This window comes from Lathyrus oleraceus, chromosome 4 (assembly GCF_024323335.1).
Source record: "Lathyrus oleraceus cultivar Zhongwan6 chromosome 4, CAAS_Psat_ZW6_1.0, whole genome shotgun sequence".
NCBI classification, from domain to species: domain Eukaryota; kingdom Viridiplantae; phylum Streptophyta; class Magnoliopsida; order Fabales; family Fabaceae; genus Lathyrus; species Lathyrus oleraceus.
This window is the reverse complement of record NC_066582.1, coordinates 100,733,493-100,877,671: the sequence shown is the minus strand read 5'-3', so window position 1 is coordinate 100,877,671 and position 144,179 is coordinate 100,733,493. Positions and strand designations below refer to the sequence as shown.

The following is a 144,179-nucleotide window of genomic DNA, read 5'->3' as shown; positions in this document are numbered from 1 at the left end:
CATCAAAAGAAACAAATGCACATCAAATCAAAAATGACTCAAATAATCTTGGCAAAATTCATGAGTAAACAGGACATATAACATGATTATCATACAAAAAATTAGAGGCATTGGACATCATTAGGCATGGCAATCACATAGCATAATCCAAACAATCACATGTGTGACGCAAATTGTCACACCAAGTTAGCATGAGCATAAAACAGAATGGGAGCATGGGAGAAATCTCAAACCAAAGCCAAAATATCACTTAACATGTCTAGAATCCACACACAAAATTTCAGAAGCATTGGATCATTTTTGAGCATTTTATGATGAATGGAACAAGGCAAGGTCAAACATGTATATGCATTCAATCACCCTAGAGAATTTTTTTTTAACCAGACACAACTTGCAATTCAATAATCATAAAAAAGTAGACAGGATAAGGAACACAATGCAAAAAATTGGAGATCAATTGGAGCATTTTTCATTTTTATATGATTTTTGGAAGTTGAGGAAAGATTTGAAAATTAAAATGGAGCCAAACATGGAAATAGGAGGGAAAGTGAATAAATGGCATGGCATTTTGAAAAATGGACTCAGCCGGATTCGAACCGTGCACGAATTCAAACTAAAGCGCGCGCCATCTAAAACGACATCGTATTGGTCATAAACCCTAAGCGCTGCACATTTCCAGAATTGTAGCAAATGGATGCATTTTTCGTAGCAAATTCCTAGCAAAACCCTAGCCAATACTGGAAACGATGATGTTCATATTCTCCAGGATGAACATGATGAACAATTTTCCAGAAAATCATAAAACAGTCCAGAAATCACAAATAGCTACATCAATCGAATCATCATCACACATACATTCAAGATCAAATAATGATTTTCACCAAAACATCATAACCAAGCCAAATCGAAGAGAATACGATTTGTCACCAAAACTTGAATCGAGCATAACTTCATCAATACAGCACCATTTCACTCAATCTTTGTACCAAAATGCTCACTAATCAATGAACTACATGAATATCCTAATGATTTGCAAAATAAATGAACTCGAAATCTGACCTTCCTGATGAACAGAACTGGGAATCGCTCGCTACAAGGCTTGTAATGGCTCAGTTCTTCTCTAGGATGCTTATAGAGATGAATACTTGTGAGATTGAAGCTCAATTGCACACGAATCCAGCTCAAATTACAGTTGCCATGGATGCTTCAAGCTTTGGATCTGGTTCAATATGGCACGATTTTCTCTGAATTCACGTCCAAAACTACTCAAATATGCTTCATGAACATGAATCAAGCAATAGGAAACGTTCTTGTGTGAAGAATTTTGGAAAAAATTTGAGAGAAAAATTTGGTGATTTTTGCAATTCAGATCTGAAAATGGATTCTAATGGTGGAAACAGTTATGATTAAGAATATATATGCCATGCTAATGAGGTTTTAATCATGTTTAAGCTTAATGCCAATGTGATTAATCAACTATGTGGTGCATGTGCAAAAATGAGTTTTCACCTCCCATGCATGAGGAGCACGTGAGCAGTGCATATTTCTGGCCCAAAATCCCTTAGAATGAGTCCATGCAAACTTTAGGATTGGTTTTGTATGCCCATGATTATTCAAAATGATTCTATGCAATTTTCTTCAAAAATCTTCATGAATAAGCCAAAGACCATGCAAATGAAATTCATGTCATGTAATGGTATGCTTGGAAAATACATGTTATAAGGATCAAAATGCAAAAAGAACCACTCATTTTGGAGCTTTGGTTAAAAAGTTATGTCCATTTGAAATTCCAAACACACTTTGCCATGATTGGATAATATCTCCTTAACCACACATGAGAAATCCATGATCTTGGACTTTTTGGAAATGGGAGAGAAAGATCTTCAACTTTCATGTTGGACAAAATTCCATTTGAAGCTTTCTTGATGATGTAATCTTGAGTTGAAGTTGGTCCAAAACCTTTCCATTTTTGGAAAGTTCAAATTACAGGTCACCTGCTATTTTTGGAAAGTCTTGATCTGACTTCAAATTCTTCAACGTTGATGTTTGAAATGTCAAATGAGACTTTTTTGGACATGAATGAAGCATCTCTAACCACTTCCCACCTTCAAATCCATAGTTGACTTTGCAGTTGACTTCTGTTGACTTTTGTGGGCCTCCGATGATTTGCACATGGACTGATGAGTTCTGAGCCTTCAATACTTGGCCAAGTCACTTCAAAATGATCCTTGGGTCATGTGAACTCATGGGAATCACCCTAGGGCTTTGATCTCATGGAAAATACTCTTATGGCTTTGCACAATTGAATCTCCTAACCAGTCTTGCCTGATGAGATGTAATGGACTATGCAATGACAATGCAATGTTAATAACCTAAAAATGAAATGAATGTACAAATGAGAGGTGCAAATTTGAGGTGCTACAGAGAGGACACACACGGGTGTTGATAGAACTATTTTTTGTAGACACCATGAGAGACATGCCATTTACTGATGGCCAATGATTGGAATTCGACGCTTATCGACATCGAAAGATGATGTTCGCCGACATCAAAGAAAAGAACAAACATTTACGGGGATCAACACGACACTTACCGGTATCGCAAGGATGATATTTTCACATGTCAAAATAAGGCAGACACTTACTGGTGACTAAATCGGAAGAGAATCAAGATTTCCTTTCACGAACTGGTGAGAAAATAAATCTCACTGGGATTATCGATTCTGAATGTTGCCAAGAGCAACTGCTGCAAATGTGTTACACTGATGTTGAAAAATGATCCGTCTCTTCCGGAGGTATGATCCAATCTGGTTTAATACATGTATGCATATGTTTGAGTTTTCTATGGCGTAATTCTCCACACTGAATGGAAATGCTACGCGATTTAAGAATGCGAATGCAAATGATGATTACTATATGCAAGATGCAAAGGGAGGAAAACTCATGTTGGGAAAGCAAATGATCACTTTACTGAGCAAACAATTTCTGATTCGATCTTCCAACTCTGTGGGGACATACAACAATTCTGTTGAGGATGCTTACTGATCTGACATTCTCGGGACGGTAGAGAAACCAACTCAACTGGGGAGTCACTTGTTGGGAAAACACCAACCTCTCGACCATGCTAGGGAAACAAATTCTGAACTCGACTTAGACGACCCAACTTCTTACACGACTGGACAGTGTTGAAACAACAGGGTCTTCCTTCGAACAAACTTTGGCTCATCTGCTTTAGCCATCAATCAAAGATAGTAACCTGAAAAACGGCAAGACATACATGCCCCAGGGGATCGTATGGACAAAATATACTCAAGTGTACTCAACATTCAAAATGATTTTCAGATGTTTTATCTTTCCGCACGTCATTGTCTAGCCTTCATGTTTTTAGATGCAATGTTTATCAAATATTCGGACGTTTTTTGCAAATAAAACAGTAGAATAAAAAAAACAAGAGAGCAATTTGACTGAGTAACGACTTTTATTGATTGAAAATGGCCTATAAAGGCAAATACATCAGGAAGCAATTCCTAGGAAGAGGTAATTGCGCCAAAAGAGAAAATAAACTATCCTATTGGCAATGTGAACACGACATTCCACTATTTTCCGATTCTGTTGTGACTCATAGATCTTCAACTTCCCCCAAATTCTTTGCTTTCTGAGAAGAGTGATTGGACCGATCATATCCTTCAAGATGGTAGACACTGAAACGCGATGAAGTACAGATAACTCAGACTGTAGTTTTCGCTTTAATCCCTCTTTTGCCTGGACCGCCTTTTCAGGTTTTCAATCCACCGGGATACCCATTTTTGCCTAAGCTGCCTTTGTAGGTTTTCGACTTACCGGGTGTACATATTATTTTTATTCTTTATCCCTAACTTTTGCCCGAACCTATTTCTTTTCTTTTTCTCTTGGTTCGCCGGGATGCCCTTTTTTGCCTGGACTTTCTTTTTTTTTGTCCAGCGGGTCAGTTTATGCGAAGTATTTTTTGACTACATTTGAATTCACAGGAGACGGAAAATCTTCACCATCCATAGTTGTAAGCATCAAGGCTCCACCAGAAAAGACCTTTTTAACAACATATGGACCTTCATAATTCGGAGTCCACTTGCCCCTGTTATCTGTACCGGGAGGAAGGATCCTCTTCAAAACTAAGCCACCTATCTGATAGCTTCGAGGAGGCACTTTCTGATCAAAGGCCTTCTTCATCCTTCTCTGATATAGTTATCCATGGCACACAGCTGCTAATCGCTTTTCCTCAATTAAATTTAACTCATCAAACCTGGCTTGAACCCACTCAGCCTCGTCAAGTTTTACATCCATCATCACCCTCAAAGAAGGGATTTCAACTTCCACTGGTAAGACTGCCTCCATGCCATACACAAGTGAAAACGGAGTTGCCCCGGTTGACGTACGTACTGAGGTACGATACCCATGCAAAGCGAAAGGCAACATCTCATGCCAATCCTTGTACGTCACAACCATCTTTTGCACAATCTTCTTAATGTTCTTGTTCGCCGCCTCTACAACACCATTCATCTTTGGTCTGTAAGGAGAAGAATTATGGTGTTCGATCTTAAAGTCTTTGCAAAGCTCTTTCATCATCTTGTTATTGAGATTCGAACCATTATCAGTGATGATTCTCTCAGGAACCCCATAACGACAGATAATTTATTTCTTAATGAATCGAGCAACCACTTGTCTGGTAACATTGGCATAGGAAGCTTCTTCCACCCACTTGGTAAAGTAATCAATCGCGACTAGGATGAAGCGATGTCCATTAGAAGCAATAGGTTCAATCTTTCCAATCATATCGATGCCCCACATCGCGAATGGCCAAGGAGAATTCATAATATTCAGAGGGTTTGGTGGTACATGCACTTTATCTGCATAGATTTGATATTTGTGGCACTTCCGAGCGTATTTGAAACAATCAGATTCCATGGTTATCCAGTAATAACCGACTCTTAACAACTTCTTGGCCATTGCATGACCACCAGCGTGGGTACTGAAAGATCCCTCGTGTACTTCTTGCATTAACATGTCTGCTTCGTGTCTAACCACGCATCTGAGCAGAACCATGCCAAAGTTCCTCTTGTACAACACATCATCCTTGTTCAAGTAAAAACTTCCAGCTAGCCTTCTCAGTGTCTTCTTGTCATTCTTTGACGCTCCTTCAGGATACTCTTCGCTTTTGAGGAAATTCTTAATATCATAAAACCACGGCTTCTCATCAACAACAGACTCGGCTGCAAACACATACGCAGGCCTCTCGAATCGATTCACAGCAACGTGTGGCACATGATTCTGCCAATGAACTTTAATCATGGAAGACAATGTGGCTAAGGCATCAGCCATTTGATTTTCATCTCGGGGTACATGATACAACTTTACTGTCTTGAAGAAAGTCAGGATCCTTCTGGTATAATCTCTATAAGGAATCAAATGCGGTTGATGAGTATTCCAGTCCCCATTGACTTGGTTAATCACTAGAGCAGAATCTCCATAAATGTCCATAGTTTTGATCCTTAGATCGATGGCTTCCTCAATCCCCATGATACAAGCCTCGTACTCAGCTTCGTTGTTGGTTACTTCAAAAGTCAATCTGGCGGAAAAAGGTATGTGTGCACCTTTAGGATTAATGAGTACTGCCCCAACACCATTTCCATTCACATTTACCGCCCCATCAAACATCAGTGTCCACTTGTCATCGGGATCCGGTCCTTCCTCGACAAGAGGCTCTTCACAGTCTTTCATCTTTAAGTACATGATATCTTCATCGGGGAATTCAAACATCATCGGCTGATAGTCATCAATTGGTTGCTCGGCAAGGTAATCAGACAGAATACTACCCTTGATGGGCTTTTGCGACGTGTACTGGATATCATACTCTGTCAAAATCATCTGCCAACGAGCCACTCGTCCGGTAAGAGCCGGCTTTTCAAAGATATACTTTACTGGGTCCATCTTAGAAATCAACAAGGTAGTATGGTTCAACATATACTGTCTTAGTCGGCGAGCAGCCCATGCCAAAGCGCAACAAGTTTTCTCGAGCAGCGAATATCTTGTTTCACAGTCGGTAAACTTTTTGCTAAGGTAGTATATTGCATGCTCTTTTCGACCAGACTCGTCATGCTGTCCCAATACACACCCCATCGAATTCTCTGTTACTGAAAGGTACATTATCAGAGGCCTCCCAGGAACTGGAGGTATAAGAATTGGAGGTTTCTGCAAATATTCTTTTATCTTATCAAAAGCTTTTTGACAATCATTGTTCCACCTGATTGCTTGATCTTTTCTTAGCAATTTAAATATCGGTTCGCACGTAGCTGTTAGGTGAGATGTGAGTCGCGCAATGTAGTTCAACCTCCCTAAAAACCCACGAACCTGCTTTTCCATTCTTGGCTCAGACATTTCTTGAATAGCTTTTACTTTCGCTGGATCAACCTCAATCCCTTTCTCACTGACAATGAAACCTAACAGCGTTCTAGATCTCACTCCAAATGTACACTTGTTTGGATTCAGCCTCAATTTGAACTTTCTCAATCTTTCAAACAACTTTTGCAAGTTTACCAAGTGCTCCTCTTCTGTCTGAGACTTCGCAATCATATCATCCACGTACACTTCAATTTCTTTGTGCATCATGTCATGAAAGAGAGTCGTCATAGCTCTTTGGTAGGTAGCATCGGCGTTCTTCAACCCAAATGGCATTACCTTATAACAGAACTTGCCCCAAGGTGTAATGAATGTCGTCTTCTCCATGTCTTCTGGCGCCATCTTGATCTGATTATAGCCAGAAAATCCATCCATGAAAGAGAAAACCGAGGACTGAGCAGTGTTATCGACCAATACATCAATGTGAGGTAATGGGAAGTCATCTTTTGGACTGGCTCTGTTTAAATCTCGGTAATCGACACACATCCTGACTTTACCATCCTTCTTCAGCACGGGTACGATGTTGGCCACCCAAGGGGGATAATTGGTAACTGCTAGAAAACCTGCATCCAACTGTTTCTGAACCTCCTCTTTGATCTTGACAGCCATATCAGGACTAGTTCTGCGAAGCTTCTGCTTAACCGGAGGACAATCTTCTCTGAGAGGTAGCTTGTGCACCACAATATTTGTATCCAAACCAGGCATATCTTGATACGACCATGCGAATACGTCCACATATTCTTGCAGCATTTCAATCAGCCCTCTCTTGACCTTTTCCTCTAAAGCAGCCCCTATCTTGATCTCTTTTTTTGCGTCCCCAGTACCAAGGTTAATGACTTCCAACTTTTCCTGATGAGGTTGAATGGCCCTTTCCTCCTGTTTCAATAGTCTGGCCAATTCTTTGGGGAGTTCACAATCTTCTTGACTCTCCTCTTCGGCTTGGTAACTGGGATTATCGAAGTCATACTGAGCCATAACAGAACTGTTTTTAATGGAATCCGCAAGATCAATTCTGCACGAACGATGTTTCATGCTTTATTTTAGAAAAGAGTTCAAAGAAGTCACAAAAAAACATTGCCATTTTTATTGTTTTGAAAATGAAAATAATAAAAACAGAAAGGCAGTGAACACAAATTTGATTGCAAAACATCCTTTATTGATGATAATCATTGAAAATTTAAAACATGATGTGGCCCTACAATGAACCACTACGCTTTGGGCATAGCGTAGGGCTTTCATGCAAAATGAAAAACAGAAGAAAATTACTCTGTCTGAAGAGTAACTTGGACTATTTCTTCAGCAGTCCAGTTGTTGATCTTCTCCCCTGGTGCACACGGGCGCACCCAATTATCCATATCACAATCACTGTCACCATCTTCATTGTCTATTGCAAAGACATCTCCGTGATTCATCAATCCAGCACTAGTGAAAGTACACGGCCCTTTCTGATTCTGGACACCCTGCTCTGATGATTGAAAAGGCTGATAACCAATGCCAAACACGTCTTCTTTTACGGGCACATCAATCACCTTGCCCCACCCTTCCGGGTTACCTAAATGAATGACCTCCAGAGCTTGTTTATAGGACGCAATCGAGGTACCTGGTTTCTTCTGTTCAACAAAAGCCACCTTCTCAATACTGACAGTCTCAAAAGCTTGACATAGAGTTTCATGAATTTCGCCATCCATCTCCACATATTTGAAGGATGATAAATGGCTCACAAAGATGTCCTCTTCGCCACACACGGTCACAACTTGACCATCCCACACATATTTTAGCTTTTGGTGGAGAGTCGAAGAAACTGCTCCGGCTCCATGTATCCAGGGACGCCCCAACAGACAACTATATGCTGGTTGAATATCCATTACATAGAAGACAATATTAAACACTTCCGGGCCGATCTTCACAGGCAACATGACTTCACAAAAACTGATCGCTTGGATCCATCAAAAGCACGGACAATAAGATCACTTGGTGTGATAACAACCCCTTCGACATCAAGCTTACTCAGAGCCTTTTTGGGCAGCACATTCAAAGAAGAGCCGGTATCAATCAAAACATGCGACAAAACGGCGCCTTTGCATTCCATCGTGATATGCAGAGCTCTATTGTGATTGCGACCCTCAGGTGTCAAGTCTAGATCCGTGAATCCCAAACCATGTCTCGTGTTAACATTTGCAATAACACCTTCAAGCTGGTTAACATAAATCTCTTGAGGCACATAAGCCATATTCAACATTTTCAACAGGGCGTTACGATGTGCCTCGAAACACATCAACAGAGAGAATAGAGATTTTTGACGGTGTCTGGTTCAACTGATCCACGATCTTGTAATCACTCTTCTTAATAATTCTCATGAACTCCTCCACGTCCTCCTCAAAAGAACTCTCGGGCACTTCCTTTCGCAATGGTTCTTCTTCAACTACAACTTGTTTTCCTTTTGTTCTAGCAAGAGCCTCATCATTGCTATCTGTCGCAACGCGAAAAACAACCGGCGGAAAAATACAGAGCCGCCACCGATGCTATTCATCCTATGACAGAAAGGGAGCGCAGGACTAACCTAAGAAAGGGAAAGGAACGGTCTTACGACCAGAGATTACAAGGCACGGGAGTCGATTACGCAAGGGGAAGGTATTAGCACCCCTCACGTCCGCCGTACTCGACGGGATCCACGCTCAAAAGATAGCTCAAAGGGAAGGAAAGGGTTGCTGCTAATAAACTGCTAAAAAAACTGCACAAACTGGAATAATAAACAGGTGAAAGAAGAAAGAAGACGGAGGAAATGGACTCGGCAGGATGTCGCATCCTGGGCCTACGTAGTTTGTCAGAAACAAACATCAGAGTCGACGTAGTTCGGGAAAGGAGACATGCTCGCTAGGACATCGCATCCTATGCCTACGTATCTTCTCTATCCAGAGGAGAATCAGAGCACTCGTAGCTCGGCTAACGCACGCCGAAACAAGACACCAAAACGGGACGCTGAGACGTCAAAAGAAACACTCAAAGGGAAATAGAATGCCAATACCTGGACTTACACCCGACTCCCAACAACAACAAACAAAAGGAAACAAAATGCCAATACATGGACTTACACCCGACTCCTAACAATAACCAAACAAAAGGAAACAGAATGCCAATACATGGACTTACATCCGACTCCTAACAATAACAGACGCTAACCAGCGAACACCAAAGAAAAGGTTATCAGAACAAACCCCAACAAAGTAACTAACTATCCAGCCAGTCACCACAAATAAACCCCAAAGATGAACCCCAAGTGAATAACCATCATCACAAATGAACCCCAAAGATGAACCCCAAATGAACTCCAAGTGAATGACAACCGTCATAAATGGACCCCGAAGATGAACCCCAAATGAATAACAACCGTCACAAATGAACCCCGAAGATGAACCCCAATATGAATGACAACCGTCATAAATGAACCCCAAAGGTGAACCCCAAGATGAACCCCAAGTGAATGACAACCGTCATAAATGAACCCCGAGATGAACCCCAATATGAATAACAATCAACACAAATGAACCCCGAAGATGAACCCCAATGAATGACAACCGTCATAAATGGACCCCGAATAATAACAGAAGAAATCCCCAAGGTATGAACACATCACACATGTCCATGCTGAACAAACAGAAGAAAGGGTGAACAAACAGAGACTCAACAAAAAGGGTGAATAAACACACGAAAACAACACAGCAAAAAAGAAAAAGGGTGTCCGGAGAGATTGCTCACAACCTCCTGCCTACGTATCTCATCTGGTATGAGAATCAGGGCGACGTAGTTCCCCTTAACAGGGGTAAAACACTCTCCTAACCAGAGACCAGGGAGACAACAAACTAATAGGGAGACTAAGACTCGAGCCTAATAGTTGTCATGCAATCAATATCCCTAAGTTGAGGTCTCTAACATGCACTCAACTTCCTCAGAAATCAATCATACAACTCCTACAGAAATGGAGATGAGAAGAGGAAAGCAGATAAACACACCAGCACAAGTAAACAAGCATCACACACTATATCCATACAAGAGTCCCAAACAATGGGTGGGCTTTAGTCAAGAGGGGTCATATCAACCTCGACAATCAAGCCAAACTGTAAGGGTGATCAACTGGGCTCTTAACCACTGACATTGAACGTCAGGGTGAGCATATCAAAATGGTAATGAGGATGAGACCTCATAGCTCTTAACCCTGGCCAGGGTGAGCTCATGACAAAGAAAGCGTGGGGATCCAGAAAGTGGGATCCTATTCCACTTGACAGACTCTGGACAAAAGATCTGGGGCACATGTTCAGAAGCATCAGCACGTAGTGCGAGCATAAAGAACGACACACTGAATAACGGGGGATTGGCTGCTAATCCCTTTTATCCGTCAATTGCCTATTCTCTTGGAGGTCTTATCAAATATCACATGCCTCTCCTTGGAGGTCTTTGGCACAATCTTAAACAAACACAAACAGAGCCTCTGAAGGAGGACTTGCCAGCAAAATGCCTGCCAAAAAGGTGACAGGACTTCCAGACTACATGAAGTAAGAAGCTAACTACCTGAGTGGTGTATCAACCATAATCTAATTCTCAAGCAAGAGCAAAAGAAAGCAAGCAACTAAGGTACCTGTACAAAGACTAAACAGTCAGTACTCCAGTTATATAACCAGAAAACAAACAGTGAAACCCTCTGATAGTTACACAATGCAATGTATAAATGCCTTGGCACTCAAAGGAGCTCATGAGCTCACCACATCAATCAAAACCCTACAAAACAAACATAGGTTAGAACTCAATGCATCTCATAAGGTGAGAACAAACCCAATCCTCAATGATAGGTATCCACCTGAAACACAAGACAAAGTTAGTCTATGTACAACTAATCAACACAACAAAACCCTAGTGCAAAGGCCAAATTCAAAACCTAACCAAATGACCAAATCAGGACTCATCCTTTTGCACATCACACACTCAAACACTCCCCAAAATGTCCTCAAAAGGACCAGCATCAAATCAATAAGCAAGTGCCTCAAATTGCCTATGCCATGCAATGACCAAAAATATGCACAAAATGAACTTCCAACTTAGAAACTTCATATCAAATCAGAAATGCATGCAATGACTTTGAGATTTTTTGTACAAGTTCCTCATGCCATGAATATTAAACATGCAAAAAATCAAGTCCAGAATGATGCAAATGCTATGTGAATAAAAATGCACCAATTCAATGTAAAAAATGTGACACAAATTGTCACATTATTCTCTATGTGTCAAAAATGATGATAACATGTGAGAAAAATTCCAAACCAGTGACCAAAAATTCATATTATGTATGAATGTCATGTATGCGAAGAATTGGATCAAATGGCTCAAAAATGAGGATTTCACAATGCATTGAATGCAATAGGTCAATTTGGCACAACATGGATTCAAAAATTCACAAATAAAAATCCAGACATCCAAAATTCATGAAATTAGCATCATAAAAAAGTAAACATCAATACAAAACCATGAAAAAAAATTGGGACTCATTTGGACCATTTTTGTATTTTTTATGCATTTGACAAAATAACCAAAATAAATTTAAATTATATGAAAAATGGAGGGAAATGAAATAATTTGAATTAAATCCAGAAAATCACACGCCATCAGATCTGGCACGCAATTGAATCAACGGTCCATGTTTATACCATCAAAATGCACCGTTTCATTAATGCGTCAGCACGCTCAGTCATTGTTCAACTACACGCGTGGCTTGGTCAAACCATCCTTCTCCAATCAATTGTCCACGCATGAGCCACGCAGCACACAGTCAGCACAAAACCCTAGCAATATGCAGACGCCGGAGCTCTGCTCCGGTCGTCTTCTCCGACGAACCAACGATGGCTCCCACGGTGGCGCCACCACACAAAATTCCAGAAATTCACCAAAGTTATATCATTCGAACCGTCTTCCAACGTAGGTTCCAAATATCATATCAATTCAACCTAATTCCTTCTAGATTTTGCAGATCGAAGGGAAACATTTATGAGATCTAAACTTCTAGTACATACTACATGCTCAATTCTAAGCCAAACTCAATTCTAATCATATGTACATGCTCTACTCAACGAGATCTACAAATCTATGACCTTAAAACAACAAAAGGAGAGAGTGAATTTTGAGTCACCTTGAAGTGCAACTCTCTGAAATAGTGTTCTCTCAAGCTCTACAGCTCCAGATTTTGTCCTATGATCTTCCTATGAAGCTTTAAGCAAAGATGAACGGTTGAATCCTCTTGAATCCACTTCAATTTTCAAATTCCATCGCCATGTTCATGCTCTTGCTCGATTCCTTGTTGAATTGCTTTAAATAGTGGATGAATCTTGCTCAGTGAAGCACCAGGAACAAGAATATGCAAAGATCTTTGAGCTTTGTGTGAAGAAAATGAAAATTCGAAGAGAGAGAATTTTGAGAGGGTTTCTTGAATTTGGATCTGAAAAGTTGGTTATGGCAGTTATGATTAGGGTTTCTGTTTTTATACTCCATGCTAATGACAATGCTAATCATATTTTCCATGTACTAATCATGATTAGTGAGATATGAAGCCAATTGCAAAAATGCAAAATGAGCTCTCCTTGCCATAATACACGTGTAATCTCCCATGCTAAGTTTCCAATCCACTAAAGAACATCCAATGGTCATGATTTGAGTATTTGTTTGCTTGCACCTTAAGCCAAAAATGAATGTTGAATATTTTCTCCAATTTGCACATGTGTGAAATAATGAGCATACAAACTTTTCCCATGCATGGCAAAGCTCATTTTGAGATGTCTTGAACATGAGAAGCATTTTGCAAAAAGAATGAACCAATTTGGAGCATTGTATCAAAAGTTATGCCATTTTGAATTTCCATGCATACTTTGTGATCAAATGACCATAACTCCTCAACCATTCATCATATGGACATGAATTAGGGCTTTTTGGAAAGGGGAGACAAAGATGTACAACTTTCATGTTTACTAAAAATCCATTTGAAATATCTTTGATATTGAAAAGTCAAGTTGAAACTGGACCAAAAACTTGCCAAATTAGGAAACTTTGAATTACAGGTCACTTTCCATTTTTAGTAACTTTTGCCATGACCTTTGAATCTTCAAGATGGATGTTTAGAATAATGAATGGACCCCATTTGAACATGATTGAGGTGTCTCAACTTATTTCCCCACCTCATAGCCCTCAGTTGACTACACAGTTGACTTTTGGTCCTCAGATGACCTTGAAATGTCTTGATGATGATAGAACCATGATGATGGTGATATATCCTTGCAAAGAAGATGATGCTCAAGAGCTTTGAAGAATCAAGAAACCCTAATGAAATTCAAACCCTCAGATGGTTGATAATCAATTCATAGAGACCCTCAGGCTTGAATCATGTAACTTCTCCATCTTTTGAAAAGACTTTGGAGGATGACTTTCTTATTTTCATATGATATGCAAAATGCAATGCCTAATGCTCTAAAACATGAAATGCAATGTGTCAAACTAGTCTCAAGAAGAGGAGGGCAAATTTTGAGGTGTTACACTATCCTTCGAAACCTGTGGTGCAAAAAAACGACCACTTCTCGTAAATCCTCCGGGTCCTCCCACATTACCCACAACCGAACCAACTGTTACTGGAGTCTTATTTGACGAACCAATCGTCACTGGAGTATGATTTACTGATCTGGTCTGATTCTCTGGTTTTTTATTTCTGCAAAAAGCATTGTCATATTGCCACGAAATTGCTCTACTATTCTCAAAAGGTCTTCCGCTAGAAGCAGCAGTGGTGGTAGGAGTACTGATAGTTACTGGAGCATTAATAATCACGGGAACACCAACAGTCACCGGAGCAGATATGGTCACGGGCGCAGCTACGGTCACAGGAGTACCATTAGTCACAGGCGCACTAATAGTTCTTGGAGCACGTACATGACCTTCTGACGGTGTAAAGTAAATGGTAACAGTCGATACCTTTTCACGGTCTTTCACTACTCGATCAAACTGTAAACAACCTTCATTCATCAATTCCTGGATACCTTCTTTCAATTTCACACAGACGTTTTCATGATTACCACAATCTGAACAATTCTTGTCACATCCCGGGAATACTCCCCCTCTAGGCAGACGTTCCTTCACTACAAACAACGAAGTCTGAACATCATTAATATTGACTACCAAGTTCAAATTTTCCCCATTTTCCACACTGTTTACTCTGGGCCCTCCATGCTCAGGCATATGATTATTCACCACATTCGGAGTAGGAGCAAAGTTAATCGTCTTGGCATCAATCAAATCTTGAACTTTATGGTGAAAAGCCCGACAATTCTCGATGTGGTGCCCCGGCGCGCCAGAATGAAAATCACAACGGACATTAGCATCATAACCAGCGGGAATCCTTGTTAATGGAGCCATAGTGCGAAGTTCAACAAACTTTAACCTGAGCAGTTCAGGGAGTAATTCATCATAAGTCATTGGCAACGGATCAAAGTGACGATCTGGCATTCTTTGCCTTGGTTGGAATTGGCGTTGATGTTGTTGTTGTGGTTTCCCTCTTTGTTGTTGTTGAGGTTGGGTTGCTGGAATAGTCACAGCAACAACTTGACGGTATTGTTGTCCTCTGCTTCCATTTCTCTGATTATGTATAGCATTTGTCTCACCCTCTCTCCTTCTTGGTGCCCCTGAAAATGGTTTCTTAGCACTTGAAGAACTTGAAGGACCAGGGTCTTGGATTTTTCCCGCTTTGATAAGACTTTCAGTTCTTTCTCCGCAAATCACAACATCCGAAAAACTACCAAATGGGCAACTTCCCATACGATCCATGAATACACCTTGCAGGGTTCCAATGAACATATCAGTCAATTCTCTCTCCAACATCGGAGGTTGTACTCTCGCAGCTAGTTCACGCCACCTCTGGGCGTATTCCTTGAAATCTCACCGGTCTTTTGAAACAAACTCTACAACTGGGTTCTGCTCGGAGCCATGTCCATGTTATGCTTGTACTGCCTCAGAAAAGCTTCACCTAACTCTCTCCAGCTTCTGACAGATTCTTTTTTCAAGTCCATGTACCAATCCAAAGAGGCTCCAGACAAGCTATCTTGGAAAAAGTACATCCACATTTTTTCATCAACGGTATAAGCGGATATCTTCCGGTAGTAAGCTTGCATATGAGTTCGAGGACAAGAAGTGCCATTGTACTTGTCGAAAGATGGCGCTTTGAACTTGTACGGGATCCTCAACCCATCAACTAAACCCATGTTAGTAACATCAAAGCCCAAAGAATTCTGGCACTCCATGGCGCGAATCTTTTCAGCAAGGGCGTCGACCTTTCTATCTCTCTCTTCCTCCTTTCCAAATTCATCATCATCACTTAGAATAGTGAACATATCTTCTTGCTTGTCAACCAAGTGAGAAGGATGGTGAACTGGAGCACGTGCCGCTCGAGCATTAGCAGCCTCTGTAATGATGGGTTGTCCATCGATTCTAATACCACGCAATTCGTCACCAGTAGCATAGTTGTTGACAGGGCCGGTAGCAGCAGCGGTGTCATTGACAGGGGTTCCTTCTGGCAGATTCTGACCGACAGGGGGAATCACAGTTTCTTGTCTCTGGACCAAGGCTCGGAGTTCCTCTTGCCCTTGCACTACCCCTTGCATCATACTCATGAACTGGGCCATGTTGGTCCTCATCTCTGCTAGATCTGCTTGAAATTGATCCATGATCTTCTGTTGATTCTGCCTTGTTGCGTAACGGTGCGGACGATGCTCAACAATTCTGCCTGAAACGGGAGCAAGAATGAGAAATCCTCTTCAAGAACACCTGTAATGATGCAAGAATGATATGTGTATGATGCGTATGCTATGTTTTATCATTTCTCAGGTATTCAAGAGTCTCGTCCACCTTTGAAAAATGGCAACCTGCACCCGTAAGCGGAACATAAACAACAAAGAAGCAACATACACTGGACGGCAAGCAAAAGTGAAACATCAATAATCTCATCCATGGACATAAGAAATAAGGTTCATACAAACATAGTTCAAGCAAAGATTCAGTTCATCAGTGTAGAACAAGGAATCCCATCCAACAGTCCTGGAGGTGATTCTCAAAATGAACAACAAGACAAACTAGGGAAGTCGTCCTTCAGGACTGAGAGTCTTCGAAGAACTGTAAGAGAGTCTGCAGAGGTACCGGATCAACCACCATCTTCAACAATGCCAAGATATCCCCATACTGATCATCAAAAAATTTCTGATTACGGTCGGTCACGAGATTACCCAATTCTTCCAAAGATGTCAACGGCTCACGGTAAAAGCTGTAGGTGCAAGTCTTCCTCTTCAACTCTAGAATGGCAGCCATCTCTCGGTGTGAACAGACTCCTGAATAAACCTGAAAAATGATATGCATATGCGGGTTAACTTTTTTCTTTTTTTTTTATGCATTATTTTTTTGAAAATGAACATGCTATGATGCAAAATGATGAAACGATGACTGGTTGGTTGTGTATCACAAGGCACAGGATCAGAACTTCAGCATGAATTCGGAACCGGGAACCATAAAACACAGTCACCAACTTAGAACCCATACTTTAGAACCAACAGGCACCAACAAGAACCAAACAAAAGTCACCAACAGGACACGGTCACCAATAGGACAAATCACCATCAGTACCTGTAAATGATTCATTCCCGCCCCACTCACGGGTGTAATCTAGGCCAGGGTAAGGTCAAGAGAAACTCAGGATAAACAATCCTTTCAAGAATATCATCATATACACACCAGGTGTATGAAACGATAATACCCCATTAGAATCTGAACTGCTCGTGATACCATGTTCCGCTAAGTGGCGCCATACCACCCGCTTCCCATGAATCACTCTATTCCTAGGTGTCCTAAAGTTCACTCATAGCCTGTGTATTGGGCCTTTTACCTCTTGTGACTCCCACCCAACAGCGAAACAGATACACAGCCAGCACAGTATGCATGAAATAGTAAAGCGCACATAGGATGCAATGCAAGCAGATAAGTATGCAAAGCAATAAATAAATAACACACAATAGACAATAAACAAACAAACGCTAGGAAAGGCCCACTAGGGAAAATAAATCCCCAGCAGAGTCGCCAGCTGTCGCTCCCCGGATTTCCCGAATCCAAGTACAAACGCGAAAAGAAGTGGCGAGAAAAAAAGAGTAGAGTCGCCAGCTATGTACTTTTATCCCAAAAGAAGGGAAAGGTAGTATTGCATAACCTAGAGGGAACGGATAAAACAAAGTCTCGAACCAAAGAAAACCGAGTAAGGGGGCCGGTTACGTGAAGGGAAGGTTATCGCACCCCTTCACGTCTGTGGTACTCCACAGGATCCATGCTTGCTATTTATGTCTAAAGTGTGTGTATAAAAAGTCCTATATGCGATGCGAAAGAGAGAAAATCAAAGTAGGGAAAAGAAAGAGTTATTGCTCGCACAGGCCCTACCCTGCTGCATACGTATCTCAAGAAGGATTGAGAATCAGAGCGTCGTAGCTCGGCTAACCTATTTTTGTTTGTTTTGTGTTTTTTAGATGAACGACGTTACTACGCAATCTACCAGATGCTCGACCTTTGGAGACTTACTCACCTGTAGTAGAAGGAGTTAACGTGTTCTTAAGAAAAGAAAATCAAAGAGTTTGTTTGTGTTTTAGGAATGCTCATGCAAAAAGGAAGTCCTAGACGAAGGAATCGTGCTACCTTAATTGACATGCAAACGAGAGACTATACGAAGGCTAGCAGTCCTATGGGGAGACGATCACACCATACAAAAACATATAGCATAAAGTAAACACACCAACAAGGGGGCTCAAGCATACATGGGTAGGGCTTTAGTCAAGAGGGGTCATATCAACCTCGACAAACAAGCCATGGAAAGGTGATCAAGTGGGCTCTTAACCACTGACATTGAACGTCAGGGTGAGCGGATCAAAAGGGTAATGAGGATAAGACCTCATGGCTCTTAACCCTGGACAGGGTGAGCTCATGACAAAGCGTGGGGATTCAGAAAGATGGAACCCTCTCCACTGACTGACCGGACAAAAGATCTTGGGCTTTTGTTCTGAAGCATCGACACGTAATAAGAGCATAAAGAACGAGACACTGAGTAACAGGGGATTGACTACTAACCCCTTTTATCCGTCAATTGCCTCTTCATGGAGGTCTTTAGCACTGATGCCTCCTCTTGGAGGTCTTTGGGCACAAAAGTGAACACACAAAAACATTGCCTCCTATCGAGGTCTTCCAGCTAAGAAAGCGGTAAAGTGCTGGAAAGATGTAAAAGGGATCAAGAGATCTACCACACGGATAAAGATCCGAAGTAACAGCAATTAAAGAAACAAGGAACCCAAAGATCTTTCAAGCTAGCACCAACAAAGAAAGCAAGTCAGCAAAGCAATCAGAATAAATCTCCAAATGGTATCCCACAAATAAAGTGGAATACCAAGCAAGCTATCTCTTCAAGAGTCATGTGAGCCCTCACAAAAACTCAACAAACAAGTTAGAATAACAAGATGGGGTGCAATCAAGAGTTGCAGCAAACAGAAGAATCATAGCAACAACAATGTCAGGTAAACAGTGCACGGATGCAATAGAAAGCGTGCCATAACGAAGCATGAATGATGAAACAAAAAATTTGATAGAAGCATCATAGAACAGGGGAGAACACATGTGCAAAATCACCAAACCAGAATCAAAGTGTAACCACATGAATCATGCCATTAAAGTTCACAAAAAAACAACCAAGGATAGGAGGCCTAAACCTCTTGTCAAACAAATGCATCAAAAGGGTATCAAAACTCAAAGTCATGGGGCAAGGCTCCACACATCAAGACATGACATACACACTAAAACATGTGCAAAAGGATTGGTTTCAACACTCAAAGGAAGTGGCACAAATGCCTCATTCTAAGCAAACATCAAAATAGGGACTAAAATGCAAACATCAACTTCAAAAATCCAAATCAAACTGAAAATGCATCCTAAATTCATGGGAATTTAACACAAGGTTCCACTAAGCATATATAAACATCATGCAAAAAATCAGGAGCATCCAGATTCATTTGATATGAAAGCAAAAATCGAGAAATTGAGAATACAAAAACACATCCAAAACACAACATTTTAAATTCACATGTCAAACCCTAGCAAAATGACATAGAAAATAATCAAACCAGTTACCACATCTTAGTATCATGTATGAGGGTGGTGTGTGCGAAAGCTTGGGTCAGAATGGTTAAAATATGGGATTTCATGAAGATTTTAATGCAAATGGTAAAAAATGCACATAAATGAATCAGAAATTCATATTAAATTCCACGTGTCATGAAATAATTAGGCAATGGTACCAAAAAATCAAGGACTCAACAGGGATCACTCACAAAACATTTCAGATTTTTTTAAGTGTTTTTGCTATTTTTAAAAAATAAAATAAAACGGGATGAAATATGTATATGGCATGTGACATATATGCAACAAAATCAATTGGTCACACAAGTCACTTAAGTGACTAAATAAAATAAATCAAAAACAAAAATCAGAAAAATTGTGGGCCTTTGGATCAAAAGACAAAGTCAACAAGATCTAATGGCCACGGGATCGTCTTCTTCCTCAAGACAATTCCGGCCATGAACTGTAACGCCGACGATATTCCGGCCACCTCCGGCGGCGGCCTCCTCCACGTGCGGCCCAGAATTTCACGAAAATGGGGCTACCCCCCCCCCCCTAAATCATATGCTAGGATCTCAAAAATCACATTAGTTTTTCATGAATCCTCACCAATCTCTCAAATCATAAACAAAAAGTTTGAACATCAAAACTTAAAATCAAGATATCTCGCTCAATATTGCATCATTTTAAAAAGTAAACACATCTACATCATCACCATAACATGTAGTTTCATTTAGGCACAAAAAATGAGAGAAATAAGAGAGTCAAAATTTGAGTTACCGGAAACGGCGCCTTCCGAAACTTCAATATAGTGACGAGATAAACTCCAGAACACCTCTCTTGAGCTTCTATGAATGTTTGCTACCGTTGATTGCTCTTGAAACGGTCCAGATCTTGAGATTCAAGAAGTGACCTCCATTAAAGCTCTGTTTAGGGACTGTTTGGAATGCCTCGAATGAAGGGTGGTTTGTGATCCTTAGAGTGTGTAGATCAAGCATATGCTACGGGTTTTCATTTTTCATGGATGTATGGAGGGATTTGAAGAGAATGAAGTATGAGATGATTTTTGGAAAGTGAGTTTTTCAGAGTGTATGGAGGTTGCACGAATTAGGGTTTGCTCCAATGAATTTTTAGAATTTATACTCTGATTTGTGGCTTGGCGGGCTCAAAAATGAAGGAAATTCAAGTCCATGATTTTTTGTTATTTTTGTTCTTTTATGGCTTTTCCACACATGTGGGAATGCATGGGCTCAAATCCCAAGGTGGATTTGGCCCAAAAAATAATGCTGAAAAAAATTCCCAATGATTGACACATGAGGATATCCCATGATATCATTATGAGTCCTTTTGACTTTTCATGCAAGAAAGCTTGAAAAATGACTTGTACCATTGATGAATCATGCAAAATTATAGGTCATTTTGCATGCCATTTTTGAAGTACTTCTCAAAACAAAACCATAGCAAAAAGAGCCACACCAATTGGACTTGTCAAACTCAAGTTATGCCTTTTTGAAACCTTCATGCACACTTCATCACTCAAGGACCATAACTCCTCAACCATTCATCATATGGCCTTGAAATAGGACTTTTTGGAAAGGGGAGACAAAGATCTACAACTGTCATGCCTGAGAAAAAGCTCAAAACCGCCCTTGCTTTTGATATTTTGCCTGTTATATCAGCAAGCTCGCTAGGCGAGTGTCGCAACATGAAAAATACAGTGTGCGAAAAAACAACCGGCGAAAGAAAATGACAGAAGAGTCGCTACCATGCGTTATTTATCCCAAAGGAGGGAAAGGAAACGCTCGAAGTAAACCTGAAAAGAGGAAAGGAAAAGACAAGGTCTCGCAACCAAATCTTGGGTTCGGGAGTCGGTTATGCGAAGGGAAGGTATTAGCACCCCTACGCATCCGTAGTACTCTACGGGATCCACTTTTGTAGTTCTTTTCTAAAGGGTGTGAGTTTATCTTGTGTTGTTTACTAAAAAAGGGGGTTAAATGAAAATGAGAATCAGAGTCTTCGTAGCTCGGCTGACCTATGGGTTGGGGGGATGTGTGCTCGCTAAGACATCACGTCTTATGCCTACGTATCTCATCTGGAATGAGAATCAGAGCAAGCCGTAGTTCGGCTAACTACGGGGTTAAGGATTACGTTTTGGGGGCGGACGACGTTACTACGCAATCTACCGGATGCTCGACCTTTGGAGACTTACTCGCCTGTAGTAGAAGGAGTAAACGTGTGTTTAGGAGAAGAAAAATCAATGAAGGGTTAGGGTTTGGTAAACTCATGCAAAAAGGCAGTCCTTGACGAAGGAACCTGTATAAAGTAAACACAAAAACATTGCCTCCTATCGAGGTCTTCCAGCTAGGAAAGCAGTAAAATGCGGGAAAAATGTAAAAGGTACCACACGGATGAAGATCCGAGTAACAGCAATTAAAGGAACGATAAACCCTGAGATCCCTCCAAGCTAACATCATCAAAGAAAGTGGGTCAGTACAGGTAACCGGAATGAACCTCCAGGGGGTATCCCACAAATAAAGTGGAAAACCACGCAAGTTATCCCTGCAAAAGTCATGTGAGCCCTCACAAAAACTCAACAAACATGTTAGAGACAAAAAAAATAGGGTAATCAAGGGTTGCCCCCAAATCAAAATGTAAACACATGAATCATGCCATTAAAATTCACAAAAAAGACATGCATCAAAAGGGTATCAAATTCACCCATAATACCTCAAATATTCAGAGTATTCAAATTCAAAGCTTAAAGGTAATGGGAATAAGGGCAAACCTAATTGGAGAGCTTGATTGAAATTGAGTTGCACCCGTGAGGTTTACAAAACAATCTTTAGGGTTTATGTGAGGCAGAGGTGATTCTGTGCAGTTGAGTTCCCTTCAGGGTTTGGAGGTTGCTCTGAACTCTGTTAGCTCTTCTCTCACTATCTTTTTCCAGCCAGGGTAATAGGAATAGAATGGCCTTTTGTTTCACTGAAACTCTGAATTTATAACCTGATTTTTGTGGACCTGTGGGCTCAAAGGAGAGAGGTCCAAGTCCAAGATTTTTTCCTTTATTTATTTATTTATTATTTATTATTTTTTCTTTCCCTTGTGTTGACTGATAATCTAAATAGAGCCCACAAAGTGTCCTGGATGATGTTCAAGCTTCTTGGATCCAATTCCGATTTCCATGATGAAATGCAAATGCTAAATGACCTAAAAATGAATGCATGCATGAGGTGTAAAGCGCATGCTTCCAGGAAAAATGAAGGGTAAATTTTGGGGTATTACAGCTGCCCCTATTCAATCAACTGGAGACCTGGAAAGAAGATAGCAGCGGCTTTCGTGCTTTCGAGGTATCAAGGGATTGAATATAATAAAAGCCCGAAAATTTGCACTGAAGTGAAGTGAAGTAACAATGCCTGTCAGAATCGGCAAAGAGGTGGTCTTGAAAGAAGAATCCGTCTGGTACGGTGAGAGTCAGTCTGAATACCGAAAAAGAATATTAACCTGGATACCAAAATAAATGGTAACACAAAAATAACCATGGCCTGAATGCCGCTCATCAGTCTGAATACTGGAAATGACTTCGATCTGAACATCGGAAGATATGAGATTATTAATATCGGTCTGAACACCGAGAGGCTGGCCTGAATGCCACAAGTTGCGTCGACCTGAACATCGGAAAATTGGCCTGGATGCCACAAGTTGCATCGACCTGAACGTCGGAAACTCATTCGATCTGAACATCGGAAGACTGGCCTGAACGCCACAAGTTGCATCGACCTGAACGTCGGAAACTTCTTCGATCTGAACATCAATAAACTGGCCTGAACGCCACAAGTTACATCGACCTGAATGTCGGAAACTTCTTCGATCTGAACATCGGAAAATTGGCCTGAACGCCACAAGTTGCATCGATCTGAACGTCGGAAACTTCTTCGATATGAACATCGGAAAACTGGCCTGAACGCCACAAGTTGCATCGACCTGAACGTCGAAAACTTCTTCGATCTGAACATCGGAAAACTGGCCTGAACGCTACTTCGGTTTGAATACCGGAAACTTCATGCCTGTCAGCATCGGCAGAAATAGGGAACGATAATAGAGGCGGCGCATGGGCCAATGACACTTGCTGGGGATAGCAAAGGTAAGTCATGAACAATCTTCAGTCTGAGTACTGGAAACAACTTCTGGCTTATCACTTGGGATCCCGAGAATGTTTTATGCTTACATGCGTATGTTTGAATTTTTCAATGGCGTAATGCTCCATGAAAATGGAAATGCTACGCGATTTGGGAGGATACAATGCAATATGATTCTACATGCAGGGATGCGAAATGATGGGTAGAATGCCAAGCTGAGGCAAGGGGATCTGTTGGGGAAATGATCACCATCTTCTGGACCCTGGAAAGGTTGCTGGAGATGCACAGTGCAAAGAATTTTGTGGGGAAATGACCCGCCACACGGTGTTCTAGCAATGACGAAATACCGAGATTCTGACTGGGGAGAGAACGGCACTGAAAACCTGTTGTTGGGGAAAGCGATAGTGGTTCTGGCAACCACGATCTACGAGAGATGACTCAGTAGGGGAAGCAAACACCGATACGGTACCAAGGTTCTGCTTCAAGGAAATAAACCATGGATCTGGCATTAGGATTATCGATCTGGCCTCGAACTCCGAGGAGCAGCCGCTTTTGCTGGGAAGATACAGTCTGGCACTGTTAACTCCGCTGGGGGTATATAGTCTGACACTGTCAACTCTACTGGGGAGTGTATAATCTAAAACCACCGCTTGGGGGGGGGGGGTACAGTGGTGAGAACCTGCTGGGGATTGAAGAATCCAACACTCTGATCAGCTCTGCAGGGATAAGATACCGAATTTGTCTGTTGGCGGAAAACATTCACGATCATCTACAGGGGATTTTAAGGAAATGCCCCGAGGGTACCTGTTCTGAATAGACGATCCAAAGCACTTAAAATTTACAGCAATTTTAAATGTTTATTCAGCATGTACCTGTAAAGCTCTTATGTGTCATGATGCAATGTGTATCAAAAAATTCGGACGTCATTTTTGCAAACAAAATAGAAAAATGAAAATGAAAACAGAGATATACTAAATAACATGATTTTATTGATTGAACGGCCTCTGAATAGGCATTTACATCAGGAAGCAATCCCTGGAAAGAGGTAATCGCACAACAGATAAAAACAGACATTAATCTAATGGCAATGTGAAATGGATTTCTATTGGGTTCCAATTCTACTATGACTTGCTCGTCTTCAAGATCCTCCAGATGATCAGCTTTCTGAAAGAGTGATTGGACTGTTTCCTATCCTTCAAAAGTTTCCAGTCATTGACACGAGATGAGATTCAGAACTACTCAGAACGCAGTCATTCACTTAATCCCTAACTTTTGCCTGGATCGCCCTTTTCGGGTTTTCAATCCATCGGGATACCCATTTTTGCCTAAGTTGCCTTTTCATGTTTTCAACTTACCGGGTGTACAATCTTTTCACTTTTAATCCCTAATTTTTGCCCAAACCTTTTTCATTTTCTTGGTTCGCCGGGATGCCCATTTTTGCCTGGACTACTCTTTTTATTGTCCAACGGGTCTATTTCATGCGAAGTATTTTTTAACTGCGTCTGAGTTCACCGGGGAAGTGATGTTTTCACCATCCATCGTTGCAAGCATTAAGGCCCCACCATCAAAAACCTTGGTGACAATATACGGTCCATCATAGTTAGGAGTCCACTTGCCCCTGTGATCTGTCTGAGGAGGAAGGATCCTTTTCAACACCAAATCTCCGACCTGGAAGCATCGAGGACACACTTTCTGATCAAAGGCTCTCTTCATCCGACTTTGATACAACTGCCCATGACAAATGGCTGCCATTCGCTTCTCTTCGATAAGACTCAACTCATTGAAACTTGTCCGAATCCATTCAGCTTCGTCTAACTTGACATCCAACAGGACTCTTAGAGAAGGAATCTCCACTTCAACAGGTAGGACTACTTCCATACCATACACAAGGGAGTAAGGGGTTGCCCCGGTCGATGTACGTACTGAAGTACGGTACCCATGCAAGGCGAAGGGTAGCATCTCATGCCAATCTCTATACGTAACGACCATCTTCTGCACAATCTTCTTTATGTTCTTATTTGCCGCTTCAACAACACCGTTCATCTTAGGGCGGTAAGGGGAAGAATTGTGATGCTGAATGTTGAAGTTCTGGCACAACTCCTTCATCATTTTGTTGTTGAGATTAGAACCATTATCAGTAATGATTCTTTCGAGAATCCCATAGCGACAAATGATTTCTTTCTTGATGAATCGGGCAACCACATGTCTGGTGACCTTCGCAAATGACGCTGCTTCGACCCACTTGGTGAAATAGTCGATGGCAACAAGGATGAAGCGATGCCCATTGGAAGCGGTCGGCTCAATCTTTCCAATCATATCGATGCCCCACATAGCGAAAGGCCACGGCGAAGACATCACATTCAAAGGATTCGGCGGCACATGCACCTTATCAGCATAAATCTGGCATTTATGGCACTTTCGAGCATATTTGAAACAATCAGATTCCATGGTCATCCAATAATAACCTGCTCTCAACAATTTTTTTAGCCATTGCATGTCCGCCGGCATGAGCACCGAAGGAGCCTTCATGAACTTCCTGCTTTAACATGTCTGCTTCGTGTCTGTCCACGCATCTGAGCAAAACCATGTCGAAGTTCCTCTTATACAGAACATCGTCTTTGTTCAAGAAGAAACTGCCTGCCAATCTTCTCAAAGTCTTTCTATCATTGTTGGATGCCCCTGCAGGGTACTCTTGATTCTTCAGAAAGCACTTGATGTCGTGATACCAGGGCTTGTCATCAACTAACAGTTCAACAGCAAACACATACGCGGCCCTATCAAGGCGCATCACGTCGATCTTGGGAGCATGGTTCCAACGGATCATCGTGATCATGGAGGATAGAGTAGCAAGAGCATTTGCCATCTGGTTCTCATCACGAGGTATATGGTACAGCTTTACTGTTGTGAAGAAAGTCAACAGTCTTCTCGTGTAATCTCTGTAGGGGACCAGAGTAGGCTGGAGAGTGTTCCAATCACCATTCACTTGATTGATTACCAGAGCTGAATCTCCGAAGATGTCCAAAGTCTTGATTCTCAAATCAATGGCTTGCTCAATACCCAAGATACAGGCTTCATACTCAGCTTTATTATTGGTGCACTCGAAATTCAGACGAGCGGTGAAAGGCATGTGGGCACCTTTCGGAGTGGTAATGACAGCACCAATTCCACTTCCTTTGGCATTGACGGCCCCATCAAACATTAAAGTCCACTTTTCGTCTGGATCAGGTCCCTCTTCAACAACTGGCTCTTCACAGTCTTTCATCTTGAGGAACATGATGTCTTCATCTGGAAAATCAAACTTCATCGGCTCATAATCTTCAACCGGCTGTTGAGCAAGATAGTCTGACAGAATACTCCCCTTGATGGCTTTCTAGGAAGTATAATGGATGTCGTACTCTGTCAGTACCATTTTCCAACTAGCAACTCTTCCGGTGAGAGCTGGCTTCTCAAATATATACTTGACTGGATCCATTTTGGAGATCAGTAAGGTTGTGTGAGACAGCATGTATTGTCTCAATCGCTTAGCAGCTCATGCAAGTGCACAACATGTTTTTTCAAGCATTGAGTATCTCGACTCGCAATCTGTGAATTTCTTACTCAGGTAGTAGATAGAATGCTCTTTCCTACCTGTCTCGTCGTGTTGACCGAGAACACAACCCAGGGAATTGTCCAGTACTGTCAAATACATAATCAGCGGTCTCCCTGGGACCGGAGGCACAAGGATAGGAGGATTCTGCAAATACTCTTTTATCTTCTCGAACTCCCTTTGACAATCATCATTCCACCTGATAGCCTGATATTTTCTCAACAATTTGAATATTGGCTCACACGTGGCTGTTAGGTGAGAGATGAACCTTGCAATGTAGTTCAACCTCCCTAAGAAACCACGGACTTGTTTCTCTGTTCTTGGCTCAGGCATTTCCTGTATCGCTTTCACTTTGGCCGGATCCACCTCAATCCCTTTTCCGCTAACAACAAAACCCAGTAGTTTTCCAGATCTCACCCCAAAAGTACACTTGTTCGGATTAAGCCTCAACTTGAATTTCCTCAAACGCTCAAACAGTTTCTGCAAATTCACCAAATGTTCTTCTTCTGTCTGAGATTTGGCAATCATATCATCAACATAAACCTCGATTTCATGATGAATCATATCATGGAAAAGAGTTAACATAGCTCATTGATATGTTGCCCCAGCATTTTTCAGACCAAACGGCATCACCTTGTAGCAGAAGGTGCCCTATGGGGTTATGAATGTTGTCTTCTCCATGTCTTCTGGTGCCATCTTAATTTGATTATAGCCAGAAAATCCATCCATGAAGGAGAATACCGAGAACTGAGCCGTGTTATCCACCAAAACGTCAATGTGAGGTAAGGGGAAATCCTCTTTAGGACTAGCCCTGTTCAGATCCCGGTAGTCAACACACATCCGTACCTTTCCATCCTTCTTAGGTACCGGAACGATATTTGCAACCCATGGCGGATAATTTTGACTGCTAGAAACCCTGCATCCAACTGTTTTTGCACTTCTTCCTTTATCTTGACAGCCATCTCTGGTCTTATTCTTCTGAGCTTCTGCTTGACCGGAGGACAACCTTCTTTGAGCGGCAAGCGATGTACCACGATGTCTGTGTCAAGCCCTGGCATGTCCTGATAAGACCAAGCGAAGATGTCAACATACTCTTGCAGCAATTCAATCAACCCCTTCTTCACATTGTCTTCCAAAGCATCCCATATCTTGATTTCTCTCTTGGCGTCCTCGGTGCCGAGATTAATCACTTCAACAGACTCTTGATGCGGTTGAATGACCCTTTCCTCTTGTTTTAATAACCTGGTAAGTTATTCAGGAAGTTCACAGTCTTCATCACCCTCTTCTTCAGCTTGAAAGATTGAATTTTCAAAGTCGAAGCGAGCCATAGCAGAACCGTTATCAATAGGATCCGGTGATGTGCATCTGCATGAGTGATGGTATGTGCTTATGAGTGTGAAAAAAAAAAGAAAAAAAGTGGAAACTAAACAAAACATTGCCATTTTTTTTTTTGAAAAATTGCAAAAATAGAAAGACAGGGAACGAAATATTTGAATGCAAAAAGACGTCCTTTATTTATGATAAAAAATACAAGTGTCACATAGATGAGCCCTACAATGAGTCATTAGGCCCTGGCGGAACGTAAGACTTGGATATGCATGAATAAACAAAGAAAATTACTCCTCCAGACAAGTGGCTTGGACAATCTCCTCAGAAGACCAATTGTTGAGAACTTCTCCCGGGATCCTCGGACCCACCCAGTTATCGATGTCGCAATCACTATCCCCATCTTCATTATTGACCGCAGAGACTAATTTGACTTCTCCTTCAACCATGTTAACGTTGGCTCCACCATGCTGGGGCATAGGATTGTTGACGACATTAGGAGCTGGTGCAAAGTTAACGGCCTTTGAATCAATGAGGTCCTGAACTACGTGCTTAAAAGCTTTGCAGTTCTCAATATTGTGGCCAGGTGCCCCAAAGTGGAAGCTACACCTAGCGTTGGCGTCATAACCCACCGGAAGCCTACCAACGGGAGGAGCCAAAGTGCGCAACTGCACAAGTTGTAGTTGTTGAAGACTAGAAAGCAAATGAGCGTACGACATTGGAAGAGTGTCGAAACACCGGTCCATCGTCCTTGGCCTCGGTTGATAGGCGGGTCTGTTACCCGGTTGTTGTGGTTGGTACTGAGCTGGTTGACGTTGTGGTTGTTGTTGTTGTAGTGGTGCTGCAGCTGGAATGGTCACAGCCGCAACATACGGTTACTGATGATAGTTCTGAAAGTTATTCCTCCGGTTATCCCTGTTCTAATAAGAAGATATGGCACTTGTATCCCCTTCTCTCCCCGTCTGTCCCTGAATGAATGGCTTCTTCACCCCTGATGAAGATCCACGTCCACTCTGGGTCTTGTATGTCCTCAGGTAATTCTCCACCCTCTCTCCGGTAGAGACTACATCAGCAAAATTGGAGGCATTTGCAACCCACCAGGCGCTCCAAATAAGGTCCTGGCAGAGTGTTCATGAACATGTTAGCCATTTCCTTCTCCAACATAGGAGGTTGAACACGGGAAGCTGTTTCTCTCCAGCGTTGAGCGTATTCTCTGAAGCACTCATTGCTTTTAAGAGACAGATTTTGAAGTTGAGTTCTGTCCGGAGCCATGTCTGCATTATACTGATACTGCTTCACGAAAGCCTCAGCCAAATCCCTCCAGCAACGGATGTGGGCTCTGTCCAGCCTCATATACCATTCTAGGGATGCCCCAGCTAGGTTGTCCTGGAAAAAGTACATAAGTAACTTTTCGTCATCGGAGTATGCAACCATTTTACGGAAATAGGCTTGCACATGGGTCTTCGGGCAAGAGTTGCCATTGTATTTGTCAAATATCGGGACCTTGAATTTCGATGGCACTCTCACACCTGGGACCAGCCCCAAGTCAGCAACATCTACTCCCAGAGGATTTTGTCCTTCCACTGCCTTCAACCTCTCTTCCAATCTTCTAAACATGGGGTCCACACCATGACCCATACCAAAGTCTTCCTGCAGCAGGGGGAACTGATCGTCCTGATCATCATGAACAGGTTGTTGACCAGATGTGACATGTAGGATTGGGATAGGCCTCGGTCCATTGGGTCCATTAGCCTCTCCCGCTGGAGGATCAGTCATCGTCTCTGGTTAAGCAGGGGGATTCCTCTGTATCATCTGCCTGAGCTCTTGTTGTCCCTGAGCCACCCCTTGAACCACATCCATGAATTGATTCATGCGGATTTTCATCTCGGCGAACTCTGCCTGTAGGCTTTCCATTACTCTCTGTTGGTTTCTGCGGGTACCGTACCGGTGAATGCCTGGGTCAGCTATCCTGATGATGGAACACCAAACAAACTGAGAACACGGTGGCGGTACTTGTTATGCAAGACATGCTAATGAATATGTAAATGCAATGACATGTTTATCAATTCCAAAGGTATTCTACCCCCTTGATCCCAGTCGCTCAATAGATAAACGATGTAAAAAAAAAGACTAAGCCGTTGATGAGAACCAAGAAAATTCCGACTAGAATCAAGTAGAAGATATAAACCCCACAGAAATGGATAAACATGTGTGAATGATTATGAATGCAAAATGATGTGATGCAAAATGATATGAATGCAATGCAGTGGCATGGGAATCAGGATCGCTGTATCTGCTTGAACATCTGTCAGTTTGCACTGTCTGGAGAGAAATTAAGAGCACACCAAACAAAGGTCATGGGATGGATCATGTTATCCTTAATATCAACCACCCATTTTGGTGGATTATGGTTTACACCTTATCAACACCCAAGTTTCATTGATATTAAGGATACCTGATCGGATCAACCATGAATCAAGGGTTTGTTGCAGGTCACGAGCATGGAGTTTAGGTTAAGAACCACCCAAAAGGAGTGTACTAAGGTTTAAACCTGCCAAACATGTTCTACAAAAGGTTCCCATAGTCATAATCCCATCTTTCGAATATTATCGGAGGAACGACTACTCGTATTCCAAAAATATTCTCAAGAGAGACTCTTATGAGTGTAGTATCGCGTAACAATCGTATCAAATCTTACACTTGAACGACTTTCGCACTACGTCCTACGAATAGGCCAAGTTTGGCTAACTACGGGGTTAAGGATTACGTTTTGGGGGCGGACGACGTTACTACGCAATCAACCGGATGCTCGACCTTTGGAGACTTACTCGCCTGTAGTAGAAGGAGTAAACGTGTGTTTAGGAGAAGAAAAATCAATGAAGGGTTAGGGTTTGGTAAACTCATGCAAAAGGCAGTCCTTGACGAAGGAACCTGCATAAAGTAAAAACAAAAACATTGCCTTATATCGAGGTCTTCCAGCTAGGAAAGCAGTAAAATGCGGGAAAAATATAAAAGGTACCACACGGATGAAGATCCGAGGTAACGGCAATTAAAGGAATGATAAACCCTGAGATCCCTCCAAGCTAACATCATCAAAGAAAGTGGGTCAGTACAGGTAACCGGAATGAACCTCCAGGGGGTATCCCACAAATAAAGTGGAAAACCACGCAAGTTATCCCTGTAAAAGTCATGTGAGCCCTCACAAAAACTCAACAAACAGGTTAGAGACAAAAAAAATAGGGTAATCAAGGGTTGCCCCCAAATCAAAATGTAACCACATGAATCATGCCATTAAAATTCACAAAAAAGACATGCATCAAAAGGGTATCAAATTCACCCATAATACCTCAAACATTCAGAGTATTCAAATTCAAAGCTTAAAGGTAATGGGAATAAGGGCAAACCTGATTGGAGAGCTTGATTGAAATTGAGTTGCACCCGTGAGGTTTACAAAACAATCTTTAGGGTTTATGTGAGGCAGAGGTGATTCTGTGCAGTTGAGTTCCCTTCAGGGTTTGGAGGCTGCTCTGAACTCTGTTAGCTCTTCTCTCACTATCTTTTTCCAACCAGGGTAATAGGAATAGAATGGCCTTTTGTTTCACTGAAACTCTGAATTTATAACCTGATTTTTGTGGACCTGTGGGCTCAAATGAGATAGGTCCAAGTCCAAGATTTTTTCTTTTATTTATTTATTTATTTATTTATTTTTTTTTTCAAAACACGTGGGCTTCGCCTAGCGAGCATGACAGCTCATGAACAAACCTTTGCTCCTTCAAGATTAATGTTTTGACTGACGAATAGGCCCCTGTTGGAAGTAACTCAAGTCTTTCCCTTGTGTTGACTGATCATCTAAATAGAGCCCACAAAGTGTCCTGGATGATGTTCAAGCTTCTTGGATCCGATTCCGATTGCCATGATGAAATGCAAATGCTAAATGACCTAAAAATGAATGCATGCATGAGGTGTAAAGTGTATGCTTCCAGGAAAAATGAAGGGTAAATTTTGGGGTATTACAGCGAGTGAGGTAGCGAAGGGATCGCTAGGCGAGCACTTAGCGAGGTTCCAGCGAACACAGCTAGCACTTACTCGCTAGGCGAGCATCCAACGAACAGGTAGCGAGCAATTCCAGTAGCAACATCATGAAGGTTCGCTAGAGCAAAGGAGGAAGCGTGGGCTTATCCTAGCGAAGGATTGCTCGCCTAGCGAGCATGACAGTTCAGGAAGTTCCTTTTGGGCGCAGGTGACTCTGGTGGTTTATCTTGGGGCTCGCTAGGCGAACCAGTCTGCTCGCCTAGCGAGCATGACAGCTCAGGAATATCTTTCCAAATTTGGTAACCTGTGCACTGGACCTTTGTTCCTTCAAGGTTAATGTTTTGAATGATGAATAGACCTCATTTGAACATGTTGGAAGTATCTCAAGCCATTCCCTAGCCATTTGACCCTCAGTTGACCAACATTTGACTTTTGACTTCATGGTTGAATTTTGAACTGTACTGAGCCCATTAAGCATGATCCTTTAAAGAAAACCTCTGAAAACGAAACCCTAGCTCCCAAGAGCTCTACACAACATCCATAAGACCTTCAAACCAAGATTGCATCTCAATCCTTGAGGAATCCTACTTTGACTGTTTTGATACCCAGATGAATACAAACTCCCTTGAGTGTTGAGAAACCCTAGTTGATGCACAATTTCTCTTGTGTTACTGATCATTCAGATAGAACCCACAAAGTGACTTGGATGATATCCAAGCTTCTTGGAAGACAAAATCTTGGAGCTAATTCTGATTGGCATGATGAAATGCAATATGAAATGTTAAATGACCTAAAATGAATGCATGAATGAGGAGGGCAAATTTGAGGTGCTACACTTTGGCATTGTCGATTAGGCCACATAAATGAGAAACACATTTCCAAACTCCATAAAGATGGACTCTTGGACTCTTTTGATTATGAATCATATGAGACACGCAGATCTTGTTTAATTGGAAAGATGACAAAGTCTCCATTCACAGGAAAATGTGAAAGAGATAATGATCTTTTGGCCCTCATACATACTGATGTATATGGACCATTAAACATACCAGCCAGAGGAGGTTTTCAGTACTTCATCACATTTACTGATGATTTTAGTAGATATGGTTATGTGTATTTAATGAAACACAAATCAGAGTCCTTTGAAAAGTTCAAGGAATTCAAGAATGAAGTACAAAACCAACTAGGTAAGAATATTAAAACTCTTCGATCAGATCGAGGTGGTGAGTATTTAAGCCTAGAGTTTGATGACCATCTGAAAGAGTATGGGATCCTATCCCAACTTACTCCTCCTGGAACACCCCAATGGAATGGTGTATTTGAGTGAAGAAATCGAACCCTGTTAGACATGGTCCGATCCATGATGAGTCACGCCGATCTTCCAAACTCCTTTTGGGGACATGCATTATTGACAACAGCTTACACACTTAACCGTGTTCCATCCAAAAAGGTTGAGAAGACACCATATGAGATATGGAGTGGTAAAAAACCACATATGTCTTACATGAAGATTTGGAGTTGCGAAGTTTATGTGAAACGACAAATTTCAACTAAGCTTGAGCCCAAATCTGACAAATGCTTATTTGTGGGGTATCCTAAAGAAACAAGAGGGTATTACTTCTATAATCCTTCTGAGGGCAAAGTGTTTGTCGCTCGAACTGGAGTTTTCCTATAAAAGGATTTTATTTCCAAAGGAATCAGTGGGAGGAAAGTAGAGTTTGAAGAAATTCAAGAATCACAAAGCATCGATACACCTATGGAGGAATTAGAGCAGGAAACACAAGTAATTGTGGAAGAGCAACCTTCTCAAGTAGAACAAGACAAGCGTAGATCAAGCAGGATACATCACCAACCTGAGAGATATGGATATCTCATAACTGATCAAGGTGATGTATTACTCATGGATCAAGATGAGCCTGTGACCTACCAAGAGGCCATAACTGGTCCCGAGTCTGAGAAGTGGCTAGAAGCCATGAAATCTAAAATAGATTCCATGTACACAAACCGAGTTTGGACCTTGGTAGAGCCTCCTGTAGGAGTTAACCCTATAGGATGCAAGTGGGTCTTCAAAAAGAAGACTGACATGGATGGTAAGGTAGATACCTATAAGGCAAGACTGGTTGCAAAAGGATATAAACAAATTCATGGGGTTGACTATGATGAAACCTTTTCACAAGTTGCAATGCTTAAATCTGTTCGGATTTTACTTGCTGTCGCTGCATATCATGATTATGAAATATGGCAGATGGATGTCAAAACTGCTTTCCTTAATGAGAATCTTCTTGAGGATGTGTACATGACACAACCTGAAGGATTTGACATACCAGAAGAAGCCCAAAAGATATGTAAGTTACAAAGATCAATCTATGGATCGAAGCAAGCTTCCAGAAGCTGGAATCTTTGTTTTGATGAAACGGTAAAATAATATGGATTCATCAAGAACAAAGATGAGCCTTGTGTCTACTAGAATATTAGTGGGAGCATGATCGTTTTCCTGGTATTATATGTAGATGACATATTACTCATTGGAAACGATGTCCCTACCCTGCAACAAGTAAAGTCTTGGTTGGGGAAATGCTTTTCTATGAAGGACCTAGGTGAAGCAACCTATATATTAGGAATCAGAATCTATAGAGATAGATCACAAAAACTGTTTGGCCTAAGTCAGAGTACGTACGTAGACAAAGTGCTGAGACGCTTTAATATGCATGATTCCAAGAAAGGATTCATACCTATGCCACATGGCATGTGTCTATAAAAAACACAATCCCCTTCAACTAAGGAAGAAAGGGATCGCATGAATAAGATTCCATATGCATCTGCAATAGGATCTATCATGTTTGCCATGTTATGTACTCGACCAGATGTCTCATATGCTTTAAGTGCCAATCTGATCCTGGTGATGCTCATTGGGTAGCTGTCAAGAATATCCTTAAGTATTTGAGAAGGACTAAGGACTCATTCTTGATATATGGAGGTCAGGAAGAGTTGGCTGTAATTGCATGCACCGATGCTAGCTTCCATACAAATAAGGATGACTTTAGATTGCAATATGGTTATTTGTTTTGCTTAAACGGTGGCGCTATGAGCTGGAAAAGTTCAAAGCAAGATATAGTTGCTGATTCTACAACCAAGGTCGAGTATATTGCTGCCTCAAGTGCAGCAAAGGAAGCTGTTTGGATCAAAAATTTGATTAGTGAACTTGGCATAGTTCCTAGCATTGTGGATCCCATTGGTCTCTATTGTGATAACAATGGTGTTATCGCACAAGCTAAGGAGCCTAGATCTCACCAACGATCGAAACACATACTTAGGCGTTATCACCTCATTCGAGAGATAATAGATAGAGGAGATGTGAAAATATGCAGAGTACCTACACTTGACAATATTGCTAACCCACTGACAAAGCCTCTTGCGTAGCAGAAGCATGATGGCCATACTAGATCTATGGGCATTAGGGGTATGTCTGATTGGCTCTAGTGCTAGTGGGAGATTGTTGGTGTAAGCCCTAGAGGCCAATACTTTTGGTACTTGTATCAAATTATTTATTAATAATAAAAGGCTTTTTCTTTATTATGTTTGTTTAATAAAGTCCCTAGAATAGCTAGTCCGTTTAATGTATCAAGTGTGACTTAATCATGAGATCACATTCAACATAAGGACACTATTCTTAAAGTATCCATAGTCGAGCTTTATTGTGAAGTGGGATAACATTAAAACATTAAGACTATTATGTATATAGACTGATGATCACATTTCATGGATCATGGATAAAGAGTTATCATGTCTTAAACATAGGTATGAATATTAAGAGTAATATTTATACTGGATTGACCCGCTATGAGAATACTATATAGAATGTTATGCAAAGTGTCATAAGTTATTCTCATGGTGATAATGGTGTATATCACCCTTCGACCTGAAACCATTATGGATCCTAGATGTAGAGTCGAGTGCCTTATTGTTGATCAAACATTGTCCGTAACTAGATGACCATAAAGACAGTTGATGGATACTCCACGAAGCATGCTAAGAGACATGAGTGACCTATATGGAATTTGCCCATCCTGCATAACATGATAAATGTCTATGGGCCCAATATTGAACTGGACAAGGATGACACAGTCTATGCCTTATGTTCAATATAGACATAAGGGCAAAAGGGTAATTGTACACATAAGTATTATCACAAAAAAGGATTTGTCAGATCACATGACATTTTTGTGTCTTGGGTAGCAATGATGTGTTGCTAGATACCGCTCACTGTTTATTATGTTAAATACGTGATTTAATATAATTGCCAATGCTGCGAAAACCTATAGGGTCACACACAAAAGGACGGATTGATGAGAGATAGAGTAACTTAGGGATACTGTAATGTATGGTGCCCTTAAGTGAATTGTAGAACATCGTAAGGTACGATGTACTTAAGTAGAATACGAAATATGGTTAGGTACCACGCGCTTAAGTGACTTTGGCATATTATAAGATATGGGCCACATACACTTGAGTGGGCTTTTTAGCTTGCAGCCCACACAAGTGGTTCTATAAATAGAACCCTTGTGTAGAAGCATTTGTGGAATTGCAATTTCGTTTCTCTCTCTCTCACTCAAAGCCTTCATTCGTAGCAGCTAGTGTCGCAACCTGAAAAATACAGTGTGCGAAAAAACAACCGGCGAAAGAAAATGACAGAAGAGTCGCCAACGTGCGTTATTTATCCCAAAGGAGGGGAAGGAAACGCTCGAAGTAAACCTGAAAAGAGGAAAGTCAAAGACAAGGTCTCGCAACCAAATCTTGGGTTCGGGAGTCGGTTATGCGAAGGGAAGGTATTAGCACCCCTACGCATCCGTAGTACTCTACGGGATCCACTTTTGTAGTTATTGTCTAAAGGGTGTGAGTTTATCTTGTGCTGTTTACTAAAAAAGGGGGTTAAATGAAAATGACTCACGCGGATGTCGCATCCACTGCATACGTATCTCATCTGAATATGAGAATCAGAGTCTTCGTAGCTCGGCTGACCTATGGGTTGGGGGATGTGTGCTCGCTAAGACATCGCGTCTTATGCCTACGTATCTCATCTGGAATGAGAATCAGAGCAAGCCGTAGTTCGGCTAACTACGGGGTTATGGATTGGGTTTTGGACGAACGACGTTACTACGCAATCTACCGGATGCTCGACCTTTGGAGACTTACTCACCTGTAGTAGAAGGAGTAAACGTGTGTTTAGGAGAAGAAAAATCAATGAAGGGTTAGGGTTTGGTAAACTCATGCAAAAAGAGTCCTGGACGAAGGAACCTGTAAAAAAAAAAACACACAAAAACATTGCCTCCTATCGAGGTCTTCCAGCTAGGAAAGCAGTAAAAATACGGGAAAATGTAAAAGTACCACACGGATGAAGATCCGAGGTAACAGCAATTAAAGGAACGATAAACCCTGAGATCCCTCCAAGCTAAACACCATCAAAGAAAGTGAGTCAGTACAGGTAATCAGAATGAAACCTCCAGGCGGTATCCCATAAATAAAGTGGAACACCAGGCAAATCATCTCTGCAAAAGTCATGTGAGCCCTCACAAAAACTCAACAAACAGGTTAGAGACAAAAAAATAGGGTACTCAAGGGTTGCCCCCAAATCAAAATGTAACCACATGAATCATGCCATTAAAATTCACAAAAAAGACATACATCAAAAGGGTATCAAATTCACCCATAATACCTCAAACATTCAGAGTTTTCAAATTAAAGGCATAAAGATGATGGATATAGGGCAAACCTGATTGGAGAGCTTGATTGAAATTGAGTTGCACCCGTGAGGTTTACAAAACAATCTTTAAGGTTTATGTGAAGTATAGGTGATTCTGTGCAGTTGAGTTCCCTTAAGGGTTTGGAGGCTACTCTGAACTCTGTTAGCTCTTCTCTCACTATCTTTTTCCAGTCAGGGTAATAGGAATAGAATTGCCTTTTGTTTCACTGAAACTCTGATTTTATAACCTGATTTTTGTGGACCTGTGGGCTCAAATGAGAGAGGTCCAAGTCCAAGATTTTTTTTTTTAATTTATTTATTTTGTTTTTATTTTATTTTAATATTTTTTTCGTTTTTCATTTTTTTTTCGTTTTTTTTATTATTATTATTATTATTTTTTAAAATATTCCGATTGCCATGATGAAGTGCAAATGCTAAATGACCTAAAAATGAATGCATGCATGAGGCGTAAAGCGTATGTTCAAGGAAAAATGAAGGGTAAATTTTGGGGTATTACAGCTGCCCCTATTCAATCAACTGGAGACCTGGAAAGAAGATAGCAGCGGCTTTCATGCTTTCGAGGTATCAAGGGATTGAATACAATAAAAGCCCGAAAATTTGCACTGAAGTGAAGTAAAGTAACAATGCCTGTCAGAATCGGCAAAGAGGTGGTCTTGAAAGAAGAATCCGTCTGGTACGGTCAAAGTCAGTCTGAATACCGAAAAAGAATGTTAACCTGGATACCAAAATAAATGGTAACACAACAATAACCATGGCCTGAATGCCGCTCATCAGTCTGAATACCGGAAATGACTTCGATCTGAACATCGGGAGATATGAGATTATTAATATCGGTCTGAACACCGAGAGGCTGGCCTGAATGCCACAAGTTGCGTCGACCTGAACGTCGGAAACTTCTTCGATCTGAACATCGGAAAATTGGCCTGAATGCCACAAGTGGCATCGACCTGAACGTCAGAAACTTCTTCGATCTGAACATCGGAAAATTGGCCTGGATGCCACAAGTTGCATCGACCTGAACGTCGGAAACTTCTTCGATTTGAACATCGGAAAACTGGCCTGAATGCCACAAGTTGCATCGACCTGAACGTCAGAAACTTCTTCAATCTGAACATCGGAAAACTGTCCTGAACGCCACTTCGGTCTGAATACCGGAAACTTCATGCCTATCAGCATCGGCAGAAATAGAGAACGATAATAGAGGCGGCGCATGGGCCAATGACACTTGCTGGGGATAACAAAGGTAAGTCATGAACAATCTTCAATCTGAGTACTGGAAACGACTTCTGGCTTATCACTTGGGATACCGAGAATGTTTTATACTTACATGCGTATGTTTGAATTTTTCAATGGCGTAATGCGCCATGAAAATGGAAATGCTATGCGATTTGCAATGCAATATGATTCTACATGCAGGGATGCGAAATGATGGGTAGAATGCCAAGCTGAGGCAAGGGGATCTGCTGGGGAAATGATCACTATCTTCTGGACCCTGGCAAGGCTACTGGAGATGCACAGCGCAAAGAATTATGTGGGGAAATGACCCGCCACACGGTGTTCTAGCAATGACGAAATACCGAGATTCTGACTGGGGAGAGAACGACACTGAAAACCTGTTGTTGGGGAAAGCGATAGTGGTTCTGGCAACCACGATCTGCGAGAGATGACTCAGCAGGGGAAGCAAATACCGATACGGTACCGAAGTTCTGCTTCAAGGAAAGAAACCATGGATCTGGCATTGGGATTATCGATCTGGCCTCGAACTCCGAGGAGCAGCCGCTTTTGCTGGGAAGATACAGTCTGGCACTGTCAACTCCGCTGGGGGTATATAGTCTGACACTGTCAACTCTACTGGGGAGTGTATAATCTAAAACCACCGCTTGGGGGGGAGGTACAGTGGTGAGAACCTGCTGGGGATTGAAGAATCCAACGCTCTGATCAGCTCTGCAGGGATAAGATACCGAATTCGTCTATTGGGGAAAACATTCACGATCATCTGCAGGGGATTTTAAGGAAATGCCCCGAGGGTACCTGTTCTGAATAGACGATCCAAAGCACTTAAAATTTTCAGCAATTTTAAATGTTTATTAAGCATGTACCTGTAAAGCTCTTTTGTGTCATGATGCAATGTTTATCAAAAAAATCGGACGTCATTTTTGCAAACAAAACAGAAAAATGAAAATGAAAATAGAGATATACTGAATAACATGATTTTATTGATTGAACGGCCTTTGAATAGGCATTTACATCAGGAAGCAATCCCTGGAAAGAGGTAATCGCACAACAGATAAAAACAGACATTAATCTAATGGCAATGTGAAATGGATTTCTATTGGGTTCCAATTCTGCTATGACTTGCTCGTCTTCAAGATCCTCCAGATGATCAGCTTTCTGAAAGAGTGATTGGACTGTTTCCTATCCTTCAAAAGTTTCCAGTCATTGACACGAGATGAGATTCAGAACTACTCAGAACGCAGTCATTCGCTTAATCCCTAACTTTTGTCTGGATCGCCCTTTTCGGGTTTTCAATCCACAGGGATACCCATTTTTGCCTAAGTTGCCTTTTCAGGTTTTCAACTTACCGGGTGTACAATCTTTTCACTTTTAATCCCTAATTTTTTCCCGAACCTTTTTCATTTTCTTGGTTCGTCGGGATGCCCATTTTTGCCTGGATTACTCTTTTTATTGTCCAGCGGGTCTATTTCATGTGAAGTATTTTTTAACTGCGTCTGAGTTTACCGGGGAAGTGAAGTTTTCACCATCCATCGTTGCAAGCATTAAGGCCCCACCATCAAAAACCTTGGTGACAATATACGGTCCATCATAGTTAGGAGTCCACTTGCCCCTGTGATTTGTCTGAGGAGGAAGGATCCTTTTCAACACCAAATCTCCGACCTGGAAGCATCGAGGACGCACTTTCTGATCAAAGGCTCTCTTCATCCGACTTTGATACAACTGCCCATGACAAATGGCTGCCATTCGCTTCTCTTCGATAAGACTCAACTCATTGAACCTTGTCCGAATCCACTCAGCTTCGTCTAACTTGACATCCAACAAGACTCTTAGAGAAGGAATCTCCACTTCAACAGGTAGGACTGCTTCCATACCATACACAAGGGAGTAAGGGGTTTCCATGGTCGATGTACGTACTGAAGTACGGTACCCATGCAAGGCGAAGGGTAGCATCTCATGCCAATCTCTGTACGTAACGACCATCTTCTGCACAATCTTCTTTATGTTCTTATTTTCCGCTTCAACAGCAACGTTCATCTTAGGGCGGTAAGGGGAAGAATTGTGATGCTGAATGTTGAAGTTCTGGCACAACTCCTTCATCTATTTGTTATTGAGATTAGAACCATTATCAGTAATGATTCTTTCGGGAATCCCAGAGCGACAAATGATTTCTTTCTTAATGAATCGGGCAACCACATGTCTGGTGACATTCGCGAATGATGCTGCTTCGACCCACTTGGTGAAATAGTCGATGGCAACAAGGATGAAGCGATGCCCATTGGAGGCAGTCGGCTCAATCTTTCCAATCATATCGATACCCCACATAGCAAAAGGCCACGACGAAGACATCACATTCAAAGGATTCGGCGGCACATGCACCTTATCAGCATAAATCTGGCATTTATGGCACTTCCGAGCATATTTGAAACAATCAGATTCCATGGTCATCCAGTAATAACCTGCTCTCAACAATTTCTTAGCCATTGCATGTCCGCCGGCATGAGTACCGAAGGAGCCTTCATGAACTTCCTGCATTAACATGTTTGCTTCATGTCTATCCACGCATCTGAGCAAAACCATGTAGAAGTTCCTCTTATACAGCACATCGTCTTTGTTCAAGAAGAAACTGACTGCCAATCTTCTCAAAGTCTTTCTATCATTGTTGGATGCCCCTGCAAGGTACTCTTGATTCTTCAGAAAACACTTGATGTCGTGATACCAGGGCTTGTCATCAACTACCACTTCAGCAGCAAACACACACGCGGCCCTGTCGAGGCGCATCACATCGATCTTGGGAGCATGGTTCCAACGGATCACCGTGATCATGGAGGATAGAGTAGCAAGAGCATCTGCCATCTGGTTCTCATCACGAGGTATATGGTACAGCTTTACTGTTGTGAAGAAAGTCAACAGTCTTCTCGTGTAATCTCTGTAGGGGACCAGATTAGGCTGGAGAGTGTTCCAATCACCATTCACTTGATTGATTACCAGAGCTGAATCTCCGAAGATGTCCAAAGTCTTGATTCTCAAATCAATGGCTTGCTCAATACCCAAGATACAGGCTTCATACTCATCTTCATTATGGGTGCACTTGAAAGTCAGACGAGCGGTGAAAGGCATATGGGCACCTTTCGGAGTTGTAATGACAACACCAATTCCATTTCCTCTGGCATTGACGGCCCCATCAAACATTAAAGTCCACTTTTCGTCTGGATCATGTCCCTCTTCAACAACTGGCTCTTCACAGTCTTTCATCTTGAGGAACATGATGTCTTCATCTGGAAAATCAAACTTCATCAGCTCATAATCATCAATCGGCTGTTGAGCAAGATAGTCTGACAGAATACTCCCCTTGATGGATTTCTGGGAAGTATACTGGATGTCGTACTCTGTCAGTACCATTTGCCAACGAGCAACTCTTCCGGTGAGAGCTGGCTTCTCAAATATATACTTGACTGGATCCATTTTGGAGATCAGTAAGGTTGTGTGAGACAACATGTATTGTCTCAAACACTTAGCAACCCATGCAAGTGCACAACATGTTTTTTCAAGCATTGAGTATCTCGACTCGCAATCTGTGAATTTCTTACTCAGGTAGTAGATGGCATGCTCTTTCCTACCTGTCTCGTTGTATTGACCGAGAACACAACCCATGGAATTGTCTAGTACTGTCAAATACATAATCAGCGGTCTCCCTGGGACCAGAGGCACAAGGATAGGAGGATTCTGCAAATACTCTTTTATATTCTCGAACGCCCTTTGAAAATCATCATTCCACCTGATAGCCTGATCTTTTCTCAACAATTTGAATATTGGCTCACACATGGCTGTTAGGTGAGAGATGAACCTTGCAATGTAGTTCAATCTCCCTAAGAAACCACAGACTTGTTTCTCTGTTCTTGGCTTAGGCATTTCCTGTATCGCTTTCACTTTGGCCGGATCCACCTCAATCCCTTTTCCGCTAACAACAAAACCCAGTAGTTTTCCAGATCTCACCCCAAAAGTACACTTGTTCGGATTAAGCCTTAGCTTGAATTTCCTCAAACGCTCAAACAGTTTCTGCAAATTCACCAAATGTTCTTCTTCTGTCTGAGATTTTGCAATCGTATCATCAACATAAACCTCGATTTCATGATGAATCATATCATGGAATAGAGTCACCATCGCTCGCTGATATGTTGCTCCGACATTTTTCAGACCAAACGGCATCACCTTGTAGCAGAAGGTGCCCTATGGGGTTATGAATGTTGTCTTCTCCATGTCTTCTGGTGCCATCTTAATTTGGTTATAGCCAGAAAAGCCATCCATGAAGGAGAATACCGAGAACTGAGCCGTGTTATCCACCAAAACGTCAATGTGAGGTAAGGGGAAATCATCTTTAGGACTAGCCCTGTTCAGATCCCGGTAGTCAACACACATCCGTACCTTTCCATCCTTCTTAGGTACCGGAACGATATTTGCAACCCATGGCGGATAATTTGTGACTGCTAGAAACCCTGTATCCAACTGTTTTTGCACTTCTTCCTTTATCTTGACAGCCATCTTTGGTCTTGTTCTTCTGAGCTTCTGCTTGACCGGAGGACAACCTTCTTTGAGCGGCAAGCGATGTACCACGATGTCTGTGTCAAGCCCTGGCATGTCCTGATAAGACCAAGCGAAGATGTCAACATACTCTTGCAGCAATTCAATCAACCCCTTCTTCACATTGTCTTCCAAAGCAGCCCCTATCTTGATTTCTCTCTTGGCGTCCTCGGTGCCGAGATTAATCACTTCAACAGACTCTTGATGTGGTTGAATAATCCTTTCCTCTTGTTTTAATAACCTGGTAAGTTCTTCAGGAAGTTCACAGTCTTCATCACCCTCTTCTTCAGCTTGAAAGATTGGATTTTCAAAGTCGAAGCGAGCCATAGCAGAACCGTTATCAATAGGATCCGGTGATGTGCATCTGCATGAGTGATGGTATGTGCTTATGAGTGTGAAAAAAAAAGTGGAAACTAAACAAAACATTGCCATTTTTTTTGAAAAACTGCAAGAAGAGAAAGACATGGAACGAAATATTTGAATGCAAAAAGACGTCCTTTATTTATGATAAAAAATGCAAGTGTCACATAGATGAGCCCTACAATGAGTCATTACGCCCCGGCGGAATGTAAGACTTGGATATGCATGAATAAACAAAGAAAATTACTCCTCCAGACAAGTGGCTTAGACAATCTCCTCAGAAGACCAATTATTGAGAACTTCACCCGGGATCCTCGGACGCACCCAGTTATCGATGTCGCAATCACTATCCCCATCTTCATTGTTGACCGCAGAGACTAATTTGACTTCTCCTTCAACCATGTTAACGTTGGCTCCACCATGCTGGGGCATGGGATTGTTGACGACATTAGGAGCTGGTGCAAAGTTAACGGCCTTTGAATCAATGAGGTCCTGAACTACGTGCTTAAAAGCTTTGCACTTCTCAATATTGTGGCTAGGTGCCCCAGAGTGGAAGTTACACCTAGCGTTGGCGTCATAACCCACCGGAAGCCTACCAACGGGAGGAGCCAGAGTGCGCAACTGCACAAGTTGTAGTTGTTGAAGACTAGAAAGTAACTGAGTGTACGACATTGGAAGAGTGTCGAAACGCCGGTCCATCGTCCTTGGCCTCGGTTGATAGACGGGTCTGTTACCCGGTTGTTGTGGTTGGTACTGAGTTGGTTGACGTTGTGGTTGTTGTTGTTGTAGTGGTGTTGTAGCTGGAATGGTCACAGCCGCAACATACGGTCGCTGATGATAGTTCTGAAAGTTATTCCTCCGGTTATCCCTGTTCTGATAAGAAGATATGGCACTTGCATCCCCTTCTCTCCTCTTCTGTCCCTGAATGAACGGCTTCTTCACCCCTAATGAGGATCCACCTCCACCCTGGGTCTTGTATGTCCTCAGGTAATTCTCCACCCTTTCTCCGGTAGAGACTACATCAGAAACATTGGAGGCATTGCAACCCACCAGGCGCTCCAAATAAGGTCCTGGCAGAGTGTTCATGAACATGTTAGCCATTTCCTTCTCCAACATAGGAGGTTGAACATGGGAAGCTGTTTCTCTCCAGCGTTGAGCGTATTCTCTGAAGCACTCATTGCTTTTAAGAGACAGATTTTGAAGTTGAGTTATGTCCGGAGCCATGTCTGTATTATACTGATACTGCTTCACGAAAGCCTCAGCCAAATCCCTCCAGCAATGGATGTGGGCTCTGTCCAGCCTCATATACCATTCCAGGGATGCCCCAGCTAGGCTGTCCTGGAAAAAGTACATAAGCAACTTTTCGTCATCGGAGTATGCAACCATTTTACGGAAATAGGCTTGCACATGGGTCTTCGGGCAAGAGTTGCCATTGTATTTGTCAAATATCGGGACCTTGAATTTCGGTGGCACTCTCACACCTGGGACCAGCCCCAAGTCAGCAACATCTACTCCCAGAGGATTCTGTCCTTCCACTGCCTTCAACCTCTCTTCCAATCTTCTAAACATGGGGTCCACACCATGACCCATACCAAAGTCTTCCTGCAGTAGGGGGAACTGATCGTCCTGATCATCATGAACGGGCTGTTGACCGGAGGTGACATGTAGGATTGGGATAGGCCCCGGTCCATTAGGTCCATTAGCCTCTCCAGCTGGAGGATCAGTCATCGTCTCTGGTTGAGCAGGGGGATTCCTCTGTATCATCTGCCTGAGCTCTTGCTGTCCCTGAGCCACCCCTTGAACCCCATTCATGAATTGATTCATGCAGATTTTCATCTCGACGAACTCTTCCTGTAGGCTTTCCATTACTCTCTGTTGGTTTCTGCGGGTACCGTACCGATGAATGCATGGGTCAGCTATCAGCTGATTGAACACCAAACAAACTGAGAACACTGTGGCGGTACCTGTTATGCAAGACATGCTAATGAATATGTAAATGCAATGACATGTTTATCAATTCCAAAGGTATTCTACCCCCTTGATCCCAGTCTCTCAATAGATAAATGATGTAAAAAAAAGACTAAGCCGTTGATGAGAACCAAGAAAATTCTGACTAGAATCAAGTAGAAGATATAAACCCCACAGAAATGGATAAACATGTGTGAATGATTATGAATGTAAAATGATGTGATGCAAAATGATGTGAATGCAGTGCAGTGGCATGGGAATCAGGATCGCTGTATCTGCTTGAACATCTGTCAGGTTGCACTGTCTGGAGAGAAATTAAGAGAACACCAAACAAAGGTCATGGGATGGATCATGTTATCCTTAATATCAACCACCCATTTTGGTGGATTATGGTTTACACCTTATCAACACCCAAGTTTCATTGATATTAAGGATACCTGATCGGATCAACCATGAATCAAGGCTTTGTTGCAAGTCACGAGCATGGAGTTTAGGTTAAGAACCACCCAAAAGGAGTGTACTAAGGTTTAAACCTGCCAAACATGTTCTACAAAAGGTTCCCATAGTCATAATCCCATTTTCGAATATTATCGGAGGAACGACTACTCGTATTCCAAAAATATTCTCAAGAGAGACTCTTATGAGTGTAGTATCGCGTAACAATCGTATCAAATCTTACACTTGAACGACTTTCGCACTACGTCCTACGAATAGGCCAAGATGGGTTTGGTAAACTAAGGTCCTCGGCTTCTAAGGTCTATATTGGAAAAAGTAATGTCTAACCACAACTTACTTGTGTGACATTATTGATCTCAACATGACCTCCACCAAGTGAATGGACTTGCAAGTCAACTTGCTAAGGAATAACTCCACACAAGTCGACAAGACTATGCCATTCTCCTATCTTAAGTGCACTCGAGTTCGGGTATAGAACTCATCTCACAAAGATCACCAAGAAGCCATAGCCAGCCAACAGATACAGCAATGATATGTACACAATGCAATAAGGTAAAGCAGGTAAATAACTGTACAAAAGCATGAACACCCAATAAACAAACAAACTACAAAAGCTAGGAGGGACTCGCTTAGGGAAACCGGGTCCCCAGCAAAGTTGCCAGCTGTCGCAACCTGAAAAATACAATGTGCGAAAAAACAACCGGCGAAAGAAAATGACAGAAGAGTCGCCACCGTGCGTTATTTATCCCAAAAGAGGGAAAGGAAACGCTCGAAGTAAACCTGAAAAGAGGAAAGGAAAAGACAAGGTCTCGCAACCAAATCTTGGGTTCGGGAGTCGGTTATGCGAAGGGAAGGTATTAGCACCCCTACGCATCCGTAGTACTCTACGGGATCCACTTTTGTAGTTCTTGTCTAAAGGGTGTGAGTTTATCTTGTGTTGTTTACTAAAAAATGGGGTTAAATGAAAATGACTCGCGCGGATGTCGCATCCACTGCATACGTATCTCATCTGAATATGAGAATCAGAGTCTTCGTAGCTCGGCTAACCTATGGGTTGGGGGATGTGTGCTCACTAAAACATCGCGTCTTATGCCTACGTATCTCATCTGGAATGAGAATCAGAGCAAGCCGTAGTTCGGCTAACTACGGGGTTATGGATTGGGTTTTGGACGAACGACGTTACTACGCAATCTACCGGATGCTCGACCTTTGGAGACATACTCACCTGTAGTAGAAGGAGTAAACGTGTGTTTAGGAGAAGAAAAATCAATGAAGGGTTAGGGTTTGGTAAACTCATACAAAAAGAGTCCTGGACGAAGGAACCTGTAAAAAAAAAAAATAAACACACAAAAACGTTGCCTCCTATCGAGGTCTTCCAGCTAGGAAAGCAGTAAAAATACGGGAAAATGTAAAAGTACCACACGGATGAAGATCCGAGGTAACAGCAATTAAAGGAACGATAAACCCTGAGATCCCTCCAAGCTAAACACCATCAAAGAAAGTGAGTCAGTACAGGTAATCGGAATGAAACCTCCAGGCGGTATCCCACAAATAAAGTGGAACACCAGGCAAACCATCTCTGCAAAAGTCATGTGAGCCCTCACAAAAACTCAACAAACAGGTTAGAGACAAAAAAATAGGGTAATCAAGGGTTGCCCCCAAATCAAAATGTAACCACATGAATCATGCCATTAAAATTCACAAAAAAGACATGCATCAAAAGGGTATCAAATTCACCCATAATACCTCAAACATTCAGAGTATTCAAATTAAAGGCATAAAGATGATGGATATAGGGCAAACCTGATTGGAGAGCTTGATTGAAATTGAGTTGCACCTGTGAGGTTTACAAAACAATCTTTAGGGTTTATGTGAAGCAGAGGTGATTCTGTGCAGTTGAGTTCCCTTCAGGGTTTGGAGGCTGCTCTTAACTCTGTTAGCTCTTCTCTCACTATCTTTTTTCAGTCAGGGTAATAGGAATAGAATTGTCTTTTGTTTCACTGAAACTCTGAATTTATAACCTGATTTTTGTGGACCTGTGGGCTCAAATGAGAGAGGTCCAAGTCCAAGATTTTTTTCTTTTATTTATTTATTTATTTATTTTTTAAAAAAAAATTATTTATTATCGTTTTTCGTTTTTTTTTTCGTTTTTTTTTTCTTTTTTTATTTTCGTTTTTTTTATTTTAATTTTTTATTTTATTTTTTTAAAAATATTCCGATTGCCATGATGAAGTGCAAATGCTAAATGACCTAAAAAAGAATGCATGCATGAGGCGTAAAGCGTATGCTTCCAGGAAAAATGAAGGGTAAATTTTGGGGTATTACAGCTAGCATTGAGATTGAAGGAATCCGTTCGTGTGGACTGAGTAGAGGCGTTGTCATCGTTCAACGTTCGTGATCACTCTGTAGATCTACATCAAAGGTTACAATCGCCACAAGAGGTAACGATTCTATCACTGATCATGCCCATTCGTTAGGATCACTAAAGGAGAAATTTTTTAAATTCCGCTGAGTTTTGGATCGCTCTTCTCCTTCAATATCAATCAACAAGGCTGAATGAATTTATAACAATTATGTTTCCTATTTGCCAAATTAAGCACTCAATTAAGAAAAAAGTGAATTAACAGATTAAGCATACGGTAACACACAATCAAAATTAGGGAATAATAGATCTATCGAATCATGCAAAACTACTATATGATAAATCCAATTAAGCAAACGATAAACACATAGCAGGATTGAAAGGAATATAAATTAAATTGCAAAGTTATATTAATCTCAAGTATCGAAACCTGAATACAGCAGATCAACAAAAGTGATTAGTTCTTCATAGGTTTTCGTACAAAGCTTCAGAAATATTTTGTGAACAGTGGATGAATGAGAGAGTGAACATTAGCAGCGGAAATCTTTATATGACAAAAGGGAATTTGGACCCTTATGGGATCCGACCAGAAAATTACAAAAACCGACTCAAACTAACTATTTTAATTAAGTCTGAAACTTCAACGAATTATTCGATACTCCTTCACTCTGAATCTGATTTTGACTTTAACATGAAACTTGTATATCTTTCTCTTAGCTTTCCAACTCATATTATAACGCATCAATTCGATTCTCGTAGCTCAAGTTATGGTATGCACAGTGAACAGGTATCAAATAACTGTTAATAAAACAAACTAGAGAAATACCTAAATACAATAGTAGAAGAATGTGCATCGAAATGCACTAATCAGAATTTCACTGGAAGCTCCAATTTTGGCTTCCCAACAATCATAATATGTCTAGAAAATTATACAACACATAATATCATCATTATAGCATGATAAATGACAGATTTGCACAATTTTTTCATCAATTTCATGAATTACATGTTTATGTTCAAAGCTTCTAAACCTAAAAATTGGCATATAACATAAAGGCACAAAACAAAATTTCACACATATGAATTTACTCACGAAAATCATATATCAACACATTAAATCATCAATTTTTAGATTATCATACCATAACAATAATTCATCATACTTATCACTCAATCCCTAAAGAGAGTAAGGGTCTCGCTTATACTATTTCATGCAAAACACCAATATAGAAGCACTCATTTATCTCAGATTCCTAGTAGCAATCCTGAATTTGATCAAGGTTGATGGTTTGAGTTCTTCCCTCTTGAAGCCCTACCCTTTTTTTCTCCAAAAGCTCTCACTTTGCGTATCCTTCCTCAAAAGCTCCACTGACCCTTTTTTATCTCTAAAAGCCTAATTTAATCTTTTGTTAATTACACATTGGCTCAACTTTTCTTATAATTCTCACAACTTCCCTTATTTCCTCTTAATTCCTATTTTCCAGTCAAAAACCTTTATTTCTGTTTTATTTTAATTAATTAAAAACAATGATCAATTATAATTATTTTAATCATTCTATCAACCCAACAATATTCTCACTACACCCCACCATACTCCACATACACATACACCTCATAATATATTTAATTAATAGCACACCACATACTCAATAATTAAATAAAAATGCGAACATCTGATTAAATAAATTAATCAAATTTTAGGGTGTTACACATAATGCCTCTCTCAATAGGTACTTAAATGAGGAAGTCGAAGAACTCTGTTTTGCCAGCATCATGGAAACTAATTTGAGTAATAACATTAATAATGGGGTTAAGAACTTTGTCAATGTTGATAAGGATGTTGGTCTTATGATCAAGGATAGTCTTGATATGTCTGATTCAAGCAATGAAGAGGTTAGTGAGGATGTTGGTCTTGGTAACATATCTCTCCTTAATGAGGATATTGTGTCGAAGTGTTTTTTTCAAATAATGATAGCCCTTAGAAAGATGCTTCCAAAAGAAGCTTTGATCTATGAAGAATATGTTCAATTGCTAGAGGAAGTCATTGTGAAAGACAATGATAAAGTTTTCATGAGTGTTGTTGACTTGTTAGACAACATGGTGGAACATGTTTTTCATCAGATGCAGTTTCACCTGGAATTAAGCAAGATTGAAGATGTTGGATATCATCCTGAATTTAAAGCAAAGCTAATGAAGGATGATACATGTGATAAGGGAGATATATCATACATCTTGAGTATCATAGTGGTAACTAAGTCACCAACTCAGAAGAAGGACAAGCTAGTAGTTCTTGTTTACTATGAAGAATTCTAGAATGCTTCTACCAGAGACAGATGTTGAAGCAAATGTCTCGGGCATTGTGTTCAACATTTAGAAAAGACTGGTTGACAGAATATTGAAGGGACTATGGTTGTCAAAATAAGTTTTGACATTTGAAGAAATGATTCAGCTACTGAAGGAAGTCTGTGTGATAAGCAAGAAGAACCTCATGATAAGTTTAAGTGGAGATGGTGATAGTAATGAATGCTTCTCTCTTGTTAACAACATAATGTCTTGTCTTAGTAAAGATAAGATCATTGTTACTAAATACTCTACTGTTAGGAGGAGTGGCAAGCAATTACTTTGGATAAAGCAAATGTTGAAGAAGTATGTGCGATAAGATGTCAGACACATGTCTCTAACATTGTCACCAAGTCATTAGATGCAATCAACTTTGAAAAAGGGGTTTGTATTTATGAGAATCAATGCTAGGGAGTTGTGCCAAAAGAGAAAAATGTTTCTCTCCTATAAGACCACTTTGGTACAAAAATTAATGCGGAGTATTTTATTATCTCAAGTGTGGTATAATTGGGCTACCGTTACAAGCAAGAAAGACAATCGTCTTGATTTCCCCTACTATCATATTACAAATCTCTTTCTTAATTTCACATGAATCAAAACTCTGATGTGTTATCTAGTGGGATAGCTCCTATCAAAGAAATTGAGGATCCTAAAGGTGTTGTAGATAATCTAGAGTCCTGGTTAAACCGAGCCAAGGAAGTTGGAGATGTTAGGAACAAAATCACCATTGTTGAACCTCTGGTGGAACATCCGGCTCTAAGAAGATAATGCTCTCACATATGCATCATGAGAATATAAGGAGGATAAAGGCTTCAGTTTCTGAGCTAATGGAATAAAGTGACTCAAGTGATTCCAAGTCAGATGAAAACAACCTAAATTGGATTTTGATCTAATAAGCTAAAGTTTGGGGTTTTCCTCTTGAAGATTTCCTGGTTCTAGCTTAGTTGTTCCTACCCTTGTATCTGGGTGTGTTTGGTTTTGTAAAGGCTCTTTATCCTATTTGAACTTTGTACTATTAAAAGAGATCTAATTCTTTTGCATCTATGGATATTGTTATGGGTGTTATAATCATGTTCTGGTTGTGTAGGTTCTAACATTCTAGCCTTGCATGACTGAACTTGTGCATGGTATCCTCTATGTATGATGACTTATTTGAAAAACTAACCCTTTTCCAAATTATCTCAAAAAAGGGAAGCAGTAGTGTTACCAAGTGTTGAGGTAACTGTTGGTGTAAGCCCTAGAGGCCAATACTTTTGGTACTTGTATCGAATTATTTATTAATAATAAAAGGCATTTTCTTTATTATAGTTGATTAATAAAGTCCCTAGAATAGATAGTCCGTTTAATGTATTAAGTGTGACTTAATCATGAGAACACATTAAACATAAGGGCACTGTTCTTAAAGTATCCGTAGTCGAGCTTTAATGTGAAGTGGGATAACATTAAAGCATTAAGATTATTATGTTTGTAGACTAATGATCACATCTCATGGATCATGGATAAAGAGTTATCAAGTCTTAAACATAGGTATGAATATTAGGAGTAATATTTATACCGGATTGACCCGCTATGAGAATACTATATAGAAAGTTATGCAATGTGTCATAAGTTATTCTCATGGTGATAATAGTGTATACCACTCTTCGACCTGAAACCACTATGGATCCTAGATGTAGAGTCGAGTGCTTTATTGTTGATCCAACGTTGTCCGTAACTGGATAACCATAAAGACAGTTGATGGGTACTCCACGAAGCATACTGAGGGACATGAGTGTCCTAGATGGAATTTGCCAATCCTGCGTAACAGGATAAATGTCTATGGGCCCAATATTGAACTGGACAAGGGTGACACGGTCTATACCTTGTGTTCAATATAGACATAAGGGCAAAGGGGTAATTATACACATAATTATTATCACAGGAGGTTTCGTCAGATCACATGACATTTTCGTGACTTGGGTAGCAGTGATGTGTTGCTAGATACCGCTCACTGTTTATTATGTTAAATGCGTGATTTAATATAATTATCAACGTCGCGAAAACCTATAGGGTCACACACAAAGGACGGATTGATGAGAAATAGAGTAACTAAGGAACACCGTAAGGTACGGTGCACTTAAGTGGAAATGAAATATGGTAAGGTACCAAATACTTAAGTGATTTTGGCATATTATGAGATATGGGCAAAATACACTTAAGTGGGCTTTTTAGCTTGAAGCCCACACAAGTGGTTCTATAAATAGAACCCCTTGGGTAGAAGCATTGTCACTCCACTCAAACTGAAATTCAAGTAGAGACTTGGAATTTTGTTTCCCTCTTTCTCTCACTCAAAGCCTTCATTCATAACAGCTAGCACTGCGATTGAAGAAATCCGTTCGTGTGGACTGAGTAGAGACGTTGTCATCGTTCAACGTTCGTGATCGCCCCGTGGATCTGTATCAAAGGTTTTGATCATTATCAGAGATCTGCACCAAAGGTTTGAATCGCCACAAGAGGTAACGATTCTATCACTGATCATGCCCATTCGTAAGGATCACTAAATGGAGAAATTTTTAAATTCCGTTGCGCCTTGGATGGCTATTCTCCTTCAGTAACACATGTGTTATTTAGTACTAACCATCTCTAGTAAGTGCTAATGATATGCTCCATGCTGGAGTATCGGGCAAGACAATTGGCCTCTTGTATCAGTGAAAACAAATATGTGTTAGTAGTATTCCTTGCATATTCTGATATCAACTATTAACTGATATATATATATATATATATTATATATATATATATATATATATATATATATATATATATATATATATATATATAATATATATATATATATTATATATATATATATTATATTATATATTATATATATATATATATATTATATATATATATATATAATATATATATATATATATAATATATATATATATATATATATATATATATTCGTTAGTAAGACTGTATGCTACTAACTATGAATTAACTAGATTCATGTATGACTAAGTGTATGAATGATTATGTGATTGTCTGTTTTGCTTGGAGCAACAAAATGGATTATGTGTAAGCATTTGAATGTTAATGCTTCTGACTTCTGCTGCTACTATTGGTGCATAACTTAGACAATTTAGAAGATGGTTTCTGCTACTGATTGAATGCTCTTATAGTCCAGTAGTTTTACTGATTTTCACTTGGAAGAAGTGTTATTTATCTTGAATAGTTGTTTTGCCACAATTTGCCATATTGGGGGATTGTAGCTCCTAGTGGGTTGACACTTTGGATTGGCTTCATTTAACAAAACAATAACATGGAGAAATATCCAAATATTCAAGATTGGTCTAGTTTGCTTAAGATGTAAAAAGGACACATGCTAGGCACGATGCTCCAGCATATTGGTATGACATCCAGGTCTTGCTCAACAGGGGCCAAAATGATGTGTCTTGGATGAATCTTTGGAAAAGATTCAGTTCTATTTTATTGCTTTTATTTAACAATATTTTTAAGTGGTTTGTTTGACATTTGAATGAAGATTAATACAGATTTAAAAGAAGGTTTAAATTTAAATTTAAATTCAAATCATATCTTGTTGGAGATATTCAAGGAACAAATCAAATATCCAACATATTTTGTATTAATTTTGGATGAATCAAAGATAGTATCCAAAGAGAAAAGCCCATAGTTATTATGCTATATAAGAAACTCAAAATCTACATTGGAAGCCAAGCAATACATTGAAGATTTAGAGTTCTAGGGTTTATTTTTGAATCCTTGTTATTGTTGTATGTACATCTCTATGTTTCAGTAACTTGACATAAAAGGTTTGTCTAGAGTTGAGTGATAATATTCAACGTTGATTATTGAGTTGTAATCTCCAATCATGGGTTTTGTGATTGAGAAGAAATTGAGTAGGTCCTCATATTTAGGGGGAGACTCTAAATAGAAAATCATTGGGTAGTGTTAGGAAGATGCATTGAACAACATAAAGTTTGTTGTTGCTTATAAGACTAATTGTACTAAGCTACTAATAAAATGAATTTCTTTTATTGGGTTGTGAACTCAGCTCCCTAGACGTTGGTGTGGTTTCACCGAACTGGGTAAACAATTATCGTGTTATTTATTGTTTTTCTGCTCTATCATCTAGTATTAGCTTTTGTGTTGTTTCTGGTGTAGCTTATCGAAACTGTTGGTGAAGCTTCTTGTTCGACACCTGTCTCTTAAGGAATATAATTGCAAATTTTTTAACTCAAGAACTTGGATAAAATGGCATTGAAACCACCATTTTTATTGAACTTATTGATGCACTTATCCTCTGGAGGGTGAGTTTCATGCACTTCTATATCACATGTTCAAATTTTATGGGTTGTAGTTGTGAATGGGAAATTCTTTTATGATTTATAACTTTAATTTCAAAATTAGTGAAAGGAGATGTGACCCCATCTGAGAGAACAAACACTCATACATGGGCAATTTTCACATCTCAAGCAAACTACAAATGCACTTATCATATATGGGGTGCGTAACTTTATCATAAGGATGCATTTCTAGAGTTGGTAGTGAAGCCTTCTTCCTCACGTCTTCTTTGATGTTCAAAAACAAAACAAAAATGGCTACCGTAAGTTAAACTTCTAGATAACTCTTCAAACCACTATCTCATTTCATCCTTAGTAACCTTACGTTTGATGTGAAAGCTAAACTCCTAACAATGTTATACGTTGTATAATCATCCATGATATTTTTTTACGGGACTGGGGTTAATCATCTGGATTTCCCCAAAAGTAAATTTAACCCTAACTTGTCTCATGTCTATACTAGTAAAGGCGTGCTCCTTATCATCGGGGTTAACCACCAACAATACGGTAGTAGAATAAATGTCGCTAACTTCTACATCACTAAGGTCTATAAGAGGAATGCCTAAATATGAGTTTTCTTGGTTCACCATCAAACTGGATCGAAAACTCGAAAATGAACAAAGAAAAAAGCAAATACGTAGTGTTTTATTGCAGGTGTCTGGAAAACTTGAAGTGAAAATAAAGAATAAACTGCAAAATAATCCTCGTTCCAGAAATTTCAGCAGCTAGTAAATCAACCACAAATAAATGTTTTCCTCTAATAATACAAAAAAATTGTAGAATAAGTAAAAGAATTAATAAGTCACAAGTTCTTGCTTTATAAGCTCAAAGAGCAACAAGTTAGACTATCATAATTTATTAGAAGATTAAAGATCACATCAAATAACCCATGCATCCTCAAGTTTGTAATTGCAGTTGACTGCACTCAAGTGGGATAGGCGTCTTACCTTCCTATACTATACATATAGGTGTAAATGAAGGTCTCCACCATAGTAACGCTCTGTACATGAAGTGCAAATTGTGCATGTTTCTCCGGCCAATTACTCTTATTCAACACCACCATAAAGCATGTTCTATACATACAGATCCTTCGAGAGTTCAAATTCTTGAGTCGGCCTCATTAATAGCAAGGACTTGTGAGACAATTATTCTTGGCTGGCCAATGAACCGTGAAGACCGACACATTCCATAAGTTTAGTCCAATAAGAGCATCTCATTCCTGGACACCGCACTCAGTGTAGCACAACCCCCTTCTATCACAATCGTTGATCTACATCCAACGGTTGCCCACACTCCCCACCTAACAAACTTGAGACTATTATAATTGTCCCATCTATATAATTGATATCTTGAGTCAAACTCAGATATCTTTTCGCTCATACTTCCAAAATTTCACCTCATTCATTCATATACTGACTTGAACATCAGAATGTTAATCTTTTTGCAAGTATCCCTTTGATCACCAAAGACTAACCACCACTCGAGAATTCTTTGATCACCTAAGATTATAACCACCACACCATAACAGTCATCTTCAACCTTACATCCATTTCATTTCCAATAGGGAATACTACCTAAATCGCTTCGAAAACAAGTGGTTTATATAAGTAATGGATGTTGCTTTTGATCATGTGAGATTGACCATATGTCCTTCCTCAATTAACACCACTTAACAAGTGCAATAATCAAGCAAAATGCCAACAAGTTAATTAACCACGAGAGGGAGTTGCTGTATCAAATATGCTTTAGCTTAAAGCGAATTGCTCAGAGATACAAATCCTAATCTGAAATGGATGGTATGCCACAATCTGTGTTTTAACAAGTCCTCTCGCTTTTACCTTTTCTTAAATCTCACACTACCTGAGTAGAAACTACGTCTACGTGAAGCTCTTTTGTCTCTACTACTTGTGATGATTCTGTGACATTATACCTTTTGGATTTGGAGAGCTTAAAAGAATTTATAAAACTATGAAAATTATATTGGACACTACAAATATGAAAATATAATATAGATGTATTCCAAGAAAAGTTAAGTAAATAAATCATGAAAGGTATCTGTTACGAACAATTTTTATTAGCCATCACAAAGAAGGTGAGGCCATAAATAGTGAACTATATGGAAGGGGCTTAACTCAAACATAATACACAAGACCACCAAAATCAATGTTAAAAAGTATGCAGCAAATAAAAGACCAAAGTTTACTAACTTTACAACAAGGGAAGCCTTGAATCAAAAACAAGTTGTATTAGTGTGGAAGCCTCTATAATTATATATTTAGAAACTAGAATGATGCATATTATTTTGTTGGGGGAGTCTAAAGATCCCAACAAACTAAGACACTACATGTACAGTCAATCTTGTCCTTGCTAGATGATAATAATCCAGCATAGGACATAAATACCCCTTCCAAAAATTAATTTAAAAAAGTTACCCCAAATAATTGATAAAATTATTATAAGGAAAGAATGAATGTAACACTTGAATTAACTTTTGCACGTCTTTAGTTTCTTTACTGCTTGATCAGACTTCTCAGAGCCGACGAGTCTGGAACGTATCTTTCTTTGATTTTTTGAAGGATCTTCATCATCCTAGGGGGAAATGATTGAAAGATTAGATAATACTATAGGCTTCACAATGTGGAGGGAGCTTTAGTTTAAGAGGGAAATTAAAGCCAATACCTTAGAAACACACATTGATATTGGTACGTTTGGTGTGATTTTTGCTTGCTTGCCAAGTTCAATTTGCACTGAAATGCTAGCTTGTGACAAATCCACGCCCGAAGTCTGCAATGCGTGTGTAAGTGTATCCAATAACCTGTCCAAGTAGACCACATTAAAATCGTAATCGTTATATAAAAATCAAAACACTACTAGGAATCAGTTTTCAAAATAAATTGTATAAGATAAGCACTCACCCTTGTGAGTACACACTTGATATACTAATGGCACCTCCTTCAATAGTCAGCTCTTTCTCTTTCAGCTTTTCATTGGTAGAAGTCATAGTCTGAGATTCTACTGAAGGTTGATAAATGATGTTCTCTGCATCAGATGCTAATCTATGTCTGAGTAGAGATACTGCTCCACCTGAACCACCGGCTTGGGTTGAAGGGAAGATATTTGGTTGGGAAGAAGTAGGAATTGGAAAAGTCTTGTTCATTATTCCAGACTGATGATCTATTGTCTTGAAGGCAGCTGTTGTGCTCAAGCCAGATTCTACATTAGGGGTAGAGGCATGAATTGTTGGGGAGATGGGTATATTTTTCTCCTCAATCTTTGAAGCAAACAGCAATGTTGGAGATGGATTAGACCCGCTGTTTGTGCCGCGGGGTTGAAAAGTTTCTGCTGGCCTATCATTATTTCTCTGCTTTGAATTGAAAAATGTAAATCAGTTTTTTATGCAAAGAGGTTACCAACATTATGGTTACTGCTCCATAATTTATATCCATTTACAAAGTAAGCTATATGATACATTTAATTACAACCAAATTGATAGGCATCTTCTAATTTGCCAAGTTTTTCAACAAGGAGGAAAAAGTTAACAAATTAATTTACTCTTTTAAATCATTCACAGCTTAAGATAGGCAAGTGTTGTATTTACCCATGGTATCAATTTTTCTGGCTCGTTATTCCAACCTTGGAATGAACCTTCATACTTATGTACCTTCTCTTGTAAAAAGTGAATATACTCAATGACCTACAAATAATTCAGATTGAACATTAATGAGCAATAAAACATCTAAATAAAAAACAAATTTTATCTCATCCATATGAATTTACCTCTAACAGAAAAGATGCTTTGTCCCTCTTTTGATCACTGTGTGGAATAAGCTCTCGTAGCATCTGAAATCTACATGATGGATTCAATTGTTCAATCAGATAATTATGAGCAATCTATAAGATTTGATTCATGAACTATTTAGATTGGTCCACCCATATAAAACCAGACAATGATAAAAGTATACAATTGCCTGCTTATACAGAGCACTCACCAAGTCTGACAATCCAGCACCAGTAAAAGGGTGGCTGACAGTGGTATTTGATACAAGACCAATCATAAATATAATACAGTCCACTTAATTGGTATCATTGATAGTTTTTACTTTTCCTAAAACCCATTTTTTTGGGTACAACTTTTTTATGACTAAAACAGAATGAACCTATCACTTACCGGCCCTACCAGTTACACTAATCCCAATAGTACGGAATTGTTAATTTAAAACTGTTTACGTGAGTAAGCATGCAGTTCATTACTAAGAAATGGAAAATTCTTTTTACACCTCCTCTATCTCCAATTGTAATTATCTTTTGTAACTTTCAGAAAATTTTCTATCAGCCTTGTAAATAAGACTTGCCTGTCATTAATTTTGCTTCTTCTCCTCTGCTCTGTTGCAGAATGTTTTGATCTCGGCGTGTTTGGCTTTTGATCAATACTCTTCCCATCCACTCTCACCCTTAGTTCTCCTGTAAATAATAACTAACGTTAATCTCGTCAGAAAATTTCAGTCAGTGACTTCAAAAGCAAATAAAAACAGATATTTTGAGTAAATAACCGGTTATGGTACAGTGGCACTAGAAATTTCATCCTTACTCCCTCTTTATAACATGACAATGGATTTCTATGGCATTTGTTGTCTAAATTAAAGTGCCAAAGCAGATTGTTAAAATCACTCACAAAAGGAGAACTTCAACCATGAAGTATGAGTTCAATACTAAAAAAAGAAAATTATAACCACTAAAGTTAAAGGTAACAAATTAAAATTTGTTTGAGAGGAAGGTGCATGCTGATTCTTTTCTCAACAAGGAGATATTAGTACTTACCTCTTTGAGTATCCAAGGATTCTCTCTTGAGAAAAAACGTTCCTTCATTTTCTAGCTCTTCATCCTGGGGACAACCCTGTGCAGATTTCATCATCTCCATAAAACTTTGGTTCTTCTGTCCAGCTGTCCTGTTGCATCAAGTCCAAAAGTTCAGCATAAACATCAAAGTATATGAATAACCCATCTTAAAGGGCAATTACTCTGATTAAAAAAAAAGCGCATAAGCATCTAGTAGAAGGTAAAGAGTAATATGACTAACTGAGATGAAGAGCGAGAGTTGAAGCTGCCATGACGGTTGTTAGAAAAGGATTGAGATATCTGCTCCGTCATTGTCCACGGCCCCAGCTTAGCAGCAGTATCTGCCACTGAATAATGCACTGTCAAGTGTTGTTACCGTCGCAGATATACTAGACATTCCATATTTTATTTTTAGTAGTAGTAGTCGTCATTTTATCCTTGAATACAACTATAAACTAACAAAGAATATGGCTTGCTGGTGAAGCACACTGCCAGAGTCTATTTGGTGTCGTTAATGTGTATGCAGAATGTGGGAGTGGGAGAAAGCAATTGGAATAAATATTGCAAAAAGGAAAAATAGATATTTCATGGTTACCTCCTATAATGGATTTCTCTCCAACATTATTCTCCTTTTCTGTCTTTCCCTTTTTTATCTCAGACTCTTCCCATAATGTGAAACCGCTTGAAGTATGTGAACTACAGTTTGAGTCATCGTTTCTATCCGCACTAGTTGCTTGATGCACAGTGAAAAGTGATGATTCTGGCTTTGGAACCCTTTGAGTATTATTGACGTAGGAATTAATGTGGCTAATAGTGTAAGTACCAATTCCTCCAGGTAAGAGGTGCTCAACTGAAGCTGGTGTGGGTAAAGGCGGTTGCTTCTGAACCGCCGATGAGATTTCATCTGTGGCTTCTTCTTTGGCACTGGATTTTGTTTCTACCTGCTCTAGTGGCCGCAAGAAATCATGGGTCTTGAGGTAACTTGCTGTTCATATGAGAGAAGGCAATAATTAAAAAAAAGAAAACTAGATGCTGAAAAAATAGCTTGCAAACGATTCATACATCAATATCTATCATCACATTGTATGATTTTCTAATATATTGTCTATGAGATACTTGACTTTATAATTTTGAAAGATACTCCAAAAAAAAAAATCATAAAATTGATGTTTATGTCACATTAATTAATAACTTTTTATTTCCTATTTTTTTTTTGTTAATAAAGATATCAACTTTTAAATGTAAAATACATACAATTTATTATTTTTTTAAGTAACACATATCAGCATGGAGTTTCCCCACATATTTAAAATTTATCAATTTTCAAAATATAAACTTAATTTCTATATTAAAATAAATTCTTCAAAACATATTTTATTTTAACTTTCATTTAATTATTTTTAGAAACGTTATTTTATCTCATTATTTTGCGATATATTTTTACTTTAATTTACTTTAAAGCCAAATAAATTGAATTATATATATATATATATATATATATATATATATATATATATATATATATATATATATTCAAGATCAAATTATACAAAAGTGTCACGATTAATAATATCACATATCTGATAATTCTTTACCACATATTCGTATAACAAAATTTACAGTTGAATTAAAAACTATTATCATATAGATCATGTTTCTAAAATTTAATATCAAATCGAAATCATTTGACATTTGACATGTTAATAAGATATGAACGTCTTATAAAATTTCATGAAAAACTTTAATTTTTATCATTCTTTTTAACATATCAAATGATTTTTGATTGATATGAAATTTTATAGACACGATCTATATGATAATAATTTTTAATCCAACGATAAATTTTATTATACTGACATAAGGTGAAGAGTTATTAAATGTGTAATATTATAAAATTTGATACATATATCAAAAGTTTCTCATGGTCCATATAAAAATATATATTAATACACGGTGCTTAGTCCAAAATAAAAATGTTAAAATATGTTGTGATGTATGAATGCTTAAGAGTGAGTTAAAGTCTCATATCAATGAAATTGCATATAATAGTATCGGAGTTTGTTTCGATTTTACGAGAGTGAGAGAATTTTGGTGTTGGATAAAGGACACAGAAAGTCTAATATTTGAGAGAGATTGTGATTTTTCAAATGTGATTTAAAGTCTCACGATAAAAGAAAGTGTTGAAGATTGACATTTTATTTTACTAGTGAAAAGACAAATATATCTAATTTTTTAGACCTTGTTTTAGGGTTTGAAAGAAAGAAAAAGAAAAGTTTTGAGAAAAGATGATTAAAGAGAAAAATAAATGAATTTTTAACTATATTTGAATGAGAGCTTTTATATATAATAATAAATGAATGATCATTATTAATACATATTTAATATTTGAATTAGTATAACAATATGAAATGAATTTGAAGCGCTTATCTAATTCCTTCAAAACTCTTTTTCAATATAATAATTTTAGTTCCTTTAAAAATAAAAAGATTTATGTTATAAAAAAATAGTGTTTCAAAGTGATCTTTTGTTAAATTCTTCAATTCTTTCAACTCCATCATTTCTTTTTTTCAAAACTCTCTCCCCCTCTTCTAAACTCTCAAACAAATAATAAAAACTTCAGATTTTAAGTAAAAATGTGTATCAAACTCACTTATTTGGCTGTCTTTATTCTTATATGTTGATCCAAATGGATAGTGAAGGCTTTCCCTAAAATCTCATATATAATTACTTGTTCATCTTTTAGTAAAATGTGTTAATCCATCCTAGTTGTAAAGACTTCCGTTCATGTTACAACAAAATCTAATTAAATGTTCTTTTTTTTTAAGGAACTATGAAAGCAACCAAGAAAGGAGGGGTAGTAATTAGATTTTTTTTAACATTTACTCTAATATTTCTAATTTTATTTGATAAAATCAATATAAATTTTACACTTTAAAAGTAGGTCTTCCAAAAATAAAAAGATTCATATAAATTTCAACATAGTAAATTAAATGCTGATAATAAAAGAACATTTTTAACTCTTCAAATAAGATTTACACTATATTAGCTAAAATAATTTTCTTACTAAATAGCCTGTAAGACATGGATAACCGCAAATTGATGAATCAAAGAAGGCAGATTCAAACTTACTTGAAACAGCAAGCCACATAGACAAAAACCTTTGGCTTTGAGAAAAACCGTTCGTAAAACAAATAAAAGATTTTTAAAATGCACATATTGAAAAATTATCAATAATTTTTCAACATCAACAAAAATTAATTAAATATAACTCATAAAATTACTTTGCAGATAAAACTAAGATCGTAAAATGAACTTCCCCGCATGTTTATTTTACCTGCAGTTGAGTGCGGGACGAGCCAAAAATTTAGATTTCATCCTCTAATATATTCATCTGTCTCGTTCGTTTTTTTTACGAGTTTTTACGAAAGTGGGAATTAACATATATTTTTAAATTTAAAAATTGAAATGCTCACATATATGCCCCACTCACCCGCACTTTAATGTGGAACGCATTAAGATTTTAAACATGTATCATAAATAATATTCGTCGTCTTGCTCTGCCTCAGTTTTTTTCGAACTTTTGTAGAACGGGTCTAATGGGACATACATGCTCATACCTTACATATTTGTGAATTATATTACTGTTTTATATCGGTCAATTTAAATAAATAGTAATCTAAACATCAAATAACTAAAAAAACAAATGTTAATATAAAAAAGTCTCCAGAAATTTAAAAATAAAATAATTCTGGTTAATTTAATTTTATTTTTAAAAAATTATTCAATAGTCTTTTTTACTCTGATTTATATATATATATATATATATATATATATATATATATAATATATATATATTATATATATAATATATATATATATATATATATATATAATATATATATATATATATATATATATATATAATTATATATATATATATATATATATATAATGAATTATCTTGTGTATTTCTTCTATTGCCATCTCTATTGTTCTATTTCCAACCCTTCAATCTAATGTAACCATTTGATCTTGCCTATTTTTTAATGTAGATATTTTATCTCTTTTTTTCAAACATTAAATCAAAGCAGAATGGACATTATGACAAAATAAGTTATAGAGGATCCAAATATATATATATATATATATATATATATATATATATATATATATATATATAATATATATATATATATATATATATATATATATATGGGCAATTGAATACAGCACACGCACGGGAATGCCAATCTCTCTTTATCAAGGCCTGATGTGAAATATCAAATCAACTACAGTTCACTTCCAAATTTGGGCCCCCAACCATCCTCACGCCCTACCCTTTATCCGACGGTGTTAAATACATTGTGATTGACACTTTGGAATACTTTTTTTTATGGAGGGAAATACTCCATAGACATAAATAAAGGTTCGTGGCCCAGATCCCGTGATTAAAGAGGTCACGTGCACGAGCAACCACGAACAACCGTGATGTATAACTGCTTTTATTTACAGTTGAATTATTTAGAGAAAATTGACCGTGATGTAGAATTTATACTGTACAAGTACCATATTTACAGCATGATCCCCACGTCAGAGAAAAACTTGGCAAAAACAGAGGAAAGTAAAATCACTAAAATCTCAAACAGCGAATCATTTTGCAAAATAAATACTACCAAAAATTAAAAACAAAATTTAGTACCTTGAGCAGAAGACCTTGGATCTTGTTCGGCAGTTGAGTTACTGTATAGCGACAGAAAATCATGCGTCGGTTTCCTTCCGGCTTCTGATTCGCATATAAAAAAAAATCAGAAAATCTCATCCAAATAAATTAACAAATTATTATAATTTTCAAAAATAAAATAAAATCAACTACCTTCGGCTCCACATGGACGAGATTGAGGAAGCTCCATCAAAACCTGGATCTCACGCTTCTTCTCTGGTACTTAATTCAACGGAATTTTTGAAATTCGGTCTTCTCTAAGTTCAAATCTCATAGAACACAATTCTGTTACCGCTTTTTAAAACTGAATTATACTTGAATTCTGAAACCAAAATAGAGATGGAGAATTTTCTGCTTCGATCAGAATATGTGAAATTCTCAGATCCGAATTTAATAGAAACCACAATTCTCTTATTAATCTTTTGGTGCTCGTTAGGTTGAAGATCGGAGACACATTCGTCAGTTAACTATATTTTCAAGCACGACGTTCTTAATCGCCAAAAACGAGCTTACACGATCGAGTATTCGTTCGGAATGATCTAAAAATTGTCGTTTATACGTATCAAATCAAGCTTTCATGAATCACGAAGGTCACTGAACAAATCAATTTGGCTCCAAAATCATCAGCGACAAAGCGTCCTTTCAACGATTTTACAGAATCTGAATTCAGACATTACACATAAGAATCATAACACAATTCATCTTCCAAAATTGAAAGTTCTAATTAGACTAAAAAATTAAAACTCATACTAGCATAATTCAGTTTGAAAAAGCAACAGACTCTAGAAAATTCAGCATCGTTAAAGATCCAACAACGAGAAGCGAGTGCGTGAGAATTTTCACTGAGAAACATGAAATTGAAGGAATTAGTGAATTACCGCAATGATAACTGAGGAATGAGCACGATTTGGAAGAGTAGTGAAGGATAGAAGAGATTCTGAGAGCGCTTGACACCAAAGATATCTTGCTTTTGCTTTTAACTACTTTCTCTATCGATTCCTTTGTTACTCTGAAAACGAGCACTGCAGCGAAAGATGAGGTCTCAGGTTAGACCCTTTTTCTTTCTGCTGTATCTGTGAAGTTTTAGAACTGATAATTGAGATGAAAGATGTTTTTATATAGTTTCTCTTTGCTCTGTGTTTTCGCCATCCATTTTTATCTGCTTTCTATTGTATTTTTCTCCGTCAAATTCTAAACTCCGTTTATAAACGACGTTGCGGCGGGTTACGGAGTTAAGTCAGTAACAAACGGTTTATTCTGTGGAAACGTCGCCGTTTCTTTCAACACACGGTAAGTAGAGAAAGGGATAAGTAATAATAATTTCTCAAAAAAAAGTAGTAATAGGAATGCTACGAAAAATAATTAATTGTTTATCTTTGATTTTTGTTAACTCTTTTTCTAATGCTTCGGCAATCCCTAAGTAGATGTACATTTTTAATCCGTGATCGTTTATTACAAAATTAATTGGGTCGTGTCAGTAAAAAAATTTGTGTCCTGGATTTTCTTTAATCCATAAGATACTTATATCAGTACTTCGACAGAAACATTTATCCTATACTAGTACCCTTTATCAAGGTGAATCTTAAACCAAGATAGAATTTTAATTTGGTGCAAAACTTTTGATTTAGTTTTGTAAAATTGTTTTATAATTTTTAAATTTTAAAAATTTAAATTATTTACTAATTTTAAAAATTAGGTTTTACAATTTATTTCTCTTAAATAAAAACTAAAAGATTAAATAGATTTTTGGTATTTTGATTTTTAATTTTAGAAATTATGAAGAGTAAAAAACAAAGAAAATGTGGTACACTTTTTTAATGGCAAAATTGTAATATTATATAAGTTCAAAACTGTTTTTTTTTAAAGTGAGATTATCAAACTTTTTTTTTACCCATTTTCTTAAAAATTATTATTTTTTAATTAATTTACAAAATAATTTTTAAAAACGAAAAAAAAAATAACTCTTTCGTACAAGGGCTTAGTTTTCGATCTCTAACTTTTTGTTCACATTAAAAAAAATAAAGAACTTGGTTAAGCAAACATACAAGTTTATGGTTTTAATATATATAATTAATTCATATTTTAAAAAATTTATAGAGGGTATTTTAGTATTTTCATTAAGTCTCATTTGTATTTAAGCAAATGAGTGGTGTGAGAATTAATACCTTTATTCCTTTTGCAATGTGTGTGTGCATTTTCTATATAACCGTTTTGAGTAGTGAAAGTTTGTTATTATTTTCTCTTCTCTCTCTTGTTCATTGTTCATCTTTATTACCTTGTGCACCAACAATTGATATTTAGAGCTTCGGTTTAGATCCACAGGGAAACACCACGGGAAAACGAGTGGAACGGTGAGGCGTTGTGTGATTCATTTTTGTTCAGAGAATTCATGTTGAATTTCTGTTCAGAATTGTAATAGAATCACATATCTTGATTCTACGGGATTGGGAAACACTGTGTTTAGGTAAGATCTGAGTGTATTATACAAGGTTGAAGATGAACGAAAACGTTAATCTCAGTACCAATCTTCCAGTGTTTGGTGGCAAGAACTAGAATTGTTGGATGATTCAGATACGTGTGTTGTTTGGAAAGATGTTCTTGATCTCATCAACGACAGTTACGTTCATGTTGCACTTCCAGAAAATGCAACAGATGTATAGAGAAATGCCCAACGTCATTTGAGGAAGAAGGATTAGAAGGCTCTGTTCTACATTCATCACTGTGCGGAAGTGAACGTGTTTGAGAAAATTATTGATTCGACGACGACAATAGGGGTGTGGGACACACTGGTGCGGTGCTACAACGGTGATGCATTAGTGAAGAAGGTGAAGCTTCAGTCTCTACGTAATCAGTATGAGAATCTCAGCATAAAGATCAATGAGAAGGTACCTGACTGCATCTCCAGAGTGATTCTGATCACAAATAAGATAAAATCGTGTGGAGAAACTCTCTTTGAAGAAAGTTTCATTGAGAAAGTACTTAGATTTCTTGCTCCTCAGTGTGATTACATTGTTGTAGCAATTAAACATTTTAAGGATTTGAGCATCATGAGAATAAAAGAGATGCAAAGCAATCTAGAGGTGCAAGAGTTGCGTTTGACTGAAAGAACCTCTGTGAGAGAGTTAGAGCAGGCTCTGAAAGCTTCTTTTGTCAAGAAAGACTAGAAGTAATCTTGGTCATAAGCCAAGAAAAGACATGGTAGGTCTCAGAAGTCAGAAACCTCAACTTCTGGGAGTCAAAAGGGAAAGGAGAAGTATGACAAGAGAAAAGTTCAAATTTTACTGTTGTTAGAAGTTTGACCACTTCACTGCAGATTATTGGTTAAACAAGGAGGGGAACCCATAAGAAGCGAAGATAGCCAGAAGTTATGATGATGAACATGTGTTATTAATGGCTTGTGATTTTGATAATGTGTCTCTAGAAGACTGGTGGTATATGGACACTGGTTATTCAAACCATCTTATTGGAAATAAGAAATGGCAGGTTGATTTTGACTATAGGAAGAGGACCAAGATCAAATATGTTGATGATAAGTATCTAAATACTGGAGGAATAAGGAATGTTAGAGTGATTCTGAATAATGACAAATTTGCGTTAATTCAGAATGTCTAGTGTGCTCCTGGCATGAAGAATAATCTGACGAGTGTAGGTCAATTAATTGAAAAAGGATTCTCAGTTACCATGAATAACATTCTTTTGAAGTTGTATGACTGTAATCATAAGCTGATTATAGAGTTAGAACAGGGAAGGAATAAAATATTCAAAGTGAATGTTAAAACTGCAGACTCTGAATGCCTTAGCGCAACAAGTGTTGTAAAGGAAAGTGAGATATGACACGAAATATTTGGTCATTTGAACTTCTTAAGCTTAGGGCACTTGAATTAAAATAAAATGGTACGTGGAATTCCTGCAATTAAGAAACCAAAAAAGTCATGCAATGTATGCATGAGAGGGAAGCAACCAAGACTGCCATTTGCATCAGAAGTAGCTCCAAGAGCAAATCATGCTTTGGGAGTAGTGCATTCTGATGCGTGTGGACCATTTCCAGAACCTTCACTAGGAGGGAATACATATTTTTTGTCATTTGTGGATGATTTCACAAGGATGACATGGTTATCCCTTATAAAGTTCAAATACGAGTTGTTTGCTGAATTTAAGAAATTCAGAATCAAGGCTGGGAATCAAAGTGGTCAGAAGCTGAAAATTCTCAGAACTTGTGGTGGAGATGAGTATAACTCTACAAAGTTCAAGAAGTTTTATTGGGAGAATGGAATTGAGCATGATGTGACTGCTCCATATACTCCTCAACACAATGGTCTTACTGAAAGGAGAAACCGAACTCTGCTTGATATGATAAGGAGCGTGCTGAAGGAGAAGAAGCTTCCTAACACTTTATGGGGAGAAACTGTTGCATCTGCATCATATGTGCTCAACAGGTGTCCGACCAAGAAGCTAAAGGAAATTGTTCCTTTTGAGAGGTGAACTGGAGATAAGCAAAGTGTGAGTCATTTTAGCGTATTTGATTCTGTCTGTTATAAACACGTTCCAGATACTACTAAAAAGAAGATGGATGATATAAGCAAGGTGATGTTACTGGTGGGGTATCACAGTACATGTGCTTATAAGCTTTATTATCCATTTACTAATAAGGTTGAATTCAACAAAGATGGTGTTATGAAAGAGTATGAAATATGGTATTGGAGCAAGCCTCAATCCAACTTCGGTGTAGAGTTCATTTTTGAAGATATTGATTTTGATTCTGAAGATGAGTCAGGGCCTGAAAATGATTCTAAGAAGGAGTCAGAATCAGAAGGCGAGATTGATTATGAGGAAGAATCTTATTCTGATCCTGATTTTGATGCTGATTCAGATTCTGGTGGTCCAAATTCTGATGGTGATTCAGATTCTGGTGGTAGTCTAGATTCTTGGAATATTACCGATTTTGAAGGTGGTCATGCTTCTGAAGTCGGTACTTCTAGAGTTCCCGTAAATGATATTGTTCCAGAATCAGAAGGTTCTAAACAAGTTCAAAGGCCATAAAGAATCAGAAACATCCCGAGAAGGTTTGCAGAGTTTGACATGCTGTAAAATACTGAAGTAGATTCTGAAGGGGAAGTTATTCAGTGTGCCATGTTAGTAGACTTTGAACCCGTGAGTACGGAAGAAGCTCTCAAGTAGAAAGTATGGTTCAAGGCCATGAAAGAAGAACTTGATGTCATAGAGAGAAACAAGACTTGGAAGTTGACAGAACTTTCAAAGAACAAGAAAGCCATCAATGTGAGATGGGTTTATAAGGTGAAGCTAAAGCCAGATGGATCAATTGGCAAACACAAAGCAAGGTTTGTTGTGAGAGGTTTTCTTCAGAAACCTGGGTTAGATTACTTTGAAGTGTTTGCGCCTGTATCAAGACATGAAAGAATCAGGTTGGTGATTGTGATAGTTGCTAACATGAATTGATCTCTGATGCATTTAGACGTGAAATCTTCATTTTTGAACGGTCCGTTAGAAATAGAAGTTTATGTGTAACAACCTCCAGGATTTGAGAAAAAGAATCAGAAAGGGATGACGTACAGATTACACAAAACTTTGTATGGACTGAAGCAAGCCCCTAGAGCTTGGAATCTGAAAATTGATTCATTTTTCAAGAAGCAAGGATCTCAGAAATCTAAAGGCAATATGATTCTGGTGTGTCTGTATGTTGATGACATATCGCTAACAGGAAGTTGTGAACACAAGATAACTAAGTTCAAGAAGGAGTTGATGAATGAGTTTGAGATGATTGATCTAGAAAATATGGTTTATTTTCTAGGGATGAAGATTATGTATTATGAAAAAGGCATAATTTTACATCAGCTGAAATATGAAATTGAGCTTCCGAAGAGGTTTGAACTATTGAATTGTAAAGTTATTATCACACCTGCTGATACAAATCATAAATTGGATTCTAATTTTGATGGTGATGATGTAGATGCGACAATGTTCAAGCAGTTGGTAGGGTCTCTGAGGTATTTGTGTAATATCATACCTGATATTTATTATGCAGTTGGAATAGTGAGTAGGCTTATGAGTAAACCGGATGGTCTCATTACCAAGATATTGTTAGAATTCTGAGGTATATAAAGGGAACTCTGAAGTATGGAGTTTTGTTCCCTTCTGGTGTTGAAACTCACTCAGAACTTCTGAGTTACTCAGATTTTGATTGGTGTGGAGACAGAGTTGACAGAAGAAGTACTTCTAGATACTTGTTTAAGTTTTTGGGAAGTCCTATTTCTTGGGGTTCTAAGAAGCAACCAGTTGTTGCTTTGTCAACCTGTGAAGCAGAATATATTACAGGTGTTGTAACTGCATGCCAAGCCGTGTGGCTTCTGAATTTACTATAGGATCTGAAGATCAAAGTAAACAAGCCTCTAAAGCTGATGGTTGATAACAAGTTTGCAATCAATTTTGCCAAGAACCCAGTGTTGCATGGGAGAAGCAATCATATTGAGACTAAGTATCACTTTCTGAGAAATCAGGTTTAGAATGGAGTGCTAGAAGTTGTGCACTGTAACATCCAGAAGCAACTAGCAGATGTTCTGAAGAAGGCGATCAAGATTGACCAATTTCTTTATTTGATGGATGGAATTGGTGTTGTTAGTTTTGGTTAAGCTGAATATGAATTAAGGGATGATGTTAGAATTAATTCATATTTTCAAAAACTTGTTGACAAAGTTTGTTAGAGGGTATTTTAGTATTTCCATTGAGTCTCACTTGTATTTAAGTAAGTGCATGGTGTGAGCATTAGTACCTTTATTCCTTTTGCAGTATGTGTGTGCATTTTCTGTTAACCGTTTTAAGTATTTGAAGTTTGTTATTATTCTCTTTTCTTTCTCTTACTCATTGTTCATCTTTATTACCTTATGAACCAACAATTGGTATCTAGAGCTCCGGTTTAGATCCACAAGGAAAGACCACGGGAAATATGAGTGAAATGGTGAGGCGTTGTGTGATTAATTTCTATTCGGAGAATTTGTGTTGAATTTCTATTTAGAATTGTAACAGAATCACATATCTTGATTCTGCGAGATTGGGAAACATTGTGTTTAGGTGAGATCTGAGTGTATTATACAAGGTTAAAGATGAACGAAAATGGTAATCTGAGTACCAAGCTTTTAGTGTTCGATGGAAAGAACTGGAATCGTTGGATGATTCATATGCATGTGTTGTTTGGAATTTAAGATGTTCTTGATCTCATCAAAGACGGTTAAGTTTAGGTTGCACTTCCAAAAAATGCAACTGATGCATAGAGAAATGCTCAACGTGATCTAAGGAAGAAGGATCAAAAGGCTCTGTTCTACATTCATCAGTGTGTGGATGTGAACGTGTTTGAGAAAATCATTGATTCGAAGACGATGAAAGTTGCGTGGGACACACTGGTGCGGTGCTACAATGGTGATGCATCAGTGAAGAAGGTGAAACTTCAGTTTCTATGTAAGCAGTATAAGAATCTTAGCATAAAGAACAATGAGAAGGTACTTGACTACATCTTTATAGTGATTCTGATCATAAATAAGATGAAGTCGTGTGGAGAAACTCTCTCTGAAGAAAGTAACATTGAGAAGATACTTAGATCTCTTACTCCTCATCTTGATTACATCGTTGTAGCAATTGAACATTCTAAGGATCTGAGCACCGTGAGAATAAAAGAGTTGCAAATCAGTATCGAGGCGCAAGAGTTGCGTTTGACTGAAAGAACTTCTGAGAGAGAGGTAGAGCAAACTCTGAAAGCTTCTTTTGTCAAGAAAGACCAGAAGCAATCTTGGTCAGAAGCCAAGAAAAGACATGGTAGGTCTCAGAAGTCAGAAACCTCAACTTCTGGGAGTCAGAAGGGAAAGGAGAAGTATGATAAGAGAAAAGTTCAATGTTATTGTTGTAAGAAGTTTGGCCACTTCGCTGCAGATTATTGGTCAAACAAGGAGAGAAAATCAAAAGAACCGAATATAACCAGAAGTTATGATGATGAACATGTGTTATTAATGAATTCTGGTTCTAATAGCGTGTCTCTAGAAGATTGATGGTATATGGACACTGGTTGTTCAAACCATCTTACTGGAAATAAGAAATGGCTGGTTGATTTTGACTCTAGGAAGAGGACCAAGATCATATGTGCTGATGATAAATATCTGAATGCTGAAGGAATGGGGAATGTTAGAGTGATTTTGAATAATGGCAAATTTGCGTTAGTTCAAAATGTTTGGTATGTTCCGGGCATATGAAGAGCAATCTGATGAGTGTAGGTCAATTAATTGAAAAAGGATTCTCAATTACCATGAAGGACAATCTTTTGAAGTTGTATGACTGTAATCAGAAGTTAATTATGGAGTCAGAACAGGGAAGGAATATAACATTCAAAGTGAATGTTAAAACTGCATACTCTAAGTACCTTAGCGCAACAAGTGTTGTAAAGGAAAGTGAGCTGTGACACAAAAGATTTGGTCATTTGAACTTCAAAAGCTTAAGGCACCTGAATTCAAAGAAACGGGTACGTAGAATTCCTGCAATTAAGAAACCATAAAATTCATGCAATGTGTGCATGAGAGGAAAGCAACCAAGACTGTCATTTGCATCAGAAGTAGCTCAAATAGGAAAGCATGCTTTTTGAGTAGTGCATTCTGATGTGTGTGGATCATTTCTAGAACCTTCACTATGAGGGAATAAATACCTTATGTAATTTGTGGATGAGTTCACAAGGATGACATGGGTATCCCTTATAAAGTTCAAACACGAGGTGTTTGCTGAATTTAAGAAATTCAGAATCAAGGCTGAGAATCAAAGTGGTTAGAAGATGAAAATTCTCAAAACTTGTGGTGGAGGTTAGTATAACTCTACATAGTTCAATAAGTTATGTGAGGAGAATGGAACTGAGTATGAAGTGACTACTCCATATACTCCTCAATATAATGCTCTTGCTGAAAGTAGAAACCGAACTTTGCTTGATGTGATAAAGAGCATGTTGAAGGAAAAGAAACTTCCTAACACTTTATGGGGAAAAGTTGTTGCCACTGTAGCATATGTGCTCGACAGGTGTCTAACCAAGAAGCTGAAGGAAATTGCTCCTTTTGAGAGGTGGACTGGATATAAGTAAACTGTGAGTCATTTCAGATTATTTGGTTTTGTCTGTTATAAACATGTTCCAGAATTTACTAGAAAGAAGTTTGATGATAGAAGCAAGGTGATATTACTTGTGGGGTATCACAATACAAATGGTTATAAGCTTTATTTTCAGTTCACTAATAAGGTTGAAGTCAACAAACGTGTTATTGTGAAATAGTCATAAGTATGGGACTGAAGCAAGTCTCAATCCAACTCCAGTGCAAAGTTAACTTTTGAATATATTGATTTTGATTCTGAAGATGGGTCAGAGCCTGAAAATGATTTTGACAGTGAGTTAGAATCAGAAAGAGAAATTGATTATGAGGAAGAATTTGATTTTGATCCAGATTCTTATGGCGATTAAAATTCTGGTGGTCCAGATTCTGATGGTCATTCAGATTCGGGTGGTAGTCCACATTCTGGGAATATTCCAAATTCTAAAGGTGGTCATGCTTCTGAAGTCGGCACTTCTGGAGTTCCAGTATCTAATACTATTCCAGAATCATAAGGTTTTGAACAAGTTTAGAGGCTAGAAAGAATCAAAAACATTTTGAGAAGGTTTGCAGAGTTTGAAATACTGCAAGATACTGAAGGGGAAGTTATTCAGTGTGCCATGTTAGTAGACTCTGAACCCGTGAGTACAAAAGAAGCTCTCAAGCAGAAAGTATGGTTGAAGGCCATGAAAGAAGAAATTGATGCCATAAAGAGAAACAAGACTTGGAAGCTGACAGAACTTCCAAAAAACAAAAAAAACATCAACGAGAGATGGGTTTATAAGGTGAAGCTAAAGCCGGATGGATCAATTGGCAAACACAAAGCAAGGTTAGTTGTGAGAGGTTTTCTGCAGAAACCTGGGTTAGATTACTTTGAAGTGTTTGCACCTATAGCAAGACATAAAACAATTAGGTAGGTGATTACGATAGTTGCTAACATGAATTGGCCTCTGATGCATTTAGACGTGAAATCTGCATTTCTAGACGTTCCATTAGAAGTAGAAGTTTATGTATCATAACCTCCTAGGTTTGAGAAAAATAATCAGGAAGGGATGGTATACATATTACACAAAGTTTTGTATGGGCTGAAGCAAGCCCCTAGAGATTAGAATATGAAAATTGATTCAATTTTCAAGAAGCAGGGATTTCGTAAATGTGAGATGGAGTATGATGTCTATGTTCAACATACTTCTGAAGGCAATATGATTCTGGTGACATATTGCTAACAGGAAGTTGTGAACATGAGATACCTAAGTTCAAGAAGACGTTGATGAATGAGTTTGAGATGACTGATCTAGGAAATATGGTTTATTTTCTAGGAATGGAGACTATGTACTCTAAGAAAGACATAATTTTACATCAGTTAAAATAGAACTTGAGCTTCTGAAGAGGTTTGAGATGTTGAATTGTAAAGTTGTTGTCACACCTGCTGATACAAATTATAAATTTGACTATGATTCCGATGGTGATGATCTAAATACGACAACGTTCAAGCATTTTGTAGGGTATCTGAGGTATTTGTGTAATATCAGACCTAATATTTGCTATGCAGTTGGAATAGGTTTATGAGTAAACTAAAATGGTCTCATTATAAGTTGTTGTTAGAATTCTGAGGTATATAAAGGGAACTCTGAAGTATGGAGATTTGTTCCTTTCTGGTGCTGAAACTGACTCAGAACTTCTAAGTTACTTAGACTCTTATTGGTGTGGGGACAGAGTTGATAATAGAAGTACTTCTAGATACTTGTTTAAGATTCTGGGAAGTTCTATTTCTTGGTGTTCCAAGAAGCAACCAATTGTTGCTTTGTCAATGTGTGAAGCATACTATATTGTAGGTGTTGTGACTGCATGTCAAGTTGTGTGGCTTCTGAAGTTACTGCAGGATCTGAAGATCAAAGTAAATAAGCCCCTGAAGTTGATGATTGATAACAAGTTTGCAATCAATCTTGCCAAGAACCCAATGTTGTATGGGAGAAGCAAGCATATTGAGACTAAGTATTATTTTCTGAGAAATCAGATTCAAAATGGAGTGCTAGAAGTTGTGCACTATAGCATCTAGAAGCAACTGGCAGATGTTCTGACGAAGACGATCAAGACTGATCATTTTCTCCGCTTGAGGGATGAAGTTGGTGTTGCTAGTTTTGGTTAAGCTGAATATGAATTAAGGGATGGTGTTAGAATTAATTCATATTTTCAGAAGCTTGTTGACAAAGTTTGTTAGAGGGTATTTTAGTATTTCCATTAAGTCACATTTGTATTCAAGCAAGTGAGTGGTGTGAGCATTAGTACCTTTATTCCTTTTGTAGTGTGTGTGTGTATTTTTTATGTAACCGTTTTGAGTTGTGGAAGTTTGTTATTATTCTCTCTTCTCTCTCTTGTTCATTGTTTATCTTTATTACCTTTTGCACCAACAATTCATATTAAAAAAATGCTTAAATAGTTTGTTGGTCCCCGTAAATTAGCGAGTTTTTAATTTTGTTCCCTGTAAAAAAAAAATTGGGTCTGAGTCCCTATATCTCACTTTTTGTGTCGGTTTTAGTCCCTAAAGTCAAAATCCACTAGTTTTCTTGCGGATTTCCCTTCAGATTTTCCTGTGGATTTTACTTTTAGGGACTAAAACCAACACAAAAGTGAGATATAGGGACTTAGACAAAAAAAATATAAATTACAGAAACTAAAATAAGAAACTCGCTAACTTACAAGGACCAAAAGACTATTTAAGCCTAAAAAAAATAAAGAACTTCTTATAGCAGACATATAAATGTATGGTTTTATAATATATATATATATATATATATATATATATATATATATATATATATATATATATATATATATATATATATAATATATATATATATATATATATATAAAGTTTAGGGTGAACCAAGTGTCTTACAAGATTCTAATTTTTTTTGACAAATACAAACACAATTGAATATATGTTATGTGCAAATAACACAAATGTAGATCAGAGAAACGATAAATACTTTAAAAGAAGGAAAAAACAAATTAAAGGAGGGAAACTATGTATCTTTACATGAGGGAAAAAACTCCTTTTTAATAATGAAGAAATTTGATTCATATCATTTTGACTAATATGACTATTGTTTGTTTAAAATTACCATTTATATATAAAATTTAAATACACAATAGATTAACATGTTATTATTTCATTATGTTTATGTATTTACTTTACTTTATGGATTTATTTAGTGTAGTGGCTTAAAACATCCAAATATTGTATTTAACACTCTTTGAACGAGTTAATGAATTCATAGTTAATGATCATAGTTTCTTCCTAAACTTAATGATATAAATAAAAATAAATCACAATTGAGAGCTATTAGCCGATATATCGACTAACTTCCAAGTTAAACAACAAATTTGACACGTCAAGTGAAACAATAAGACTAAAATTATTTTAAAAATTGAGTATGCAAAGTCATAACTATGATTAATGATACATATAATCAAGATAAAGCCTTACTAGAATGGGTTAACCATCACCATCTAAGATGTTTGACCAACATAAACTTAATGACCCTCCACCAATGTTGGAAATTCATACATATCTAACTTGTCTCAATGCTATCGTAAATACACCAATTGATTCGTTAAATCCACTTTGGTTATGACTATATATTTTAATAGACAACAATTATATATAGAGATAAATGAGATTAAATATAAGTATCACAATAACTTGTGTACATTATGAAAACCATGGTTCACAACGAGGTTAAAAAAGATTGAGAGTTTGCAGAAAAACGTGATGATTTTGGTGATAACTTAGTCACCTCCATAATCCAAGGGATTCAATTGAACCAAGGGAGTACACAAGTTATAACTTAAAGCTAATAAATATTTGCAACAACATGGTCCTACCAAGACACTTAATACTGATACGATAGATACTTTACGCGTCTTATAATTCATATCCTAGTACTATTGTTACAGATAACCCTAAGAGCACTGAGTGACGTTTGATACTTTTAGCCAAGTTAATCTTCAATTTGGACAATGTTGTTTAGTATATAAAAAGTAAGTATTGTTTGTATCATATCCACATGGACTGATACGATATCATAATCGTTCAACAATTAATATAATTTTAAGTAGAAAGTGGTCAAGTTGTTTGTTTGAAATACATAAATAAATAAAAGGTAAATAATAAGTGAAGTTTTAAAAATGAGAAAGCTTGTTGGGATTGGGATTCATCCACCGATCACGCATGTATTCTTATGGTCAGTTATATAGAGATTAATTGTTTGATCAATGTTATCACGTATCACTCGTCGATAGTGTTCATGTCTAAACTCCTGACGAGAGTTCAACCGTATTGTTTAATCGACGATCTCCCAGCCTATTACACAATACAGTGGCATTAAGAATCAATACTCTTGTGAATGTTAAACCCAAATCTATGTCTAGAGTTTAGTATTTAACAGGTAATTATCCTAAATCGAGATCGAAGAGTATTTCTCAATAACAGTTTAAATCAATACGTAAAGCAAGTAAGCAAGGCTAAGAGCAATATCAGTAAATGAGTAATTCATATATAACACCATGATCATAAGAAACACATACGGTACCGATGAGCTACATCCAGTCCCAACAAGAGAGTAGATTTAGCTAGCCATTTTCATGGTAGCTGGACAAACAATGAAGGAAATAAGATGAACGAGCATCACATGTAATTTACCAATAATTTGATGTGTATTCAACTCCTCTCTTGCACTTTCACTTTTCTCTCCCTATTATATGTTTCTATGTCTTCAAAAATGAAAGAAAAGATACATTCTGAAATAACTTGGCCCTATTTATAGTTTTAAAAAATGCCCTGCCCGCGCTTTGCACAAAAAAGTTATGTTGCAGCGCACCCAGGTTGCTTATCCTTGAAGAGTTATGCAAACCGCCTTTGGACTTAAGTCGCCTTAGTGTGCTCTGCACAAAAAGTTATGTTGCAGCGCACTTGCGTTACATCGGAACTTGATGGTTCATGCTCATTGTAACGTACTGCAACATGCTTGTAGTGCTAGTGCTCGTGTTTTGTCTCGTTTGCTCGCTGCTATGTGCTATAACGCCCTTGTAGCATGTCAGTTTTATTGTTTTGGTGCTTAGGCCTGATTTGAGTGATTCTTCCTACATTAATTCACAAGGACATTTAAAAAGCAATGGTTCTCATCCCTAAATACCTATTCTATTTAAAATTTTGGAAAATACCAACAAATTCGTAGCTAGTAAAGCCTATAAATGCCAAAATCTTATACTCTAATACTCTTTCTTGGGCACATATCAGACAAATACATGTTATGGATAAATCAAGTGTAAGTATAAATAGTCATTTCAATAGCAAGTGATAAGAAAGATAATGATCATACGAGGATTGTATTTAATATTTAATTAATCAACCAAAATGATAAAGTAAATGATGAGCTAAAAAAATAATACAATTGAGTAAAATGTCACAAATTTCCACATAGTAAAAAGTAATAATGATAAGAAATAAGTTTGAATCAGGTTTTGCAAGATTATTGGAAAGAAATCCATTCAATGGATTCATCTAGTGTGTGGGATATCATGTGGTGTCATGACATTTGTGATCATAACTAAACCTTGTGTTAAAAACATCCACATGTGGAGAGGATAAGTAAGTGTTGTTAGAGATGCCCACAACATTCATGTTGTAGAAACTGGAGACGTGGAGCTCAATTTCACCTCTGGAGAGAATTTGATACTCAAAGATATTTTGAAATTTTCCAGAGATTAGAAAGAATCGTGTTTGCAATTTTTCTTGAATGGGGTTGAGTTTACTCAGGCTATAAAGACGGATTTGTACAATGTTATTAAAAATAGTATTTTTTTTTTGGGAAAGAGTATGTCATTTATGGCATGTTTAAACTCAATGTTGACATGAATAAATTTGAAAATTAAATTTACATGTTAGTTTAATGTTTTTCATGTTAGATTCTTTGTGTAAGTAAGCGAATAATATTGAACATGAGTTATGTAAGATTAATTCTAAAATTAACTATTAAAGGAATAACATTGGCTAGAAAAATGTGATTTTTGTAGTCAAATTAAAATAATAATAAAAAACTCACATAAGTCATATGATAGAGAATTCTGACATTTAGATTTCACAAATTATGATATATATGTGAACTTGATAAAACTTTAATTAGGAATGAGAAACATAATTTTATCATTTTTATTGACGACAAGTATAAAAATTAAAAGTTTCGTAGTGATAGAGGTACGCAATATGAATCCAACTTGTTTAATAAACTTTATAATTTTCATATATTTCCATTAAAAGAATCATAAAGTTTAAAGAAAGAATATAACTTTAACTAAACAACATGTAAATATTAGTGATGTTTCTCATTGGTGGGAGAAATATTATTGACTCTATGTCTTAAATAGAGTTTCCAAATCTAAAACCAATGACTTACCTTGGGAAATTTCAAAAAATAGATGACCTAACTTGTCTTATCTTCAAACATTTTGTTGTCTATCTTATGTCAAAATTCTTTACCCAAAACAAGTAAGCAAGTGTCGATTGTATTATGTGTACCAAAAGTGTAAACAAGTAAATGTCTACTTTAAATTGAAAAATGTTATTTCTACAAATAGGCCTTTACAACTTTACACATAGATCTTTTTGGCACATTTAGAACCAGAGCTTTTGTGGTAATTACTATATATTTATTATAATTGATGATTATTCTTGCTAAACATGGACATTTTTCTTGTCTCATAAAAGAACTTGTTTGTTGCCTTTCAAAAATCAGCCAAAGTTATGCAAAATGAAAAAGGCTTAAGCATTGCATCTATTTGAAGTGATCACACAGGTAAATTTCAAAATGTGGAATGTGGGAATTTTATGTATTGAGAATCTTATAGAGTATACTTTTTCTGCTCCACAAATTACCCTATAAAACACATTAAATGAACATAAAAATAAATATCTGGAAGAGTTAGTAAGGACGATGCTCAATGAAACCAGACTTCTTAAAAATTCCAGGCTAATGCAATAAGAATTGATTTCTATGTAATGAATTGTATCTTGATAAGGCTAATTCTAAAGTTATTCTCTATGAATAATATAAAGAAAAAAAGCATAATATTTCTCAACTCATTATCTTTGGATGCAAGTTATTTGTCCTTAATAATGAAAAGGATAATCTTGGTAAATTCGAGGCTAAAACCGATGAAGAACTTTTCTTAGGATATTCCACTTCTAGTAAATATTTTTAAAATTTTAAAAAATGAACCATGACTATAGAAGAATTAGTTCATATTACCTTTTGATGAAACTAATCCCAAGTACTTAATCATGGCCTAAATCTAATCACTTAAGAAGTGTACTTAATCAATTAGGATGCAAAAATTTGCTTTCTAATCGGTTAGAACATATGTCTAATCGATTATGGAGCGAAATTTCCTTATAATAGATTAGGAAGCCTTTTAATATATTAGGCTTCGGACCTGGCTATTCCCCCCCCCCCCCCCCCCCCCCCCCCCTACCCCCTAAAACTAAGCTATAATTTATTAGCACAACTGGTTAATCAATTAGGGAGCAGTTCAAACACAAAATTCTTTTTTTTGGCAAAATTATTTCCTATATAAGGAGGAATTAAACTTGTGTTCACTTCTTTACAACATAAGAAATATGATAACTCACTCTTTTCTCTTACTCACTTTCTTCTTAGAAATATTTGCATACACTCAAAATTATTTTAGTGTTGAGATAGCGAATGCTTAAGTAATAACTTTTCTTGTGTAACTACTATTTGAATCAGATTATGATGTAATTGTAAATCAAGAGTATCATTCTCTTGTAAAATTGATATTACAATAAAAGTTGCAAGTTGAACTCAGGTAAAATATTAATGCAAGAAGTTTGTGGGTTTATCCCATGATAAAAGCTCAAGTTGTTAGTGGAACTCTCGGGAGAGAATCCTTGGGAACTAGAGTAAGTCGTGTGATTTAAGGTAGAACCAGTATAAATCCTGGTGTGCACTTTCCTTTCTCTTTCTATTTTATTTTCTGGTTATTTATTTTTTTAGCTTAAATTTATGTTTCATCTCTCTTCTTAAAGTTTACCATGTAAAACTAATCGTTTTTCTAAAATGTTTTTGAAAAACTATTTACCATAATTCACTCTCTCTTGTGTTTGAGGTCAATTGGTCTACAATAATATTGTGATCATGAGAAACAAACAAGAAGAATTAGAGTCGTGAAGAAGCAATAAAATACAATTTGGAAAAGATTATGGACCCAACTTTGTTGTTTGAACCTTACGGGAGGATCCAATAAATTTTCAAGAAATATGTCTTCTCTAATTGTTAAGTCATGGTCGGAGCCCATAAACAACGATATAGATTCTCTTAAATCTAACAAGCTCGGATATTTAGTAGTCTTCTTGATGGAAATCTATAGGTTGTAAATGAATTTTGATAAAGAAACTAAAGTCTAATGGAGTTGTTGAGAAATACATGACTCAATGTTAGCCTGTGATTTTTAGCTAAGTGAAAAAGTCAACGAATTGATGGTTATAGCTATGCTGACATTACTAAGTGTGTAAATCTTAAAACAAAAGCTTCGACATACTAACTATATCGACCTATTGATTCGATTGAACTATAAGTGGAGTCAAAGCTAAGAACGGTTTAGAAGAGTCTCAAGAACAAATCAATAAGATTAGGATCACTCTCTCTTCCAAACATGTTCAGAATCTTGAAAGATCATATAGTAACCCTTTGTCACGACCTTGAAATTGATACCTTTAAGTTTTAAGGCCTTAGGATATTTTAAAGTCCAAAGAGCATGATGTGGATATATATCAGCCTTCAACAAGAGAGGTTAAAGCATTCAGAAACGAGTATCAACACATTTGTCACCATGTTTCGTTTGGTTTTCAGTTATTTCTTTTTGAATACGTGTGAAAGCAAGTTAGAGCAAAGCAACCCCTTGTAATAGGACACACGTTAAACATGTAGCCAACAACTGATGTCGACAGTTATTTTAGGAGTAATATATAATGCATGCTTATGCATTGTAGTCGGGATTGTAACACCCTAAACCCCGCATAAAATTTTAACGTATAATTAACGTATAATTTTAATGGAAATTACTATCACATGGGGTGTCACTCAAATCAAACTTATCTTGCTCCGTAACACGGGCCACAAAATATCACATAAAATCGGTCATCGCATGCTCATCGTTACTTAGGGTATCATCGTAGAAGAATCATTATCAAATCAATTTAAACATCTTAAATTCAAACTCAGGACGTTAACTCTCATAATCTTCAACTTTCGTAAAGCAATAACAAGATTCGTAATATTCAACTCATCACAATGCTGAAATCTCATCAAACATAAATAACAAATTCAACTTCAATAAAATAAGTTAAAGCAAACGTTCCCAGCCCGATGTTACATTGATCAGAGCAAGACCCTACTAAAGAAAAATGAAAAATTATTGGAAGTCACTCCAAGAGCTACCTTCCACTTACTTCAGCAAAGCTACTCCCGAGTATCTGCACGATACCCATGTAAAGGCAACATTTAAATAAAAGGGTGAGAAATGTATTCAAATAATAAGTGGCGTATGACAATCGGAGTAGATTAATTATAATGTAGACCAAACATAACCACTATATAACACAACACATGTATTCAAGTTCACCAATTTCACAATAATATACAATCAATATACAATGTGACTCTCAACCACATTATAGACTCAAATGCACGCAGTACCGATCTCAGCAATGGTTCTTATCACGAACCGGGTCCCCATCAACTACGAACCCATGAGCCCCACACTGAGCTCGGGACAATCACAAGTCCCCTTCACCAAGACCTGTAGCCTGCCTATTTCACCATCAACAAAAATTCATGATGCATGAATGAAAGAATGCATCATCGTCACAATTTAACAATAATTAACAGTATCACATCAAACCATGCAATTCCTGTACGACAACCATATGGTATTTTCCACACCGAAACCATGCATCTCAACTCAACATGTTATCATTATATGTATAACAATTCATCTCATAATGGCATCAACAACATCAATATTATTCTCAAATCTCATTCTCACATCAACAACTACAATACTATTCATATTAATAGAACATATTCAGTCTCTAATTACATTATCTCTTGTAAATTCCTTTTTCATGTTTGTTTAGAAAGGTAGGACAATATTCTTTAATGTGTCCAAATCCTTCACACCCAAAGCTCTGAGTACCTTTGCCACCATTAGATCTGTCTTCACCCCTGCCTTTGATCTAGGACTGATGTCAGACCTCTTATCTTGGACATTTTTCCTCCACTTTCTATTCAGATATTTCCAGGAATTGTTGAAATTGTTACTAAGAAGAGCTATATCATCTAACAAGTTCTCTTCTTATTCACCTTGACTCTCTTTAGTATTTGAAATAAAGGATATACCTTTATTATTATTATTTTCTTACCTTTCATTCATGGGCATCTCAAAGGTTTGTAGGGAACCAATGAGTTCATCAATAATAATCACTTTCATATCAAACCTCTTAGGTAATGATCTGAGAATTTTTCTGGCAAGCTTTTATACAAACATATTTTCACCTAAGGAAAATGAAGTGTTGGAAATACTATGCAACCTGATGGGGAATTCATAAATAGATTCATCTTCATTCTTCCTCGGATTCTTAAACTTAGTGATAAGTAGTTGCAGCCTTGACATACGAACTTTGGATGTGCCTTCATGTTAAAATTTTAAGAATCTTCCATGCTTCATTAGCTTATGAACATGTGTTTATCAACCTGAACACGTTCTTGTCCACACAATTGAAGATAACATTCAAAGCTTTGGAGTTTCCAAGAGCTTTCTCATCTTCAACATCAACCCATTCAGCTTCTGGGTTTAAGCTAATAGTTCCATCTTCAAAAGTAGCCACTAGATGTTTCCACCATTTTATCACAACTTTCCATGCTTTATTTCCCATGGATTTGAGAAATACCACCATCATAGCCTTCCAATAGTTATAATTGGTGTCGTCCAAAACAAGTAGTTTGTTGATTGATCCTCCATATTTAATTATGTCCATTTGAGCATAATTTATCTTCCCTGGAGCTCACCCAACAGGCTAGGGTGCCTGATCTAATGCCAATTGAAATTTTGTTCCTTAGGGGGCAGATGTTAAACGTGATGTCCTAGACAACTAGAATCACCATAATTAACACATAATAAGTTAAACCAGAATCACCATAATTAACACATAATAAGTTATACAAGATGATGGAACAAAAAGGAAATAAAGAACACAATAATTGGTAACCCAATTCGATGCAACAACACCTATGTCTTAAGGGTTAACTTCCAACCCAAGAAAGGAAATTCATTATTAGTAGTTTAGTATAATTAGTCTTATATGAATCAATAAACTCTATGTTGTTTAATGCCTCTTCCTAACACTATCCAATGACTTTCTATTTAGGACTTCCCCGAAATATGAAATCCCCTCTCACTTTCTCTCAATCACTAAATCCTAGTGGTTAACTTCAATTTACAATGTTGAATATTGATTTACAACTCAACTAGACAAACCTATAACTATGCCAAGTTACTTAAACATAGTGTGGTGTACGTACCACAATAACAATGACTCAAATAAACTCTAGCACTCTAATATCTTCAATGTATTGCTTACTTTCCAATGTAGGTTTTGAGCTCCTTATGTAGCAAAAGTATTATGGGTTTTTCTCCTTGGATATTTGATTTTATTTCATCTAGAATCTTTGCACAATCTATTATATAAGATTTGTTCCCAAAATATCTCCAACATAAAAATATAATTTGGTTTGTTTCAAATTCAAATTTAAATCATATTTAAATCTGATTTGATCTTCACAGTTGTTCAACAAATCATATAATCATATTGCTAAATAAAAACAGTAATTCTAATTGAATGTTCAACTGAAAATTTGTCCTAAAATGCAATAATTTAGCTTGTTAAGCAAGGCGTAGATGTTGTACCCATATGTTATGACATCGTGGGTCCTGCATGTGTCCCTTCTGCACCAGAAAATCAACTTGAAAGCGCTGAGAAAACTTTAACACTTATATGTGTTGTTGTTTTACAAAATGCAACCAATCCAAAAGGAACAACATTGCCTATGTCAATCAATTGATAGTTCCATTCAATCAATTCACTCAATTCATTTACTTCAAATTTTTTGAATGTTGATGACTTCTTGACAAGTGTATCGATAATGTCGTAGTCATAAAATAAGATCGAATCCACAGGGACTACTATTTAACAAGACAAATTTTTGCAATGCGTATAAAATAGTAAATTGGAGAAGGGGGGGGGGGTGAGTTTGAGTGTGAAAAGAAAATAAAGTTGTTTGACAATAAGAAGAAAGCGGTTAGATTTTGTATAGAATCCCCAATTTATCTATTGTTGATGTTCGATGCATTACATGAATGATATTGACAATATAATCCCATGACGAACTAATAAAACCGCTATACCCAATCCCTTACGGTATAGCTCAATAATCAATACTCGGAGTTTTCTATCCCTAGTCCACCAGCGTAAGCAAAATTATACAATACAACAGAGTGTTAACTCCTAAGCCATTACTCTGGGTCTCATATCCCTATTCAACCAACGTAGGCATAACAATTTCCCTAGGTCCAACACATGGACTAATGGTCAGTATTCCTTATGTGCCCATAATCAGATTAAAAGAGTATCTCACATAAAAAGTATTAAGAACAAGGTGCAATTGAATAGAATTATAGATTAAAGTACTCATGCAATATCAAATCAAACATATGTCTCATGAATATCAAAATAGGTTTATCAAACACAACCTAACCTAGAGAGAATTAGTTACTCTTGATTCAAATTACAATACGAAAATAAGAATAAGAGGTTTGCATAAGAATTCCCATAAAGAATTGGCCTCTAATGGCTTCAAATGCTCTCCAAATATGACTTATAGTACTACAAATCGTCCACCTTGGTGTAGAAATTCATAACCCCTAAAAAGTACCGAAAGTCCCCTTAAAAAGTCTTCAGAATGGACCAGAACGCGTCAGAAAATCCCAGAGAAAGGGGGTCATCGCGCGTGTGATGACATGCATCGCACGCGCGATGCAAATTTTACTTCCCTATCATGCATGTGATGTTGCACATGATTATTCCAGTAGTTGCACACTTTTTCTCCCTTTTCACTTGATTTTCACTAAGTTCTTATTTCTCCACATTTAACAATTTTCCCTTCTTTCTTTGGCCTTTATTCTTCATTTTTGCTCCTCTTTAACTTGTTTTGATTTGTTTCTTCGACCGAATTTATGCAATAATGAAGTGTCATCAAACATTGGATGTAAGTCAATTGATTGACATCCTAAGTCAATCGATTGACATCTATAACATATGAAAAAAAATCTAAATGAATGACATATCTCTTCATTACATATGATCATGATACCTTTCCAAAATATTGCAAAGTCTCATGATCATGTTCTCAAACATTGTTACTAATTTCTAGAGGTATTTTGTGAATTATAAATAGCAAAAATATTCATATTTCTAAGTACATATTTCATAAAATATTTTCATACAATTCATCTATGCTTTTGCAAAAACTCTTAGAAACTTTACTGCATAGTTTTTATTAATCAGAGAAAACTTTCTTGAGCAGTTAGAGCTTATTCTTTTGAATTATTATATTGAAAGATAAGACTAAGTTTGAATTTTGTGGATTATCAAAATTCATCTGTACTTAACAAATTTAATTTTATTCAATTATTTATATCATTGTAACTTGTTTTTCAAGTTTGTGGAAACAATAAATTTTAGGAGAAAGTAAGGTTCTTTCTCGTGTGTTGTAAAATCACAAAGTGATGTGTTTTCCTGATTGTGTTAGAGAATTGAATAGAGTCTTAATGTGAGAAATTTATAGCATAGTGAAATCTTTCACGAGGTGTGGAGGGGCTGGATTACCCGTGTTTGGAAAGGGGAACTAAGATATATCTTGTGTCAGTTTTCTTTACTGTACTTTATTTGTCATGCATTATCTTTCATCCGTTCAACATAAACTTTCGGAGAAAAAAACTTAACATATGCAAAATAATCAGAAAATGTTATAAAACCTAATTCACTCTCATCCTCTTAGGTTGCACTCTATATTTACAAACTGATGATAACACAAGACAACCTCAATATGCAAGCATAGTTGGAAGCCTCAGGTATACCAATGATTGTATTAGACCCGCCTTAATTGCAGGATTATTGTGCAAGTTTACCAATAGAGCTAGTATAGAGCATTGACATGTTATTATGAGATTCATGAGGTACCTTAAAAATTATGAACATCATATTACATTATCAAAAGTTTTTTCTCTCTCTTGCGGGGTACAATGATGCTGATAGAACACATTGTTAGATAATTCTAAAAGTGCTTATATTTATCAGCATAGCTCTAGAAATAGTATCTTGAAAATCTAAGAAATAAAAGATTCTCACTCAATCTACTATAGAATAAAAAAATGACAGCTTTTGCAATTTCTAGTGAAGAAGAAAGTTGATTAATATGCTTAAAAATGGATGCAAGTTGTCTTAATCCACCACGATGGTACCGCAACTATTGCATAAGTTGAGAACCATTATTACAACGATATGAGAGATTACAAATTCTTCATAAAAACAATACTGATATAGAATTTCTTTTTAAGCGGACTATTACAGTGGATCATGTTTGCACTGATGAAAATTTAGCTGATATTTGACGAAAAGATTAGCTATATGGAGAAAGTAAAAAATACATCTAATTGGACGAGACTATTACCACTAGATCAATGAATCACTTATAATGCTAACCCAACCAAAATGTCATGAAATTTCAAGAATTGGATTCAATGGGTGATAACAAATTTTTAAGTGATATGGACATGAACATGATATTAAGCATTTTCCTAATCATATCACAGTTTGAGGTAATAAAAACTTTTTATACACGCACCTTTGTGAATGTGGAAGTGGAGTTGCATCATATGGAATATCAAACATAAATTCTTAAAGTGTTCATTAAATTGAGATAAATATACATGATCAACATAACATGCTATTGTTGATAATATATTCTTAGAAAAAGTTATATGTGAGTCGATGTCAGCAATAAATTTCAAGACTATGATCACTCTCATTCAGTTCGTTCGGTTCGAGCTTGTGGCTTATTATTAATATTATTTTTTGGACACTAGAAAATTTAATTTTTTAAATAAAAAAGAAATTAAATATGAAACTGACGTGTCATCCCAAATAACCAACTTCAATTGAACAAGTTATCATCGTTTAACTATCACATTTGACTTAGCCTAAATTTTCCGAATTCTCTCCCATATTTCTCATATGATTGTCCATTTTCTAAATGGTCGAATGATCTGATTTATCTGCTCATGGACCAGTGTTGGATTTGTCACTATAAATAGACTTTAAGTCAGTTACCAATACTTCATATTTTTCTCTTTACTTTCTCTTATATTTTGAGTTTTCAGAGCCAATTTGTTTCTTTCTACACGTCAAGTTTTGTAGGTATTTCTTAGTTCCTAAAGAATTTTTTCTCTTTATAGAAAATTTGCCTTCAAAAAACTCTTTTCGTGAAAAAATTATTATGAGCGATATTACCCCAAATTTAAGTCATATTCAAGAACGATATCTATAGTGCTATATTGAACTCTTTTATCCTAAAATCTTTGCGGTTAATAATCCATTTGTATAATTAAAAAAGAAATGATATGTTGACAAATTTCATAATTTTATTAATCTATAATTCATGTATTATTAATCAATTTTATTTTATTACTAAAAATTGTTTTTAACATATGAGTGTTTATTAATCAACTTCATCACTTTATTAATCATTTTTTTTATTAAACAACTTTGTTTTATCATTAAAAAATATTTTTAATATCTGAGCATTTATTAATCAACTTCATCATTTCATTAATCAATTTCTTACATTTCATTAATCAATTTTATTTTACTATAAAAAATCATTGTTCATCACGGATACTATTCACAGAAATTGTTCACGCATATGTATATTGTTCATCTAACATATTTATGTATTGTTCATCATATTTATGAACAATCCATACGATATACGATGTAGCATAGAAAATATTGTCAAGATAGCAAACCTGAATTTTAATGTCACAAACAATGATCTAGTATGTGACTTAGTCATTAATCCCTTTGGGTAGCATAAATTATTTTTAAAGCAACAATAACCAAGAACAGAATAATGTATATTTGCAATGGTCAAACTAAATAAAAAAAAATTACGTAAGCTAAAACCAAAAAAAATCTATTTATTTGAATTTACATATTTAAACTTTTATAAATGAGTCATTGTACAAAAAAAAAACTCATTCATTTTATATTTTTAAATTATATTATTTTGTCAAATATAATCTACTATTAGTTAACCTCAAATACTTTATATAAGAAGTGAGAATCTTAAATTCAAATTCAGTCTAAATATTCTTACGGCTGAAATATACCTATGCACAGTTATATTTATTTTCTTACAACAAAACTTTATACATAACTTTCGTACCAAAAACTATTGTAGTGTACTAGTAAGTGATAAATGCAAGAAGAAACGGTCACGTGGGGATGAGATCAAGCTTTGACATGAGAACAGTGAGCAGTTGACGCCTTTAAAATGAAAATTAAAGATACATAAATATCCATATGATGATTAGTACACAGATCCCAAGTTAATCGCATTTAATTCTAAACTAAACATTTTTGTTCTTTTGTTTTCTATCCACAAGAGATAAAAAAATGCAGAATGAAGCCAGATAAGAAAAACAGTATTTGTTGGTTACAAAGGAGGAAATGTCACGTGCTTCACCACCTCTCTTCATGTTTTTCTCAATATTCTCAAACATGGAAATTCATCTTTTTAGCTGTGCCGTCAAATACGGGATTCTTTTTTCTTTTTAGGGTTTTGAATTCATTAAACAATGTTTTGTTTGTTTTTGTTCTTTACCCTATCTACATGCTTTGCCCTATGCTTCCATGTGCAAGCTCATAAAGATTCTCCAACACTCATTCATATTTCATACACCCACCACTCACATACATGCATTATACATGTACTTCCACTAATTGCGGTTTTAATATACGCAATTAATATATTAATTAATCCATCTACTGTATTTCTAGTAATCTCAATTTAATTTATTATAAAAGTGTCACATTCTTAATTTAATATATTGAGAGGCATGTGAAAATTTCTCTTTCCGCCGGCCTGTACTAGCTTCCCCTTACCTTCTTTTGTTTTGTTAAATCGTGTTTTATGATTATTTCTTTCACTTTTAATTAAATAAACGAATATTAGTTTATTAATTATATAATGAAACGATTCTTTGGCTCTCCGGTAATCATGGCGAGCATTTACGTTGTGATGCAAAGATACAATAGGACAGCTTGGAGTGACGATATCTTTATCTTTCTTCTTTTTCTTTTTGGATAAATATTGAAGATGTAATGGTTTCTACCTCTAAACTAATCTTAATTAAGGCCCCCAAAGGCACGAGGAGGAATGGTTAATGCAATAGAGAAGTCTGTATGACATTTTGTTTTTATTTTTTTAAAATTATGTTATAAATTAATTTTAAAAAACTGTTTGAATAAAAAAATAAAATAGAATAAATTTGATAAGTTGATATTTGAAAATAATTTTATAGATTAAAAAAAATATGTTTGATAGGAAATATTTCATATATATATATATATATATATATATATATATATATATATATATATATATATATATATATATATATATATATATATATATATATATATATATATATATATATATATATATATATATATATATATATATATTATATATATATATATATATATATATATATATATATATATATTATATATATATAATCATTTTTTTAACTTACTCCAAATCATCATAGCCTTTAATTTAAATTTAATCGAAAGGTTAATTGAGTAAAATTGATAATTATAATTAAATAAAATTGTTAATTATTAGATTATATTCAATTTAAAGGTCGTGATTTGGAGTAAGTTAAAAATATAGGCCGAAACAAACAAAATCGCAAACAATAAAACTCTAATGCGACCTCGCTAAATCATTGTTGCAGTCAAACCTTAATAGCTTCGAAAAAAATATAATTGTTGAATGATGATTATGTAACAGCCTCTCCAAAAAAATACACGCGGACTCTTACATGACAAGATCAAACTTGATTTAATAAAGTTGGAAGATGACAGCAACTCGATCTCCAAAACCAAAACACATCTCAAGGTAAAAATCTTGAGAAGAAACAATGTGACCGTGCTACACATGACAAACTTGATAAAGTGATCGAGATGTTGTTACATGCCTTAGGATTCGTACACCACATGGATATACCATTAGATATTGTACTTGAATTTATTCTAAGCCATTTACGTGCCGATATTTTTTCCACATCTATCATTTTTTCAATTTGAGTCTCCTCATTTCGGAAAACTTTATCGTTAATATATTTCCAAATACTTCGGGCGCAAGCGGCCCAAATAATGGCTAACTTCATAGATGACGTTCTTTCTCTGTCAATCGAGTTTTTGATTTGCTCTAAAACCCGCCACATGTCATTATGAAAAGCTGAAACTAAGTCAATTCAGTTACAAATGGATTTTCAAACACGTGTAAAAATCGAGTACTAAAAAAATGTGAGAAACCGACTCCTCACTCTCACACTCTCTGACACATCCTACCTGCCCGAGTTAATACTCCTCTTCTAGGTATGTTATCTTTTGTAGAAATTATATTTTGAAGCATTCTCCAAACAAAAACATGAAACTTTTAAGGGATTTCCTTATTCCAATCCTTAGTCCAGGGTTGACTAGAGAATGGTTGATCGACATACACCAAACTCTTATACATCTCTTTCACTAAGTACTCGTTTGATGAGGCACACTCTCATACATTCAAATTACAAATATTTGTTGTTCCTATTGGATTGACCATTTGAATTGACTACATTTTAGCAAAACAACAATTTGGAGAAGTGTTTAAGTATTCAAGGTTGGTCTAGATTGCTAAAACTGTATGAAGATGTAGAAAGGACACATGCTAGGCGTGATGCTCCAGCATGTTGGTATGACATATGGGCCTTGTGTAACAGGTGCCAGATTGTTGTGCTTTGAAGTAGATTTTGCAGAAGATTTGTTAAAGATTGTATTGTTATTGATTTAACAATATGGTTAGGTGATTTATTTGACAACTGGATGAAGATTAATTCGAATTTAAATGAAGATTTGAATTTAAATTTAAATTAAAACAAATCATATCTTGTTGGAGATATTCAAGGAGACAACCAAATATCCAATAAATTCTATATTAATTTTGGATGAATTCAAAGATACTATCTAAGAAGAAAGACCCAAAGTTACATTGCTATATAAGGAGCTCAAACCTACATTGAAAAGTAAGCACTCCATTGAAGATCTTAGAGTGTTAGGTTTTGTGTCGTGTATTCCACGCTAATGCCATAATAGGATTAGTTTATGATCTTTAGGTACATCTCTATGTTTTAGTAACTTGGCATAGATGGTTTGTCTAGTTGAGTTGTAATCAACATTGTTATGTACACCTCCATGTTTCAGTAACTTGGCATAGAAGGTTTGTCTAGTTAAATTGTAATACGCGACATTCTTTCATCTTGTGAAGATTTAAGTTTATCACTAGGATTTAGTCATTGTTTGCCCCTGTCATTGGTTTTACGGCAGAGAAGAAATTGAGTAGGTTCTCATATTTAGGGGAGACTCTAAATAGAAAGTCATTGGATATGGTTAGAAAGAGGCAGTGAACAACATAGGGTTTGTTGTTGCTTGTAAGTCTAAATGTACTAAACTACTAATAATTAATTTTCTTTCTTGGGTTGTGGACTTATCCCCCAGACGTAGGTGTTGTTTCACCGAACTGGGTAAATAATTGATTGTGTTCTTTATTGCTTTTCTACTTTATCATTTATTACTTGTTCGTATTGTGGTTCCAGTGTATCTTGTCGAACCTGTTGTCAAAGCATCGAGTTCGACATCTGTCCCCTGAGGAACATAATTTTCAATTGGCATCAGAGTAGACACCTTAGTTTGTTGGATGAGCTCTTGGGAAGATAAACTATGCTCAAATGGAGACAATTAAAGATGAAGGATCAGTAATAAATCACCTATTTTGGATGACATAAATTATGATTATTGGAAGGTGACGATGATGACTTTTCTCAAATCATTGGGAAACAAAGCATGGAAACTTGTGATCAAAGGATGGAAACATCCAATGATTACCTCTGAAGATGGTATAACCAGCCTAAAACCAGAGGTTGATTGGACTGATACTGAAGATAATGAAGCCCTTGGGAGATCCAAGACATTGAATGTAATTTTCGATATTGTGGATAAGAACATGTTCAGGATGATCAATACATGTTTAGAAGCTAAAAAAGCATATGAGATTCTAAAAAATACGCATGAAGACTCATCCAAGGTTCATATGTCAAGGTTGCAACTTCTAACAACAAAATTTGAGAACCTAAAGATGAATGAAGATGAAACTATGAGTGAGTTTCGCATTAGATTGTGTGACATTGTCAACACATCATTTGCCTTAGGTGAAAAGATGTATGAAGAAAAGCTTTCCAGAAAGATTCACAGATCATTACCTAAGCGACTTGATATGAAAGTGACTGCTATGGAAGAAGCTCAGAATTTTAGCAACATCAAGGTTGGTGAACTTGTTGGTTCCTTACAAACCTTTGAGATGTCCACCAATGAAAGGTCAGAAAAGAAGAACAAATGTATAACCTTTATATCCAACACTGATGAAGTTGAAAGTCAAGGTGTCAAAGAAGAGAGATTGGCTGATGATATGACTCTTCTTAGGAAAAAATATAATAAAACCTTGAAGTATCTGAACAGGAAGTGGATGACCAATGTTCTAGATAAGAGGTCCAACATTATTCCACATGACAAAGACAAGAATGATGAAGAACCCAACAATGGGAAGGACACTCAACACTTTGAATGTGGAAGCTATAAACACATGTCCCAACATTGGGCTCAACATGTGTCAACTCGTCACAGGGGTCATCCTCTAATATGTCATCATTGGGTAAATATGGACATACAATGCCTTATTAATTGCTTCGAATGGTTGAAGCTAAATGTATCACCCGAGGCCGACGAGGGCGGGGAGTGGTCGCCGATCCATAAGGTATGATAATGAGCGACTCTTGGCAACTTCTAGGAAAAAACTGAATTCACATCAGAATGAGTGAGATCCTGAGGTTGTGCAGGTATATGACTACATGGTTAAAGGAAGACTTATAAGCATTGATTGATACTACCTATACCAACAAGATACATCTTATTTTCGGTAGTCTAACAAATAAGAATTTAATAGTTAAGTGTGCTTGACTTGGATTAGTATTTGAATGGGTGACCTTCTAGAAAGTTTCTCAAAAATATGTGAGTGAGGACAAAAAATACTGAAAAAAGATCCATGTTAGTTTTAGAATTAGTCGATAATCCTAAAAGCAGTCTGAAACATTACAAATGGATCGTATAATAGTGCTTACATTATCGTTAGTTTTGAGATAAAACAAAGCTAAATATTTAACATTACATTAATAAAATATAATTTATTAAAAATATAATTTTAAAAAAACAGAGAATATGTTATTAAAGATAATTAATTAATTAATTATAACTAATTTTTATTAGAATTTATTGTTTGTTTCTAATCTTTACAAGACAAAGATGAAGATGAAATACTTAAGAATTATTAAGAGAGGATTTAAAATAACTTATCAAGAAGTTTCTTTTAACCGCTTATTATAAATATTAAATTTTATCATTTCAATATTTGTTAAATTAAAAAATCAAATAAATTAATTTCATAATTTTTTTATAATTTTTTATATTATTTAATAACTTATCAAATAACAAAGTTTAAATAAACAAATAAAAACATATAAAAAATATAACTAGCTACAAAGTTCTTTACCTCTAAAAAATGTATAAAAAAACATTTCAAAGTATAACCATCTACAGAGATCGTTACTTCTAAAATGGGTAGGAGATAAAATGGGTGATATCAAGCTATGGTAAACAAAACAATAGTAAATATTGGATAGATATATATAGGATATCAATCATAAGTAGTTAAAATTAAAGATCCATTAAGAGTAAACCAATCAATAAAAAATCACAAACCAAATTAATTAAATCGAAATTATATTAGTTCTGATGTGTTTGAATTATTTTTTAATAAAATTGCATGATTTTATTAAATTTGCTGTTTCTATTTGACAAATCGAACTAAACCAAAACAATCTGCGTTATATTACGGTACAAATTTCACTTATTTCATTCACGTCTAATCTAAAATCTATACCTATTATACTTTAACTTTACAAATATTCTCTTACTCAGAGTTTTAGTTTCAACCTTCTCAAATATCTCTTATTAGGATCGTACATTCTTCTCATTTTTTTCTTCATGTATGTATCACATCTTCTACTGTAATCTCTTAAGTATTATATTCTTTATTTTTCATTTTATCGATTTCTCTTCCAATTAAATTTTTATCGCATATTACTTCTCTAACATCGCATTCTTATTTTCTTTCTTTTTCGTCTTCTCTAATCTTTAGTCTTCTCAGTTTTTTCATTTTTATTATAATTTTTTTGGTATTTTTTTATGTTACTATTTTATATTTTTTATTTCACTTTTATCTAGTCTTATTTTTGTATATTGAATAAAAAATAATTTGTTTAAATATGATGAATTTTATTGTCATTTGATAATGTATGAATTATTAAACACAATACACAGTTATATTATTCTTTATAGATGTATGTATACTTTATAAAAATCTTGTTAAAAATCGAATTAACCAAATTAATTCAAACCGCATTTGTTTGGTTTGATTTGAGTTGGTTTTATTTCTAAATATCAATTAATCGAATTGCATATTTTTTTTCTATAAATTCCTAAAACTTAGTAATATATAGGATGAAAAAGAACCATTTATGCATATCAATTATTTGACCTACTTCATGTTATCTAATTATTATTTTAATATGATATTTTGGGGATTTTTTACCAATATACCCCACATTTTCAATTAATTTCCCAAAATAACCCAGGTTTCAAAAAATTTCCCAATCTACCCCAGTTTTAGAGGGAGGCGCCAATTGGATTGGCGCCCCCTCTTAAAAATTACAAGGAGGCGCCAATTGGATTGGCTAGGGCACCTGCCCTAGCCAATCCAATTGGCGCCTGTGTGTATTTTTTAAGAGGGGGCGCCAATCCAATTGGCGACTCCCTTAAAAAAGCCTCAAATGAAAAAACCTTCAACATGAAAGTTGTAGATCTTTTCAAGACAATGAATTTGGATATAAATTTTGCATCATTTGGATTTTTTATGAGAAAGTTATGGGCAGTTGAAGTTGGACTTCTGAGTTTTTCAACTGTAATCTGACCTATAATGTCTTGCATTATTTCATGTGTTTCTTTTAGAGTTATGAAATTTTGTCCAACATAACATTTGAAGTAGACATATTAAATTTTCCAATGCACTTGGTCCCACCTCAAAATAATTAAAAATGAGTGAGGTAGGTCCTTGCGAACTTGACCCAAAATTAGGGTTTCAACTGTAATCTGACCTATAATGTCTTGCATTATTTCATGTGTTTCTTTTAGAGTTATGAAATTTTGTCCAACATAACATTTGAAGTAGACATCTTAAATTTTCTAATGCACTTGGTCCCACCTCAAAATAATTAAAAATGAGTGAGTTAGGTCCCTGCGAAGTTGACCTAAAATTAGGGTTTCTGTCAAAATGATCTATAATGTTTTGAAATGAATGATGAGCTTCCAAGTTTCAAATGGATTTTTGATGAACATGAAAGTTGCTCATATGGCGACTGTTGTTAAAACTTGAATGGAGGCGCCAGTTGGATTGGCTAGGGTAGGTGCCCTAGGCTAGGGCAGGTGCCCTAGGCTAGGGTAGGTTCCCTAGCCAATCCAACTGGCGCCCATGTGTATGTTTTAAAAGGAGGCGCCAACTCAATTGGCGAGTCCCTCATAAAATGCCTTTTTTGTCTTATAAATAGATGCGTTGTGTGACCTATTGTTCCACAACTCATATAATCATTTGCCTATCATGTTTGGTGTTCGTCGCCGATACGGTAAGGTGATTTATGCGAGAGACAAACCTCAATTGCTGATGCTGTTTTGGAACATCACCACGTTAGATCAACTGAAGAGGGAGCTGGTTCGATGGTTAGACGGGAAAATACCAGAAGGGGAAAAAATCAGAAGTATTGAGAGACTTGACAGTATCTTTGGTTGGGTGCGAATGAAGACTGATAAGGATGCTAGGGAAATGATGTTTGGTCGAGACGACATTAATTTGATTGTTGTAATAAGTTAGAATTATTTATGTTTTCAGATGTTTTGTACTGATGTTGGTTATGAAACTCGTTGTAACAAGAACTTAATGATATATATTGATTGATTGTTACAGAAATACAATGTTTTAAAAAGCATAAGAGCAAGATAAAATGTTACAAAAAGCTTAAGGTCTAGATAAAATGTTACAAAAATCTTAAGATCTAGATGATGCTCCTTGATTGGGACAGTTATTTTTGTTGTGTCCTGGTTGTCGACAGATACTACATAATCTTATCATTTTATCTGTGGAATCCATCTCTGTTCTGATACGTGTGCTGTTTGGCCTTCCTTTCTTCTTTCTACGCATCTCTTCGTTGTGCCAAACAATATCTCCTTCATATGGAGGCCAGTAATCCTCCATTGGTAGTACTGAAAAGCTTTGACTATATACGTTCATGATGGTGTTTGCCTTGTACACATCAGATAAATGGGTGTAAGCGTCTTGACGAGTATAAGCGCATGCTGCAATGACATGGGAGCAAGGTATGCGGAAGGCCTGAAATTTTCCACAATCGCACCAACTTCTGTGTAGTTTAACCGCGTAGGCTAAGTTTGGTCTCCCGTCGCTGTTGCCCATTGTTTCCTGGACGCTGAAATTTTGTCTTTGACGGTCAAACACTGTTACAGCGTATGTTGTAGCTCTGATGCTCTCCTCTTTCATGACCTTCATGCAACACTCACTGAATACTTGTCCAGACATTAACACTGCACTCCATCTTTCACCTCTGGTTGCGAACATAGAAGCCAACCTATAATAGGTTGATCTTACCAAGGCGGTTATCGGCAGGTTTCGAATTCCTTTGAAAACCCCGTTCATGCATTCCACAATGTTTGTTGTCATGTGGCCCCATCGACGACCACCGTCAAATGCTCTTGTCCACTGCTCAACTGGGATGTTATTTATCCATCTCCCCGCGTCTTCATTAGACAGACGAATCTCATCACGATAATATTGAAAAGACGGTTGAGTTAAAGCATACCCAGCATTCACCACCTTCTTGCGAAGATTCTTATCTTTTATAGCACGCATGAAGTTTTGTGCAATGTGTCTGATACAGTAGACATGTGTAGAAGGAGGATCATGCCATCCGTTGTCATGGTTGTTGTAGGCACTTTCGATGGCAGCATGTCTATCAGAAATCAAACATAGATTGGCTTGTGGAGCGACATGCGTTCTGAGATGTCGAAGAAAGAAACCCCATCCACCAGCCGTTTCACCTTCAACAAGAGCAAAGGCAATGGGAAATACATTGTTGTTACCGTCTTGTGCAACTGCCATGAGCAACGTACCCTTATATTTTCCGTATAGCCAAGTACCATCAATTTTGTAGGAGAGGTTTGCAGAAAGCGAAACCTCTGATGCACGGGTCAAATGCCCAAAAGAGACGGTGAAATATTCTATTACCTGTAGCACAGGTTCCGTCTGGCATCATTGCTGGCACTGTCTCCAGAATTGCCACAGTTCCTGGGACATAAGTTTTTAGTGCCCATAAAAACCGTGGTAATTCCTTGAATGAGTCCTCCCAGTTTCCGAAAACCTGCTCAACAGCCTTTGTCCTCGCAATCCATGCTTTCTTGTAAGATGGAGTATAATTATATGTTGTTCGGATATGGGATATAATTATACTCACCTTCACTGATGGGTCTTTATTTACCAATGGCAGAATGTCTCGACATATCAAAGCTGTGCTCAGTTTACGGTGATCTTGTTCAACCGTTGTTGCGACGCAACTGTGTGGTGGGTCTATTGAAGCGATCTCCCAAGAGTCATTTTTCTTCTTGTAAGATGCAGCCAAACGAAATTTACAAAGCATGTTACGACATTCGATAACATACCTTCTAGAATCAGTGCGTTTCACCGTAAAGTCAGCAAAGTTGTTCATGTGGTATTTTTTGATTGCCAAGACACATTCCTCTTTGGTACGAAACATGTCTCCCACCTTTAATTCGCCTACTGGTCTCGGATACGGATTATAGAAGACACTGTCGGACATTTCATCGTCGTTAAGCTATCAAGAAGGTAGTCATCAGCATAAAGGAGACAAGACAGACACGTGTCGGACACCTAAGATGGTCAGAGATGACATGTCAATCATGCAAGCCAACCATAAGTGTTTTGTTCAGCATGCAGGAGACAACAATGCCAAGTGTCAGACATGCAGAAGGTGGCGCCAATTGGTTTGGCGCCTACCTTTAGGGCTTGTACATGGGCGCCAAATGAGGTGGAGACACCATGTAGTCAGTCCTCGAAACCATGCATTCAGAACTAGCCTTGCATGCATGTACCCTATGGTGTCGCCAATTTGAATGGCGCCTACCTTTAGGGCTTGTACATGGGCGCCAAATGAGGTGGAGACACCATGCAAACACATTTTTTCATGCACTCATCCATTTGCCTATAAATTGATCCACTCCTTCAACAATTCTTCCACACCAACATTCTCACTACCTCATCTACATTTCTCACTACTTCATCTCCATTACTTCTTTTACAATTTCATCTTCAACAAAATCTTCCATTTTCATCTACACCAACTCCCCAACAATATGTCTTTACTCACAATGGGCGAGGCACACAGAGGAACAGTTGCAAACATCACGACATACGTAAGTATTTTCTTATACTTCTTTTTTATGTTTCATCTCCACCAACCCCATTTTATTTTGAAATACCGACTTAGTCAAGTGTTACATTATTTCTATTATAGGATGTCTCAAGGTTTCGCACTCGAGTCCACGAATTTGTCCACATGGACCCGATGATTCAACCTTATGTTGAACTTGCCGGTTTTGGTCACCTTAGCAAAATTATGTCTTGGTCTATAGATAACAAATTCATTCTCGCCTTATGCGAAAGATGGAGGCCAGAGACACACACATTTTGGTTTCCAACCGGTGAGTGTACCGTGACGTTAGAAGACGTCTACATGCTTTTAGGACTACGAATTGAAGGCAAAGCTGTTAATGGTAAGACCAACTTTCCAAATTCAATTTGCATGGAGCTTTTAAACGTTGATTTGTTAGATGATAATGCTAGGGGACAAGGTATACTACTTTCACGCCTAAAGTCATATTATAATAATTTTTATTTAGATGAGCATTCTACCGAAGAAGCTCGAATCATTAAAACTAGGTGTTACATTATGTTGTTACTAGGATCCTTTTTATTTCCCGAAGGTAGTGGTTCTAGCATGCATATTATGTACTTACCTTTACTTAGACATATAGATAGAATAGGTAGTTATAGTTGGGGATCCGCATGTCTAGCCTATCTCTATAGTTCTTTGTGCAAAAACTGCCACAAAGATACTTCTACATTTTCTGGATGTGCTGTTTTACTACAAGCATGGGGATGGTCAAGACTACCGTCTCTAGCACCGGTCAATAGCAACCCCTTCACTTTTCCATATGCAAAAAAGTAAGTTGTTTAAATTGCTATATCTTTACTTCCTTCCTTACAGTTTATTACCCATAACTAATTTATTTTAACTTTTTGGTGTAGATGGTCGGCACGCGGTATGAATTACAGCAGATGTCCGAGACACTGTATTACTCAATATCGCAACCTGTTGGATCACCTTCGACCGGCAGACGTAAGCAAAATAATTACATTATTTCTTCATATTATATTGACTTTTTCTTCATTCATTTAAATCCTATTCTCTTTAACATTTCAGTTCATTTGGCGTCCATACCTTAATATGGATCATGAGCATCAGATCAACCCTGAAGACGCAGCCGTATGGACAACATGCACACCAATAATACGGTTCACAACAGTGGAGCTGCACAACACCGATCGTGTGAAGCTGCAGTTTGGTATGGTCCAGAATATCCCAGATCCCCCAGCTAGCCTAGGAGAATGGCATATGCGTAAAGTGAACGACCAATGGAACTTCAACCCTTGGCAACAATTCGCAAGATCAGAGTGTCGCAAGTGGAAGCACCGTCATGACCATGTCTTAACTGACGCAGTCATGCCAAATGAGGTAAAACCAAGTCGTACTTATATGGCTTGGTATAGATCAGTTGGATTTCAATTCATCGCCGATGATATGTACCTCTACGACCCACGCCAGACAACTTACACACAAGAAGCCTCAACATCTAACCCCCACAACATTCTCAGCCCAATTACTCACAACCACCTACCCGACAAACTTTCCATTCCACAAACACACAAACATACAACCAAAACATGCCATTCACCCACCCCAAAACCAAGAACATCCCCCATACCACCACCAACAAATGGACCATCAACCTTCGACCGAACATCGCTTCGCACCCACACCATCACCCTACCAAAGTCGCCTTACCCAAAACACTAACCGCCCCATCACCTACCGTAGCCAAGAACCCAAACATCACAATACCAAAACATCCCACAACCATATCTCTTCCAAACACCCCAACAACCTTTCCAACCTTTCCTAGACCCATCATTGTCACCCATGTCCCCCTTCAACCGTCCTGGTCGCCCATCCATGAGTCAACCACACCCCAACTTCTCTGGCATGGGTCATGAGCTCAGCTACGCCGGTACACCATCATTGAATACTGAAGACTATGCTGAGTTGGCTGAATACCTCAACGGATCTTCTCCTGTAGGCGGTAATGACGCTCTTGGACCATCAGATGAACAAACACCGGTTCAGAATCGTCAACGTGGGTTAGGGCCAAGGGTTAGGATAGCTAGGGGATGTGGGACCGGAGGTCGGTTAGGTGATCCCGGTCATCACCATTAGGATTCATTGTGTAAAATCCAAATTTTATTAATATCAATTCGTATTATGTCAAATTTATCTTTGTGTATTCTCCAAACATTAAGTTTCTTTCATAATTCTAAAATAAACACATATCATAAAACAAAAATTTATAGGTCAAAAACCCTAATTCAAGGACTTGTTATTGTTATGTTGAAGGGCTTGAAGTTGGTCCCTTTTGGCAAAGTTCACATACACTTGTTTTGACAGAAACCCTAATTTTGGGTCAAGTTCGCAGGGACATAACTCACTCATTTTTAATTATTTTGAGGTGGGACCAAGTGTATTGGAAAATTTAAGATGTCTACTTCAAATGTTATGTTGGACAAAAATTCATATTCCTAAAAGAAACACATGCAATAATACAAAACATTATAGGTCAGATAACAGTTGAAAAACTCAGAAGTCCAACTTCAACTGCCCATAACTTTCTCAAAAAAAATCCAAATGTTGCAAAATTTATATCCAAATTCATTGTTTTGAAAAGATCTACAATTTTCATGTTGGAAGTTTTTTCATTTGAGGCTTTTTTAAGGGAGGCGCCAATTGGATTGGCGCCCCCTCTTAAAAATTACACACAGGCGCCAATTGGATTGGCTAGGGGAGGTGCCCTAGCCAATCCAATTGGCGCCTCCTTGCAATTTTTAAGAGGGGGCGCCAATCCAATTGGCGCCTCCCTCTAAAAGTGGGGTATATTGAGAATTTTTTTGAAACCTGGGTTATTTTGGGAAATTAATTAAAAAACTGGGGTATATTGGTAAAAAATCCATATTTTGGATTGAGCAAATTAGTTGAAATGAAAAGATATGTATTGTGAGAAAATGATCAGCGGTCACTTTCGCCATCAGTTTTTATAGATGGAGAGGGATGGGGGCCACGTGAGCCGAACCTCAAGTCACGTGAGTAGAAAAACAAAAGGACTGTGCAACATTACGTAACCAGTATAGTGTCCGGATTATTTATGTAGTATTAAAAAAAAGTAGCTTGTCCTTAATTACATCACATTTCACTGGACCATACCACACCTTAGGATTAGGCAGACCAAGTCACGGGGCCCCCACATTTCCTCTTCCATACTAATTTTTTTAACGGTTGGCAGATAAACTCGGTTTGGTAAATATAAAAATTGACAAATAAATTAGCTTATAATTTATGAATGATAGTTATACCTCGTAATTTATAATTTATAATTTATAATTTGATAATTAATAAGTTAATTGAAGTGTTTAATGATTTAATTAATTTATAAATATAAAATAATATAAAAAAAATATTTAATACATATTTATTTTATTTTAAATTAAATTAAATTATAAAAGATAAAGAATTTTTTTACTAAAATAATAAGGATAAAAAAAATACGATAAACTATAAACTATAAATTAAAATGCTATTTGAAAGATTGGCTGATAAGCTAGATGATAACTTATAGCTTATGACTGATGACTGATAGATGATAACTTATAGTTGATGATTGATGATTAATAACTAATAAGTTAATTGAAGTATTGTTAAAATTAATTTATAAATGTAAAATAATACTATAAAAGATATTTAATACATAATTATTTTATTTTAAATTAAAATAAATTACAAGGAATAAAATTTAATTTTTGTTAAAATAGTAAGAGTAAAAGTGGAAGAAAAAATGATAAGTTATAAGCTAAGATAAAACGCTATTTGCTATTTAAAATAATGTTTGAAAAATAAATTATAAGTTAATAAAATAAGCTATAAACTCGTGATAAAAAGAAAGTTATTAAATAGGTCTAAATTATCATATGAACTTATAAGTCATAAGTTCAAAAACATATCTTATCAAACAAATCCTAAATTGTTATATGGGTTTATAAACTATAAGTTATAAGCTCGAGAATTTGAGTTAACAAACAGAACATAATATTTAAGATATATTGTGCTCTAATACCTTCTTTCTATGTTGAATTTTATTAATATATGTCTATTGGACAACCAAAAAATACAATATTTTCATTGCAAAATAAAATTGAAGATGAAATAAAAGAATGATATTAACTAACTTGATTATACAAATGTATTAGAATATATATATATATATATATATATATATATATATATATATATATATATATATATATATATATATATATATATATATATATATATATATATATATATATATATATAAATGAATATGTATGAAAACGATTACTATGATATACGTATCTCCTTTGTTGGATAAATATGATATTCGTATCCGTCCTATATATGAGTGGATAATTGGCGAATTTCAAGGTATCCTAAGATATTTACAGATATCAATGGATAATATTTTTTTCTAAAATAACTTTTTAAAAATATTTTCAGTTTCTTTTAAAGACAAAAAAATTATTATAACATTACATCCACACAGTTCGCTGTCAATTTAACAATAAAATTTAATAACATTAATTTCCTTCTTTTGCACTAAAACATAATAACATGCAAACATAATATCCATATATTTCATTTTTAAGCAAAACAAATAAAATATATTGTGATTGTGAGTTATGTTAAAGAGCGAATGATGGTAGAGTAGAAAGGGAGACACTAATTGGACAGAGGAAGGGTAATATTAGTTGGTTGGACGATGAAATTGTTGAAGTGAGGTATAAAGTATTGAAGAAACTTACATATGAAATGGCCAAATAGGTTTTGTATTGAATGTGAAAGGTTTTCTTCAAAGAATATATATATATATATATATATATATATATATATATATATATATATATATAATATATATATATATATATAAAAGAAGACTAATTTTTTTAAAAGATAAAAATACATGGTGTAGTAAATTAATAATATTTAAATAATTTATAATTTATTAACAAATACAGATATATGTGTGCATATATATCATTAAACCTACATCTGTATCCATTAACAAACGGATATTTAAATATTCATTTATTTTATTCGTACATATCCATTAAACTATCCGCCCTGTATCCGTGACAGATTTTATCTGCAAGTATCCACGGGTGCAGATTTTTTTGCCATCCCTAATTATGGCAATAACTAATTAACTAAATTCCTTGAAAAAATAGGGTGAGTTAGTTTAACAAAGACTAAGGGAAAAATATAATTAACATAAAAGAATACAATGTATTAATTGTGTTTGACATCCTCCTTCAAACTGGAGTTTATGTATGCAGTTCTAGTTTGGTAGATAGAGTGTAAATTTTTTTATGGAGATCCTTGGTAAAGATATTCGTCATGTGGTGTGTTGTGTGGATTGGCATCAAGTGGATGATGTTGGCTTGTACCTTATCTTGAACCATGTGATAATCCATTTTGACATGCTTTGTTCGTTCATTGAAGACTGTGTTGTTGGCAATGTGTATAGCCGACTTGTTGTCACAATAAATTATTATTGGTTTGTTGTGTGCAATTCCAAAATCTTGAAGAAGATAAAGTGGCCATTGGACTTCACAAGTGACCTTGTCGAGAGTGCGATATTTTTCTTCCAAAGTGGATATGTATATAATACGTTTATTTTTTACTTTTCTAACATATGAAAGAGTTGTTTAAGTAAAAATAGAAATCAGTTGTGGAATGTCTAGTATCATAGCAAGAACCCCAATATAAATAAGTGAAACATGTGTGAGTGTGTGAAGAATCTGTCTTGAATAGGATTTCATGGGAATGAGAACTTTGATGTATTAGAGGATTCGAAAGACAACCTGAAGGTGTACATTATAGAACGTGAAAGGAACTAAATCAACCTGCAAACAAAGAAACTTATATCAGGTATAGTATGTGTCAAATATATAATCTTACCTATAAGACTTCTGAAAGTTGTGGGATTAGATAAGGCACTACAACAAATAACGCTTTCTATGATAAAACTTTCACCATGCACAATATAAAATCGAAGGTGTATGTAACGGGAGCGCCTTGTTTTTTTAAAATATTTTTAAAATCAATCTGTTACCTCGATTTTTTGAAAAGTCGACATAAATATATGCTTAGGGTTTGAGATTCGATTCATAGCTCCTGTAGTTTTATGTTTTATATGGAACCAAAAAGGCGCCTTTAATTTTTATAGATTTTACATCGGATATGTTACCTCGGTTTTCATGAAAACCAAGATAAACACTCTCTAATTTTTTCTTTTTGGAACCAAAAAGACGAATTTATTTTTTATATATTTTACGTCGGATATTGATTAGTGCATTTTGATGCACCTTCTTCTACTATTGTACTTAGGCAAATCTATAGTTTATTATATTATTTTTACTATTTTAGTGTGTTTTAATATTTAGTTTATTTTTGTCTTTATTTTATTTTCGTACTTTATTTTCAGCATAAATAGTTATTTGATACCTTATCATTATGCATATCATAACTTGAGCTACGAGAATCAGATTGATGCGTTCTAATATGTGTTGGAAAGATGAGGGGTTAAGCTAAAAGTTTTATGTTAAAGTCAGAAGTTGATACAGAGTGAAGAAGAGTCGAATAATTCAGCTTGGTTCCATACTTAAGAAAATTCTTAGTTTTTGGACCGATTTTGTATTTTTTCGGGTTGGTTGCTATCAGGCCCGAATTCCCTTGCTCTATTTAAACAACTTAGTAGTTTTAGGATTGAATTATTTAGCATTCATGAAATTGAGAATAGGGCATACGGATACCATGGAGAGCTAATTCTCAAAGAGTTGATTTATTGTATTCAAATTCCACTTTGAGATTTTTATTAATTTCGGTTTAATTTCGATTTCTTTTCAATTCTTCCTATAAACTTGTTTGCTTAATTTGATTACTTTCGTTTGCTTAATTCAATTGTTTCTTATAGGATAGAGTTGATTAAATTTGATTGTTATATGATCCTTAACTATAATCACGTTAGCGTAGCTTTTTCGTCATCGTGTTTGATTAAGTCGTGTTTGCTTAATTCGTGTCTGCTTAAATCCGTTTGCTTAATTCGAAAATTAGGAATATACATCATATAATACCAATTACACTTGTCAGTGGGTATTGTAATCGAATGGGATTAAATCCACTAGGGAATTGAAATTATAAGAATCGATGATAAGTCGGAAATCTATATAGTAGATTAGCTTATTTATCAATTTTGCTTTTACCTTTAATCATCTTCGATTTAAGTTTTGAACCTTAAAATCCCCCTTCTTTTCATTTGTTTGGTTATAAACATTCAAGAGTCCTTGTGATACGATATTCGAGTGTCACTTCCGTTTTATTGCACTTTTAAACTCGTTTTTGACCCGTGTGTGACAGCGGGTCAGATATGTCACGTCGGTTTTCAGTATAACCGCGATAAATATTCTTTATATTTTTTATTCCCTCAGTGTCTACCTCATTCACTTATCGAACCATGGTGAAAGAACACTTCTTCTCCATCCAACGAAAGAACACTTATTCTCCAAGGAGCCCTAGCGTATGAAAAAACTCTATGGTATGTTACTATTATTGTTGTTGTTCTTGTTGTTGCTTTGGTTCATTACTGTTGTTCTTCTTATTCTCCATTATTGTTGTTGTTGTTGTTGTTGTTGTTAAGAAGCTTTATTTTTGTTGGTTGTGTACTATTTTTATTTTTATTTTCAAAAATTTTATGTGGTTATGGATCGTAGTTGGATGAAAGCCAATAGGTTAAGTATAGAATATGAGAATGGATTGAAAAGATTTCTTGATCTCGCTGAAAACAACCTTCCTGACAATAATGCAATTTTTTGGTGTCCTTGTAAAAATTGCTTTAATACGAAAAAACATCATAGGGATGTTATATTTAATCATTGTGGTTGTGATTGAATTATTCAAAATTACACGAAATGGGTATGGCATGGTGAAATGACAAAAAAAAGACCTGTGTCACATACAATTGAAGATGATGAAGTTATGAATGATACTCTAGAAGACATCATTCGTGATATTGGAGTTGATGCGTTCAAGAATGCTAATGTGGTAGATACTCTGCGAAGAGACATGGAAGATTCGTTGTATCCGGGATGTAAATTTTTTACAAGGTTGTCAATTGTGTTAAGACTATTTAATCTTAAGGGAAAAGGCGGGTGGATGGATAAAAGTTTCACTTAATTGCTTGAATTGTTGAAATAAAAGCTTCCCGAAGGTAACATGCTTACGAACCGTACTTATGAGGCCAAGAATATATTGTGTCCAATGGGTATGAATTATGTCAAAATATATGCATGTTGTCATGATTACATATTATATAGGAAAGATTTTGAAAACATGAAGGAGTGTTCGAGGTGCAGGGAATCACGCTACAAGAAGAAGGACAATGATGCTAATACGAGGATGGTGTAACTAGCAAGGGTGTTCCTATCAAGGTGATGTGGTACCTACCGATAATTCAAAGCTTCAAGAGATTGTTTGCTAATAATGCTAGTGACACAAAAAATACTAGATGACATGCAAATGAAAGAGTGTGTGATGGAAAAATTCGCTATGTAGCTGATTCATTATAATGGAAGAAATTTGATTCCTTGTATCCAGATTTTGCTCTTGAACCGAGGAACTTTAGGCTTATACTTGCCACCGACATGATGAACCCTTTTGGTAATTTGAGTACTAACCACACATCCTGGTATTGTAATTTGGTTCATAATATTTTATCCAAGATTCTCTCTACAAAGAAGATCTACAAATCATGGAGAATAGTTAATTTGGATGTACTGGTGCAACATATGGAACACGATGCTCCAACATGTGCAGTGCAACATCTGGCCTTGTCAGCAGATCATAAGGGATGTTGTTTGGTTTGAATTTTCTGATTGGATTTCAATCATATTTGTTATAGATTTGTTAGCAATGTATGGTTAATTTGTTTGACAGCCGTGGAAGATCAAATCAAATTTAAATGGAGATTTAAATTTGAATGTAACAAATCATGTATTTTGGAGAGTTTTAAGGAGCAATCAATTCCAATAAGATTCTCTATTATTCTGGACGAATTTAAATCAGAGATCCATGAAGAAAAATCCCATAAGACATTAATATATAAGGATACTCAATTCTCATCTTTTACTAGAGGATTTGTACACAAGATTAAGTTCTTTGTATCTAGGGTTTGTGAGTCTTTTTTTTCTTGTATTCCATGATAATTCCTCATAAGGATTAATGTTGAATCTACTATTGTACACCACTCTAAGATTTAGTAACTTGGCGTAGTTGTTAGTTTGTCTTAGTTGAGTTGTAAATTCAATTATTAATAGACTCGTTATTGAGGTTAATCACTAGGGGTTAGTGGTTGAAGAAAGTGAGTGGATTCTCATATTTAGGGGGAAACTTAAATAGAAAGTCACTAGGATTAGGGAGTGCCATAAAACTTTATAGAGTTTGAAGGTTCTTCTAAGACTAATTGTTCTAATTCGAAGTAGTGAATTTACTTTCTTAGGTAGAGTCCCCCCTTGACATAGTTGTATCTATCTCTTGTGTTATTTTACAGTTTTCTTCATTGTTTATTATTGATGTATCATTGTTGTCAATATGTTCTTAAACTGATTTTAAAAGTTGGACAAGTTGCATCAACATCTGTTCCAATATTTGTCCCCCGAGGAACAAAATTTTAGTTTATATGATTAAGAGGGACAATATGAATAATGGGGTAAAAGATATGTAGGGAAATATATGTTCAAAGTAAATAATGTCTCCTGAAATAAAAAGTTGCTTACTATGTAACTCAAATAGTATATAACCTTTAACACCATATTTATGAGCTAGGAAAATGTGTTTTTCTACTTCTAGAGTCAAAATTAGTTTTGATATGTTTAGGGGAGGCAACAAAAACCATACAATCAAATTTATTTAAAGAAGAGTTATTAACAAGTTTATGATACTTTGATGAAGTAAGGGGATTGATTCTTTAAATTTGTTGAAGGGAGACTATTTATTCAAAAATAACATGAAATAAAACATGAGCCTAAAATATTCTAGGAACTTTAGATTGAAAAATAAGGGCTCTAACAACACCTAATAAGTGTTGGTTCTTTCTCTCAACAATTCTATTTTGTCGAGGAGTGTTAACAGAAGAAATTTGATGATGAATACCATGTTGCATATAAAAATCTTTTAATAAAAATTTAAGGTCATTAGCACTCTTTATTGTTTTGACATTCTTAGAAAAATAGATTTTAATTAAAGTAACAAAAGAATTAACAAGATGAGCAGTTTTAGATTTAGCATTCATATGATAAATCCAACATAATCTAATGTGATCATTTAGAACAGTTAAAAATTACTTGTGGCCAAGCTTGGATGTGGTAGACCCAAATATCCATGTGAACTAAATAAATGCAATTGGGAGCATGAATATTACTAGTATGAAGAGGTAACCGTTTATGTTTAGAAGAAAGACAAGGATCACAAAGGGTAATATTTTTGGTCAAATTATGTAAAAGGAAACACTTTATTGATTTCAGTAACAGTGACATGAGATGGGTGTCGTAGGAGATAATTCCAAATATTACATTGATTAGAGTTATTGGTCATAGTGTTATGAAGTAATCTTGTCTTATGGGGAAGATGTTGATGGGGAAAGCTAAGATAGTATAACCCTTGGTGAAGTTTAGTTCCTCTTTATAGTGCAATAATTTATGTTAAATTGATAGTGAAATCAAGGGAATTAGTTATTCTAAGGATAAATATAAGGTTGGTACATAAATTGTGTGTGCGTGTGTGTAAAAATGTAATATGCTTTTAGATAAAAATCAGTATTGAATTTGGTCGTGTTATATTTTTTAGTCATAATAGTGGAACCATTAGGGATTTTAACATCTACACTAAATATGGGTTTAAGAATGTGAAAGAAAGAATGACAATGGCACACATGGTCTGTGGCCCTTGCCTCTAAATTTCAAGTGTGATTTCTATGTAAAGTAGAAGAGTTTCTAAGAATACATGAAATTTTTGAATGTAAGTCGAACTAGTGGGGGAAGATTGTTGATAACGAAATAATAAAGCTTGGTGTTGTTCAACAGTGAAATAAGTGCTTATGCTATAATGTTGATCCTCCAAGTTGTCTTATTGAATTTGTTCCATGTATCTGATGCATCAACAACTTGATTAATTTGAGGCATTTGGAAATAAAGGGGTTAAACCATGATTTATAAATAAATCATATATGGTATGCCCCAACTTGTTGCAATGACTTCATATTTTTGTTCCTTTTCCACATCCGTAGAATGCCTTTTGTTATTGAATTCTTAAATGTAGAAATGAGTGTTGGGTTAGGACAAGTTAGCGCATATTTTTTCTTTGTCGCTAGCATGAGTAATTAATTGAAACTCTTGTTGAATGAGCATGGAAAATACTCTGTTAATTTGTGGGAGTGGACTCATAAGAATTATTTGAGACCGAACAATTACATATTGATCATTGAGGACTTTTAGGAATCTTATGACATAATTTGAATCTCTCTAGGACTTGATGATAGATAAAAGATTGAAGGAGCCTTTGATGGAACTTGCACAAGTAGGTAGAGGTATGAAATTATCAAGTTTTTCCCATAGTTTCTTTAGGGTAGTGATGATCTATGTGATGGTGTGGTCGCGTTGCTTGAGATCAATTTTTATTCTTAAAGATCACCAATTTGAAATGTGTCCCCTTGATGGTAGTGCTCTCGTAAAGTAACCCATATCTCATGAGTATTATCAATCCAAATCATACTTTTTGCCACATCATCTTCGATTTAATTGGTCATCCACGCCATGGCCATAGTGTTACACTGATACCATGCAAGAGAGAGACATTCGGTGTCGTCAAGGTGTGTTAGAGTTTGATCGAGTGACCCTATTTTTTTTTTTGAAATGCATAGTGTTACACCCCAATTTTGACCCTGAATTGTTGATTCAATACATTCATAATAGCTATTGCATCTCTGCATAGCATACCATGCATTCCATATCGCATAGTGCCTAGAATATCAGTAGAAATAATTTTTTGATTTACAAGCAAACCGGTTGAATTAATTGAAAAAGATCCGTCAAAACAGTAGACGGATTTTTTTTCCAAATAAGGCTTGCAGACATCAGTTTTATTAATCTACGTTTCTCGTAGTTTAATCTGGCGTACTCAATTTATTTTTTGGCTAATTTTTCGGTCACCTTTTGACCCGCCTGAGCCTTTTTAACCGGTCAGAATTTATTTCGAAATTAAAAGAAACGCTGTATTTTTCCAATAAGTTTATTTCACACTGATCATTTTGGTGCATTCATTTTATTTTTTCAGGCATTTTCGCGCTCAAATTTTATTCATTTTTGAGCCGATTTATTTCTTTCTTTATCAAAATGTTTAGAAAAAAATAAATAGGGTTAATCCTCTTGCCATTTTTATTTAATTTTATTTGTTTAACTTTATTGCATTTATTTGTTGTAAAATTATATTAATAATATGTTGTACTTTGTATTGTGTAAAAAGAGGGATGAGGCATACAAAAATACTATACATGGCACCTTACTTTTGGGAGATAGAGAAAATCAGTCCACAAAATTGGAAGTTTATGTGACCCTAGAAGAGATTTGGGACCTTGTGATCAGGAATCAAAAAAGGTGCTATTGACTTGTTTTCAAAATAAGAATAAAAAAATTTGAATTTTTAAAAGGACTATTCCAATTCATAGAGAGAGGGACGACAACACAGTAGGGGAATCCATGATATATATGGCTCTTTCTCAAACAGTGTGGGGAGGAGATAAAAAAACCATTTTTACTCATTGTTTTGTCTAAGGAATTCAGACTCCCTCCTGTGAGAAAAGAAGAACTGTATTCATTTATACTCCAGATTTGGTCATCACACAACAACCAGGTATTATCTTTATTCATTCTTTTTATATATACTCTTTTTCAACTTTTCATTTGTGAAGAGAGGGCATTTTCCAAACACCCTCATGTATGTTTTTTTTCTTGCACATAACAACACATGAGCACAACATCAACACCACACCAATCTCTCACATACCAGTTTTAATGCAAAACGAATACAGTAGCATCAACTACTTCATCTCTTTCCTTCATCTCACACTAAACCATAAGACACTAAACCTCTCACAACCACAAACCTTCAAAACACTCATCTAACACATATTGATGTCGGCAAACTGAACAACACAACACATCCAAGCTTTTAGTACATAACCATTACTGCCTTGAAATAAACCGTTGAGTTTCACTTTGTAGGTGTTTAATTGGCTGCATTATATGGTAAAACACTAGATGGGTACTAATGTCTTGACTGATGTCATGACATGTATGTGTGACTACATTGTAGTTACTGCAGGACTAGCTAACACATGATTTATTGAATGTCAAACTGGATGCTGTGACATTCATACCTGTCAACAGATACTAAGGAATAGAACAGCAGGTGTTCTGTTAGAACTTAGTATTTATTTCCAGTCTGGTTATCAAGGAAAGACCAGACCTGGCATAAGGCCTACTGACTGAATGTCAAACTGGATGTTATGACATTCATCATTGACAGCAGCTACTGAACATTAGACAGAGTGGTGTTCTGTTATAATTCAGCATGTAACTTAGTTTGTTCTTCAAGAGAATAACAGAACTAACTTAAGGCCAAATGTGTAAATGTTAAGTTGGACACTTTGACATTTATTGATGTAAGCTGTTACTGTAGTATGGTCATTTTGATCATGTACAGGTCAGCAAAATTGTACAGTCTGTTTTCTGGAAAAACAGACTCAGCATATGGACCTTGATGTCAAGCTGAATGTCGTGACATTCATGCCTGACAGCATATGCTATATTGTAGGTTGTTCAGTTTTCTGTTTCAGCTTTTTCTCAGGCTATTCTTCAGGGATTCAACTACTGAGAGAAAATCCAGGAAATCAACAACCAAGCTACATTCAATGAACCTAACAAATAGCCTATTTGTTAGTAACCTAAATGTTGAATTTATGGGAACTCGCGTGACCTTAAATTCAGGAGAATACAGGTGCAAAAGCCCAGGATACTGCAATATAAAAGGAAGGCGTTCCTTCATTCAGTTTCAGGGATTTTGAGGCGTGAAGATTTTGTGTGTCCATCAGACTTCACTGCTGTATTTTTGTGAGTCTTGTATTAGACGTATCTTGTAAGCCAAGCCATTATCAAGTAGATGATAGCTTTGGCATAGGGTGTTCATTGAGTTGTAAGTGTTGTGTCACTCAAAGCTTTTAAGCGTGAGTGCTGTGTATCTTGATTAAAGCTGTGAAGCACAATCAAGAGTTGTTTGAAGTGTGACTTCAACTTGTCTTTAATAGTGTTTAAAGATAGTAATCACTGAGGTGATTGAGGGGGAGTGAGTAGGAACTCTGATCTTAGGTTAAGATTGAAATTGCATTGGGTAGTGATTAAGTGATAAGTTGTAAACGGGTGAGTTTAGCTTTGAATTGATACTACTAATAGTGGATTTCCTCCCTGGCTTGGTAGCCCCCAGATGTAGGTCATGTTGGACTGAACTGGGTAAACAATTACTTGTGTTATTTACTGCACTTACTGTTAAGTTCTGCATAATTCCTGTCTGTGCAGAATTGGATGTCATAACAACCAGTGTGACATTCAAAGTCTGATAACTAGAATTTCACACTTCAATATCCTCGGTTTCATACTTAACATATTTATCAGTATTCTTACCAACTCCAGCAAGGCTCTGAAATCTCCCAATAAATTTTCTATAAGCTGATAACAACAGGAAAATGGAATTTTTTTTTGGAGAAAAGAGAGGAATCTCTCGTTTGGTTTGGAAAATGGGGCTATGCACCAAAACATTGAACAGATAAAACAAAGAAACTCTCCTTCACCCACAACTATGTAGCTACCATCTTCATGAAAATCACCTTGCACCGTCGACCGCGAGCCACACTCACCATCTTCTTCTCTCGCCGTCGAAATCATTCACCGCGTCTACTTCAAACAAATCACCATCGTGCCTCCGCCGCTCAAGCAATTTCCCGGGGAACACCACAACCGGATCTACAATTCTTCCGTCGTCACAAACCAGTCCGGCGAATCCCTTCCGACAAGCAACCGAGTCACAACATCACTAAAGATACCATCACAACACAACAACCCCGCCTGAATCGCATTTTCGGCCAACAACAACCATCGCGCCTTAACGCCTTCCACTGCTCATCCTCTTTTCGTTCGTCTTCTTCTTCTCGCTTTCATTGTCACGTTAACCTCACGCTCCATTCTTTGTAGAGGTGTAATCTCTATCAAGCTCGAAACGCGTCTGCTCATTCGAGATTCACCACCGTTAAACGCCACGCTTCTCGAACACGCCGCCGTCGAGATCGGCAAGGAGAAATCCTGGCGAGAGAGTCAGTAGTTTCTTGATGTTGACCTTGCTAATCAGGCGCGGCGTAGAACATTGGCAGTTGCGAAGGTTTATCCCCCATGACGGCGATAAAGGCTTCCCGACGATACCCCGGTCGCCACTTTTCTATCGGTATTGGGTTGATTTCCGGTGAGTTTTTGCATGCTTGGGCAAGGAAATGTAGGTTTCGACCTGGGATCATTAATGAGTTAAATCGGACGGGGAAGTTTCCACTCAATCGATTCAAAGTTGTTATTGCTTATCATGATAAAAGCGCTTTTCCTGTGTTGTTGTTGGTGATGTTGGGTTTTTGCTTAAAAGGAAACATTGCCCTGCTGTTTTTCACGTGAGGTAGTGAAAGAGAAAGTTTGGTTTTGCTTTATGTTTATCCCCTGGCCACGTGTCTCAATACGAGTGGACCCCTTGAAATTTGAAATCCTATCCTTCTTCTTCAAGGAGTACCGTTATCCACTATCTTTTTATTTTTTTATTTTATTTTTATTTTATTTTTATATATTAAGTTTTTCTAGGATGTGGGCCTTGGGCCTCTTCAAGCCTTTTTGCTGATTTACATCCACATTCCATTTATACATTAATAACTAGTTATTTGTTCATTATTTGGATTTGTTTGATTATAGTTTATTTGATTAATAGATTTTGATGGCTCAGTAGATTATTAAGTTAATTGTTGCATCAATCTCATTGCGTTGCGATTTAGGAAATTAAAATACAATTTGGCTTTTGAAAATCGCTTGAGGTGCATATATTCGATTGTTTGGCTTCTTATAGAATGATTCTTACATGAATCTACACTAAGATAGCTTCAAGCTAAATTCAGTTTGTTCCCGATTTCGTTTGGCATCCAGTTCCATGGCTTACTCTTGGGCATATTCTCCATGAACTCTTAAGCAATGTCAACTTAATTTTCAAACATCTCAAACCTTCACATTAATCCTTCTATTCAAACGTATTTTTCATTGAAATATGAAGAAAAAGATTATACTGGATGGAATATCCAGTCATAATCCCGAATATTAGGCTCAAGCTGTAAGAGCTTGCAAGCCGTAAATATTCGTCTTCTCTTCAAAACGCTCCAATTTTTAAATCATTTTCCTAAGTAAATTGGAAGAAAAAGATTACATGGATGGAATATCCAGTTGTAGTCCCGAATGCTGGGCCCAAGTTGTAAAAGCTTGTAAGTCATAAGTGTTTGTCTGCCCTCCAAAACATTTGCAAGTATTCGAACCATTTCCTTAATAAAATTGGAAGAAAAAGATTACCTGGGTGAAATATCCAGACGTAGTCCCGAGTATTAGACCCAAGCTGTAAGAGCTCGTAGGTCATAAGTACTCGTCTTTCAAGCTCAAAAGTACTTAATTCCTATCTTAACCCCTTTTCAATAAGGATGGAAATGGAACATGGTGGATACCATGCACTTCTGAGATTAAGATTCGAGGTGGATGCCTCGCCTATCCTAACTCTTGCCGTCCTCGTCAAAGCGGTTCCTTCAAACCCTTTCTCAATCAAACCTCGAAAACACTTAATTCTTATTAAACATTTTTGCAAAGAAGATGGGAATGAAACATGGTGGATCCCACGCACTCCTGAGACTAGGATTCGAGATGGATATCTCGCTCATCCAAGTTCTCGCCATTACTCAAGACACATCAAACCAATCAATTTCTTTTCTCGCCGCCGTGCGATTGACTCTTAAACCTTTTCTCAAATGAAAGGTACTTTGTTTCAAAACAATGCAAGGCAATGTTTTTCCACCTGTTTTGGGTAGTCTAACAATGTTTTCGTCGATTTGACACAAAGTAGCTTTCGCTAAAATCGACCAACAAACAAACATTTTTCTACCCAAAACTACGTAAGCCTTGATTTCTATGTTGAGATACGTAGGAGCAGGATTTGTAAATCTTGTCAGGCCCACTAATAAAGAAACACTTAGGTTTAGTCCTTCGTCGAAAAATCCAAAAATATTTTCCTTTCTTCTATTCTTTCTTTCCCACCTAATAACTTGAAAAGCCTAACATTTCAAACTAACACTAATGCGCACAATTAACCTAATGGTTCCCGTTGAGTACAACGAACGTGAGGGGTGCTAATACCTTCCCCTCGCGTAATCGACTCCCGAACCCTGATTTGGTTGCGACGACCAATAATCATTGTCGTTCTTTCTTGGGTTTTATCGATATTTCCCCTTTCCTTTTTAGGAATAAATAAAGTTCGGTGGCGACTCTGTTCTGTCCATCATTACGAGCGTGCGATTGCGCTTCGCTAAAGTCGTGTTCTCTCATTTTCCTGAGGTACGACACATAGATAACATAATGTATATGGATCAAAATTTACAGTTTTGATTGTTGAGATGATGAGAAACAATGGCAAGCTCAGGATTGTTGCTGGGACGCATAAAGTTAGGGTCTAATATGTCAGGTTGATAGTTTCTAGTGATGGTAATATGTTGATTGATGGTGTTGTTTTTTATGTTACTTATGTCTCATATATTCATTTTTGCTTCTTTTTACATAATTCCAACCTTCAATTCATTTTTTCATATTTGAGATCCTTCATTCGATTCGTTAGCTTCATTTTACACACAACCTAACCATGAATTTTCTATCATATATACTAATGGCCTAATAAACATTTGAGAACCATATAATATTAAGACCAATGAAGGGTTTTTTGTGTAGGCCAATATTCATTATGCCTCGTAGATACTTCAATATCCCTATAATCCCTTGACAATGATCAATGGTCAGAGAGCTCATGTACTGGCTGCGTTTGTTGACTACAAAGGAAATATCAGGCCCTATGTTTGTTAGATATTGAGGTGCACCTTTATTAAAAATTCAACTGCTTTTAAAAAAAAGTACCATAGTTTTTCAAAAGATGCGAGCAAAAGGTTTGAAGCGAAAATATGAAAATTATACGTTTATTAAAACTTGATCACTTAACACTAAATTGACTCACAAACACCCCAAATGGTTTTATGATGGTACACAAAGATATTTAATTGATTCAGTTGTATATTCCATAAGGTGTGTTTATGATTTGATATCAATGAATTCTAACCTCAAATGTTTCTTAGAATTTAATCACCAATTCAACTTGATTAATTACCAATTCTAACAAAACCTAATCTTATGTAATAAATCACTATCAATTAAATAAATGATAAACTATGCTAGAATTTAAATACCTAAGCATGCCAATCCTATGAAAATTAAATGCAAAAGTAAGGAGAGAGATGGCACCGGGATTTATAGTGTTTCGGCGTTCGTCCTCGCTTTCCCTACGTGCACTCTTTAATGGTTTCCCACTGGAACCTGCTGTTACACTTGGATTTTTAAGCTACTAGAAAGTCAACAAATAATGTCAATGAAAATACATTTACTGTGAGAGAGCATTAATGAAGTGTCTTTAAGAGCATTAATGTTAAGGCATCGACAGACCAATGATGAGGGGTCAACCAAGCCATCGACACAGAGAGACATGGTTTGGAGGACTCTTAGAGATAAATCCCCAAGACTCTGATTGCTAGGAAACATGTCTAGAATCTCGAAAAGGACAGCCGATAGAAGCCTTTGTTCCATCAAGAGGACCAGTCAACTAAACAACGTGATATGGAAGACTTAGTGAATTTACAAGTTTTGAGTCTTTGATAGGCAACTTCGACGGCACGATGAAGCGGTTACCATCGAGGGTTCGTGAAGAAGTTGGAAGCAGTTACAACTCAACGTGTGTTTTGAACAGAGAGTGTCTCAGAAGACACGTAAGCACATTAGCAGGAACTTGAAGATTGAACATGGAGTAAATACAGTAGTTAGTGGTTATAATCATCATCATTTGTTATTTTGTAAATAGAATAAATAACAGGATCATATATGGGATCAGAGGTCGCAAAATTTCATACATACTTTCCATACCAGTGGAGTACTCGAGTCAAAGAGTAAAACAATTGAGCGAGAAACATATATGCGTCTGTGTCCAGTCTTTTTCATTAGTCTTTTTGATATCTTAAAAAGAACATATACTTTTAAATTTGCTTTGTTTAATATCATTTCTTTCATTTTACCTTATCATTTATCACAACCTGAGTTCATTTAAAGTCTTTTTTATACGTCGTTATCGTTCACGCGACGACTGCATTCAATTCACACGCATGTGTGTTGACACAAGTTATTCGCAGAAATTGCTTTAGAGGTTTTTCGAGTTTATCTCACAGACTTTCAAACTTGTGATTGTTTACCAAAAACTCCGGTAAAAAAAATTGGAACGCCCAGTGGGACCTTTTTGTGCGAGTATCTTTGCAGAAAATAGGTGTCTTACGTTATTTGTTTTATAATGCCTTTCATTTTATGAGGTTTTTGTATTGTATGCACTTGATGAGTGGTAAGAGGATTTCCAAAATGTCTCGTAAAATCCAAACCTCTTCCCAAAGTAATACTCCAAACCCAAGAGGATAACCAACAATTACTTGTGTCGGCAGTTCTGTGGCTCCAACCTCCATCGAGGAAATCCTAGCTGCCATAAGCCAAGTAGTGGCGTATCCTGTTCCTCCAGATGTGGGAGTTTCCTCACCACAAGCATCAACCGCATAAGCTTTTTCTAGGGAATTACGGAATTTCGGGACCGTAGTCCTCCTTATTTAGGTTTCTCATTACCTCAAAAGGAACAACCGTATGGTATGCCAACTACAATGATGGCAAGCCTGCACCCTAGTACGTTAATATATTCTGAAAACGCGACGACAACATCGTCTCCCCTTTAAGTTATATTTGGCCTTAGCACCAACTATGGGAAACTATGGCCAACTAGGACAACTACCAGGAGGTATGAGGTATTTTCCTCCCCTAGTGTGCCTTGTCTTTGACCAATAACTCTCTTCAAGTCACGAGATAGTAAACAGATGAAAGCAACTCTGATATGGTTCACACGATTACACAACAAATAGGCAATATGGTTAGTCCACTTATGGAAAACATGAATATGAATTATCAACAATTAGCCCACCAAATCGGAAGGATTGGTGATTTTTTTCGGTGCACCACCGACACCATTGACTCTAGTGCCTAACGTTTCTTAGGGGGATAACCCCCTAGAAAATAGGGTTGTCGAAAATAATCAAGGTCCAGGAGACCTCGATATGACCCTGGTTCAACGAAACCAAGATGCTGACTAATTCCTAAGACAAGCCAGACAAGATAATGTAGGGGTACAAGATAATATCACTAACATCGTCGAACACGTTTTGGTCCAAAATGGCCTCAACGTAGGCCTCGGCAGGCCAAACTATATATCCCCGTTGTCTGACTATGTAAGGCAAACCAAATTGCCTAGGGGCTGGAAAGTCCCAAAGTTCACCTAGTCCGTCAGTGATACTAATGAATCCACCATCGAACACGTCTCCTGTTACCAAACCGAGGGTGTAACTTAGCCAACAATAAGAATCTAAAAATAAAGTATTGTCCAAACTCGTTGACAAAAAACGCTTTTACATGGCTCACCATCCTTCCCCTAAATTAAATTTTATGTGGGCCCAATTAGAGAGGGCATTTCATGAGCAGTTCTATATGGGACAATGTAAGATTAGCCTTAAGGAATTAGCCAGTGTAAGGCGAAAGGTGGCTGAAAGCATCAATGATTATCTCAATAGGTTTAGAACCTTAAAAGTGGGATACTTTACACAAGTGCCAGAACATGAGTTAGTTGAACTGGCAGTAGGGGGTCTCGAATACTCCATCAGGAAGAAGTTAGACACCTAATACTTGAGAGACATGGCCCAGTTGGCCAATAGATTTTGACAAGTCGAACGACTAAAGGCTAAAAAAGTTAGAACCTCCAAGTTAAGTAAAAATAAAGTAGCTTATGTCGAAATCGAGAACATAGGGAACTCATCCGACTCAGAATATAAGTATGTGGAGGAGAATAAGGTTAATGTGGAAGAACTAAAGCTAGGGCTTCCCTACACATGCAAGATTCTAAAACCCTAAAATGGGAAGAATCCCGTCGAACCCAAAAATGAAAAATTCGTTGCTAAAACGTACACCTTCGACGCTACTAAATGCGATGAGATCTTTGATCTATTGGTTTCTGATGGACAAATCGTTGTTTCAAAAGGGGCTAAAGTTCCACCATTAGAACAAAGAAAGAAAAAAGGTTTTTTAAATTCCATAATTTTTTGGGTTATAAAACTTCTCAATGTGTACTTTTCCAGGATCTGGTGCAAAATGCTCTCAAGGATGGCAGGCTCAAGTTTGCTAACAAGCAGAAACCGCGCCCAAAAGAGGATGTTGAAACTAACATTGAGGCTCTCTTTGTGGAGCTAGTAGACATCATGGTCGTGGACACAGTCGACGAAGCCGGCACTGAAGACAATAAATCAAGCTACAAAGATCAAGCAACAAAGGCCTATCCCAAACCTGAAGAGGAGTTGGTTAACTTTTTGAATCATTACAGGTTTAAAGCCAGTACTATTTAGTAGCCTTGAATTGCTCTGAGCCAGTACTGGAGGCTTCGCCTAGATCTTGTTCTACAGAATCCAAGTTAGGGGCTACCCGTTTTGCCCTTTCTTCCTTTGTTGCTTCCGATCTTAGCTGCAACCAGTTCATTTGTTAAGTCCAGGAGAGGATATCAGCAACCAGAGTAGCCAATTTCTTCTTAGATTTAACTTTCTCCTCCAACCCAGCAAAGAGAGTTCTTGAATTGGAAACCAAGCTTCGATGATCATGCAAAATGCCCATTCTTAGGGAAATGTGGTTGCTGTAACACCCCGATAAAAATAAGCTAATTATTTAATTTAAGTTAATATTATATTTATTAATTTAATTAAATAATTGGAATTTTTGGATTATTATTATTATTATTATTGGAATAATAATTATTGGAAAATATATATAAGTTGGAAATAAGAAAAAGAGTTCCATTTTGGTAAAAAGAGTTTTCACGTGAAAGCAGAGAAGCGGCTCAAAAAGAGGAAAAGGGCAAAGAGGCAGAGCAAGAGGAAGAAGGTTGGAGAAGAGAAGAGCTTGAGGCTAAAGGATTGCCGGATTAACTCAGGTAAGGGGGGTTTATCGTCGTTTAATGGGTATTATGGGTTAACATGTAATGGGTAGTGATAAACCGTTGAATTGACCCTAATTGGGATGTTGAATGCTGAGAAATTGTGTTGGATAAGTTGTGTTAAAACTGTAATTGAATCTGTATTTGTGTGAGTTGTGATCTCCCGAACGTATAACTTTTTACGGAATCGGAATCGGAGGTCCGGAAGTCCTCCAACGGCGGAAAATGCGGAGAATTCTGCATTCTGCTTCGTGTTAGCGCAGGAACAGCTTTCTGTCTTGCGTTAACCGGTTAACCCAGGGCGTTAACCGGTTAACACTGTTATAAATTGGGAAAAATTGCTGTTTTGTCTGCGTTAACCGGTTAACCCAGGGCGTTAACCGGTTAACACTGTTGTGATTTCTGAGATATTGCTGTTCTGTCTGCGTTAACCGGTTAACCCATGGCGTTAACCGGTTAACACTGTTGAGTTTTGCCAGAAAGCGTGTTCTGTGTGCGTTAACCGGTTAACCCAGGGCGTTAACCGGTTAACACTGTTGGAAATTGGAAAAATTGATATTTTAATGTTGTGAACATAATTGGTGATTGGCCTATATCGGTGTGTGATATAGTAGGGATTATTTCCCGCTGTTTTGAGTAGTATAGATATTAGTAGAGTGTGCTAATACTGCGATTGATTAATTGGCATGACATGATATGATTATGTGATAAAAATGCTGATGATGTGTGAAAATATGCATAATGTTGTGAATGTATATATTATGTATGTGTTGGTGAATGGACTGTTTTATGGCTTAGAGTGTGAGCATATGTCCATTGTGGATTGTTATTGATGATGTTGCATTGCTAGGTGAATTAGCATGCATATTGTGGCCTTTATGGTGGTAGCTAATTCCCATGGTGAGGAATTAGTGAGTAAATCATTGTGGATTGTTGTTGATGTTTGCATGCTAGGTGATTAGCGTGCATAGCATAGCCCTTGGGGTGGTAGCTAATTCCCATGGTGAGGAATTAGTGAGTGAGTCACTAGGTCTCAAATGAGTGGGACTAGTGGGCTTGGTAGCCGTATCTGGATTTGATCGGTGAGGTTGAACTATATGTTCACGAATAGTCGGTACCGCATGCATGGAGTCTCATTGCATAATGTATGTATGGCGTATAATATGAATGGATGTATTCCAATATTATACGTGTGTTTGTGTTGGCATTGAGTATGAGTATGAATTGTGTTGGTATTGAGTATGATAATTGAGTTGATGTGCCGTTACTGAATGTGTGATATGATTAGGGTGATTAACGTGTTATTTACTTAGCATTTCATGATATTCTATAATGCTTTTTATATCGATTGAGGAACTCACCCTTACAACTATTTTTCAGGTAACGAGCAGTGATTGAGTAGGAGCTAGTACTTGAAGTCTAGTGTAGTTCCTTAGTGGGTCATGCTCTGGTAGATGTAACATCGGGATGGGATGTTTTAAATGTTTTGTTGTTGGTTGTGAACCAGTTTACATGTAATATGCTACATGTTTTGCATGATTGATTTAATCTCTATCCGCTGCGTATTGTGCAAATGCTTTATGTTTTGAATTAATAAAAGAGCATGACAATTATTATGGTGAATGGTGTGAAGTGTTTGTGTGACACCCTTAATTGCACTTTTACTCTGATGTATATATTTGTTGTTTTAATTAAATAATTGGGGTATTTTAGAAGGGTGTTACATTAGTGGTATCAGAGCATAGTCGGTCGAGTCGAGTCGTAATTATTCTGTTTCCCCTGTACGGGATAGGTGTTGTGTAACCCTATCAATACTTATTGTTTTAGCTTGTTGGGTTTTCAGAATAGAGATGGCTGGAAGAGGTAGATATGATGCTGCGATTGCTGAGGCTCTGGGTATGCTAGCTGGAGTACTTGGAGGGAATCCGAATGTTGTGGGAATGGGAGCTGCTCGTCAACTGAGTGAGTTCCAGAAGAACAATCCTCCAATGTTCAAGGGAGCATACGATCCAGATGGTGCTCAGAAGTGGTTGAAGGAGATCGAGAGGATCTTCCGAGTGACTGAGTGTGCCGACAACCAGAAGGTCAGGTTCGGTACGCATATGCTGTCAGAGGAAGCAGATGATTGGTGGGTTGCTACCCGCACTGAGTTGGAATCTGCTGGGAATGCTGAGATCACTTGGGCTGTGTTCAGAGAGAGATTTCTGAGGAAGTACTTTCCAGAGGATGTCAGAGGAAAGAAAGAGATAGAGTTCTTGGAATTGAAGCAGGGCAATCGGTCTGTTACTGAGTATGCTGCTAAGTTCACAGAGCTGTCGAAGTATTACACTCCCTATGACGAGGCTACTGGGGAATTTTCAAAATGTGTGAAGTTTGAGAACGGGTTACGTCCCGAGATTAAGCAGGCTATTGGGTATCAACGGATTAGAGTGTTTTCTGATTTGGTTGACTGTTGCAGGATTTTCGAACAGGATACCAAAGCCAGAGCGGAGAGCTATCAGCAGAGGGTTGATAGGAAAGGCAAGAATCAGAATGATCGTGGGAAATCGTATGCAGCTGGCAAAGGTTTCCAGAGACAGAGTGGGATGAAGAGGCCTAGTGGGGGAGACTCCAGTGCCCCTGCTAAGTGTTTCAGATGTGGACAGGCTGGACATCGTATCCATGAGTGTACCAGTAATGAGAAGAAGTGTTTTAAGTGTGGAAAAGGTGGGCACTTGGCTGCAGAGTGCCGGTTGAAGACTGTGACTTGTTTCAACTGTGGAGAAGTGGGTCATATCAGTCCACAGTGTCCTAAGCCGAAGAGAGAGAACCAGTCGGGAGGCAAGGTCTTTTCTTTATCGGGTTCTGAGACTTCTGCAGATGATCGTTTGATCCGAGGTACGTGTTATATTAATGGCTTTCCTCTTGTAGCTATTATTGACACAGGTGCGACTCATTCCTTTATATCTTTGGATTGTGCTGTGAAACTTAAGTTAGAGATATCTGAGATGCATGGAAGTATGGTGATTGATACTCCTGCGAAGGGTTCAGTGACTACTACTTCAGTTTGTTTAAATTGTCCTTTGAGTATTTTTGGTAGAGACTTTGGGATGGACCTAGTGTGTCTTCTACTAGTGCAGATTGATGTTATCCTGGGTATGAACTGGTTGGTGTTTAACCGAGTTTATATCAACTGTTTTGATAAGACTGTGATCTTTCCTGAGATTGAGGAAGGAAAGAGTTTGTTTCTATCAGCAAGGCAGGTGAATGAGGCAGTAGCAGATGGGGCAGAGTTGTTTATGCTGTTAGCGACTTTGGAGGCTAAAGATAAACTGGTGATTTGCGATCTAGCTGTAGTGTGTGATTTTCCTGATGTGTTTCCGGAAGAAGTGAATGAATTACCGCCAGAGCGTGAAGTTGAGTTCTCGATTGATTTGGTACCTGGTACTAGGCCGATGTCGATGGCTCCGTACCGTATGTCTGCTGTTGAGTTAACTGAATTGAAGAGTCAGTTGGAAGATCAGTTGGATAAGAAATTTATTCGTCCGAGTGTGTCACCGTGGGGTGCACCAGTGTTACTGGTTAAGAAGAAAGAAGGTACTATGAGGTTGTGTGTGGACTACAGGCAACTGAATAAAGTGACGATCAAGAATCGGTATCCTTTGCCGAGGATTGATGATTTGATGGATCAGTTAGTTGGTGCGAGTGTGTTCAGCAAAATAGATTTGAGGTCGAGATATCATCAAATACGTGTGAAAACTGAGGATATTCAGAAGACTGCTTTCAGAACGAGGTATGGACATTATGAGTATTCTGTAATGCCTTTTGGGGTGACTAATGCGCCTGGAGTGTTTATGGAGTATATGAATAGGATTTTCCATCCGTACCTAGATCAGTTTGTTGTGGTGTTTATTGACGATATTTTGGTGTATTCAAAATCTGAAGAAGAGCATGCTGAGCATTTGAGAGTGGTTTTAGGAGTTCTACGAGAAAAGAAGTTATTTGCTAAACTGTCTAAGTGTGAATTTTGGTTAGAAGAGGTTAGTTTTCTTGGTCATGTGATTTCAAGAGATGGTGTTGCTGTTGATCCTTCTAAGATAGAAGCGGTATCTAAGTGGGAAGCTCCGAAGTCAGTTTCGGAGATAAGGAGTTTTCTTGGTTTGGATGGTTATTATAGGAAGTTCATCGAGGGATTTTCTAAGTTGGCGTTACCGTTGACGATGTTGACTAGAAAGGGGCAAGCGTTTGTTTGGGACTCAAAATGTGAAGAAGGTTTCCAAGAGTTAAAGAAAAGGTTGACTACTGCTCCTATTCTGATATTACCGAGTTCGTCGGAATCATTTGAGGTTTACTGTGATGCTTCATTGTTGGGTTTGGGTGGTGTGTTGATGCAGAATAAGCAGGTTATAGCTTATGCTTCGAGACAACTGAGGGTTCATGAGAGGAACTATCCGACACACGATTTAGAGTTGGCAGCCGTGGTATTTGTTCTGAAGTTATGGAGGCATTACTTGTACGGGTCAAGATTTGAGGTTTTCAGTGACCATAAAAGTTTAAAGTATTTGTTTGATCAGAAAGAGCTGAATATGAGACAGAGGAGATGGTTAGAGTTTCTGAAGGATTATGACTTTGGTTTGAATTACCATCTGGGTAAAGCAAACGTAGTGGCTGATGCATTGAGTCGGAAATCATTGCATATGTCTATGTTAATGGTTAAGGAATTGGATTTAATTGAGCAGTTTAGAGACTTGAGTTTGGTGTGTGAGAGTACTCACAATAGTGTTAAATTGGGGATGTTGAAGTTAACGAGTAGTATTCTGGATGAGATTAGAGAGGGTCAGAAATCCGATGTGCTTTTGGTTGATAAGTTGACTCTAGTGAATCAAGGTCAAGGTGGTGAATTCAGAGTTGATGAGAATGGTGTTTTGAAATTTGGTAATCGGGTGTGTATTCCGGATGTTACCGAACTTAAGAAGAGTATTCTTGAGGAAGGACATCGTAGTGGCCTGAGTATTCATCCTGGAGCTACGAAGATGTATCATGATTTGAAAAAGCTATTTTGGTGGCCGGGAATGAAAAGAGAAATTGCGAGTTTTGTTTATTCTTGTTTGACTTGTCAGAAGTCAAAGATTGAGCATCAGAAGCCGTCTGGGCTAATGCAACCGTTGGCTATTCCAGAGTGGAAGTGGGATAGTATCAGTATGGATTTTGTTTCTGGTTTACCGAGGACAAGTAAGAATTTTGAAGCCATTTGGGTGATTGTTGATAGATTGACGAAATCGGCTCATTTCATTCCGATCAGAATGGATTATCCATTAGAGAGATTAGCCGAGTTGTATATTGAGAAGATTGTAAGTTTGCATGGTATTCCGTCGAGTATTGTTTCGGACAGAGATCCTAGATTTACATCGAAGTTCTGGGAAGGTTTGCAGAGGGCTTTGGGAACTAAGCTGAGATTGAGTTCTGCATATCATCCGCAGACTGATGGTCAGACTGAGAGGACGATTCAGTCACTGGAGGATCTTTTGAGAGCTTGTGTTTTGGAAAAGGGAGGTGCTTGGGATTGTTATTTGCCTTTGATTGAGTTTACCTACAACAATAGTTTTCATTCGAGCATTGGTATGGCACCGTTTGAAGCTTTGTATGGTAGGAGATGTCGGACACCTTTATGTTGGTATGAGTCCGGTGAGAGTGCTGTAGTTGGACCGGAGATTGTTCAACAAACTACGGAAAAGATTAAGATGATTCAGGAGAAGATGAGGATTGCTCAGAGTCGTCAGAAGAGTTATCACGACAAGAGGAGGAAGGCACTTGAGTTCCAATAGGGAGACCATGTGTTTCTTCGTGTTACTCCGATAACTGGGGTTGGTCGAGCTTTGAAGTCGAAGAAGTTGACACCTCGATTTATTGGTCCTTACCAGATTTTGGAGAGGATAGGGGAGGTAGCCTATCGTATCGCTTTACCGCCGTCACTTGCGAATTTGCATGAGGTTTTTCATGTGTCTCAGTTGAGGAGGTACATTCCTGATCCGTCGCATGTAGTCCAAATAGATGATGTACAGGTGAGAGATAACCTGACTGTTGAAACATCACCTATGAGGATCGAGGATCGAGAGTTGAAGCAGTTGCGGGGTAAAGAGATTGCCTTGGTAAAGGTAGCTTGGGGAGGACCAGCAGGTGGCAATGTGACTTGGGAACTTGAGAGTCAGATGAAGGAGTCCTATCCAGAGTTATTCGCTTGAGGTATGTTTTCGAGGACGAAAACTCTTTTAGTGGGGGAGAGTTGTAACACCCCGATAAAAATAAGCTAATTATTTAATTTAAGTTAATATTATATTTATTAATTTAATTAAATAATTGGAATTTTTGGATTATTATTATTATTATTATTGGAATAATAATTATTGAAAAATATATATAAGTTGGAAATAAGACAAAGAGTTCCATTTTGGTAAAAAGAGTTTTCACGTGAAAGCAGAGAAGCGACTCAAAAAGAGGAAAAGGGCAAAGAGGCAGAGCAAGAGGAAGAAGGTTGGAGAAGAGAAGAGCTTGAGGCTAAAGGATTGCCGGATTAACTCAGGTAAGGGGGGTTTATCGTCGTTTAATGGGTATTATGGGTTAACATGTAATGGGTAGTGATAAACCGTTGAATTGACCCTAATTGGGATGTTGAATGCTGAGAAATTGTGTTGGATAAGTTGTGTTAAAACTGTAATTGAATCTGTATTTGTGTGAGTTGTGATTTCCCGAACGTATAGCTTTTTACGGAATCGGAATCGGAGGTCCGGAAGTCCTTCAACGGCGGAAAATACGGAGAATTCTGCATTCTACTTCGTGTTAGCGCAGGAACAGCTTTCTGTCTTGCGTTAACCGGTTAACCCAGGGCGTTAACCGGTTAACACTGTTATAAATTGGGAAAAATTGCTGTTTTGTCTGCGTTAACCGGTTAACCCAGGGCGTTAACCGGTTAACACTGTTGTGATTTCTGAGATATTGCTGTTCTGTCTGCGTTAACCGGTTAACCCATGGCGTTAACCGGTTAACACTGTTGAGTTTTGCCAGAAAGCGTGTTCTGTGTGCGTTAACCGGTTAACCCAGGGCGTTAACCGGTTAACACTGTTGGAAATTGGAAAAATTGATATTTTAATGTTGTGAACATAATTGGTGATTGGCCTATATCGGTGTGTGATATAGTAGAGATTATTTCCCGCTGTTTTGAGTAGTATAAATATTAGTAGAGTGTGCTAATACTGCGATTGATTAATTGGCATGACATGATATGATTATGTGATAAAAATGCTGATGATGTGTGAAAATATGCATAATGTTGTGAATGTATATATTATGTATGTGTTGGTGAATGGACTATTTTCTGGCTTAGAGTGTGAGCATATGTCCATTGTGGATTGTTATTGATGATGTTGCATTGCTAGGTGAATTAGCATGCATATTGTGGCCTTTATGGTGGTAGCTAATTCCCATGGTGAGGAATTAGTGAGTAAATCATTGTGGATTGTTGTTGATGTTTGCATGCTAGGTGATTAGCGTGCATAGCATAGCCCTTGGGGTGGTAGCTAATTCCCATGGTGAGGAATTAGTGAGTGAGTCACTAGGTCTCAAATGAGTGGGACTAGTGGGCTTGGTAGCCGTATCTGGATTTGATCGGTGAGGTTGAACTATATGTTCACGAATAGTCGGTACCACATGCATGGAGTCTCATTGCATAATGTATGTATGGCGTATAATATGAATGGATGTATTCCAATATTATACGTGTGTTTGTGTTGGCATTGAGTATGAGTATGAATTGTGTTGGTATTGAGTATGATAATTGAGTTGATGTGCCATTACTGAATGTGTGATATGATTAGGGTGATTAACGTGTTATTTACTTAGCATTTCATGATATTCTATAATGCTTTTTATATCGATTGAGGAACTCACCCTTACAACTATTTTTCAGGTAACGAGCAGTGATTGAGTAGGAGCTAGTACTTGAAGTCTAGTGTAGTTCCTTAGTGGGTCATGCTCTGGTAGATGTAACATCGGGATGGGATGTTTTAAATGTTTTGTTGTTGGTTGTGAACCAGTTTACATGTAATATGCTACATGTTTTGCATGATTGATTTAATCTCTATCTGCTGCGTATTGTGCAAATGCTTTATGTTTTGAATTAATAAAAGAGCATGACAGTTATTATGGTGAATGGTGTGAAGTGTTTGTGTGACACCCTTAATTGCACTTTTACTCTGATGTATATATTTGTTGTTTTAATTAAATAATTGGGGTATTTTAGAAGGGTGTTACAGTTGCCACTCTCTTGTTTTTTCCTCACAACTTGAACAGCCCGTTCGAGTTAGGGTTCTAAATCCAACACAATGTCAGCAATGAGTCATGGGACATCGAGTTTGTTCAACTATAACAATAGCCCTTGAATCTCAAATAGGACGAGGGGATCGTCCTTTATAATTTAGAGGAAATCGATCCCAACCAGTTTAGATTTTAGCTGCCTGCACAAGTTATTGTAGTTGTTGGTTGGACCAGCAGGCGAGTTAGGGGACAAAACCTCTGGGTTCTCAATGATTCTCCTAAAGGCATCAACAGGATCTTCTATTTCAGTAGCCTTAGAAGTATCCTGAGTAGAAGCAGGCACTTCGCTAACGTTTTTAGTAGAGCAAGATCCGAGAGTCAGAGAGGAGTAAGTTTGTTCATGGAGCCCGTCATAAGAGGGAGATTCTCTAAAATATTTCAAAAGGGAAGGGCCTATAGCGTCAAGAGCATCCTCGACATGGACACTCGCATGAGTTCCCCCAGGAGGGATAGTACTCATGAGGGCCTCGGGAAATATAACCCTTGTCTGTTGATTGGTGGAGGTAGGCATAATCGTTGATCTGTTATTGGTCACCATGAAAAATTCCAAGATCTTCCCACCAAATGATGCCTCTTAGATGATAACACCACCATTACCAGAGTCACTTTGAATGCCTTCAGAAGGGACGATGGGATGAGGGTGGTATGAGGGAGTGGCGATTGGGAGGTCGGAGTCTTTGACAGGTTCTTCTGGATCAATTGGTTAAGGATGATAACTCTCTGAAGTTGTACTGACATGCTGTTAAACGAACTAAGTCAGTGTTGGCCAACGAAATTCAGCAATGTTGCGTTCAGTGGAATCATTTATTCTGCATGTTATGAGTTTATTTTTAGAATAGGATTTTGTTTTGAAAAATATGTAAAAATAATGAAAAAGAACTTTTTCCACTTGCTTTTAAGTGAGAAGTAAAAAGAAAGAAAATGGATCATGATTTTGACTACAAAATATGCCTTTCATTGATTGAATAATACTTTAAAAACATACGAGGTCCTTACAAGCTAACCATATGCCTCAGGCGAAGGCAAAGATCACAAAAAATACAAAATTCATTACTTTTATTTTGAGAACACCACATGAACCATAATAGACGTCCAATTATCAAGCTTAAATCCCGGATGACACTTGTGAGTGAGACCAGAAACTGCACGCTGACTGTAACTTGCTCCATCCACTACTTCTACAAAAGAATCCCATTGGTAACCTACACTTCCGAATCTAATTGGGTTGAATCTCTTACCTCCCCTCATAGCTGGGTGAAGGGAAGTAGGATGATAACTAAGCCCAAAGTGATCATGCTTCTCAAAGACCCTCACAATCTGGCCCCATCCAGGAAGATGACCATTCTCCAAAGTCTGCTTGACGCTTTTGGCTGATTACAATACTAAGGTAGTTGATTGGTTTGGATTGGCAGAGGCGGTGCTAACTTCTTCAAAATATAAACCTTGAAACGGAACCCCAGTTATTCCTTCCTCGATATCCACATATATGAAAGAAGAGAACTCACTGATTATGGAATCCTCATCACCGAAAACTATAACAAGCTTGTCCTCAACCAAGAACTTCAGTTTTTGGTGCAGAGTGGAAGTGACTGCGCCAATTGCATGGATCCATGGCCTCCTCACTAGGCAACTGTAGGCGGGATGGATATCCATGACTTGGAAGGTAAAAGTAAACTGGTGGGGACCCACACATATTGGTAAATCCACTTCCCCAATAACTTCTCTCTGATATCCATCAAAGGCACGAACAATCAAAGCACTTGCTCTCATCTCTGGTCCCTCATACTGCAGTTGAGATTAAAGTGAAGAGCCAATATCAACTAGGACCCTTGAGATTAAAGTATTTATACAAGTCACAAAAATGTGCAGGGCTTTGTTATAGTTATGCCCTTCAGCTGTCAATTTGTCCTCATTGAAACCTGAATACCTGCTCGCAAAAATATTGGCTACCATATCATCGAATTGATCCACCGAAATATCCTTTATCACATGAGTTGTAAGCACCGGGTTTCTGGAGATGAAAATAGTAACAACAATTCTGTCAACGAACCCCTCAATATTTGGAAAGAGTACCAAAATGTAAATAAGGAGAGCAAACACAACATAAAAGGCATCCTAACTCCCACTACTGGCAAATAAAGTAGCCTTCTCAAAAAGAAACTTCGAAGTAAAACCTCCAACGTTTCCCTTTGTATGAAGATTAGCTTTAACTAGATTCTTATCAAGATGAAGAGCTCAAGCAACCAAAGTAAACTCTAGGAATCCAACATCACCCATGTAAGGAATCTGATCTCTAATTGGAATGTGGACAATATGAGCAAACTTCTCCATAGTAGGAGCTAGGAGAAAATCCTGGAACGTGAAATAATGCAGCGTGGGATCATAGAACTGGGCAAAGGTAAGGATCAACCCCATATCTACCTTGGTCATCAGAACTCCCAACAAATTACCATAAGCCCTCTTGAAGATATCCTTATCCTCACCAATCAACAGGGAACCAAGCTTCATAAGCTCATTAAACTTAGACTCTCTGAGTTTGTACTGATATGTGTTCCTTCGGTCGACTTTCTCCATAACTGATCGAACTACATCAAGTGACAAACTCATGGTTTCCTGAAAATGCACATGATAAAAATTAATATAATGGAATGATAATGCAAGTATCATGGATTCACAAGTGCCACATGTTTTGCACGGGTTCAAAAGTCTGACATTACACGAGAACAAAGGTATGTAGGGTCTTGGTTTCCTGCAAAAGAGCCCAATATCCCACTCAGAGGTGTTAATTAATCTTCAAAGGTAACCTAAAAAGGTCCATAGAGTCATGGATCCCCATTGAGAAACCATTGCCTGAAATGAATGACTCGTCGGACAATGATGCTCTAAAAATGATCTACTCTAAGTGTGATATCTCATGTCAACCATAAACGAGAACTAACTTCAAGTAGGTCTCCACGACTATAGTCACAATAATATCATGTGTTTATTCTCGAGCTCGGATATAGCTTCTCTCTTGTAACATCAGCCCCAACCCACAGAGAGTACCGCAATAATCCAGAACATGGTTACCAAAAAATGAAAATTTAAAGCAGTAAAGATAAATGCGATAATCAAACATGAAAGAAGCTAAACGCAAACAAATAAAATAAACACCCAAGCAAAAAATAAATAAACAAAACTAGGCTCGACTCTCTAGCAACTAGGTTATTCCCCTGCAGAGTCGCCAACTGAAGCTAGCTGAAGTATGCCCACTGAACTCATCATACGCTCGAAGGTATAACAGATTCGCCACCAAACATTATTTATCCCAAAAGATAGGGAAGGGAAAATATAGATAAAACCCAAGGGAATAAAAGAGACAAAGAATAGGGCACGGGAGTTGGTTATACAAGGGGAAGGTATTAGCACCCCTCACATCCATGGTATTCCATGGGAACCATTTTGAATATTCTTGCTTGGATGGGTGTTATAATCTTCATACCTGAAGAAAAGGAAGGGAGTTAAGAAAAGGGAGTGCTCAAGGAGGATTAGGGCCCTCATGCCTGCGTATTCTCATAGTGCAATGAGGAAGTCAGAGCATTGTAGCTCGTGGAACTAGGGAGGACAAAGAAAGAAATAAGGTGCTCGTCAAGGATTCGTATCCTCGTGCCTACATATTCTCATAGTGCAATGAGAAAGTCAGAGCTCCGTAGTTCAGAGGACAAATAATGAGAAAGGATATGATTAGGGGTGGTGTTTAACTAAAGGAATGGAATGGGGTTAACCATAAAGGTGTGTCCCTAAAAAGGAAAGGAAATTGCAATGGTGTTTAAATCAACAGAAAGGAGAAAACTTGTCAAAGTCGGAGACTCACATGACAAGTGTTTTTACCAAAGCACGGGGACTAACATGGTAAATAAGGAAAGCATGAACATGTCAAAGCCTGAGACTCACATGATAGGGATCTTACCAAAGCATCGGGACTGATATGGTAAAGAGACGTGTTTAAACCAAGAAAAAGGGAACTTGTCAAAGTCAGAGACTCACATGATAAGGGTCTTACAAAGGCACTAGGACTGACATGGTAATGAGAAGGGAGACCTATAAAATCATGAGACTCACATGACAGGGATCTTATCAAAGTAGAGAAATTGATACGGTAATAAAAAGGGAATAACCATAAAGGTGTCAACCCTAAAAGGAAATGATTATAATGGTATTTAAACCAACGGGGAACTTGTCAAAGTAGGAGACTCAGATGACAAGAGTCTTACCAAAGCACATGACTAATAAGGTAATGAGAGTAAAGACTTGTCAAAACCTAAGACTCGCATGAAAGGTATTTTACCAAAACACGGGGACTGACATGGTAATAAATTATGTTTAAAGCAGATAGGAAACTTGTCAAAGCCGGAGACTCACATGACAAGGGTCTTACCAAAGCACGAAGACTGATATGGTAAGGAGAGGGGAATAACCCTGAAGGTGTCAACCCAGGAAGTAACCATAGAGGTGTCAACCCTAAATAAGTGATTACTATGGTGTCACAACCAAGAAGTTAAAGAGCCACAAGGGCAAGTTGCAGACTTGACAGTGAATTGACATGGAACTGTACTAAAGTCTATGAATAGAAATGAATACTCTGAGAAGCTAGGGTCTACATCCTGTGCACATAGGTATTCTAGACAAGGATAGGGAATATCCCCTCTTATCATTTTCTATTGCTTAAGGCTCATGGCATGCAAGCATAGTCATTGACTAATAAGTTGTTGAAGCGGGTTCCCAGTGATGCATATGGGGATGAGTCAGATGATTGACTGCTGAGGCGGGATGTGTTCCACTGAGGGTCTTGAACTTGTTAGGAGGTTGAATTCTCTAAGGTGACAGAGGCTAGTCCCATTAAGTGACGAAGGGACTAATGGTCACTTGAAAAAGATAAAGGGGAAGAATAACAAATGAAGGGATTTAGTAGATCCAATATGAATTGGATTAAGCCAAATCATAGGAAGGGATTGATGAACAAATAAGGATGCATGATCATACAAAACTAGCTTAGTGTCTCATTGTTAGGTAGCCCAAGATAAAGCCAGGTGGGTGCAAGGTTTATTGTTCTATGTCTCATTGTAAGGTAGCCTAAGAGTAACCCATGTGTATGCAAGAGTGTACTAAACCTAAGTAAATTCATGCAAGAGGTATAAAACATATGAAATAACACATAAAATCCAAAAGCTCAATAGGGACAAGGGTAAGTCAAGGTGTCCACAAGATCTCAAGGCCAATCTCACTCCAAGTCAAGGAAAAGGGCATAAATCCTAGGTCATAGTCCAAAGTCCAAAAGGTATTTAATACTCCATATCAAGCATTGGATTATGATTAGGTCCAAGTTACTTTATCATGTTTTGGTTCATTAAGTTTTAACAAGCCCAAAGTTCAAACAAAATAAGAGCAACAAATGAATATAGATGATGTGATGATTAATGAGACATAAAATAAAAGAGCTTTAAGTAAATGACATGAAATTAAATGACATAAACTTAAATGACTTGAATTTAAATGACTTGAATTAAAGGCAATAATGTAAAGAGCAATGATTAATGTTAGGAGTTAATGGTTAATCAATGATGTCAGAACAATAATAATGTATATATAAGATATGTTAGAGAATTAACACAAATTTAACCTCCTTCAATAGGCCATACAATGTCAAAACAAGAGAGAGAGGGAGAGAGAGAGAGAGAGAGAGAGAGAGAACCAAGTCAATCACAAGGGATCATTCTATCCTCAAATCAAAGGACTTAAAATATGGCGTATCGAGGGTTAACCTATCATTAATGCAAAGTATTAAAGATGATTCATGATCATCTATCATTAGATTTGGATTAAAGAAGGTTGATCAATCTCAAGTCCATCTATCAATGATTTGAGATGAGGAATAAAACATCAACCAAGTAATCAAGCTCAATTCAAAAGATCAAAAACATCATCAATAGAAAATAAAATTCAATTAACAATAATTTAATATTGATTAAATAAAGAAAATAAAATGGAAATTGTCAAAGAGGGGTCAGAGTATCAAACAAATATCCAACAAAAATATGGGAGGTCAACAAAATTCATAGTGAATAGACCTCAAAAGTTGGGGTTAAAAATATTTAAAAATGAATAAAATAAAAATAAAAAAAGAAAATTAATGAAAATTAAAAGAAAATATGCATTTAATATAAAAAATGATTTTTAAAAATGAAAAAAAAAATGACATGAGGTAGACAATATTTTTATGGAATTATGGAAAAAAAATTGGATGAAAAAAAATATAATAAGGGAACTATTTTATTTAATTTTAGAAGAAAAAAGAAATTAAAACAAAATTAAAACAAGTAAAAAAGCAAGAGCTATTAGATCTGATTACTTAAGTCTAGTGAGATGATCACATGGCCAGGATTCAAAGTCAAAACGCGCTCACCCAATGGATCAATGCACCAGATAACAATGGACAAAACATTTGAAAAAAACACACGCTGCCACCTGATTGGTCAGATATTTGAAATTTGGAGCGAAATGTTTGAAACACGAGGGAAGCATGGTCATCTTCAACCTTAGTTCAAATTTTTGCAAAGTCATGAACTCGTGTTTTAAACATGAATCAAGCATGGATTCAAGCGTGAAACACTTCATCGTTCATGTCTCCCTGCATCAGAGCAATTGATTTACTCTGAGCAGGGAGAATTTACTCAGAAACTCGAAGAGCCATGGTTCTTAAAAGTAAAATTAAATGGTTATTATTGAAAATAAATGACAAGTAGGTTAGGGGTTTTGATTAGTGGAACCTCACAAAGAGAATGGTAACTTGTTTGCTTGAAATGGTAGCTCGTATCTACCTTGTTGATTGAAGCTTCAGAAGTCAACAATGGTGGATCCAGAAACTAGGTTGCAAAAGGATTCAACCTAAAGCAAAGCTTAAAACACCTTCAGAGGATGCCGATGGAGGATTGGAGCCAAATAAATGGAAGGAAAAGAGCTTGAAACACAACAGAGCTTGATTGGTTTTTAGTGGTATCGGGATTCAATAATGGTAGGGTTTCTTTGGATTTCAAAGCTTGTCAATGAATGCAATAGATTCCACTATTTATAGGGAATGAATTGGGATCCAAATGTGTGAATTGAGTGAGAAATTTTTAGATCCTGAGCGTGTGAAAGTTGTCTTCAAATGTGTTTAGTCATGGGTAATTGGTTTGCATGCGTGAGAAGTGGTCCCAAAGTGATTTGTGCAGATTTCAACTTTATATGTCATAGATCAAAACAGAGCTAAGTAACCAAGCTCGGGCTTAGGCCAAATTTATCTACTCGTGCATTTTGTGATTTTCTTTAAGCCAAATGTTCACTTCATAGAGTAGAATAAGATGCAAAAAGAATCACTCCAAGAGGAGCTTTGAGGTGGAAGTTATGAGCATGTAAAGTTGAGGTTGTGGCCTGAAAAATGGGCTACGCAAATGGTCAAACACCTTGCAGCATGTTAGGTCATATTAAGGTCCAATGTTCATGATGCCATAACTTTTGATTCCCTTGTGTATTTTGATCTAAACTTGGGCCAAATTATCTTTGACAAATGCTTTAAAAAATGCAAAAGGAATGAGGTCAAAATGATAGTTTAGCTGAAAATGGAAAGGGTGGAAAGTAGGGGTGATGGCAAGATTTTGGCCCATTTTGGCAACTTGGCCATTCACACAAATGAGGTCTTAAATGGATGAATTGATGTTTGATCCTTTAATCAAAGTTGTAGGGGATCTCAAAATGCACATTTTTCTCAAAGAATCTTGGAATTTGGATAAAAATTTAAAGAGTTATGGAGTTTGGACCAAAGGTATGGCATTAGGTCAAATCACCTTGCACCATTTTTGCCACTTTGAAGTTTTCTTGTATTTTAAACCATGATGATGGTGGAATGAGTAGTTCTTGATTAAATATTAATTAGGTTTTGATTTATGTGTGTTTGGTCTTGGATATTGAGGGCTGTGGTATGGAAATCACCACATGAAACACCTTTGACACAACTTGAACGAAACTTGCATTTCCCTTGACTAAAGACCTTAACCTTGGATTTCTTTGAAGCATCGTCACCTACTTGAGTAACAAGAGCACACAAGTACCATCTATTCATAAAATTAGGGTTAGTTTGTCAAGTAAAACAAAGTAAAATGCTAGTGTTAGTATACAATACACAATGTGGCCATGCTTGTGATTCCATGACCAAATGCAATGGTCATGCATGATATGATATGAAGTATGCACATGAGGTATGTGAAAAGAAAAAGGGGAGGGTAAATTTTGGGGTATGACACATTGGGATTTGGGCTTTAGCCTTACATTTGAGGGAACCCTAATATACAACCATTGGTTAGTCTTTAACCTTGTCCAACTACACCAAGACACCCAGGCACACCCCAAACCCTAGTTTGTATGACTTTGGCCCTTGAGGAACCTTTTGATGCCCTTTGTTTCTATGTTTTTCATTTTTACTTGAAACCCTAATTCATGGATATTTCACTTGATCACCTCATCATCCATTGGTCCATTAACATCCAATTCAAGCTCATTTCATTCATCATTCATCCAAGGGACCCAAGATATCAATTTTAGTCAAAGTTTAACTTTAGCCAACATTTGAGTTTTTAGTCAACCTTTACCAAAGTAAATACATCTATCCAAAACCCTAAATTATACAAATTTAAATCATCATCCACAAAATATCCATCCACTTCATCCATAGTTGGCAATACAAGTGAAAGTTTTAGTTTGAACTTTGAATCTTAAAAGAACCACATGGTTGCATCCATAAGCAAGGCACATAATCATCTTGAAAAGCATCAAGGCTTGGTTTCTATCAAGACTTACTACTTTTATCTTCAAACAATCATCATTGTGCCTTGGAATTCAAGAAACTTCAAAATGCAACTTATGGCATGTTGGTTTGGCCAAGTTTTGGCAAGTTTGGCCTACCATTTGGCCCAAACCCCATAACTTTTTCATCTTTTAACCTTTTCAGGATCTACTTTGAGCCAATTGTCATAAATGAACCCCTCTCCAACTTTGTTTCAAGAGACAAAACCTAATTCAGCACCTAAGGACATCAAAATTGGGATTGGCTAAGTCAAGTCAAGTTGCCTAGTCAGGCCTAAAAGCATGTCATGACCACCACTTTGCGCTAATTTCATTTTCATCTCAGAACATATTTTGACTTAATTTTTTGTGCATTGTGTTAAGGGAATGATAAAGATGGATTTTCCTAATTTTGGTTCAAAATGCACGAGCCAATTTTAATTGGCCCAAGTGCAAAAACCATACCTCACCATGTTGCACATCATAAGACCAAACCAACCAAAATGGCTTATGTCATGCACCAAGTCACTAATCCATGTGCTCCCTTTTCTATATGAACAAAGCATATGATGCAACCACTAAGGGAACCAAATTAAGGCCCAAATGAAAGTAGCAAATGGACATAGGTGCAAGCAAACTGAATTCCCAAAAGCACAAAATTGCCAAAAATGGGTACAAGCCAAATGAACCTTGGCAAGTGTAGGGACCACATTCGTCTCACCAAAAGCATCATGTCTGCAGAACAAAGTGGTGGAAGAGGAATTTTAGAGCAGACATCACCCACCCTTAGCCAACAAGTTTGGTTTTTGACACATTTTCGGAAAATCAGACTTTTCAACCCTAAAGCTTTACCCTAATCACTCCCTCAGCTTCCCTATAAATAGAGCTCACTTCTCCCTTCAATAACCAAGATTTACAACCATTGAAACACTGCAAAAAACACACCTCACTTCCCTAAAAGAAAAGCATTTGGTTAGAACCTTGGAGCCATTTTCAAAATCGTAAAAGCATTCCAACCCCTTCCTTGAACCTTCCTGGAGCTAATTGAATCCATAGAAGTGGTTGCGACACCTTCACCCGTGCTTCCCATATACGCCGAAATCACCATCTGATCCTTTTTTCGACAAGGAAGTTAACACCATTGTTTCATTCCAAACAAGTTACCACTTTATTCTTCATGATCCACTGAAGCTTAACCCCATGTTTTAAGCTTCAACTAATGCACCAACACTTTTTAATTTTTATTTAGGTTTAAGTTTTCTTTCGTATTTGTCTGAAATTCCCCATACTCAGAGCCAATCAATGGCTCATGAGTATGGAGGAGGCAACGATGACCAAAAGGTAAGTGGGATCCATGCTTGATTCCATTTGAAACTTCGAGTTGCAAAGATTGGATTTTTGTGGTTTGAACGTTGAAGAAGAAGACATGTTTGTTGCTTCCCGCATTTCAGTTTAAATTTTTTATTTAAAAAATTTGTCTGGCGTATCCTTATTGGTTGATTAATGTGACGTGTCTTCTGGGTTTTAGTGTGTGTTGGTCAGCGCATGTATTTAATGTTCCCAATGATCAAAGCCCTCCATTATGCATACTTTTTTTAAGTAGGCGGATCAAAGGGCTGTGGTTGGTCCATTTAATTTGTTTTAAATTGGTTCATTTTATATATATTCATGCGCGTGTTTTACTACTAGTCAAACACACTTGTCTCAGTGGTAAGGGGCTTGGTCTATAACCCCAAGATTGGGGGTTCAACCCATGGCGCCCCTTTTGTTTCTTTATCTTTTTTTTCTTTTATATTTTCTTCCTTATTTTATTTTATTTATTTTATTTCACACCCTTTTCTTTTTAATTTCTTCTTTTCTTATTTATTTCTTTTAGCCAAACATTTTTGTAAATGCATTTCATCAAATATATTTTTATTATTACCATTAATTAATTATTTTCATCATTTTAATTAGACCTTTTTGCCTTTATATTTGATTATGGTTAATGATAATCTATTGGTCATTGGTAATTGGTCCTAGGGTTGATTTAGTCTTCAATACTTCAAACATGTTGATGAATGATTAATGGATCATTCTTGACACTTTGAGGTGTTGATAGATTGCCCCTAGTTGATCATGTTTGAACCTCTTGATGTATAGATGAGACCTTCACTTGCATGAGCCTTACTATTTTATTCTATTTGTGTTATGTTGTATCCATTGATCACTAACCATTAACACTTGGATTTAGATGTTTAACTTGTACCTTATTTGACTTTTAACTTGTAATTATTTGGGTGATACAATCTTCCACTCTTCAAATCATTGATAGATGGACTTGAGTTGTTATAACCTTCTTTGATTCAAATATATTGATAGATGATCATGAATCATCTTCAATACTTTGCATAAATGATAGAGTATCCTTATATACGCCACATTTAGAGTCC

At 37.1% G+C, this 144,179-nt stretch overlaps 3 protein-coding genes across 7 annotated transcripts; 2 read left to right on the top strand and 1 right to left on the bottom strand.

Annotated features, from left to right (window-relative positions):
* Positions 1 to 58,185: 58,185 nt before the first annotated feature.
* On the bottom strand, positions 58,186 to 66,844 carry LOC127073693 (transcription factor BIM1). Of its 5 annotated transcripts, none has more exons than XM_051014874.1 (12): positions 66,568 to 66,844; positions 65,843 to 66,349; positions 65,669 to 65,752; positions 61,565 to 61,954; positions 61,211 to 61,310; positions 60,952 to 61,079; positions 60,486 to 60,594; positions 59,911 to 59,980; positions 59,732 to 59,827; positions 59,049 to 59,497; positions 58,813 to 58,948; positions 58,186 to 58,722 (listed from the first exon to the last, which is right to left on the bottom strand). In XM_051014874.1, the coding sequence occupies exons 2-12, from the start codon at positions 65,877 to 65,879 to the stop codon at positions 58,618 to 58,620; spliced, it is 1,704 nt and encodes a 567-aa protein (XP_050870831.1). In that variant the 5' UTR covers positions 65,880 to 66,349; positions 66,568 to 66,844; the 3' UTR covers positions 58,186 to 58,617. The 5 variants fall into 5 exon arrangements, with proteins under 5 accessions (XP_050870831.1, XP_050870828.1, XP_050870833.1 ...); XM_051014871.1 differs by having other exon boundaries at positions 61,211 to 61,316; positions 66,568 to 66,842; XM_051014876.1 differs by having other exon boundaries at positions 59,049 to 59,494; positions 66,568 to 66,842.
* A 6,236-nt stretch (positions 66,845 to 73,080) lies between these two features.
* Positions 73,081 to 73,743, top strand: LOC127136196 (uncharacterized). The gene has a single exon (XM_051062788.1). It carries the CDS (start codon positions 73,081 to 73,083, stop codon positions 73,741 to 73,743), a length of 663 nt encoding a protein of 220 aa, XP_050918745.1.
* A 28,412-nt stretch (positions 73,744 to 102,155) lies between these two features.
* On the top strand, positions 102,156 to 123,961 carry LOC127136195 (uncharacterized). Its single transcript, XM_051062787.1, has 5 exons — positions 102,156 to 102,984; positions 103,069 to 103,519; positions 112,773 to 112,812; positions 112,906 to 112,993; positions 123,698 to 123,961. The coding sequence occupies exons 1-5, from the start codon at positions 102,910 to 102,912 to the stop codon at positions 123,959 to 123,961; spliced, it is 918 nt and encodes a 305-aa protein (XP_050918744.1). The 5' UTR covers positions 102,156 to 102,909.
* The last annotated feature ends 20,218 nt before the right edge of the window (positions 123,962 to 144,179 follow it).

Excerpts from the sequence above, each read along its gene's own strand:
- LOC127073693 (XM_051014871.1), bottom strand. The coding sequence starts at position 65,879 with ATGGAGCTTCCTCAATCTCGTCCATGTGGAGCCGAAG. Across the intron at positions 58,949-59,048 it reads TCAAGTGTGTACTCACAAGG|GTTATTGGATACACTTACAC; the intron begins GTGAGTGCTTAT and ends CTACTTGGACAG. Across the intron at positions 58,723-58,812 it reads TATCAATGTGTGTTTCTAAG|GATGATGAAGATCCTTCAAA; the intron begins GTATTGGCTTTA and ends ATTTCCCCCTAG.
- LOC127136196 (XM_051062788.1), top strand. The coding sequence starts at position 73,081 with ATGAAAGTTGCGTGGGACACACTGGTGCGGTGCTACAATGGTGATGCA.
- LOC127136195 (XM_051062787.1), top strand. The coding sequence starts at position 102,910 with ATGAATTACAGCAGATGTCCGAGACACTGTATTACTCAATATCGCAAC. Across the intron at positions 102,985-103,068 it reads ATCACCTTCGACCGGCAGAC|TTCATTTGGCGTCCATACCT; the intron begins GTAAGCAAAATA and ends TTAACATTTCAG. Across the intron at positions 103,520-112,772 it reads TAACCCCCACAACATTCTCA|TGAAATCAAGGGAATTAGTT; the intron begins GCCCAATTACTC and ends TTAAATTGATAG.